This window comes from Tachypleus tridentatus, chromosome 1, assembly GCF_004210375.1.
Source record: "Tachypleus tridentatus isolate NWPU-2018 chromosome 1, ASM421037v1, whole genome shotgun sequence".
Classification (NCBI taxonomy): Eukaryota; Metazoa; Arthropoda; class Merostomata; order Xiphosura; family Limulidae; genus Tachypleus; species Tachypleus tridentatus.
Genome location: NC_134825.1, coordinates 175,231,001 through 175,375,179, shown reverse-complemented (window position 1 = coordinate 175,375,179; position 144,179 = coordinate 175,231,001). Strand labels below are relative to the sequence as shown.

General features: G+C 32.3%; 3 protein-coding genes across 9 annotated transcripts in view; 1 reads left to right on the top strand and 2 right to left on the bottom strand.

The window, feature by feature from the left end:
• The window catches only part of LOC143230629 (uncharacterized), a 32,333-nt gene extending 7,749 nt beyond the window's left edge, over positions 1–24,584 (bottom strand). The window contains exons 1-6 of one of the 2 annotated variants that reach the window (XM_076464497.1): positions 24,258–24,584; positions 18,401–18,895; positions 17,133–17,230; positions 10,481–10,661; positions 7,479–7,576; positions 374–554 (exon numbers count right to left, since the gene is read on the bottom strand). In XM_076464497.1, the coding sequence (XP_076320612.1) occupies positions 374–554; positions 7,479–7,576; positions 10,481–10,661; positions 17,133–17,230; positions 18,401–18,895; positions 24,258–24,351 (1,147 nt within the window). In that variant the 5' untranslated portion in view covers positions 24,352–24,584. The remainder of the gene's footprint in view (positions 1–373; positions 555–7,478; positions 7,577–10,480; positions 10,662–17,132; positions 17,231–18,400; positions 18,896–24,257) is intronic. The other variant, XM_076464504.1, reaches the window with a different exon arrangement.
• An 11,173-nt stretch (positions 24,585–35,757) lies between these two features.
• On the bottom strand, positions 35,758–48,442 carry LOC143230838 (uncharacterized). Of its 6 annotated transcripts, none has more exons than XM_076465081.1 (5): positions 48,309–48,442; positions 47,562–47,757; positions 46,094–46,270; positions 43,502–43,682; positions 35,758–36,984 (listed from the first exon to the last, which is right to left on the bottom strand). In XM_076465081.1, exons 4-5 carry the CDS (start codon positions 43,506–43,508, stop codon positions 36,377–36,379), a joined length of 615 nt encoding a protein of 204 aa, XP_076321196.1. In that variant the 5' UTR covers positions 43,509–43,682; positions 46,094–46,270; positions 47,562–47,757; positions 48,309–48,442; the 3' UTR covers positions 35,758–36,376. The 6 variants fall into 6 exon arrangements, with proteins under 6 accessions (XP_076321196.1, XP_076321176.1, XP_076321187.1 ...); XM_076465061.1 differs by having other exon boundaries at positions 47,874–48,396; XM_076465072.1 differs by lacking the exon at positions 47,562–47,757 and having other exon boundaries at positions 47,874–48,396.
• A 26,288-nt stretch (positions 48,443–74,730) lies between these two features.
• Positions 74,731–143,071, top strand: LOC143233666 (uncharacterized). Its single transcript, XM_076470153.1, has 10 exons — positions 74,731–75,231; positions 77,897–77,979; positions 83,185–83,365; positions 90,043–91,309; positions 106,634–106,734; positions 114,127–114,236; positions 118,968–119,148; positions 130,404–130,513; positions 131,096–131,261; positions 137,327–143,071. Exons 1-10 carry the CDS (start codon positions 75,195–75,197, stop codon positions 139,126–139,128), a joined length of 4,038 nt encoding a protein of 1,345 aa, XP_076326268.1. The 5' UTR covers positions 74,731–75,194; the 3' UTR covers positions 139,129–143,071.
• Positions 143,072–144,179: the final 1,108 nt, after the last annotated feature.

The following is a 144,179-nucleotide window of genomic DNA, read 5'->3' as shown; positions in this document are numbered from 1 at the left end:
AAAATGTCATTCATTTCTCACATTTTGATTTCAAATATATTAATATACAATTTTAATAAAGGAGTTTAGCTAAATGTCTTGACATGCATTTGACCTGACAGTAGTAAGGGGTTTAATAAACAAAGCTTGTCTAAAGTGTCAATAGAATGATAAGAAGGGTTTATATTAACTTAAAGTACTTGTATCCAGAAACATCACAAAGCATATCTAACATAACTATTTATATATCTTAGAGACAATCTGTGTTTCAAACGTAATTCCATAAAAACTATACCCTATTAACATTATTTAAAACAATGTACTATCACCACTTTTATACCATTATGTCACCACCAAGTGGTTAATGAATATAGTTATTGAAGGTTACACTCACCTGATAAACCTTCTAACTGACAGTTAATTTGTTGTAACTCCTCTTTTGGTTGACTTTTCAAACTCATAACATCATGTTGTGAACAATCAACAGTTTCATCATCACTCTCACTGAACTTGGAAATAATGTTATCATTTGTTGAATCACCACTTGGTTCAGTTTTGACTTTGACAACTGTGTTCTAGAGCAACAATCAATAATAACTAATGTTAATAACAACAATCAGTGACAACTAATGTTGTCAACAACAACAATCAATACTAACTAATGTTAACAACAACAACAATCAATGGTAACTAATGTTGTCAATACACTGAAAATATTGACTTGTAAACCATAAGCCAAACTGGTATTTTTGCTACGAAGTCATGTTTGCTAGTTTCCGTAATACACTAAATGATACCTGCACTACTAAACGTATTTACGTAACAAATACAACTAAAGTCAGTAGCTAGTGTTTTACATTGTAAATTTTTTACTTTGATAGATTTGTTATGAAACAAGAAGTCATCAATAATAACTGATGTTACATAATATAAATAAATACAACATGTCAGTATAACCACAAATATATTACACGTATAACAGTATAACCATAGGTATACTGGACATAGTAATAAACACATGTAAGTTAGATATAACGTGAAAGTCTAAATACAGTATTCAGACACATGGTAAAAACAGCAACCACTCTGTCTTGGTTAAGGATTTCAAAGTCCAATCAACTAGATCATCCAATACTAAACTTTTTACTTTGACAAATTTGTTGTAAAACAAGAAAATGATAAGTGATAACTAATGTTATAAATAAATATAACATGTCAGTTTACCCATAAATATACTAGCTACAAGATAGTATAGCTATAGGTATATTAAATGTATAACAGTATTACCAAAGATACTAGATACAATTAAGAGTATAACCACAGACACTTTAGAAACATGACAGTTCAGCAACAGGTATATTAAATGTTATACAGTATTACCAAAGATACCAGATACAATGCGACAGAATTACCATAGATACTTTAGAAACATAACAGTATAACCACAGACACTTTAGAAACATGAGAGTTTAGCTATAGGTATATTAAATGTTATACAGCATTACCAAAGATACCAGATACAACGTGACAGTATTACCATAGATACTTTAGAAACATGACAGTTCCGCTATAGGTATATTAAATGTTATACAGTATAACCAAAGATACCAGATACAACGTGACAGTATTACCATAGATACTTTAGAAACATGACAGTTCCGCTATAGGTATATTAAATGTTATACAGTATAACCAAAGATACTAGATACAATTAACAGTATAACCAGATAATTTAGAAACATGACAGTTCAGCTATAGGGAAATTAAATGTATAACAGTATAACAATAAATACTAGATACAATGTAACGGTATAACCATAGAAACCTTAGAAACATGACAGCTACAGGCACATTAGATTTAACATGACATTAGAAAAAAACATATGTTAACTTTCTCTGCACAGGTTCAATCAATTTGACCAACTATGTGACCTTTTTCAACTTTGTATAAAGTCTTTGTAGATTTGATTCTACAAGTTTTTGATATAGTGTGTGTATATTTATGAAATATGGCAGCATTTCAGTAAACACTAAGTTTTTCATATCTATAGTGAAGAATTTTTAACAAACCAGAAAAGATCTGTTCTTAAACACATCAGGTGTTTATTTCAAATCATCACTTGAAACTGATTTTTATATAAAGAGAAATAACACCTTTATTCATCTCAAAAGTCATAAATTTCTTTAATGTAATACCTAAAATTTCTTAAATACATTTCAAATGTTTGTTTTCAGAAGAATTTTATATCTTATTTGTTATTTTATTCTACCCTAACTCTATACAAGGTTGGTAAATTTAACTGACCTTATAACCTTGACCCAAAAAATCTAAACAAATCTACATTACTCTTTCTAGAAAGACTTCAAATGTAACATGAAACTACAATCATTTATCTTAAGTAGCTATACACTCTCACCATTGTAAGTTGTAAATCACATGGAGAACATGTAGATTACATTACACTATTAAATTACATTACCCACAAGCTAGTCCTAGCTACTTGCATAGTAAAATATTTTTACTATATTATTATTATTACTGAATTTACCAAATCTAACTATAATTAACCTAAGAAAACTCTATTTTTACACTTTATATACTTTACTAAAAATAAATAAAAAATGAACATGAAAAATGAAGAATAAAGTAGTAACCAAAGAATTATTTTTTTCTTGCTATTGACCATCAATGATAGTTTACCCATTTTTTTTTTATAATATTGACAGCAGTCCATTAAATTATTTGTATTTAATTAAATATTGTGCCAAAGAAGTAATGGACTAATGACATAAACAAAGCAGACAATGTCCTCTAACAATTCTTACAGTGCAAAAAAAGAACCATTATAAATTCATTCAAACAAGAGGTTTTGATTCCCATAGGAATCAGAGTTCTATTATAAGAGAAATTAATGTTCATTTGTTCAGAACACAACATTACACATCATATGACAGATGAAAACCTTGAATTTCTATTGGTTGTAGGCACTATGAGAGAGAACTATTAATAAATCCTCAAAGAGACAATATGACAGATAGATGTGACAGGAGGAGTAATATTTCTACTTGACACCTCTGTAACTACACAAAATTGAAGGCTATAAAAAATTATGGTTTCTCAAAACAATGACAATTCTGTAGTTAGTAATTTTTGTTTCATTCCATACTTTTTCAAGGTGTGGTGGACAAAATGGAGATCAGAAGGTAATTAGAGAAAAGGAGAATTCAATATACTTTATAATATTGCCCTATAAAAATAAGAATTTAAAACTGATGTTTTATTAACATATGGATTATTAACAAAGATTTTATACTGTACTAATTGGTATAACACAAACAAAGTATTTTAATAAAATATTAAATGTGAGACACCAAAACTTTGTGTCATGGGCAGTAAAGGATACTAGGGGCAAGAGGGTTAAACATAACATGATAGTATAATGGTAGGAACTTTAGAAACAACATGACAGAATAAAAATAGGTACATTAGACATATTGTAAGAGTATAACCATAGGTACATCAGGTGAAGCACTTAACTTCACTAAGTCACCATGAAAATGTTCGGACTGGATGCCACAGTTCCTCGTTATTTATAGAGCACAAGAAAAGACCCAAAATGAAGAAAGCAGTTCGTGGCATATGTCATTCTTATATGATGTGTCACTTGGGATGATATTTAAATCAACTCAAAAAAGTAACAATCAGTGTTTGATATTTGTCTACTGTAGACAAGTAATCAGTGATAATGGATATCTATCTACTGTACACAAGTAACAATCAGTGTTTGAAATCTATCTAATGTAGAGAAGTAACAATCAGTGTTTGATATCTATCTAATGTAGAGAAGTAACAATCAGTGTTTGATATCTATCTACTGTAGAGAAGTAACATTCAGTGTTTGATATCTATCTACTGTACAGAAGTAACAATCAGTGTTTGATATCTATCTACTGTAGAGAAGTAACAATCAGTGTTAATGGATATCTATCTAATGTAGAAGTAACAATCAGTGTTTGATATCTAACAAGTCAGTGTTTGATATCTATCTACTGTAGAGAAGTAACATTCAGTGTTTGATATCTAACTACTGTACAGAAGTAACAATCAGTGTTTGATATCTATCTAATGTAGAGAAGTAACAATCAGTGTTAATGGATATCTATCTACTGTAGAGACGTAACAATCAGTGTTTGATATCTATCTAATGTAGAGAAGTAACATTCAGTGTTTGATATCTATCTATTGTAGAGAAGTAACATTCAGTGTTTGATATCTATCTATTGTAGAGAAGTAACAATCAGTGTTAATGGATATCTATCTACTGTAGAGAAGTAACAATCAGTGTTTGATATCTACCTAATGTAGAGAATGATATCTATCTAATGTAGAGAAGTAACATTCGTGTTTGATATCTATCTAATGTAGAGAAGTAACATTCAGTGTTTGATATCCATCTACTGTAGAGAAGAAACATTCAGAGTTTGATATCTATCTACTGTAGAGAAGTAACATTCAGTGTTTGATATCTATCTAATGTAGAGAAGTAACATTCAGTGTTTGATATCTATCTAATGTAGAGAAGTAACATTCAGTGTTTGATATCTATCTACTGTAGAGAAGTAACATTCAGTGTTTGATATCTATCTACTGTAGAGAAGTAACATTCAGTGTTTGATATTTGTCTGTGTAGATGAGTACAAGAATTGATTGTTCATTTTAAGAAAGGTTTCATAGTGAAGTAACACGTTTTTAGTATAATTAAAATTTATTATCCAAAAGTTGTGTTACAAGTGATACAAAGGTAACCAACCATTCAAGATACAAAACCTATTTAGGTCTATAGAGTTGTTACCTAATCCTGTATGTTCCACGATTGTCCATATAAATGCACATAGTGGCTGTAATTTCACTTACACTGGGAAATTGAAACACCATTTTCACCTTTGAACATATGAGAGTATCAAACAAAACTGGTAGAAAAAAGTATATACTCCTCTGGACATCAAAATTCACACATTAAAAACAACCACCACTTCATGACAGCATACTTCAGGTATATTAGATATAACAAGAAAGTTGAAAGTACAACAATAGATACAATATGACAGTATGAGGAGAAAATATCAGACACAACATAATATAAATACTGGTACATGAGATTACTTGTGACAATACAAATACAGTTATATTAGATATGATGTGACAATATAAATACAGGTACATGAGATTACTTGTGACAATACAAATACAGTTATATTAGATATGATGTGACAATATAAATACAGGTATATGAGATATAACAGCATAACAGTAGATACATTAGATGGGACGAGATAGCATAACCACAGGTATGGTAGACATACCATGACAGCATAAAGATACATAAATAAAACCAGGCATGCTAATGACATTTACGAAAAAAAGAGGAAAAGGTATATAGCCTGGGAAATTTAAAAAAATGCATGCTATTTGGTGCAATCTGGGACATAATTTCTTTATGTTTTTTGACATTGCAATGTTGGAAAAGTACACAATATATATTATATAAAATAACAAAAGGAAATTAAAAGACTAAATCAAACTAATAAAAACTATAACTTTCATTTACACTTTTTAGCAGATTGATTTATTCTTTTAATTTCCATTCATTTTTTGGAAGATATATCAAAATATCTAAAATTAACAAATAAAATAAAAAGTAAATAAATGAAATTTAAGATTGTTTATTTGCTATTTATTCAGTTTAATTTTTTTCTAAATCAAAATATATTAGTGATATGAGTTAATAAAGCCAAAATAACTCAGTAAATATTTCAAATACAAATCATTTCATTATTATCCTTTTTGTCATTAATAACATCATCATCATCAACTACTGGTATGCTGCCAATTAAATGTTTTACAGTCATTGCCAATAACTACTTCTCTGCTGCATATATTCCATACAATTTTCAAATCACATAAAATTACTCTTTTGACCAATCACGACGACCTACAGTTCAAATTGTTCATCTGTGCAATCTTATCATTACACTACTGGTACCTTAATGTCAGTGAATTTTCCATTCTTTCACAAATTGACAATACAAACTAAAACAGCATATGAAGGAAAGCTGTGACATTGCTTAAAAATTCAACTACTGATATGGTTCAATATTAAACTACTGATATCAGTGATATGCCTCAGAAATTAAATTTTGTACAGTCACTGACATCAACAACTACTGCTCTGCTGCATGTATTCCATTAAAATTTCAAATTACTTAAAATTACTCTACATGACTACCTACAGTAAAACTTGTTCATCTATACAATCTTGTCAGTAAATTACTGGTACCTCAATATCAGTATATTTTTCATTCTTTCACAATACAAACTGAAACAGCAAATCAAGGAAAGCTTTGACATTGCTTCAAAATAAAATTAATGATATGCTTTAAAATAAACCACTGGCACTGTATGCTGCAGATAATAATAAAATGTTTTTCAGTCACTGATATCAACTTCTGCTCTGCTACATAAATTACAGTCAAATTTCAAATAACTTAATTTCCTTTAATCAATCTTGGCTACTTTCCTCTTTTTCGAGACAAGGGTTTCCAGTGCTCTCTTCCGAGCTTTTTGTCTCTCCTTCTCTGAATGGGCAGCTTTCTGGACTTTTTCTTTAGCCAAGGTGGCTGGGCCAGATTTCACAGAACCATAGGCCTCAAGCCTTTCTGCCCTTTTCTTCTGATTCTCCCTCAGCTTTGAGGTATACTTTGAAGCTGCTGATCTAATGTCCTTACACATTCTCTTGTCTACAGGATCAAAATGAACATCTTTCCTTTTAAACATTTCAATCGCTGTTGTTTCTTTGGAGCGTAGAGAATATTTTATCGTCTGGTATGCACACGATACCAGACCACAAGGTTGCCTCCAAGATGGCGGTCAGATTTTTTTTTCTGCAAGAAACATTGAAAAAATACGATTTCTCCTCAAAAACCACCTACCCGGCCCCCAAATCGCTCATATTTTCTCCTCGAATTTACACGAATCTCGTGGGTGATCGTTGGCCGTTCGAAAACCGCGTAAATCCGCGTTTCAGCGAAAAAATGGCATGCATGTAAAACATAACAGTAAAAATCACAGGTACATTAAATATAACACAATAATACAAGCACAGGTACTGAAGATAAAATGTGACATTATAAACACAGTTTTAACACAAATTGTGAAAATAACAACCATCACTATCTTAATTGTGAATATTAAATACTTAATTAAAGAATGTTTATCTGTTAAGAATGAACTACCAAATTTAATAAATTATAACACAGCTTAACTGTAATTAAGTCTGTTGTGAATAACTTTTATAATATTGTTAAACATGTTGCACTCTTATTATCAATTTTTTTATTTGACTTCATCCTAACAGAACCACAACAGTTTAGTTTCTGCATTTATATCTTATTAATTTGTCTAATTAACAGAACCACAACAGTTATAAACCTACAGTTACCTCAATAACATCACTAACTTCACACTTTTCTTCTTCTATTTTACAACCAAAGACAGTAGATGAAGGTCCTGCTTCTGGGCTGGTGATTTCTGTTGTTGCTAGAGGTGTAAAATAAATTTTTTGTTATATTTTAAAATAACTTTCTGATATCACTACATCATACCAATAACTCACTCTGAGTTGACACATCTTTTTTATTACAGTAACACCTCTCTTAACTTGACCGTTTTACAGAAATAACAAAATTTAATTATAATAAAGAAAACTGATAAATGATTATAAATAATTGTGTCATATTCTTCCTTCAACTGTAGTTTTTTATGTACTAATAATTCACAAATGAATAATATTACTTAATGTGTACTAATTATAATATGTAGTATGGGATGCCAATAAATAAATGCACTTTTTAGATGAATGTGATAACAGTATGTGAAGAACATTATGAAGGTAGAAGATACAGTCACTCTCATATTTAATTGACTGTTAAAAATGCAATGAATTATTCTATGATGTATTTTGAGCCACAAACATTGAAATTAGCTCCTGCTAAAAATTTGTTGCACTTCAGCACAGACAGCCTAAAAACATGACTGAATACAACAAAGTTATAAATTACGCTTGTATATTATCTAAGTTTTAGTGTATTAGTTTCAAATAATTATCTTCTCTGTCACCTAATAAAATTATATTTGTAAACATTTTGTACCAACTTGTATTTAAAATAATCTGGACATTTTGTGACTAGTAATTTTCTAATATTGACCAGTGATGACCATATAAACATGCAGTAATCCTCTAATGATATTATGGAAGTCAAATAAATTGACAATTAAATAATGAAAACATGTTTAACTGTCACTGATAATTATTTTATTGTTTTTATTTAAAATATACATTAAGCTTAGAATTACAAATAATTATATAACCATTCAGCCAACTTATTTGTGTAGGATAAAAACAAACAAATAACAATTTCAGTCATCAGAATATTTAGCCATCACTTACTGTACATATATACTGTACCTTCATAAATAACATATTTAATGAAAAATTAGGAATTCAAATTTATAAGATAGTTTTGTAATTCTCTTAAAGTAAAGAATATTACCATGTTGATAAACAGCTAACTTTCTGAATGCTACATATTTCATGTCAGAAAACAAATTTCAGTGTCACAAAAACTGGATATGACCAGTACTTTCAACCATCTCTAACATAAATAAATTTATTCTTCTATTATGTTTTGTTATAGTTGGTGTGGAAGTGCTAACAATTAGTAAACAGTTGCATGATAAAAGATAAATGGTTAAATATTGCTCACAAAAGATGTATTTATTCATTTTAACAGTTCAGGCTACCATGCTTCCTTACAACCCACACTAGTCTACTGAGGGTTTAAATGTTACAAATTTCTTTTTTTGAAAATGTATTTCTGATAGGTACTTTACCTCTGTCAAAAGGCAGATTTTCTTCTTCACTTTATCAGTTGGACCTCTGTTAACCCTATACATTTTACTCCCTACCTAGTTTTTCAGTTTCACTTTATCCTACTGACTTTCCCTACAGTTAATGTTTATCTCCCACTTCCTTTCTTAGGAGTTCCACTTATATTTAGTGGTTTTGTGGAATACCTCCATCCTCCATGATGTAACATTTGCATTATTTAGTTCTTTAATTCCAAGAGTGGCTTCCTTGCTTTAACGATCTTCTAGGGTGGGGCACTGCTGTTTGTTAACCACATTTGCTGATACAGGTCTACAGACAGTCATTTTTTTTTTCAGCTTCTCCTGTACATTAAGCATCACTTGGGGGTATTCCACATACTAAACAACTGTATTTTTTCTATTCATTGTGTACATTCTCACATCTGTTAAAGTGACCCTTGTTCCTAAATTTATACCCATACACTTTACAATTGTATGGTTTCTCTTATATAGTAGCAATGTATCCTTAAACCAAACTAGGAGGAAACCAAAGAATGTTAACATGGTAACAAGGTAGTATAAATGTAACAAAACTGATTAAGTTTAAACCTAATGAAAAAAACCTGTTAATATAATGTCAAGGATAAGAGCAGTTCTTGTTATATCCTGTGACTTTGGGGAAACAGCTGCAGGCTAGTGACATACATAAGATACCAACAGTATACTTACAAAGATTAACTACTGTATACAGTTATAACCTTTTGGTTTCACAAGAAACCAATGAAAGGTTAGCTGAAATATTAGGGAGTGAGTGAGTAAACTTCAACATCCCAAGAAGGGCTAGAAGGTTAAAAAACCAAGTCGTACCAAAACCATTATCAGTGATGCTTGCAGTAAATGAAGTGAGAGCTACCTTAATGAATAAGATACTAAGGATGTCAGTAAGAGTCAAATACCTAAAATACATGTAAATATTTTGTTGAATCCAGAAATACCTTATTAAATGAATTTATAAATAACTTCCCAATGAAAGGTATTTTCTGTAGACAGTGGAATACTTAAATAAAACAGTTTAATTCTATATTTCTCAGGTGGGCAGTAAATAAATCAGAGAACAAGTTCAACACAATGAGAGAAAACATTGTATTTCTCACATATGAGGAGAATGAGAATCTTTAAGAATATAAAACTTTCATAATATTTAAATGTCATTCACTTCTCACATTTTGATTTCAAATATATTAATATACAATTTTAATAAAGGAGTTTAGCTAAATGTCTTGACATGCATTTGACCTGACAGTAGTAAGGGGTTTAATAAACAAAGCTTGTCTAAAGTGTCAATAGAATGATAAGAAGGGTTTATATTAACTTAAAGTACTTGTATCCAGAAACATCACAAAGCATATCTAACATAACTATTTATATATCTTAGAGACAATCTGTGTTTCAAACTTAATTCCATAAAAACTATATCCTATTAACATTATTTAAAACAATGTACTTACACCACTTTTATACCATTATGTCACCACCAAGTGGTTAATGAATATAGTTATTGAAGGTTACACTCACCTGATAAACCTTCTAACTGACAGTTAATTTGTTGTAACTCCTTTTTTGGTTGACTTTTCAAACTCATAACATCATGTTGTGAACAATCAACAGTTTCATCATCACTCTCACTGAACTTGGAAATAATGTTATCATTTGTTGAATCACCACTTGGTTCAGTTTTGACTTTGACAACTGTGTTCTAGAGCAACAATCAATAATAACTAATGTTAATAACAACAATCAGTGACAACTAATGTTAACAACAAAATACAATGATAACTAATGTTAACAACAACAACAATCAATGATAACTAATGTTGTCAATACACTGAAAATATTGACTTGTAAACCATAAGCCAAACTGGTATTTTTGCTACGGAGTCATGTTTGCTAGTTTCCGTAATACACTGAATGATACCTGCACTACTAAACGTATTTACGTAACAAATACAACTAAAGTCAGTAGCTAGTGTTTTACATTGTAAATTTTTTACTTTGATAGATTTGTTATGAAACAAGAAGTCATCAATAATAACTGATGTTACATAATATAAATAAACACAACATGTCAGTATAACCACAAATATATTACACGTATAACAGTATAACCATAGGTATACTGGACATAGTAATAAACAGATATAAGTTAGATATAACGTGAAAGTCTAAATACAGTATTCAGACACATGGTAAAAACAGCAACCACTCTGTCTTGGTTAAGAATTTCAAAGTCCAATCAACTAGATCATCCAATACTAAACTTTTACTTTGACAAATTTGTTGTAAAACAAGAAAATGATAAGTGATAACTAATGTTATAAATAAATATAACATGTCAGTTTACCCATAAATATACTAGCTACAAGATAGTATAGCTATAGGTATATTAAATGTATAACAGTATCACCAAAGATACTAGATACAATTAACAGTATAACCACAGACACTTTAGAAACATGACAGTTCAGCAATAGGTATATTAAATGTTATACAGTATTACCAAAGATACCAGATACAATTCGAAAGAATTACCATAGATACTTTAGAAACATAATAGTATAACCACAGACACTTTAGAAACATGAGAGTTTAGCTATAGGTATATTAAATGTTATACAGTATTACCAAAGATACCAGATACAATTCGACAGAATTACCATAGATACTTTAGAAACATGACAGTTCCGCTATAGGTATATTAAATGTTATACAGTATAACCAAAGATACTAGATACAATTAACAGTATAACCAGATAATTTAGAAACATGACAGTTCAGCTATAGGTATATTAAATGTATAACAGTATAACAATAAATACTAGATACAATGTAACGGTATAACCATAGAAACCTTAGAAACATGACAGCTACAGGCACAGGTTCAATCAATTTGACCAACTATGTGACCTTTTTCAACTTTGTATAAAGTCTTTATAGATTTGATTCTACAAGTTTTTGATATAGTGTGTGTATATTTATGAAATATGGCAGCATTTCAGTAAACACTAAGTTTTTCATATCTATAGTGAAGAATTTTTAACAAACCAGAAAAGATCTGTTCTTAAACACATCAGGTGTTTATTTCAAATCATCACTTGAAACTGATTTTTATATAAAGAGAAATAACACCTTTATTCATCTCAAAAATCATAAATTTCTTTAATGTAATCCCTAAAATTTCTTAAATACATTTCAAATGTTTGTTTTCAGAAGAATTTTATATCTTATTTGTTATTTTATTCTACCCTAACTCTATACAAGGTTGGTAAATTTAACTGACCTTATAACCTTGACCCAAAAAATCTAAACAAATCTACATTACTCTTTCTAGAAAGACTTCAAATGTAACATGAAACTACAATCATTTATCTTAAGTAGCTATACACTCTCACCATTGTAAGTTGTAAATCACATGGAGAACATGTAGATTACATTACACTATTAAATTACATTACCCACAAGCTAGTCCTAGCTACTTGCATAGTAAAATATTTTTACTATATTATTATTATTACTGATTTTACCAAATCTAACTATAATTAACCTAAGAAAACTCTATTTTTACACTTTATATACTTTACTAAAAATAAATAAAAAATGAACATGAAAAATGAAGAATAAAGTAGTAACCAAAGAATTATTTTTTTCTTGCTATTGACCATCAATGATAGTTTACCCATTTTTTTTTTTTATAATATTGACAGCAGCCCATTAAATTATTTGTATTTAATTAAATATTGTGCCAAAGAAGTAATGGACTAATGACATAAACAAAGCAGACAATGTCCTCTAACAATTCTTACAGTGCAAAAAAAGAACCATTATAAATTCATTCAAACAAGAGGTTTTGATTCCCATAGGAATCAGAGTTCTATTATAAGAGAAATTAATGTTCATTTGTTCAGAACACAACATTACACATCACATGACAGATGAAAACCTTGAATTTCTATTGGTTGTAGGCACTATGAGAGAGAACTATTAATAAATCCTCAAAGAGACAATATGACAGATAGATGTGACAGGAGGAGTAATATTTCTACTTGACACCTCTGTAACTACACAAAATTGAAGGCTATAAAAATTATGGTTTCTCAAAACAATGACAATTCTGTAGTTAGTAATTTTTGTTTCATTCCATACTTTTTCAAGGTGTGGTGGACAAAATGGAGATCAGAAGGTAATTAGAGAAAAGGAGAATTCAAGATACTTTATAATATTGCCCTATAAAAATAAGAATTTAAAACCGATGTTTTATTAACATATGGATTATTAACAAAGATTTTATACTGTACTAATTGGTATAACACAAACAAAGTATTTTAATAAAATATTAAATGTGAGACACCAAAACTTTGTGTCACGGGCAGTAAAGGATACTACTGGCAAGAGGGTTAAACATAACATGATAGTATAATGGTAGGAACTTTAGAAACATGACAGAATAAAAATAGGTACATTAGACATATTGTAAGAGTATAACCATAGGTACATCAGGTGAAGCACTTAACTTCACTAAGTCACCATGAAAATGTTCGGACTGGATGCCACAGTTCCTCGTTATTTATAGAGCACAAGAAAAGACCCAAAATGAAGAAAGCAGTTCGTGGCATATGTCATTCTTATATGATGTGTCACTTGGGATGATATTTAAATCAACTCAAAAAGTAACAATCAGTGTTTGATATTTGTCTACTGTAGACAAGTAATCAGTGATAATGGATATCTATCTACTGTACACAAGTAACAATCAGTGTTTGATATCTATCTAATGTAGAGAAGTAACAATCAGTGTTTGATATCTATCTACTGTAGAGAAGTAACATTCAGTGTTTGATATCTAACTACTGTACAGAAGTAACAATCAGTGTTTGATATCTATCTACTGTAGAGATGTAACAATCAGTGTTAATGGATATCTATCTAATGTAGAGAAGTAACAATCAGTGTTTGATATCTATCTACTGTAGAGAAGTAACATTCAGTGTTTGATATCTAACTACTGTACAGAAGTAACAATCAGTGTTTGATATCTATCTAATGTAGAGAAGTAACATTCGGTGTTTGATATCTATCTACTGTAGAGAAGTAACATTCAGTGTTTGATATCTATCTACTGTAGAGAAGAAACATTCAGAGTTTGATATCTATCTACTGTAGAGAAGTAACATTCAGTGTTTGATATCTATCTAATGTAGAGAAGTAACATTCAGTGTTTGATATCTATCTAATGTAGAGAAGTAACATTCAGTGTTTGATATCTATCTACTGTAGAGAAGTAACATTCAGTGTTTGATATCTATCTACTGTAGAGAAGTAACATTCAGTGTTTGATATTTGTCTGTGTAGATGAGTACAAGAATTGATTGTTCATTTTTAAGAAAGGTTTCATAGTGAAGTAACACGTTTTTAGTATAATTAAAATTTATTATCCAAAAGTTGTGTTACAAGTGATACAAAGGTAACCAACCATTCAAGATACAAAACCTATTTAGGTCTATAGAGTTGTTACCTAATCCTGTATGTTCCAAGATTGTCCATATAAATGCACATAGTGGCTGTAATTTCACTTACACTGGGAAATTGAAAGACCATTTTCACCTTTGAACATATGAGAGTATCAAACAAAACTGGTAGAAAAAATTATATACTCCTCTGGGCATCAAAATTCACACATTGAAAACAACCACCACTTCATGACAGCATACTTCAGGTATATTAGATATAACAAGAAAGTTGAAAGTACAACAATAGATACAATATGACAGTATGAGGAGAAAATATCAGACACAACATAATATAAATACTGGTACATGAGATTACTTGTGACAATACAAATACAGTTATATTAGATATGATGTGACAATATAAATACAGGTACATGAGATTACTTGTGACAATACAAATACAGTTATATTAGATATGATGTGACAATATAAATACAGGTATATGATATATAACAGCATAACAGCAGATACATTAGATGGGACGAGATAGCATAACCACAGGTATGGTAGACATAACGTGACAATATAACCATACATATGTCAGACATACCATGACAGCATAAAGATAAAGATACATAAATAAAACCAGGCATGCCAATGACATTTATGAAAAAAAGAGGAAAAGGTATATAGCCTGGGAAATTAAAAAAAAATGCATGCTATTTGGTGCAATCTGGGACATAATTTCTTTATGTTTTTTGACATTGCAATGTTGGAAAAGTACACAATATATATTATATAAAATAACAAAAGGAAATTAAAAGACTAAATCAAACTAATAAAAACTATAACTTTCATTTACACTTTTTAGCAGGTTGATTTATTCTTTTAATTTGCATTCATTTTTTGGAAGATATATCAAAATATCTAAAATTAACAAATAAAATAAAAAGTAAATAAATGAAATTTAAGATTGTTTATTTGCTATTTATTCAGTTTAATTTTTTTCTAAATCAAAATATATTAGTGATATGAGTTAATAAAGCCAAAATAACTCAGTAAATATTTCAAATACAAATCATTTCATTATTATCCTTTTTGTCATTAATAACATCATCATCGTCAACTACTGGTATGCCGCCAATTAAATGTTTTACAGTCATTGCCAATAACTACTTTTCTGCTGCATATATTCCATACAATTTTCAAATCACATAAAATTACTCTTTTGACCAATCACGACTACCTACAGTTCAAATTGTTCATTTGTGCAATCTTATCATTACACTACTGGTACCTTAATGTCAGTGAATTTTCCATTCTTTCACAAATTGACAATACAAACTAAAACAGCATATGAAGGAAAGCTGTGACATTGCTTAAAAATTCAACTACTGATATGGTTCAATATTAAACTACTGATATCAGTGATATGCCTCAGAAATTAAATTTTGTACAGTCACTGACATCAACAACTACTGCTCTGCTGCATGTATTCCATTAAAATTTCAAATTACTTAAAATTACTCTACATGACTACCTACAGTAAAACTTGTTCATCTATACAATCTTGTCAGTAAATTACTGGTACCTCAATATCAGTATATTTTTCATTCTTTCACAATACAAACTGAAACAGCAAATCAAGGAAAGCTTTGACATTGCTTCAAAATAAAATTAATGATATGCTTTAAAATAAACCACTGGCACTGTATGCTGCAGATAATAAAATGTTTTTCAGTCACTGATATCAACTTCTGCTCTGCTACATAAATTACAGTCAAATTTCAAATAACTTAATTTCCTTTAATCAATCTTGGCTACTTTCCTCTTTTTCGAGACAAGGGTTTCCAGTGCTCTCTTCCGAGCTTTTTGTCTCTCCTTCTCTGAATGGGCAGCTTTCTGGACTTTTTCTTTAGCCAAGGTGGCTGGGCCAGATTTCACAGAACCATAGGCCTCAAGCCTTTCTGTCCTTTTCTTCTGATTCTCCCTCAGGTATACTTTGAAGCTGCTGATCTAATGTCCTTACACATTCTCTTGTCTACAGGATCAAAATGAACATCTTTCCTTTTAAACATTTCAATCGCTGTTGTTTCTTTGGAGCGTAGAGAATATTTTATCGTCTGGTATGCACACGATACCAGACCACAAGGTTGCCTCCAAGATGGCGGTCAGATTTTTTTTTCTGCAAGAAACATTGAAAAAATACGATTTCTCCTCAAAAACCACCTACCCGGCCCCCAAATCGCTCATATTTTCTCCTCGAATTTACACGAATCTCATGGGTGATCATTGGCCGTTCGAAAACCGCGAAAAATCCGCGTTTCAGTGAAAAAATGGCACGCATGTAAAACATAACAGTAAAAATCACAGGTACATTAAATATAACACAATAATACAAGCACAGGTACTGAAGATAAAATGTGACATTATAAACACAGTTTTAACACAAATTGTGAAAATAACAACCATCACTATCTTAATTGTGAATATTAAATACTTAATTAAAGAATGTTTATCTGTTAAGAATGAACTACCAAATTTAATAAATTATAACACAGCTTAACTGTAATTAAGTCTGTTGTGAATAACTTTTATAATATTGTTAAACATGTTGCACTTTATTATCAATTTTTTATTTGACTTCATCCTTTTATTCTGCATTTATATCTTATTAATTTGTCTAATTAACAGAACCACAACAGTTATAAACCTACAGTTACCTCAATAACATCACTAACTTCACACTTTTCTTCTTCTATTTTACAACCAAAGACAGTAGATGAAGGTCCTGCTTCTGGGCTGGTGATTTCTATTATTGCTAGAGGTGTAAATTAATTTTTTTGTTATATCTTAAAATAACTTTCTGATATCACTACATCATACCAATAACTCACTCTGAGTTGACACATCTTTTTTATTACAGTAACACCTCTCTTAACTCGACCGTTTTACAGAAATAACAAAATTTAATTATAATAAAGAAAACTGATAAATGATTATAAATAATTGTGTCATATTCTTCCTTCAACTGTAGTTTTTTATGTACTAATAATTCACAAATGAATAATATTACTTAATGTGTACTAATTATAATATGTAGTATGGGATGCCAATAAATTAATGCACTTTTTAGATGAATGTGATAACAGTATGTGAAGAACATTATGAAGGTAGAAGATACAGTCACTCTCATATTTAATTGACTGTTAAAAATGCAATGAATTATTCTATGATGTATTTTGAGCCACAAACATTGAAATTAGCTCCTGCTAAAAATTTGTTGCACTTCAGCACAGACAGCCTAAAAGCATGACTAAATACAACAGTTATAAATTACGCTTGTATATTATCTAAGTTTTAGTGTATTAGTTTCAAACAATTATCTTCTCTGTAACCTAATAAAATTATATTTGTAAACATTTTGGTCCAACTTGTATTTAAAATAATCTGGACATTTTGTGACTGGTAATTTTCTAATATTGACCAGTGATGACCATATAAACATGCAGTAATCCTCTAATGATATTATGGAAGTCAAATAAATTGACAATTAAATAATGAAAACATGTTTAACTGTCACTGATAATTATTTTATTGTTTTTATTTAAAATATACATTAAGCTTAGAATTACAAATAATTATATAACCATTCAGCCAACTTATTTGTGTAGGATAAAAACAAACAAATAACAATTTCAGTCATCAGAATATTTAGCCATCACTTACTGTACATATAAAACTACATTTACCGTAAATTCCAGCGTATAAGTCGAAAATTTAACACCAAATTTCAAGTTTAAAAATCCATCCTCGACTTATACGGCGGTGACGTTTTTCATGACATGAATTCTAGTAAATTCAGGTTCGAGAAAACCATCGCAAATCAAAATTATATGATATGACATATAGGTATTTATTTATAAAATAGTAAAATACTAGTAATCCTACTCAACATGAGATCGATCAAACACAAAGTCCCATTCCTCACCATTCAAATGGTCATCGTAAGGATCCTCTTCTGGAATAATGTCATGCTCCACTGATGATGAGGGGATATCGTCATCCTCTTCCCATAATCGAATGACCAGATCATGACGATGCATAAAACGAGAACACCAACTGACTGTTGCCTTAAAATCCATGCTGTCTTCTTTATTCTTAGCTGCCCATTGTAAAGCTTTCAGTCGGATAAGGGCTCTTGTTACGATTCTGCCACATTGACGTTCAGATAACACCCATGTCGCTATTTCCTTCTCTAATCTTGGCCATTTTTCTTGATTTTGACCACGATTCGCACATTTTGTTAAGGGCAATTCTTTGATAGTGTTTTCTGCCTTCCTCCAATCTCTGACCAATTTTTCACTTACGCAATAGTGCCGAGCTGCTGCGCTGTTGCTACTGTCTTTGGCTGCTTGAACGACTTTTATCTTGAATGCTGCATCATATTTCATCCTTCTTCGTGGTTGACTGGACATTTTGCTTGCTTAACGATTTATAATTATTTAAAAATTTGTCACTGAAATTTGTAACCGGAAATTGAAACTGGATAGACAGTTAAAAATTCATTTAGAGCCGATTGGTCAGCTAATTTCCTAGCTAAGCGTAGCAAGGTTAGACACACCAGATAAAAGAAAATCAATAAATTTGTCTAGACAGGAATACCGTAAGGTGCATAAAACGTGACACTTCTTCTTTTAGTGAAAGCCTTATTTGTCGAGCAAGCATGTCATGTTGGCCAATCAACACAGATTTCTCACTTTACTTTGGCAAACGAAACGTCACGTGAGTGAAAGCGCGGCGAAGCGCACGAATGAGTCAGCAAAAATGAATTCTCAGAACACGTAGTGACAGAACTTTTGCTCTCTATTGTAAAGTGCAAATCTGTCATTTTTATGCCGACCAGAGGCGAGGCGTAGCTAGTCACAGCGGATAATAAGAATTCTTGAAAATGGCGCCGTCTGACAAAGTCTGCTGATGACGCAGTTGATTATTGAATATCACTTCCTTAGCTACACTTCGCCGCTGATGCCGACTGAAATATTCCGACCAAGCGATTTGAGCCAGAGAATGGGGTCGACTTATACGGCTGGTACATGTCAAAATCATGATTTTTAGGCCAAACTTATAGACCTCGACTTACACGCCACGTCGACTTATATGCCGGAATTTACGGTATTTAATTTGATAACAATCTGATTTACTTTATATCACACATGCATAGTATAAAACCTTTGTCAAACTGAAAATATGAATAATAGCAATGTGTTAGTTTCTCAGTGAAAAATTCCAAATGATGACTGCACTAAAATAACTGAACATTGAAAATAACAGTTACTCATTTATAAAGTTAATAAATTTATTATTCAAAAATCTCCTATTCAATGAAAGTTTAAAAAACATGTCTTGTTTTATAGTTGTATTGTACCTTCAAAAATAACATCTTTAATGAAAAATTGGGTATTCAAATTAATTAAAGTTTTGTAATTCTCTTAAAGTAAAGAATATTACCATGTTGATAAACAGCTAATTTTCTGAATGCTACATATTTCATGTCAGAAAACAAATTTCAGTGTCACAAAAACTGGATATGACCAGTACTTTCAACCATCTCTAACATAAATAAATTTATTCTTCTATTATGTTTTGTTATAGTTGGTGTGGAAGTGCTAACAATTAGTAAACAGTTGCATGATAAAAGATAAATGGTTAAATATTGCTCACAAAAGATGTATTTATTCATTTTAACAGTTCAGGCTACCACGCTTCCTTACAACCCACACTAGTCTACCGAGGGTTTAAATGTTACAATTTTCTTTTTCTGAAAATGTATTTCTGATAGGTACTCACCATCTCCCATGAACAGCTATTATCATTTAGTGCTGTCCTCTATATGCAATTTGTTTCACATGCTAGAAGTTCTAAGTTTATAAATATCCCCAAAAACAATTTGGTTGAGCTGCATGTTGTGTGCAAATCATGTTACAACAACCTTCCACAAACAGAAGCATTCTATCAAAATATAGCTTAGAGTTTAGGCAGAAAATGAAAGCACTGGTTTTGCATGGGGAGGAAGGGTTGGAAATGTGAAAGTACCTACATAAAATTACATTTTCAGAATAGGTAAATTATAGCTTATAAGATACATTACCTTTTCTCACATAAATGGCTGAAATGCCATTGGGTAGGTTGAGAGACTGGTGAGAGGGAGGAAAAAAGCATCGGAAGGACACCCTGAAAGTTTAGAACAGATACTCACAGTACAAGGTAATATGTAGGAGGCCACACCACTTCTGTACCATGTGTGTAATGAAATGTCACAGACATGGACAGAAACTGAGAGGAGCAAATCCAAAAGGATTAATGTGGATTTGAATCTCGTGATATCGGAATCTCAATCACACAGAGCAAATCAATGTGAGACTAGAAGGTTGTGCCTCTAGGTGTGAAATGGCTAGTGTGTGAGACTATACATGGCAAGTGAACTATTATACCAGACAAGAAACATGAAAAAAATATGCAAAGTCCAAAGAGACAAACAAACAACCAAAAAGGAAAAACTGAATGTAGCAGTAGATACCCCTGGTGAAACTAAACTTACAGGATTACACCCCCACCCCCACCAAAACAACAACAAAACAGTGGAGGAAAATAGCCATCTCTAAATCTCCATAAGAAGTGAGAAAGAAACAAACTTGATATAAGAATGTCTTCCACCCCAGAATATCCCAAATGCAAAGAAGCCATGTTTGTTGGAAAAAGAGCTGAAGATGGCATTTGCCCCAACAGAGAGATTAGAAGGAAACTATCCCACAAAAATTCTAAAGAAACAGAATGCCCCAGAAAGAAGATTTATGGCAGCCAATACCAGTAGGAAATGTTACAAGAGAAGACAAAGGCTAGAAAACTTGACCAAGGAGAAAGTGATTTCATTAACAAAATCTGCCCCCCATATGGGCAACAGATATTTGAAGTGCAGAGGAGCAGGGAACAAAAACAATCCATCTGATGGTAAGGTAAAACAAAATAAACCAAAGCCAGTGGAGAATGAAGCATACCAGTATCATCACTCAACAGATGAGCAAAACATCACAGCATGAAATAAAACATCTGGTAAGAGAGAAAACAGCAGCAAAACATGTCCAGAAAGGACTTACATAGGTCTTACCTGAGAAGGCCAATTCATAATCAGTGAAAACAAACACACATCTCAAACAAGTTATGCAGTTTAAAGAGGAAAGCAAGTAGTAATAGTGGAAGAAAGTTTGACAGATCCTAGATCCAGGGGTCATAAAAAATTAATTGGAAGTATAAATTATAGGTCATTATAAAACTAAGTTGTTATATTGTAAAGTTAAGTGACTTGACCTTGACAATGAAAAATTTAGTATGTAGTATTTGTTGCAGAAACAATATATTTAATATAATTTATGATTTACTAGCAAGATGAATGATAGGTAAGCCTGAAATTAAAAGACACATGGTAAGTTTAAACTTACATTGTAGTTCCGAATATTGATTAAAAACTCATAACATTACTAGAAGTAGGTACAAATTTACCTAAACATATGGTATTTAAACCAAATAACTATAAATAATAATCTTAGTAGCAAAATATTAAAAAATCAATAACACTAAAACAATTTATCCATCCAAAGTCTGTGGACTCAAATATGTGGTCCACCAAATTCAATGTCCATCCAATGAAAATCAACTTGCGTTATGATCAATCTTCAAATGGATTAAAGCTCACAATTCTTAAGTTGAATGTTGCCACCTGAAGCCCAGGTAGTTGTGGTGGAAATAAATGTAAACATTTTCAAAGTACACACAATCTTCAACAACAAAAAAAAAAAAATTAAAAGGAAGAGCAACAACATTAAAAGTTCCACAGAAACAAACAGGAATTATCTCAAACATGTACGATATTAAAATAACACTTAGGAATAGAGCACAAACATTATTGGAATCAAACATATGGAGTAGCATAAGTGGAGAGTTGTCACACGATAATTTGCATCCAAGACACAGTTAAACCATTTTGATCTTGGGGTACATGGGAACTCAAGGCTTGTGACATGCAAGACAAATTTTGTATACAGAGGGCAGCACTAGATGAAAATAGCTGATGAATGGAGACAGTGAATCTTATCAGAATTTATATTGTGAGGTTTAAACTATAAACTATGTACTGTAACAAACACAGACAGCAATATATTTGTAAAGTCTGCAATACTCTCTTACTTTACAATTTTTATAGTGTGACGGAGGAGGAAAACATTAATTAAAAAAATACAGGACAAAATAAATACAAATAAAAGGTAAATAAATAAACTTGCAAAAACAGAATTCTACATGTGCATTAAAATTATAGGAAGGACAAGTTTACATTTAGTTTATATGGGAAAAGACTGTCAAACTTATAACTTGTTCAGTTTTCAAGGTGTTCACTCTTGATTATACCTAAAGATTCATACTTTAAAACACTAGAGAAATTAATCAATCTTCTGTACAAGAGCCCTAACAACTATCAAGAATTAGTGACTACCTCATCCAACAGGTGTCACACCAGAAGAAAGTATTACAAGTACAAGAGCAGGAGACAGAGGAATGAAGAGACATTGGTCAAACTTTCAAGGATTTAGAATGGATTACCCAATCAACTAACCTGCATGTTCCACATGAAAGTGGATTCATTGGCACATTATCAAGTTAAATATGCAATAATAGATAATGACACGAATACTAGATTAAAGGTGTACATTTTTGAATGAAGCTGTTCATTCAGAAATAAACACTGAATCTATTAAACCTACAGATAAACAACTAAAAGCACCAAGTTATGGGATTATTAGATTTAGTAGTACTGTAACATTAACTAGTTAAATGGAATATAAGCCTAAATCAATCACCAAAAAGATGTAATTATTGTTTATTATTACAGTAGTATTCAGTACTTTTAAATAAAAGCTGGTTCTTATGATAAAAATTTTTAAAAGAACACTAGCTCCTATTTTTACAATGAAAGTATTTCCACTTCTTATTGTGATATTTAATAATGTGTATTAAATATATACAAATATCAGAATTTAAAGGAGAAAAAACTACACAATTTTTTAAAATATTACATTATAGTTAACCATACAAATTTTTACAGCAACTTTAAAGGGTTAGGTTTGTATTGTATTTCATACAAATTTACACAAAGGCTATCTGCATTTAGCACTTCCTAATTCAGTTTGAAAGGCCAAAGGCTGCTTTCCCTTCAGTCTCAAACCACCCTCCACCAACTCCTAGACTACTCTTTTACCAAAGAACAACTGTGTTGACTGTAACATTCTAAAACCCCTACAACTGAAAGAGCATGCATATTTGGCAACTAGGACTTAAACCCAAGAACCTCAGATTGCAAATCAAGCACCTTAACCACCAGACCACATGCCCCAAGTCTAAAGGGATTTTTTTAACAATGTTTGACTTTTAAAACTAATGTGTTGGTTAAGTCAACATATTATATTCTTTAATAATATAGCTCGATGTTTACTCTTCACTAAAATAAATTATGACTGTTTACCAGAAACACTTCTTCTCATGATGGTCAAATGACCAACGTTATATCTAACGTAGCACTTTGTAGTGTTACAGTAAGTGTAAATACAAATTACTGAAATTCTTTGTTAGGAATTAATAATTTGTACTTTTGACACTTATTGATAATAAATGTATTATTTGTAATGCAATTTACTGAAATTATTATAATATAGCTAATGTCAATCCACACAGTATAGTAGATTTTTGAAGATATTTAAGTTTTATAGTGAGTTCAAATCCTAAGTATTTCAACTTACCATACAAGGGCATTTTTCTTTCATTTTTTTGAAGCTCGATTTCCAAAGCAGCATTCTCTTTGTCAGAAATGTGTCCAGCTTTCATATTCAACATTTTCAAGACTTTGCTATTTTCACCATCTTCTTATATGTTATTTAACGTTTGTATTAACTTCTCTCAAGAAACAAATTACATGTCCTTACTTTTCCAAAAATATATCTGACTTGCTTTCACATTCGAATGTATTTTGTAATATAAATAACAAAGCACACTGCTACTAACCGCTCTCATTTGCTGCCAAATCTGATCTTTCTTCAAAATACTGGCGGGAAAACGTGATTTCGTTAAGGAAAGTTTAATAAGTCGCTAGGTGTCTCTACATTCTAAAGACATATAAAATGCTTAAAAGTCTGTAAAGAATTCAATGGAGCATTAAAAAAAAAAGATATCTGTATAATTTTATAAATAATACACAACGGGTATTTTTTGGTTACAATGAGAAGGTACTCCTGAAACAACACATTACACAATGTATTTCAGGACGGCTGGTATGGGTATTAACACTTTTACTAATAAAGCAGAGAACAACGTTAAGACCTTCTTAGGGCATTTTTCAGGTCAACAAAAAAGTTAATCTGAAGATAACCTAAGAAGATCGAAACGCTGTCTCTGCTTTGTTAGTAAAAATGTTAATATCCATACCAGGCGTCCTCATATACATTTTTACTTCAAGTGGGTTTCCCGTCATCACGAAATACATTACACATCTTCACATACTCACTAAACCTTGAAAATACTGTCACATAATTCAGCCGCTCGTGACTGATTTTGTGACAATACAAATTAATGACTTCTTTCTTTAACGATCGAAGTTTATATCATATTATTTCTTTAGTTTTTCACGGCTGAATATTTAAAGAAACAATAAATTGTTATATTCGGCTAATAAATATGAACTTTACTTTTTTCTTTGGATATCACTGTTGGCGGCAGCGAAGGTCACTTTGACAAAATTTGTCACTGTAGGGACACAAAATTTTGACTACCAGTCGTAATTTTTTTTACCAAACTTCCCAATAAATCCTGAAAGAAGAAAACGGCGGAGTTTTGTTGTGAAAAGATATGCGAGTTAGAAGTCTAAATGTTAGTTTTAACATCACTGCTCAAATGACTCTGCTACGTGATGGTGTGGAACCATCAATCTTGAACTTGCTACAACATTTATAAAAGGTATGCGATATAAGTATTAAGAAAGTAAAGTTTAGAAGTACAGATAAGCTGATTTTTGTTGCTTAAATATCTTGTGATCTTTGTTCATAAACAACTTAAATACTTTTAACTTAATTTGTGACAGCGTGTGACCAACATGATATGTATCTTATTTTAAGGATTTTAAGTTGGACAAAATAAATTTATCTATTGCAGAATTTTTTAAAGATCAAAAATGAAAATAATACATCCAACAACTACTAATATTTTTCAAAGTAAGTTTATTAACTTTATAATGTTGTGATTTGTTAAAGACAGCAAATATTTGCGAAAACGTCTTGCCCCTTCCTGCTCTGAGAGTGAACAAGATGGTCAAATTACATGCTCATCTACATAATTACTTGTATCAAGTGTAAAATACTTACATCTTATCCAATTCGTAAGGAACCATATCAATTCAAACTCCTATTTCTGGAAAATTTCACGCAAAAATTTCAGATTTATTAGTAAAACATGTTTTTATTTTATTTTCGTAGAATATAACATTTTAGATGTTTGCATACGTGTGACTATAGGCTCAATATGATAATAACTATATTCATTATGTTTACTTCTGTAACTTATATGGCAAAATTCCTATATTTATTCATTTAAAAAGGCTCTAAATTTACCCAGTTTGTTTGCATAAACATACTAGAAGCAGTCCCCTATCATGAAATGATATGCTCAGATTATAAAATGAATAATTATTTGTCAATATATATATATTTCAGCTCCCCAGTCATGCAGCTTAAAAGTGACAAAACGTTAAAGACCAAATAGTTATAAACAGAGAGGGAATGAAAATTTTAGAATGCTAACATCAGAATGGTCTACAAAGAGAAGTGCCAAAATGTATAACATCCAAAAACAAACTAAATTAATGAGGAAGAAACTCACCAAATTGGATTTTTTTTCAAGGACAATGTTTGTTCGCTATTAAGCAAAAAGCTGTACCAAATGCTCTCTGTGCTCTGTTCACCACAGGTATCGAAGCACAGTTTCTATCATTGTAAGTTCAGTAACATACTGATGTGCTTCTAGGGGCCTCAAGGATAGTAAAACTCGAATGTCACGTCAGCTGCCTTGTGACGTCCAGAGTATCGCTATGTGCCTGTGTTGCTAACATTCACGAATTGAATTTGATCAAGTGCATCAAAAGAAATTCAGTCTCTTTTATACAGTCACACTTAGATTCATGCTTGTATTCCTCATTTAGAAAAAAAATCTTTGAAGACCACCAGTGAAACAAGAAAAACAAAACATTATATCTCTCCAATGTTGCTGATTTTATCATACATCAAAGAAATTTGTTTATATCAAAATAACAAGACAGGTGCCTGGGATCAGACAGGCCCACTTCGTACTATTTTCAGCTTACCCACTAAACACTAATAGGAACTTGTATTTTAGGTACATTTTGGCACTGTCACTTCTAAACACAGATGACATTTTAAGGTCATATATACTTTATCAGCCATATTTTTCTTAGTGCTTACAATCACATAGTTCATCATCATCATCATCTGCCACTCGATTCCTTCAAGGAACATAGGGCCGCAATCACTTGTGGATTCTGTAACAGGATTTTAAGTGAGTAGATTGTTAGCTCACTGCACCTTGTGGTCCCTAATTTAGTAGTGTAAGACTAGATGGAAGGCAGCTAGTCATCACCACCCACCGCCAACTTTTGGGCTACTCTTTTACCAACGAATAGTGGGATTGATCGTCACATTATAAAGCCCCCTTGGCTGGGAGGGCGAGCATGTTTGGCGCGAAGCAGACCCGCGGATTACGAGTCGCACGCCTTAACGCACTTGGCCATGCCGGGCCAATTATATAGTTACTATTAAACAATAACAAAATCTGAGATATAAGATATATTTTTGTAATGTCAATTCCAAATCTGGATGACCTTGAAAAAGCTAAATCCAAGGTATCACATATTTAAGGAATTGTATTTCTTAAACAGTGGCATTTAAACACATAGTTAATATAGACCATTAACAAAAAGTTATAAATGAGTTGCATGTTGGCACTGTGAACTTTAACTTCAATAATGAAGGTCGTTACAATTTGATCAGTTTTATCTTCTAAATAGTGTGTGGTATTTAGATGACTATGAAAGATCGAACACAAAGTAATACGTGCGGTCCAGTTTGATAACTTGTTGGCAATTGCCTTCGTTTCACTTCGCCAGTACACTACAGGAAACTTGGTTTTTAACTTTGAACAATTTCAAGAAATGTTGTTGATGAAACAAAACAATAAACTGTTCATCTAACTATCCAAGTTCTGTTTCTAAACATTGAAGTACCACTTGTACTCACCTCTTGAAGCAATGATGCTCAGAATATGGCAAGGCGATGAGTTCATTCACCATCTGGCTTAAAGTAACTTTAATTTTTAATAATGATTCCAATACATATATATATGTGACAGAATGTGGTTAAATGATAGATGAAAATGAAAAAATAAATAATGTTAAGTTGTACACAATCTCAAACCTGAAGCCAGGTGGGGTGTGAGGAGTTAGAAAGGTTAATTTTCATCATATTTTGATGAAGTTAATGAGCAGAAACTAAGGATGATGGGGGTGAAAAGAGTTGTTGAGTGAAAGGAAAAAAGAGGAAATTCTTCTAGAGTGACAAAATGATGGTACTGAACTGGTCTTAAAATTTATCATTACGACACTCTGGTTATATCAGTTCACATTCATGCCTCAAAACAGAATGAGCCTCGTTGATTCAGTATAAATCATCATCTGTAAAAACTTGGATTCAAATGATATAATATGATGTGATATACCCTGATAAATACGTGCTGATAATTCTGGATAGGAAACAATTAACAGCTCGAAACCTAAACAGTGAAAGCTCATTGTTTACACCATCGACCTAGAAACGTTTCCCTGGATAAGATGACATTAATATTTGTTCAGCAAAAAATGTTGTCCACTCTACTTTTATCTCTGTGGATATAACTACTAAAACGAGCAACACTAAGCCAGATTTTGCACTGACACCTTTTACATGTAGTCAGAGGAAGTTATAGTAATCCCTGTGATTCACACTAATCATACTTATAGATTTTAAAAAGTAGTGTAGAGTTTAAAAATTGTAATTTACACCTAATATAAAAGAGCCAGCAAGTGTTTCATGCAATTTTAACAGTAAAGCAAGATTGGTCCTGTGTAATTTCACCAGTAAGTTTATGTTTTGTTCCTTGTTTGTTCGTTTTCGAGTAAAATATTGCCTTCTAAGAATCAACCCCAGATTTTACTGTTGTAAGTCAGCAGTAAATTTGTTTACTGATTATTTTAAAATATGTGGCTAAATTCTCCAATGTGGGATAAAATTAAATAGTTGATTGTATGATATTGCTCCAACTATAATAACTTAAAATATTATTCAATATCTTTCATAAACATGATATCCTATCCTCACTTACGAGTTACAATGATCACAAGATTAAAAAAGCTGTAACAGTTAATTTATAATGAGTTAAAACTATCAACTACTTTAAAATGTGTAATAAATGAAAAAAATCCACACAAATGTTTATTATTTGTACATTGTAAGAGTTTTAATTTATACAGATCATTAGGAAGGACAACGGCACATCCAGGTGTTTCATCGATTTTAAATTGGTGAATACAATAGTTTGCATGATGTTTCTCCATTACCAAAAACAGATGTAAGTAATATTTTATTTGTTCACTTTATTTCTTTTACTGTCAGGGTGCCTTTTGGTATACAGCCTAATATTTCAGAACTTGTTTGGTAAATATTTGATACTAATTTTTATAGTTGGACATTCAATACTACAAGAAATTCTAGTTCATACTTAAGAGATGCCACTATATGGAAAACATGCCATGATTTCAAGAGTACATTCATCACTTACATTATATTTAGTCATTCTAAATACGATGAATGAGCATAACCTACAAGTGTCACAAATATCTTGCCATACAAATAAAGTCACAATTGCCTGTTAAAAAAACACAAAAACTCATAATTCCTTTTTACATCAAATGTGATACATTTTAGCAGTAATTTTGCACTTTTTTCTCTCTCTCCCTCTCAGACGACAGATCATGTTATCTGTGATATTTAAAAATACGTACTTAGACTACACAATATGGAATCCGTGATATTTAAAAATACGTACTTACACAACAGAACATGGAATATGTGATATTTAAAAATACGTACTACATTACAGAACATGGAATATGTGATATATAAAAATACGTACTTACACTTCACAATATGGAATCTGTGATATTTATAAATACGTACTTACACTACAGAACATAAAATATGTGATATTTAAAAATACGTTCTTTCAAAACACAACATGGAATCTGTGATATTTAAAAATACGTACATACACTTCACAATATGGAATCTGTGATATTTAAAAATACGTACTTACACAACAGAACATGGAATATGTGATATTTAAAAATACGGACTTACACTTCACAATATGAAATCTGTGATATTTAAAAATACGTATTTACACTACAGAACATGGAATATGTGATATATAAAAATACGTACTTACACTTCACAATATGGAATCTGTGATATTTATAAATACGTACTTACACTACAGAACATAAAATATGTGATATTTAAAAATACGTTCTTTCAAAACACAACATGGAATCTGTGATATTTAAAAATACCTACTTGGACTACATAATATGAAATCTGTGATATTTAAAAATACGTACTTACACTAGAGAACATGGAATATGTGATATTTAAAAATACGTACTTACACTACAGAATATGGAATATGTGATATTTAAAAATACGTACTTACATTACACAATATGGAATATGTGATATTTAAAAATATGTACTTATACTACACAATATGGAATATATGATAATTAAAATACATACTTAGACTACATAATATGGAATCTGGGATTTTTAAAAATGTGTATTTACACTACACAATTCGGAATCTGTGATATTAAAAAATACACACTTAAACTACACAATATGAAACCTGTGATTTTTAAAATACGTACTTACACAACAAAACATGGAATATGTGATTTTTAAAAATACGTTCTTTCGCTACACAATATGGAATCTGTGATGTTAAAAAATACACACTTAAGTTACATAATATGAAATCTGAACTTTTAAAAAATACGTACGAACACTACACAATATGGAATCCGTGATATTTAAAAATACGTACTTACACGACAGAACATGGAATATGTGATATTTAAAAATATGTACTTATACTACACAATATGGAATCTGTGATATTAAAAAATACATACTTAGACTACATAATATGGAATCTGGGATTTTTAAAAATGTGTATTTACACTACACAATACGGAATCTGTGATATTTAAAAATACACACTTAAACTACACAATATGGAATCTATGATTTTTTAAAATACGTACTTACACAACAAAACATGGAATATGTGATTTTTAAAAATACGTTCTTTCGCTACACAATATGAAATCTGTGATGTTAAAAAATACACACTTAAGTTACATAATATGGAATCTGAACTTTTAAAAAATACGTACGAACACTACACAATATGGAATCTGTGATATTTAAAAATACCTACTTGGACTACATAATATGAAATTGTGATATTTAAAAATACACATTTAAATTACACAATATGAAATCTGAAATTTTAAAAAAAAATACGTACTTACACTACACAATATGGAATCTGTGATATTTAAAAATACATACTTAAATTACATAATATGGAATGTGAGATTTTTAAAAATACGTACTTACACTACAGAACATGGAATATGTGACATTTAAAAATACGTACTCAGACTACACAATATGGAATCTGTGATACTTAAAAATACATACTTACACTACAGAACATGGAATATGTGATATTTAAAAATACGTACTTTGACAACAGAATATGGAATCTGTGATATTTAAAAATACACACTTAAACTACACAATATGGAATCTGTGATTTTTAAAAATACGTACTTGCACTACATAATATGGAATTTGTGATTTTTAAAAATATGTATTTTTAAAATACATGTGATATTTAAAAATACACACTTAAACTACACAATATGGAATCTGTGATATTAAAAAATACACACTTAAATTACATAATAAGGAAACTGAAATTTTAAAAAATACGTACTTACACTACACAACATGGAATCTGTGATATTTAAAAATACGTACTTAGACTACACAATATGAAATCTGTGATATTTAAAAATACACATTTAAATTACATAATATGGAATCTGAAATTTTAAAAAATACGTACTTACACTACCCAATATGGAATCTGTGACATTTAAAAAACGTACTTAGACTACATAATATGAAATCTGTGATATTTAAAAATACACACTTAAATTACATAATATGGAATGTGAGATTTTTAAAAATACGTACTTAAACTACACAATATGGAATCTGTGATATTCTGAAATACATTTTTATAATGTATGTATTTATATGATTATCTTCTGGGTTTTGATCAGCTTTCAGTTTATGATAAATTGAGCAATTGCAAAATATTTGTTGATTTATTAATTTAGAGTCTCCAATGAATAGAAAGGCTTATTTTTTATTAGAAATATTGATGATATAACATAAAATATCGTAATTCAGAAACGATTTAAGTTTCAATTTTAATCGATATTTTTACTTCCATTATATATTTTATATTCTTGACTCCAGGCTAGGTAATCTCGCACTATGTTCTTACTTTAGGTTTACCATACAAACGTTAACTACACTTATAAGGTTTCATATCACTCACCCTAATGGCCATTTTGCATCCAGTCACTAAAATTGTTATGGACAGACAGAAATCAAATTATTGTCTGGATAAATGGATTTTGACTTTTATAACATCTCCTATTTTGAGAAATCAAGTGTAACGTGATATACATTGGCTTTTATATAGGTCAGTTAAGTATAATGTGTTTAGACATAGATTAAAATTTTTATTATAAATATCACAAAAAATATAAAATTGTCATGTCGTGACACAATCACTGGTAATGTTATAATAAAAGATTCTTTATGAGAAGTGAATGAACATAATGCTTAACTTTGCTGATAAGTTTTTGTTTGTGTTTTTAAACACAAAGCTACACAATAATCTATAAGTGCTTTCCCCAATATGGGTACTGAACACCAACATTCATAATTACAAACCCAAAGTTTTATCACTGATCACAAGGAGGCTTTATTAACAGCAGTTGGTGAAACAAATCAATAAGAAGGATAATAAATATAAGTTTGATGACCTCAAATTAAAATTAGCAAGGTTATTTGTGAAAGTAATAAACTATAGTGAAACCAATTATACAGCAAAATAATAAAATATTAGCTCAGTTTGATTATATTATAGTTACTGGATTAATGATGTCCCATTGCAATACATATTTCTGTACTGATAAAGTACTTTCAGACTTTGACAATTGCAAACAATACCTGACCTGTTAGATATATAAAACTGTTTAGTGTAAGAGTTATTATTTAATTAATTTAATGATTATTTAGTTTTCATAAAAAAGTGTGAAACGTTATTCTAAATGGGATAATTACAACAACTTTCATTGTGTAACATTGTAAGAGTTGTAAATATACTTAATGACCAAAAACCCACTTGAAATAAAAATGTATTTCAGAACAGCTGGTATGGATATTAACACTTTTATTGATAAGGAGAGAATAACGTTTTGACCTTCGTAAATCATCTTCAGGTCAAGAAATGGTGTTTGAATGTGACCGTTTATGGACACGTCTCAGGGACGAGAGTATAAACGGGAAGCAGATTGTAGGGGGCGTTGAAGATAGATGTTAGGTTATTAATTAGTGTAGATGTGAAGGTGTTCCTTTGGTTTAATTTTGGTGTTCAGTTGCTGTATAAATAGGGCTTCTTTTATTTTGCGTTTATTTATATTTGTTTCCCTACTTAATATCCGAGTGTTTTATATGGTTGAGTTAATTTGATTTGCAGTGTTCAAAAACGTGTGAAGGTGTTTTTTGTGTTATTTGAATCTAGTTTCCATTTTCCTGTTTTTTCATCCAACGCCCCCATGTGACTCAGCGGTATGTCTGCGGACTTACAACCCTAAAAACCGGGTTTCGACATCCGTGGTGCGCAGAGCGCAGACAGCTCATTGTGTAGTTTTGTGCTTACTTCAAAGACAACACATCTTTATCCAATATAAAAGTCGTGGCAGTTGTTGCATTATAAGTTATGTTGGCGTTGTGTTTGTCAGTATAATTTTTAAATTGTATGGACTTTAGTTTATAAATAAATTTGGTGTTTACTGGAATGTTGTGTTTTGTTATAACTTTTTTACTTACAGTTATTGGTTATTTTTTCGTTGATGTCCGGAACATATGGTATGCAACAGTATATAAGGTTTGGTGGTTTGTTGTATTTTGGGATTTATTGTTGTTGGTCTAGGAATGTGCGTATAATTTTTCCACGGTTTTTTTGAAGAAATTTGTTGATGTTGATGAAGTGTTGTTTTATTTTGTTGATTTCATAGGGTGAGCACAGTTTTTTGATCGTGTTTATTTGGTTTCTTAATGTGCCGAGTCCCAGGGAATGTATAATCCAGTATGGGTGATTTTAATGTGGATTCCTGTTTTGAATTGTGTATCAGTTCTAGTGATTTTGAGGTTAAGAAATGCTATTTGGTTAGTTTTCCCGTTCACAGGTGAACTTTATGTTGGGGTGTATCGAATTAACGTGATTGAAAAATTAAGTATATGTTCTGTAGATGTGAATTCAGCAATTGTTTGTTTGTTTTTGAAGCTACTCGAGGGCTATCTGTGCTAGCTGTTCCGAATTTAGCAGTGTAAGACTAGAGGGAAGGCAACTAGTCATCACCACACACCGCCAACTATTGGGTTACACTTTTACCAAGAAATTGTGGGATTGACCTAACATTATAACGCCCCCACGGCTGAGAGGGCGAGAATGTTTGACGCGACGGGGATACGAACTCGTGACCCTCAGATACGAGTCGCACGCCTTAACACGCTTGGCCATGCCGGGCTCGAATTCAGCAATTATATCAACATATCTGTACCAGTATAGTTGTGGGTGTAAGGCGAAATTGATCGCTTGTGATTCAATCCGTGTAATAAAAATGTTCGCTAGAACTGGTGACACGGGATTCCACATACATAGGCCATTTATTTATAGGTAGTTTTGGTGGTAGTAAATTCTATAAGGGTTGCTAGTTGCTTGCTGGCGACGTGTATCAATGGGTTAGGGTCTTGGATACAAAGTTCTAAAGCTATCTTGCAAGCTTCAATTGTTGGGACTTCTGTAAAGAGAGAGATTAGATCAAAACTGGCCATTAAGACTTTATGATTTAGTTCATTAAAAATATATTTAAAGTTGAAAGACTCTTTGAAAAAGAAGCCGGCTGATGTTACATGTTTAGAAAATGCCCACGTTGTATATTTACCGAAGTTTGAATTTGTAGCTCGACATTATTGGTCGTAGTGGACAATCAGATTTGTGAGGTTTCGGGGTGCTGTGCAGCTGTGGTGTGCGTAAGTCGGTCTTTCGTAGGTAAGAATAAATATTTTCTGAGATTGTGTTATTTTTTCATTTGTAGTAGTATTTTGTTCAACTCGTTTTCATATGTTTTTGTTGTATTTGTATTTAGTAGTTTTAATTCAGTAGTTATTATTAATTTTAATAATATCCGCTACCTGTTTATATTATCTTCCCTAAGAATTGTGTCTGTCAACTGTCACATTCAAACAATCTCTCTCTCTTAATCTGAAGATAACCTAGGAAGGTTGAAACGTTGTTCTCTGTTAATACCAATACCAGCCGTTCTGAGGTGTAGTTGTAAATATAAATGCGATAATTATAACAAGCTTTATTGCGAAACACGGCTCGAGTTGTACATTGCGAATTATTTTTAAAGTCACATTTTTCAAAACCTTTGTTAAGGTGTGTTTGATATGTGAGTACCGTTACATCATAATGTCTCCTGGTTTGTATAAAATTCCAGGCCTCAGTTGGGTATACCCCCATTTCATTATGCATAATATGAACCTTTCTTTATTAACATTAGGGAAAAAGTTCTCACCACAGACACCATAACTGTACAATTTCTCATCCAACTACATATATTGGTTTCATGTCAAGAATTTGCATTATAAAAATACACCTTAGAACTTGGCTCAAGTGTGTAACTATAGATTTTCTAAAGTATACATCTCCTCACACGTGTTGAAATGGCTTTTATTCCAAATTTTTTATTACAACAAAACTGTATGGTTTCTATCCAGTATGTACTTTCTCATGTTGTTTTAACAAACAATTGCTTCGATATCCTTTATTACACATTACACAAATGTACGGTTTCTCTCCAGTGTGTATTCTCACGTGTAATTGTAAGCAACTATTTCTAAGAAATATTTTTCATCACACTACACAACTGAATGTTTTTTCACCAGTATGTAACTTCTTATGTCTGTTAAGATGACTTTTACTTGTAAATGCTTTATCACAAACAACACAACTGTATGGTTTCTCTCCAGTATGAACTCTCTCATGTCATTTTAATTGACTATTACTTTGATATCCTTTATGGCACAGTACACGACTGTATGGTATTTCCCCAGTATGTGTTCTCAGATGTACTTTTAAATTACTGTTTGTTAAAAATTGTTTGCCACACACTAAACACGTGTAAGGTTTCTCTCCAGTGTGTATCCTCATATATTCTTGTAGCAAGGAATTTCTTGAAAAATATTTTTTACACACTAAACAGCTGTATGGTTTTTCACCCGTATGTACTTTATTGTGCGTATTAAGATTACTTTTAGTCTTGAATGATTTATCACAAATTATACAACTGTAAGGCTTTTCTCCAGTGTGTATTCTCATATGCTGTTCCACAGGAATTTGTGGAAAACTTTTTCCCACACACCACACAACTACATGGCTTCTCTCCAGTGTGTTTCCTCATATGCTCTTGTAGCAAGGTATTTGTTAAAAATTCTTTGCCACACATTTCACAACTGTGTACCTTCTCATGTCTGTTAAGTTGGCTGTTACTTCTAAATGTCTTCCCACACACTTTACAACTGTGTGGTTTATCCTGAACATGTATCCTCAGGTGTATTTTTAAATTACTCTTTGATACAACTTGTTTACCACACTCTTCACATCTGTACAGTTTCTTGTGTGACTTAACATTTAATTCTGGACTATGATTTTTTCCCAATTCTCTGTCACATACATTATTACTGCATGACATAAATTCACTGTGGGAAATGTTAGATATTTTCTGGTTATTCACTCTCAACAGTGTTTCATCAAATATATTATCACCACTTTGATTCAGTGACCTGTAATTTGTTGACTTTGAAACAAGATATTTTGTCTTTACAACATGATGTCCAGGTAATGGTTTTCCAGAATAGTTGTTCAGGTATGGATTCAGATCTACAATCAAAAGATGGATTTAAAGAAACATAGAATTAATAAAAATATACATATGATGATTTAGTAACTGCCTAAATAACTATTGGTATGGACTAAACAGTTAATTCTATAACGAAACATTAAAAAGTTATATATACACCAAAACAGATCAAGCCTGAATAATAAATAGTTATTATTTCACCTTGAACAAAGGTTTTATTTTAAAGAAATGTGTCCACAGATTAAATGAGAACTTGAACAATACACAACAGAATCTGAAACAAACAGTGATAACAATATTTACACACATTCAGGTTTGTTACAGTAGTTAAAACATGAGTTTGGTTGGTTGGTAGATTAGACAACTGAGCACATCTAACAGGAGTATTTAGAAGGTGAAATGTAAGGGTGATAACATGTAAAAGAAATGTTAGTTGAATGCACTGGCAGATGTAAAGCTGTGTGGTCCCAGGGACTAACACGTTTTGTGGGCCCTAAATCCTATATAATTTTACATTGAATAAAACTATCAATTGGCCTTGGAGCTGAGACCCCTCTAGTCCCAAATCGGTACAAGACAAAAGAAACAGGGAGATTGTTATCTGCACATACCACAAAAACTTTTTTCTACAAACAAACTTTTGGGAAATGTTTGTTTTTTTCAACATGAATGTATGGTATCTTACCAATGTTTCTGCTGTGACAAAGTTTTCACTGAAGTATGACAACCACCTGTCTCTTAATAGTAAACCAAATGATAGATTAGGCTTCATATTTACTTAAACTACTTGCAACCAGAACACCACCAAACAAATATAACATTAGATAAACATGAAGAGAGTTTCATGTTATACACTTTATTCTGTAAAAACTGTACAGTATTAGCATCAGTTGGTCCAGTGAAGTAACAACACTTTACTGCTGGTACGTTTACTGTAACATGGTCAAGTCTCTTGGAACAGGATTGGCCAATTCAATTAAAAACAAACAAACCTAAATTTATCTTCATAATTTTTATACTAAAACTTTGAATATATTTTCTGTATCTTCACAAAATTTCACAGCCTTTCAGAAATAATTAAGTCTTTCGTAAACCAAGTATTTTCTCTAAAAATGTCTCCAAAAACATACAGAGTCAAAATGTTGACTTGTCTAAGCACAAGGATTAGAAACACTTTCTTCACCTGAAAAATCTCACATTTAATTTGTGTAATCTCTAAAATCTCCAAAACATTTAATTTTACTACAGCAAAACTTAATATTTTTTATTATCTCTACTTCAGTCCCATATAAGTTTGGTCAACTTCATCCACTTCCTAACCATTCAAAATAAATCTATGTCTTTTGTTTTTACTTTCTACAATGGTTTTAAATTATAACACAAAATTATGTTTATTTATCATAAAGAGCTTTAATCTTTTATCAGTATACATTCTTTTATACTTAAATGTTATTGTTTTATTGCCCTTTGAACTATGTGTGAACCAAAAAAGTTGAAAATCACTTGGCAAACATGTAGCTCATGTTACCCTATTGAATAACATAACGTGGGCTACTCACTAGTTGCACATGAACACATATTATGAAATACTTTTGTCATTGTTATACCTTATTTTACCTAATATTAGCTGAGAAGTTTCTAATTTTTACACTTCAGTTACTTTTGTAAGAATAAATAAATAGTGCATATGAAAAAAACGTGAATGAAAGTAACTTGTATAGACTTGATGATACTTAACTTTTTGATATTAATGCCACTGAAACACTGGGTAAGTTTTTGTTTCATTACATATTGCATCAAAGAATACAGAATAACATGTAATAAGCAGACAATATCCTATAACTATCACAGTTTTTCTAGTTTTTAAATATTCAACAAGAACTGTACAGAAAATTATGTATGCTATTCGGTAGATGAAAATCTTAGCTTTTTATCAACTACAAAATATACTATTAATCATGAGAAAAAACTATTGGTAACTTATGAAAGAGAGGACATGACAAGAGGAGTCAGATTTTTTTCATTTATGGCTCTGGAACCAATTAAGATTTAGAATATAAAATTTATGCTATGCTTGAGCAAAAATATTACAATGAATAACTTACTTCAAAATTTGTACTTCTCAGAGAGATGGTAAATAAATTATAGTATTTTGAACACCTAGAGAGTAAATCTCGTATTAGGGGAAAAAATAGAGACATAAAAATCCTCTTTAACAAAATATACAATGAGTGTTTCAAATAAACCCATCTTATCTACTACAACATCAAACCAAGGTATAAAGGATCTAGTAGATGTAGTGGGAATCATTCAATGAATAGTTGTAACAGATAAGGCAGGAGACAAAATTTACACTGCTTGTCTTGAGATTCGACTTGACCAGAAGCAAAATAAAGTGTAAAAGTTGTAAGCTTATCCTCAATGAGAAACCAGTTAGATTGAAATACCACAAAAAAGAAAATAATACATCAAAGTTACAATTCTCTTGACCTCAAATTATAATTCTCCTATACTGAAAACATACATCTGAGAGGTTCTTATCTTCTGTGACAGATATAGCTACTTCTGTTCAGTGTTCCCATCTATATGCAAATAGTTATGAGCATAGATATCCCATCAACCCCACAATCAAAGTGTAGTGTGGCTAGAGCAATCTTTAGACTGTATAATTTGGCATATGTTCCTTTATGTACAGTGAGGAGAACACTGTTCCATTCTGTGATTGACAGAGGATAACCTGCACTGCACTGATAGAGACATTCCTACCTTATTCTCAACACATTATGCTGTATACATGGACTATTTCTGGAGGGAATGCATTACTGATGAGGAACTCTTTACATTTACCATTCCAAGAACTATGAGTGGCAAAGGTCTCCCATGTTCCAGTTGAAGACTGCATGGGGTGGGGGGAATTCATGACTGGGAGACACCATAAATCCCTGGACCAAGTATATCTAATAACCAGGAAATTCTTTAACTGGCTAAAGTGTAAAAAATTATTGCAAAACCTAATCTAAAAAGTTGGAACGTGCAAGCCAGGGAAGTGGACAGACACTCTTCTGGTACTAATATTTTGCATGATAACCAACAAAAGGTATGGACAGTGGTCTAGCAGAAAAACAATTCTCAACAGTGGGCATTTCAGGAGCCAAGGCAAATGAATTTAATTATTTCCTTTAATACTGGCTCAATGCAAATTTAGGAAGTCTACCCTGTAAACAAACATTGGCCACTGAGAAGCAAGTGTTGGAACAGCATAAACAGACATGAAAATGAAAGTGTTTGTGTGTGTGTTTTGTTATAGCGAAGCCACATCAGGCTATCTGGTGAATCCAGCGAGGGGAATCGAACCCTAGTTGAGAAAATTAAATGATCATTTACCAACTACATATGGTAAGTAGAATGGAGAATTGTGATATTCTGGGGGAAGAGTTGAAACTGTCAAATTGTGGATATAATGAGATATGAAGGAAAATCCCTGGAAAAAGAGGGGACTTTGATAGCAATAAAGCATTGTTGGGATCATGAAATAGAGCCATGTTTGCCAAATAACACATGACTGACTGACCTAGACACAAAAGACAACCAGAATCAGCACCAAAAGAGAGGGCTGAAATCAAAAGAAGAAATATGGAAGAAAGGGTACAATCTCCACTCAAGCTGTCCAAGTCCTAGGAAGAAACAAGTAGGCACTGAAGTGATTACAACTCACAACTGGGTGCAGGGATCATGGTATATAACTTCAGACAGTAGATGAAGAGAGAACAGGTAATGAAGATGGGAAATTATGCAAAGTAGTGTTAATGGAGACAAGAGTCAGTCTTGAATGACATGAAAGAACTCTGGGACTTACAAATCCAAGAATCAAAAGGGGAACATCATGAGCCTTGATGAAGGAAACATGAAGTTTAAGGGGCTGAGGCATTTTGAGAATGGGAATGAAGTTGATTCATAAAATTGTTAAGATGGACTCGTATGACTAGAGCTGGAGGAAAAATCAGATGAACTTCAGCATTACAGACTCACAGTAAACAAACTTGACTAATTACATGCACATAAATTTGGAGGATGAACACTGTTCCCAACAGATAAAAGGTAACAAAGAATCCATGACACAATGAACTATGGTGTCATGTTATCCACAGTCATTGATCCTCCAGTGGATAGAGAGAAAGTTGGGACAGTGTTTGCAAAATTGCTTGAACCCTGTGAGGAAGTAGTAGGCACTACCATGTGCAAGTTCATGATCAATGTAGTAATGTTCCAGATAAAAGATTTTTTGTGTTTGTAAGTTGTGTAATGGCAATGTAATTTTAAATAAAACTTAAATCAATTTAAAAGGAAATCAAAGAATGTTAACATGATAACAAGGTAGTATGAATCCAACAAAACTGATTAAGTTTAAACCTAATAAAAAACACCTGTTAATATAGTGTCAAGGATATGAATGTAGGGAATATAAGTGTTTATGGGAATCTGCAGTGGACACAGGAGAAGTGATATCCTAATACTGGTGGAGGGCTATTGTTACATGAATGATTTCATGACACACTAATGCAGTTCTTGTTATACAATGTGACTAAGGGAAAACAGCTCCAGACTGGTGACATACATAAGATACCAACAGTATACTTACAAAGATTAACTACTGTATACAGTTATAACCTTCTGGTTTCACAAGAAACCATTGAAAGGTCAGCTGAAATATTAGGGAATGAGTGAGTAAACTTCAACATCCCAAGATGGGCTGAAAGGTTAAAACACCAAGTCATACCAAAAACATTATCAATGAGGCCTGCAGTAAATGAATCCTGTATAGTAAATATTTGGCCCTCATTAAAAGAACCAGAAGAACAAGAATATGTAACAGCTGATCGTATTGTATGAAATGGAAAAGCACACAAAAACAGCAGAGAACAGAGATAATTCACAATTATTGAGTAGAAAAGACCACAAGAAAACAATCTGTGAATAAAGAGCTTCAGAAGTAATACTGAATAAAAGCTAACATTTGGTTGCTAGTTTCTAACAGGTGAGAAAACAAGCATCACGAACTAGTGAAGTAAATATGGATTAGAACAAAGAACTGACTAACAAAAAGACATACAAGGATAGAACAAGTTTCTGAAGCATTGTGGCTAAAATACAAAACCTTCACTGCAGATAATGAAAGTCAAAATGACCTGAATAAAAGTTAACTTATTTGGTTGCTAGTTTCTAACAGTGTAGGTGAGAAAACAAGCATCACGAACTAGTGAAGTAAATATGGATTAGAACAAAGAACTGACAAAAAAACACTAACAAAAAGACATACAAGGATAGAACAAGTTTCTGAAGCATTGTGGCTAAAATACAAAATCTTCATTGCAGATAATGAAAGTCAAAATGACCTGAATAAAAGTTGATTTTTTTTTAAATTAAGTAATATTTAGATATAACCCATAAATGAAGCATTCAATGAATCATGAAATGTGTTGGGGATTGAACACTAACACGATGAAAAATTTGTGAATAAGGGACAGCAATACAATGTGTAGTTCACTATACATACTGAAGACAGTCAGTTATTGTTGGATTGGTTGGCTGGTTCTTTATTGTTGGAACTATATGTCTTAGAATTAAAACCAACTTTTTAATAAACTGAGGCAAATTTGAAAGAATAACTGTTAACAAAAAACTGAATTATTGCCATAAAATTGGAGCAATGCAAGTACACCATGTCCCACAAGAATTGAATGAATCAGGATTTATGGTTAAGCTGATACATGCTCTCTGTTATCATGAGAAACAAAACTCATACAAAGTAAAAATGCATTTCAGGATGACTGGTATGGGTGTTAGCACATTTACCAGCTGTCCTGATATACATTAATATATGCTCTGCATTTTATCACAGAACTCTTTAACACGTCTTTATTATAAAAGCAACAGAACAATATAATACTTATCATATTTTATTGTTAAGTCTGAATGTTTTGAAATTCAACATTATTTTACTAGCTGTTACTTTGGCCTCCTTTTACTTCATCATTTTTATTTTATGTTACTGAAGTAAGAGCTACAATAATGAATATGACAGTAAAATATCAGAAAACTACATAACAATATTTTATTTATACTAGAAATGTTTTATTAACTGCATTTATAATAATCTTCCAACAGAAAGTAAAAATTATAATTTTCCTGAACTGAAGATTTGTTTCCAATAATACTTAACTCCACTGACAATACAGCTATTTCTCAATCTCCAGGAATTCCACTCTTTTCCTATCTAAACATTCAGAATGCTTGCTCCAGTATTTTATGCCTCATTCTATTGCCTCAAGCAAATACTTATTCAGAAACTTCTCTGGCAACTTCAATTCACTCTCAATATAGGTAGTGTATAGAAGCATCTCATTCAGATAATGTAATCACTCTTTTGAGATATAAACTGGCTTTCAGTGGGGAGGTAAGATGGAAGAGTGTCAGTGGAGGTAAGTATTATTGTACATATATTTTCAGTTTAAGAAAATGTTTACTTCCAAAACATACTTATCATCCGCTGACACTAACTAGAATCCCACAGTGAGAAGATGGAGGAGATGGTGCAGGCATGATCCAAACAGAAAGCTTCTTTACAGAATGGTGGTGTACCAAGAGAAAAAAACGGTACAAGAGTGGGAGAGCTACATTAAATCCAGAACAGGTATGCTCTTCACCTTGAACTTACTTCCTATATCAAAGATGGAATACATGTGAGTAATTATCAGTATAGGCCATCCCCAATCAGACAGAAGAAGTTCCACAAATCAGAGTTAGAATTAAAAAGCTGTGGTACCTATATACCACATTGGTGGCTAGAGTTAATGAATTGCACTTTTATATATGTGTGTGTGTGTGTGTATACACTTGAGATTTGATCCTCTCCTCTACCCACAGCAATATGTTTCACACCACAGGGATGACGATAAGAAAGTTGGAAACACCTAAATGGACAAACTTTCTCCTCCTCTTGAAGAAGTCCAAAAGGTAACACCAGAGGCATGGAATTATGGAATCATGTATGCCATACTCAACCAAAGGAATAAAACTCCTCTGGATTCGAATTATAGGATCATGTATCCCATACTCAACCAAAGGAACAGAACTCTTCTAGACAGGAATTATGAACATTTATCCTCACTGTCTAACTAAATGGACAAGAAGTATTCTACTTGCCCATGGAATTTATGGAGAGGGTGTGGAACCTGTGCTCAAACAAGGATTTAGAATGGAACCACTTCATGTTTGGAATTATGACCAATATACAAAACCAATACTGACAAAAGAGAAGGGCTTTGTGCTTCCCAACCAGAAAGTTTTGTGTCAAATCTGAATCAGAATTATGAGTAGGTTACCACAGAGGCTGGTGTCATTCCCACTGAAATCTGGGAAAACATCCAGAGACAATAGTAGGAGAGCCCCCTACTCTGTCCTCTTCTCGAACTCTCTGGAGGAAAAGCCTCTCTCCTCCACCCCAGCAACTGGAAACTGAGGTAAGGACTCCTGAGCTCCACTATTACAGCCTGGAAGGTATTATGTGTTGAGGAGTCCTGAGGAACAGTGTAACAGGTGAACCAAGTTCCCTAAATTTTTAAAAGTAAACCAATCCCCATTTAGTCAATCCAATGATCAGTAGGATCCCCTTTAACTTCACTTATAATAGTCCATTAGTGGTGGTCCAATAGAATGTGGTTATATCATATAGAGAGTGCCGAGATGGGGTTATGGAACATCTCATTTCTACAGTGTCTGCTGCAACCAGTAGTGAGTATAATTAAATTTGGTGCTAGTGTTTAAATGGATTTAGAGAAGCACACCTATCTGGGCAACACTCACAACAGAGCAAGATCCAGTGAAAAAAAAGAGGTAAGGGGCTCTGGAAAGGAGAGAGACAAGAAGAGGACAAAAAATATTCACTCCTCCTTATAATCAACCAGATGTGGTTGAAATGGCCCCAGGGGGTAGTTGAAAATCTCTTTTTGTTGAAAATTATCACAGGGTTCAGTATGGAACACCACATAACCCCCAGACCAAATATATGTCTCCTCCTCACAACAGATTTAATCACAGATGGCCTCAATCGAGAGCAACACCCCACAACCTGTATAGAGACACTAAATTTACAGAGGAACAGGGTGTGTTTGATGAGAGTTTGAGCTGACAACAGTTACATAGGAACTGATGTCTGAAAACAGTCCATCATCCTTTTTTGAGGAAATGATAACAGTAAAAAAATCTACAAGGTAATGTCAAAATCACAATGAAAGACATAGCGAAGCACAGCACTTCATCAGAAGAAACTGTGGCCAATGCTTTGTCAAGAAGAAGTGTTTGAATTATCTGAGTGAGGTGCTTATACACAGCACCAGGACAGAGAGAACACTGATGTAAGTGGAGAGTGTAGTAATGCTAAAAATTCTCAAAATCATTTAAGTGTGGTATAGAAGACTGTAGCAAGAAAAACTAACACCTAAATGGGCAAACTGAACATTGAAAAATGTCCATATGTGTCAGAAGATGGTAAATACGTTTTGGTATAATAAAAACTGGTTAACCCTTTAGTTATATTCCCTAATACAGAGAAGTTGTAAATGAAGCTAAGAAGGGGGAAGAAAAAGAAAATCTCACAGTCCTCATATTAGGGGAGATAAAAAAAACAATTCTTAAAAATATTTTCTTATCAAACTAAAGACTGAAGACCTACATGACATTAAAATTTAACAAGTTCAATTTTAATATTAAATATATTCATATATGATGATAATAAAGTAGTTTAACTAAGTTTTGAATGTAACTCTCTAAATGTCTTGAAATGCACTTTGACCTGACTGTTGTAAGGGGGTTAATAAACAAAGTTTACCTCAAGGAACAACCAAATAGTAGAATAGGCTTTGTATTATTTAATTGTTTCTATCCACGAACATCACCAAGCATATCTAACATAACTATTTATATATCTTAGAGACAATCTGTGTTTCAAACTTAATTTCATAAAAACTATACATTATTACCATTATTTAAAACAATGTACTAACACCACTTTCATACTATCATGTCACCACCAAGTGGTTAATGGATATAGTTATTGAAGGTTACACTCACCTGATAAACCTTCTAACTCACAGTTAATTTGTTGTAACTCCTCTTTGGTTCACTTTTCAAACTCATAACATCACTTTGTGAAAAATCAACAGTTTCATAATCACTCTCACTGAACTTGGAAATAATGTTATCATTTGTTGATTCACTTGGTTCAGTTTTAACTTTGACAACTGTGTTCTGGAACAACAATCAATAATAACTAATGTTGTCAACACAGAGAAAATATTTACTTGTAAACCATTAGCCAGAACTGGTATTTTTGCTACAGAGTCATGTTTGCTAAGTTTCCATAATACACTAAATGATACCTGCACTACAAAACTTATTTATGTAACAAATACAACTAAAGTCAGTAGCTGGCGTTTTATATTGTAAACTTTTTACTTTGACAGAATTGTTATAAAACAAGAAGTGATCAATAATAACTGACATTATAAATAAACATAACATGTCAGCATAACCACAAACAAATTACACACATAACAATATAACCATTGGTATACTGGACATAATAATAAACACATGTACGTTAGATATAATGTGAAAGTCTAAATACAGTATTCAGACACATGATAAAAACAATAACGACCTTGTCACGGCTAAAAATTGCAAAGTAATCTCATGTGGATCATCCAGTACTAAACTTTCAATTAAAGAAAATTTATCTGTTATAAATGAGCTCCCAACTTTAAATAATAACACAGCTTCACTACAAATAAGTCTGTTCAGAATAAATTGTATACTATTGTTACACATTACATTATTTCTTTGTTTAATTTACTTCATCCTTTAATTCTGTATTTTAATTACTTGTTAGAATTTAGGGATCTTGGTCCCTATATCCTATGTTGGTGACAACTGAACTGCAATGTTACTTATATAGATATACTTTTGATGAGATCCAATTCTGTAGTCATAAAACCAATGGAATCACAACCGAGAAAGTAAGCAAAAGTTTGTGACTGTATTATAAAAGTATCTGTTCATGTCTGGTTCATGATGTGTCTTGAACGTGTTTTCTAGGTGTTTTTTTAAATATCTCGGCTTTTTCTGTGTTAGTGTATGCTGTTTCTCTATCAAGTTCCATTTTTGGAGCAATCTTAAAGGACTAGATTTGTTTTGAATTTTCCACAAATGTTCATAAGCGCCATCTGCATTTAGACTTTACTAATTTAGCAATGATAGATTACAGGGAATGCGACTTGTGAATGTCACCCAGCATTAACTTGTAGGCTATACTTCTAACAATGAATACTGGAATTGACAACAAAATTATAAAACCTCTAGGGGTGAAAGGGTAAGTACATTTGGTGAGAGGAACTCAAATCCACAACCCTCAGACTGTGAGCTGATCACCTTAACCACCAAGCCACAACATAAGTGTTTTTTTTTTTACAACAATATTTAATTTCTTACACCACTGCACAAGCTACATCCAACATATTCTACCAGTTCTTTAATCACGTACCTGGATGTTTATTCCTCACTGAAACAAATTACTGCTGTTCACAAAAGAAAAACAAACTCTTCTCAGGATGGACAAATGGCAGGTTACAAAATATATAATGCAACATCTTATAGTCAACAAAAAAACGTGACATTATGGAAGGTCTGTGTTAATGTTAGGAACTGACCATCCTTCCTGTGCTACTGGCTTGTAATAACTGTAATGTAATTTATATAAATTATGATAATTAATGTAATTTAACACAATATGAGGAATTCTGTGTATATATTTTACACGTTACAGAGGATTCAAATTCTAAACGTTTGAACTTACTACAAAATGACATTTTTCTTTTTCATTTTTCAGTCTTGTCTTCCAACAAGGCATTCTCCTCGTCAGAAATGTATTCAATTTTCATATTACACTTCTTAAGAGTTCTCATCAATCCTCTTATGTTACTTAACGTTTGCAATTACATCTCTCAAGCAAAAAGTGAAATACAATTCGCATTTTTTTCAAAAATTTATTACACTAAGCTATACAAAAACAGTATCTTAAAACTTTTAATTTCTTTTTACGTATTTAACATCATACATTGGACGTTTCCAACAAACAAAATTTTAATCCAGTTTCAAAATTAACACTCATTTAAATAGGCTTGGGTTCATAAAGCTATGGGTATTTTAATGAAACTTTTGCAAAATTGAACAAAATGACTTGCTTTCATATTTTATTTTAATGCACACAGAAACAGTCAGTAATACATACAATTAACAACGAAGATTACTGTTAACATTAACCATCCTCAAATCATACGCAACATCCCTAACTCCACAATATAGACGTCACCAGAAAAGCCTTACACAGTTGCTAGATGTCGCTGTATAGACATTTTGAAGGCGTATAAAATATTACCAAAAAAGGTTTACAGAATTAAATGGAGCATTAAAAGCAATCTCTTCAAACTTCTATATATCAAACAGGATGGGCAATTTCCGTTAAAGTGTGCAGACATTCCTGAAACAATACATTTCATATATTCAGTAAGCCATAAAAATGTATTAACACTAATGAGTTACTTACAAGTGATTTTTACAAATTCGTGAGGATCAAGTTCTATTCTTTTCTTACATTTTCACAGTTGAAGACTTAAAGAAAGATCTAGACATTATCTCTTTTTGTTGAATACGACGTTTATCAATTGCTTATTTTACTTCTTTGTTTGAATATCACTGTTATCAGCAACTAAAGGTCCGGCATGACCAGGTGGGTTAAGGCGTTCGACTCGTAATATGAGGGTCGTGGGTTCGAATCCCTGTCGCACCAAACATGCTTGCCCTTTCAGCCGTGGGAGTGTTATAATGTGACGGTCAATCTTCATATTCGTTGGTAAAATAATAGCCCAAGAATTGGGGGTTTGTGGTGATAACTAGCTGCCTTCCCTCTTACAGTTTTACACTGCTAAATTAGGGACGGCTAGCGCAGATAGCCGTTGAGTAGCTTTGAGTGAAATTCAAAACAAATAAACAAGCATCAACAAAAGTCGATTTTACAAACCTTTGTCACTAGGGAAACTCAAAAGTCACGACAGACAAAAACTGGGCTATCTACTGTATCAGCGTAAGAGAACTGAATCCCGAATATAGCGTTGTAAGTTACTTACATTAAGTGCTAATATCCGGGTTAGATTCCCCGCAATGGGCAAAAATATATAGCCCATTGTGTAATTTTGCGCTAAATACCAACAAGTTAAAATATTACTCATCATTGTTTACAACGTCAAATGCTATCCTTATTTATTGCACTTACAAGACTTAATAACTGTAGAACATCACTTAGAATGAGTTAAGATTGCTTAGTACTCTTAGTGTGTAGTAACTAAAAAAAAATTTCTATGAGCAGATTTCTATATTTTACACACATAAATGTTTCTGTCATATTTTTTAATTAACTTGAGCCATTTTTAAATTTGTTTATACTGAAAGGAGAAAACAAAGCATATTAAACATTTAGTAAATATACATATTATGATAATAATAACAAGTTGCATAGTACTGGACGATACCATGTTTGCCACCGCGTGAGTTAATAAATAAATATCTTGAAATTCCTCTTTGTATGTGTGTTCAGTACGAATAGTTTGTGTTCAAGTATTTCAAGTCAGGCTCTCACTTTTAGATATGTTTATACATGATTTTAAAAAGTTTGATTCAGTTTTGAAGTAGAGATTCTTTTAGTTTCGTTGCCAATGTTTACTGATTGTTATACGGATTGTCAAAATATGACACTAACTGATTGACTTTTTGATAAAAGATGACAATCTATACATATGAAAAGGAATGGTTTTGTGGGTCAAACAAAGCCACATAGATACTTGGAGGTGTGTTTGATTAAATCACCATCACACAGACTGTCTTAGAGCATTGGGTAAAAACAGTTACGACGGAAAGTGTTCGTACCCCTGTGTCGTGAGTAGTTTTTTCCTCATAACTTAAAAAGTACCACGATTCGGATAATGAAAGTGTAGTATATTATAAATATTATAGTAACACACATCTACATAAATATTTATATAAATTAAACGACAAATAAACTGTTTATAAACAAATAACCAAACATAGGAGGGGCAGAAAGTATTCGTACAGTTCAGAACGTGTGAAAAAAATGATAATCCCGTAAAAATTTTGCTTAGTTTGGCGAGTAAACTACATTATACCATTCCAGAACTAGACACTGGGTTCATAATTATTGGAATTTAGCCAGCAAAAAATTTACTTCCGGCAGTTTAACACCGTCTCCGTCATTATCTGCTTGGTCATCATGACGAACAGGAAACAACTATCCAATGATTTAAAAAATCGAATTATTATAAAATACAAGTCTCATGTGTCTAATTCCGGTATTGCTACACAACTTAGTGTGCCGAAATTTACTATTCAAAGCATAATTGCCAATTTTAAGCTTACAGGATCAACTGCTAACCTCTCTCGTTCCAGACGCCCCACCAAAATTCCACAGAGAACCAAGAGGAAGGTTCTCAGAGAAGTTAGTAGGAACCCTTCTTTAACACATAATGACATACAGAAACTGGTAAGTGAAACTGAGGTTGAAGTAAGCACCTCTCCAGTTATGCTTTTCTGGGTTCAAAGCATGCCGTCCTCGTAGAACTCCATATTTAAAGCCTGTTTATTTAGAAGCACGATTGAGGTATGCAAGAAAGCATGTAGATAAACCCTTTACCTACTGGAAGAGTATTCCATGGTCAGACGAGACTACAATTGAGATTTTCGGCCACAATGATGTTCGCAATATTTTCCGTAAGAAGAGGGAACGAAATCTTCTAAAAAACACCGTCCCTACAGTTAAACACGGAGGTGGCTCGATCACGCTATGGGGTTCCTTCAGCTCTTCTGGTGCAGGCAGACTTCACCACGTCAACGGAATCATGAAAAAAGAAGAGTACGTTGATATATTACGCACTTTTATAAGAATGATGCTCGGAACTTGCGGCTTGGGCGTCGTTGGATCTTCCAGCACGATAATAACCCTAAGCATACATCGAAATATGTGCAAGATCTGTGGTTAGCCAAGTTTGATGTTGCTTATGCCCATCTTCACATTCCCAGAGTGAAGTCATCATATCCTTATCTGTTTCGTGTACAAGGGTCAGGTTTGGAAGTTCATGGTTCTGCTCTTTGAACCAGCATCTACACCTTATGTCATACAAACTTTCTTTTCTCACCTCAATCAGTTGGGTCTGCTCACACACAACTATATGGATGACTGGTTATTCTAGGCACCATCTTGTCAGTTGTCAGAATGTCATATCCAGATTCTATTTTGAGAAGCCATCCAGATAGGCTTTCTTATGAGAACCGAGAAATCTATTATCATGTCAACTCAATACATTGTCCATCTAGTTGTTGTTTTTCAACGTTTTTAAGTTGGGCTCAGCTGACTCCCATTTGGTTCTATGCCATGGAACAGCCAGTCAGATCCATACTAAGTATCAACATCTTAGATTTCATGTGATGGTTAGATTTGAACAATACTACAATAAATGTTCCTCTACCAACCTCTTATCACGAGATTCATCTTTTCACAGATGTCTCACTTCATGGATAAGGTGTGTATATCAATGATCAAGAATTCTAGGGTCTATGGACAGAAATTCTTCCTTCCACATCAATATTTTGGAGATTCTTGCTGCCAATAGGCAGTGTCTCAAAGTATAAATTTACTAAATGATAAAATCATCATGATCTACTATTACAATTCCTGACAGCTGTATCTTATATTTCCTGTGAAAGACCAGTTGTTCTCAGGATTTTTATTTTTACACTTTGGATATTCTCTATTGACCTCACTCTCATCTTCTCAATTCAAGGTAAGTAGATATTCAATGTTTATTGGCACAAAGCTACAAGGCTATCTGTGCCAGACAAGATGTGGTACAATATAGGTATAGGGCAATTAAGGTAAAAAGTAAAATATGTAAAATTAGGAACTGCCAGGAAGACTGAAACAAGAAGTACACCCTTGCTGTCAGTTACCCAAAGTTGGCCTTTACAATCCTGAGTTCAGCTCAAAATAAAAATAAAAATTATAATGTGTAAAAGTAATACATGCCAGAAAAACTGAAGCATCAAGATCGAATTTGCAGTCAGTCACCTGAAGGTGGCCTTTCAAGTCCTGGGTTCAAATCAAAATAAAAATTGGAATGTGAGAAAGAAATCGTGTTAAAACATTAAAGTATGTACAAGAAATCATGCTAAAGCACTATATAGTTCGACAAAAACCTTAAATTAAATGTAAAAGACCAATGGCTCTTAAAAATGTAAAAACATGAGTGAGATGGGCAGTATCACCTATAACATGGGCCAAAGTCAACGGCATACCCACCTTACAAATATCTTTAAAATGGTGTCGTCGTTCCAGGTGGTAACGACGGTATGATAATAAAATGTGGATGATTGTGATCTGAATGCCACATAGACCACACATTGGTGCAGCAGTTTCAGATAAAAGGAAGTGGTGGATTAAAAACTGTGACCAATGCTTAACCTAGCCAAAACAACCTCCTCTCTTCGATCCTTACAGAAGCAAGAGAGCCAAAGACCTAGAGAAAGTTTGATTTGAAAAAGTTTGTTATTGTGTTGCTCATTCCAGGTTGCCTGCCATCTGGTGTACAGTCTAGATTTGTTAACTGGACCATAGTCCATGTAAGGAATGGGTACTGTGATGATAGATCCAGATCAGACAGACTTTGCTGCCTGTCGGCCAGCTCATTCCCACAAATACCAACATGATCTGGTATCCAAAAGAATTGGATGGAGACAGATAAGAGAGAAAGATGGGCCAGTTTGATTTCGATATTGATGAGAAGAGGGTGGTGACTATCATGAAATAATTCCAGGGCCAATAGACAGTTAAGTGAGTCCGTATATATTGTACAATTTGTATATTACATTATTTCAATATGATTTAGGGCAAGAGAGATGGCATACAATTCGGCAGTGAAAACAGAAACTGTAGGGGGGTTGTCTGTGTACTACAATCGAACTGTCACAAACCATGGCTGAGCCCACTGAGTCACCCAATTTGGAACCATCTATATATATAGGAATGGATGGAACATATGAAAGATGTTCAGCAAAGAAAGAATGATATTTCCAAGTGCGTGTATCTGCTTTCCTCAGATGACTCAAAGATAGGTTACAACTGGGGACAGTTATTTGTCATGGTGGAATAGGCTGATTTGAAGAAACTGCAATGTTATTCAAGGATAAATCCAAATCTTCTAATTGTGCCTGGATATGGAGATTAAAAGGAACAATGGCAGATCTTCTGTTATTAAAAAGTGTGGTCCATTGTGGTTAGAAAACACAACTCCATCTAGGATGCTTTGGTAAGGATTGAAGTTTAGAAGCATACAAATGGTGAATATACAGAGGGGGTTCATGAGATTCCACATACAGACTTTGCATGGGAGAAGTATGAAAGGCTCTGGTGATGGGCAGTATCCAACATTTTCAGTGCTGAGGTTCTGGAAGAACGATAAACCACAAACCCATAGTGAAGTTTGGATCAGACGAGAGCACGATAAATTTTGAGCATGGAGTATCGATCTGCTCCCCAAAAAGTAGAAGAGAGGACACGGAGAATGTTCATTGCTTCTAGACATTTGATACGAAGTTGCTTGATGTGTGATATAAAATTTAATTTACAATCAAATGTAAGACCTAAGAACTTTGCCTCAGGGACGACAGAAGCTACAACATCATCAAGACGGAGTTCTGGATCTGGGTGGATTCCCCGTTTGCTGCAGAAATGTATACAAACGGTTTTAGAGAGTGAAAGTTTAAAACCATTTGCTGTGGTCCACTTCAGTATCTGATTGATTGCAGTTTGTAGCTGCAGTTCGATAAACCACATGTTTGATGACTGACATAAAATGTGAAAGTCATCAACAAAAAGACCTTTTGCAACTGTAGGGGGTAGCTGTTCACTGATGGCATTAATCTTTACAATGAAAAGTGTGACACTAAGAATACAGCCATGAGGGACACAAAGTTCCTGTGGGAAAAAAATGAGAAAGTGTTGAGCCAACACGGACTTGGAATCGGCGCTTCAGTAAGAATTGCTTTATGAAAAGTGGCAATCGAAAAAACAGTAACAAGATGTTGTCACCTTAAAAATGCTTCTAGGATTGATGTTTCAAGGCGAATTATGTGGTCTATCGTAGAGCATTGTCTTCGGAACCCCACTGAGTAGGTGAGAGGAGGTTGTTTGATTCAAGAAACCAATGAGGCGAGCATTGATTATTCTCTCTAAGATCTTACTGAGACAACTTGTCAAAGCAATGGGACGGTAATTCGAAGGAATCGTTGGATCCTTCCCAGGTTTCAGAATAGGGAGTGTGATAGCTTGGTGCCAAGCATCTGGAAAGACGTTCTCCTGCCATATCTGGTTAAAGACAGCTAGAAGAATAGTAAGAGAGTTCTGGGAAAGGTGGCATAACATCTCATAATGTATATTATCGGGTCCGACTGATGTATTGCCAGACCGATGAATTGCAAGTTTGAGTTCCATCAGTGTAAGAGGGTGATTGTAGTCATAGGGATGGTCAGTTGAAAAGGAAAGAGGCAGATGCTTTGTCTGTGTTTTAATGGCTAAAAAGGAAGGGATAAGTTCAAAGAGCTACATAAACGAGAGAAGAAGTCCCCAAGAGTATTGGCAATGCTCTGTGCATCTGCAACTTCGTGGCCATCAGATATTAAGATAGAGAGGGGGGGAAGAAGTATATCTTCCACTCACCCTCTGGATCTTATCCCATATAACTTTTGTGCTGGTGGTTGAAGAAATGCAGGAGGTGTATTTAATCCAAGATTCCTTCTGGCTTTGACATCTAACTTGCCGAGCGTGTACACGGGCTTGTTGAAATGCAATGCGGTTTGAGAGCGTGGGGTATCTTCGAAATTTATCCCAAGCACGTTTCTGAGTTTTTCATGTAAGAGAACAAGCAGAATTCAATCAAGGGCGGGGATGCCGTGGGGAACCTGTCGAGGTTTCGGGGATGCATCGAGTAGCAGCTTATATAATACAATTACTTACTGCTGTTATACAATCATCTATGGATGATTTACATGAGATGGCAGGATAAAGTTCCGAGAGAGTAGTGAAAGAAGGCAGTTGGCCTGGGCCAACTTCCACCAAGGTACATGGGTCGAGTGGTACTGATCACGGCCAATCTCTCGTAAGATGATGGGAAAATGATTACTACCTGGTGGATTAATGTCAACCTCCCAGGAAAAGTGAGTGAGTAGCGAAGGGGAACAGACAGAAAGATCTATAGCTGTAAATGACTGACTAGGTGCATGAAAATATGTGTAAGAGCCAGTATTGAATAGAGCAAAGTTGTGGTTCAGGAGCATATGCTCTATGACGCGCCCTCTTATATCAATACGGGAGCCACCTCAGAGGGAATTATGCCCATTGAAATATTCCAAGTTTAAAAAGGGGGTTGGCAGTTGCTCAATGAAGGTATCGATGTGTGATTGAGAAAAATGCATTTCAGGTGTAAAGTTTCGAGAGCAAATAGTGATGGTACGATCAAAGGAGACACGAATGGCTACAGTCTCCAAGGGTGTGGTCAATGACAGGGACCGGGTGGTCACATGCTGATCAACCAGCAATGCAACTTCCCCATGTCCCCATCCTACACATAACCTGTCTTTCCAGCATAATGAATAGTGTCGGATTGTAATAGGCTGTAGAAATGTTTCCTGCAAGGAAAGATATACGGGATGATAAAAGTCAATCACATCTTTGATGTCAGTCACATTTGATTGTAAACCTCGACAATTTCATTGAATTAATATGGCCATGTGTAATTATTTCAGAGAAGAAGACGGTAAAGAGTCCTTCTGTTCATGACCGCGTTTTTTTGTTTTTTGGATGTGTGTCTATCGCCCTCTATGGATCCTGCTTTAGTACGAATGGTCGGGTCTGAATTTATTGGTATACGTACTAGTGATTGAGGGCGAGGACGAATGGCCTGTTTAATTTTTGGGGTATCAAGAAAGGGAAACCCCATGGAAACATCTTGACTTGAAGAAGGTGAAGTTCGGCAATGACTGGAAGGTGTGGTCAGGACAGAGATGGAAGGAGACATTGATTCGTGAACTGTGTTGATTTTGGGAAATGTTTTATTAAGATTTGCTGGTGAAGATTGTGTAGGGGATAGGGTAAAGTCTGTCTGGACTCATACTGTAGTAGTAGAACGGGTTACAGCAGCATAAGTTCTGGACGGAATAGGTGATAATAATTTCCGAGCCTCTGTGTAAGTGAGATTGTTAACTGTCTTGAGTCGCTGTACTTTTTCTTCTACCCATTTAGGGCAAGAGATAAAATAAGAAGGATGCGTACCATTATAGTTTAAACAATCTGGTTCGAGTTGGCATTCGAAGGCAATATGGTCTTTACCACTACAACGGGCACAGGTCAAGGAACTACGGCAAGATTGTTTTGAATGATCAAATCGTTGACAATGGAAACATCGTACAGGATTTGGAATATAAGGTCGCACCTTACAATTCAGATATCCTGCTTTTATTGTGGTGGGAGGACTTAGTACAGTAAATGTTAGTATTCGAACATTTGTTGGTTCCAGAATTACATCTTTTCGAGTGAAGATTCGGCAAACTGCTGTGACATCTTGGTTGGTGAAACCTGCGAGGATCTCCGATTCGGGGACAGTCCTTAAATCTCTTTTAACTATGACTCTTCTGGAAGTATTCAAAGTGGATTGAGGAGTAACTTCAATGGGTATGTCCCCCAAGGCCTTTGATGTCAGGAGGAGTTTGGAATGCTGTGATGAAGATGTTTCCACTAAGATGTCTCCCGAACGTAGCTTGTTTACCAATTTATGGGAGCCAGCAATCCCTTCTGAATAAAAAATGGGGACATTTGCCATAGATGTTTGTCACTTAGAGAATGCAAAATTTAGAATCGCAGGACAGATTCAAGTGGTGAGTTAGGCTGTACAGATTGATCAATGCGTGGTCGTTTTCCAGTAGTCGGGTTTTTCTCGATGGTTTCAAGTTGTTATTTTTTCGTTTTAGGAGTATCCATAACAAGTAGAAAATTTTTCGGTGCCCACTGACCCCACCCACCATAAAGCCCTACAAGGGGACGCACTACAGTGCTTTAAGGGCACTGCAGCGATGCCAGGGTTTCATGAGCACTATAACCGAACACTAGTGTTGTTGTGGACTCGTTGTGGACGTTCAATGCTGGTACTCAGTTGACTCTGGCCCAAATGGACTAGCTGATTGATCCTGGAGGGCTTCCCTAAGACCGCCCGTTTACTGGAATTCAAGGCCAAAGTGGTGTGTTGGAGTTGGACCTCTCAACAACCAGGATTCTCTTCTCCCTTCTCCCCTTCACGGGTTACCACGCACGGCAAACACGCAGGTGAATGTTTAAATCCCAGAGGAGGTAAACTGTAAGAACAGAACATTCTCTGGGAGGTCCCCTCACCACGTACAGGAATCCACATCGAGGTTCTCAATTCTAGGTGTGCTTTTATCAAACCAATTCCATACCAGAAATTCCTACTTCAATATACTTTATACAGGAAGTAACTGACCAGAAATTTAACAACACACAGTATCTTAACCATTTTTATATTTGATGTATCCAAGCTGCCTTGATCTGCTCTGTTATTGAGCAAAATGAAATGGGTATAGAAGCCAGTGTTGTTAATAAATTATTAATTTAATACCACTCATAATTTTTTATAATTTAATCTAAATTATAATTGGCATAAGAACTTAAGTAGAAAGAATATTTTATTTTGTTCGACATGAACTTTGCTTCTACCATGTTCACTAGATGTATTCATTTCAATATTGTTAATATCTTACAATTTCATGGATGGATTTTGATTAAACTTACAAATTAGATACTAATTACAAAGTTCTTGACTTTACGAACTTTTGAAGGCTATAGTCACAGTTCGAGGTCATCAAAACAGTGGTATATCTTACTATAATGGACGTAGTGTTTATGTCAGTATCTACATTTTTAACCAAAACTCTTGGGCCATTTATTGAATGACAGAAATTATATTTAGTATTGATACCTCATTGAAAAGAATTTAGAAGTGAACTTTTTTAAAAAACGATTTTTTTTTCTGGAAAGTACTTCATGGGAAATGTCTTTATATTGAAGTCTCAAGTCACATAGAATTATTTGCATCAAAATGATTCAATGTACAAAGTACAAACTTTTCATAAATTTTACTGATAGAAAAAATAATCTTTTATATATTAAAATAGTACCATTTATTTGAAAAAAAAACATGTTTTGTTAAGAATTCTAATTTCTCAGCACTAAGTTTAAAAAATTACATCAGTATTTTACTTAAAATCATGTTCTGTTATAAACATATGGTTGTTGAACATACCATAGATACTTTTATAATTATCTGGATCTTGAATACCCAAAGAATTAATTTTTTTTTATAATTTGTGTTGGTTGCAACATCCTATAGGAAACACAAATATTTTGGTTACATACACAGATACTGATTTATGTTCAAGATGTCACACCTGAAAATTGAATGGATTATTTTACCAGACTTATACAAGTACTACATTGTGAAATTAGGGAGATTTTATAGTATAAATCAAGTGGCAATACTAGATAGATCACCACCAACTTCCAAAGGGTCAAGACCTGCTGTGAACAGTTGTATTTTCATATATTTTAACTTCTGTGACTTTATTTGAAGTTTCTATGTTTTTACCAAACAACTAGAATGATGTAATAGCTTCAACAAGAAAGTGAAATGTTAGCTTCCCTCTAGTGCTTATCTTACTTTACAACAAAGAAAAACAGGTTTTATGGCCATTACTACTCATGTTCCTGTCAATGTTTGCCCAAAATATAAGCGTATCTCATTCCAACCTTACACTAGAAAAAGACACATCTGTTGTCTTTATCAAAGTTTTGTCTTCTTTGGTTCACAAGAAGACATGTGTACATGAAGATCAAAGCAGGATCTGTACTTACCTTATGGTTGCCCTTATGTTTCTCTTACAGATCTTTTCACACAACTACGATTATCTCAGTGTATATCATGTGACATGTTACAAAAAAACAATATGTACATTACTGTGACAGACACTACAACTGTATGGTTTCTCCCCTATGTTAATCAAATCACCACTCATGTAAGTTACCATAGTTTCCAATACCTATGCAACTGTAAAACCTCCAAAGTCACTAGATGTTTCTCCAGTGTAAAAACATTGCTTACATATTTCATTGTAACTAAAACTTCAGTGTTAGAAATACACATTACGAACAACTTGCATTACGTTTTACTGTTGTTTTTATTAAATATCTATACATACAAATTACAGAAACTTTTCTTTATATGCATTATGCATGATATTTCTCATCACAGACATCACAATTGTATAATTTCTCGTCCAACTACATATATTGGTTGTACATCAAGGATTTATATAATATATATAAACCTTAAGACTTGGCAATAATGTGCATTAATTCATTTATTTACAAATGCACAACCTAAAATTGGTTTAATCCCCAGGTGTATTTTCATACTTTTATAAGCAGCTTTTCTTGACAAAATCTCTAACACACACAACAAAGTTTCACACTCATTCTCATGATCTTCTCTCAACATGTCACCACTCCTTGATTTCAGACATTTGCATTTTTCTTTAATCCCTGTAAACTTTGTTAGACACCTACATTTTACTTATTATACAAGTGCACTGTGTGTGAATTCTTATGTTTTTCTAGTCTGCTGTTTCTTACAAATTTCAAGTTACATACAAAACCACAAAGTAGTCAATTTTCAGTCAATATTATAATACAATGTTTTAACACAACATTAGACCTATCAGTTCCATCTCAGTTGTTCCATCCTATGAAGTAAATTAAAATAATTAAAGTAAATAAGAAATGTGAAAGCCAACCCTTTATTCATAGGCTTAAAGTTTTTTTTTCCTAAACTCACTTAAATCTACTGTCTGTACAACACCTGAATGCAATTCATTCCAAAGGCCAACCACTCTGTTAAAAAAAAGAAACTGTCTTAACTGAAGATGACTTCTCTTGTCAAAAATTATATATGACTCCTAATCAGGAGCATTAAGTATGAAAAAAACAATACACCAACACAAGATTCTTAAACTCCTTTAGTTCTTCTTTATCCAAGAGAAAATAATTTCAGAGATCTTAATCTCTTCACATGACAACTTCTCCACCAACCATTCTGGTAACCATCCTCTAAACCCTTTCCAACAATTCAATGTCTTTTCTGAGATAGGGAGACCAAGACTGAACACAGTATTCCAAATGCAGCACAACCAGTGATCTGCACAATACAATTTATATATTCCACAAACTTGTATTTAGTATTTCTGTAGATACAACCTAAAATCCTGTTTGTCCTACCATTAGCAACAGCACAATGCTTGGATGGCTTTAAAAACTGATCAACTATTACACAAACTCCTTCCTTCCATAACACTGTTAAAGTTATTCCCACCCAAATTATGATAACTCACATGCATTATCTTGCATTCATCACAATTAAAACCCATCTGCTATTCACTTCCCTAACTCACTAAATGATCTAAATCCTTATGTAAATCAGTAACATCTTCTTCACAGCCAGCAACATCCAAGAACTTAGTATCATTTGCAATTTTAAGTAATTTATTGAGTATTCTTTCATCTATGTAATTAATGTAAATCAAAGAGTAATGGTCAAAAGATTGATCCATGAGGTACACCAATATCAATGTTAATCCAGTTTGACTGAACTCCATTTATAATAACCTTTGACTTTTTTCCACCAAGTCACTCTTCTATCATATTAGCTAACTTAACCCACACACCAATAGAAGTAATTTTTTTAACAAGCCTTTTATGTGGTACTTTGTCAAATGCTTTCTGAAAATCAAGACACACCAAATCTTCACCCTACCATTATCTACACAAGCAATAACCATTCCAAAGAATGTCAAAAGATATATAAGGCAAGATTTTCCCTTAATGAAACCACATGGACTATTTAGTAAAAATATATGAAAAGTCATTTAAGAAATGACTTTACAAAGCATCTCTTAACAGACTTTCCAAGACCTTTCCCACAACTGATGTAAAACTAATGGGTAAAAAATTACTGGGACAATTCTTAAAATCTTCCTTGAAAAAGAGAGTTACATTAACTAACATCAAATTCTCTGGTACCTGTCCACTATTCAAAGATTGGATACTGGAGTCATTTACTCCTATTTTTATGTCAATCTTTAACTTCCTCAAAAACCTTTGGGGAAACATCACCTGATATCTTGTTTCCATTTATCAACTGTTCAAGATGTATAATAGTGCTTAAATCTTCTTATAAGAAAAAAATGAATAAAAATCAAAACTTAATAACCAAGCAACCTCATAGTCATCAGTTACCAGTCTTTGTTTTTCTTCCCTCTAGGGCCCTTATTCCTACCCAAACATGTTTTTACCCTTAATGTATTTAAGGTAGCCCTTACTATTAATTTTTATATTTTCAGCCAACCTTTTCTTATAATTTCTTTTTAGATGTTCTAATTTTTTGCTTCACCTACTCTCTTGATCTTTTATGACCTAAATATTCTATAATGTCAGTCAGTTTAAATGTCTTAAACATATGAAAGTTTTCTTTAATTTTAACACTAAATTCTTTGTAAGCCAACCTGATTTTGTACTTGTAGCTACATTTTTTTTTCTGTAAAGGATATATTTACCTTGAATATTTAAATATTTATCTTTAAAAACTTTCCACATCTTATCAGTGTCTCCAAATAACTCATCTGCCCAATTTACAACAAATAATTCTTGACACATCCCTCCAAAATTTGCTTTTTTTGAAAATCTATAACCAAAATATCTATTTCTTATTTCCACATGCAGCACAACATCGAACCAAATAGAACAATGATCACTTGCACCTTGATGTTCCTGATTTCCACCCTTGCACTCATTTCAGTATTAGAAGTTAACAATAAATCAAAAATAACATTATTTCTAGTAGATTCTTTGACTAATTGGTGAAGAAAGCCATCTTGAAAAGTTTCCAAAAGCATTTCTCCCTCATGGTTTGACTCTAGTGTTTCACAATCAGTATGTCTGAAATTAAAATCACTCATAATTATGACATCACTAACAGTGAAAATCTTAATTTCATGGTAAGGTTTCTAACTTATTTCATCAGTAGCATTTAGTGGTCTGTAGCAAATTCCCACTAAAAGCCTTTGCCCTTTATGTCCACTAATATAAACCTAAGTGGATTCAGTCTCCTTGCTATTATATTTGAAATAATAAACTTTTCTCTGTCTCTTATTCTTGTTATATTTGGTTTTTCCTGGCTCTCACCACTGTCTAATTCAACATTTCCATAACACCACAATTAACAGCTTCAGTGAACAAGTTAACCCCTAAACTATTTAGATGTAAACCATCAATTCTAAAAAGCTTCCTTCTACCCCTGAACTGATCCCATAGTCCAATCTGTTCATCCTTTCATACTAATCTGAGCCTAGCATTTAGCCATAGTGACCTACTTGTAACATGCTTCTATTGTACTTACCAATTAGTTCCTCTGACCTACCTTTCCCTAAGTGAACTCATCACCACCAGCAACCCAACTGTTTTGTGTTTCATCAGTGTATCTTAAATAGTTTTAAGATATTATTATATTATAAATTATTTATCAAACACTATAAAACTGTATGGTTCTCATTCTGTGTCACTTCATGTGTTCTAATGTCACTACTAATGTGTGTATCTTCTCGTGTATGTTAAGATGACCCTTGCTACAAAATTTTTATCACAAATTACACAATTATACAGTTTCTCCCCAGTGTGCATCTTCTCATGCACTTTAACATGATAATTTCTACTAAATTCTTTGTGACACACTAACAGCTGTATGGCTTATCTCCAGAATGTATCATTTTGTGTGTTTTAAGGTTATTATTACATAAAAACTTTTTTCCACACTCTAAACAACTGTAAGGTTTCTCCCCAGAATGTATCCTTAGATTCACTATGAGAAATGTTGGATAATTTCTGGTTATTCACCCTCAACAGTGTTTCATCAAATATATTATCACCACTTTGATTCAGTGATCCATAATTTGTTGACTTTGAAACAAGAGATTTTGTCTTTACAATACAATGACCAGGAAACTGTTTTCCAAAATAGTTGTTCAGGTATAGATTTGGATCTACAATCAAAAGATGGATGTAAATAAATATAGAATTAATAAAAATAAACATATGATGATTTAGTAACTGCATAAATAACTATTAGTATGGACTAAACAGTTAATCCTATAAAAAACATTAGAAAGGTACACCCTTGTGCAAATTAATTGAAACAAGACAGAAAATTACGATTTTTTCAATTTTTTGCATTTTATTTCTGAGAATCCAAAAATTACTCACAAATTAATACATGATATGACTGCTTTTATTTTTCAGAAGATCATTAATCCACTTTGACATCGAGTCCACGAGTTGACTGCAATCTTTACTAATGTTTGGATAGCGGTACCACACCTCAATTATGACCTCAATTAGCTTATCTTTCGTAGTACAGTATTTTCCCTGAAGTCTTTCTTTACAAATTCCCCAAAGATTTTCTATAGGATTTAAGTTTGGAGAGTTTACAGGCCAGTCCAGCACCTTTATTTGCATTGTAGTCATAAAATTCTTCACAAGTTTCAATGTGTGGCATGGAGCTAAATCTTGCTGAAAAATGCCAGATCCATCTGGAAATCTCTTTTTCAATTCTGGAACGACTCTTCTCTGCAAAACTTCGATGTACTGTGGTCCTCACAGCATACCTTCTACGATATGTAAGCCTCCGACGCCATAGTAGCTGAAAAAGCCCCAAAATATCTTCTTCAAGGGATGTTTTATGAACATGCAGACTTCTTTGACACTGTATGAAGAAATGAGTCTCGTCACTGAATAACACCTTCCTCCATTGTTCTTGCGTCCAGTTCTTGTATTTCAGACCCCATTGATACCATTTTTTCTTCATTGAGTTGGTAAGAAGTTGTTTTTTGACTGGTCTTCTTGTCCTTCTAATGCAATTTTGAATGACGAAATATTCCTCAAAATTTTATCACATATCCCAAAAATAGATCGACTGTACTGCAAAATACACCTAATGACACCGTCCATGTGAAAAAATGACTATTAAAGGAAATCAGCGGGTCCAGCGAACTTACACTGGCCGCCATGCTGAAAATATTGTAAAATGACCATTTGTTTCAATTAATTTGCACAAAGGTGTATATATACAACAAAACAGATCAAGACTGAATAGTAAATAGTTATTATTTCATATCCCTTGAACGAAGGCTTTAAAAAAATGTGTCCACAGATTAAATGAGAACTTGAACAATACATAACAGAATCTGAAACAAACAGTGATAACAATATTTACACACATTCAGGTTTATTACAGTAGTTAACATCTAACAGGAGTATTTAGAAGGTGAAATGTAAGGGTGATAACATGTAAAAGAAATGTTAGTTGAATGCACTGGCAGATGTAAAGCTGTGTGGTCCCAGGGACTAACAAGTTTTGTGGGCCCTAAATCCTATATAATTTTACATTGAATAAAACTATCAATGGGCCCTGGAGTTGAGACCCCTCTAGTCCCTCCCTACCTGAATACACCACTGGTTGAATGGCCTATTTTATAAGACATGCAAACATTACTCAATAAAAATTATACTTCCTATTAGTAAACATGTGCTTGTTACTTGGTTGTATTTGTCAGTTAATTAACCAACTGGCTAATGGATTAGTTAGTATACACTCCAAAAACCCAAATATGTATAAGACAAAATAAAAAATGATTGTTATTTGAATATCTTGTAAAAACATTATTTTTAGACTAAAAGTTTTTAAGGTAATCAAAATACTTACTTCTTGGTGAATGAATCACTCGTGTCAACTAAATACAAGCAACGGATTCCCATTACATTTGTATTTAAAACATGCAACAATCTCACACTGACTTTCCATATAATATACAAATAAGACCAAAAAAAAAAGTATCATGATTAGAATAATGAAAGTATAATACATTATAAATATTATACTAACACACATGTACATGTACCTCCTCATGACACTTTTTAAGTTATGAGCAAAAAATTACTTGGGATGAACACTTTCTGTTATAACTGTATACTAAAGATTATCTTCATTATAAAACTGATTTCTGAAATGTTTAAAAATTTAATGTTTGTTACTGTACACACATATCAAATGTTCATTTTGCTGCCATCATTCTTTTGTTTGTAACAGTTATATGTTCTTATTCATAGCTGATTTTCTTTTGTCAAATGATAGTTATAAAACAAAATTATCATAACAGGTAACACACTATATTACTTCAATGTTACATACATGTTCTATAAACATATCTAATTATTTTTTTTAATTAACAGAACCACAACAGTTATAAACCTACAGTTACCTCAGTATCATTGGTAACATCACACTTTTCTTCTTTTATTTTACAATCAAAGACAGTAAATGATGGTCCTTCTTCTGGGCTGGTAGCTCCTCTTTTAACTAAATGTGTAAAATAAATTCTGTGAGATGACACATTTCCTTACTACAGTAACACCTCTCTCTCAACTTGAACATTTTACAGAAATAACAAAATTTAATTATAATATAAAAAACTGATAAAGGATTATAAATAATTGTGTTATATTCTTCCTTCAAGTGTAGTTTTTTATGTACTAATAATTCACAAATGAATAATATTACTTAATGTGTACAAATTATAATATGTAGTATGGGATGCCAATAAAGTAATGCACTTTTTAGATGAATGTGATAATAGTATGTGAAGAACATTATGAAGCTAACAGATACAGTCACTCTCATATTTAATTGACTGTTAAAAATGCAATGAATAATTCTATGATGTATTCTGAGCCACAAACATTGAAATTAGCTCCTGCTAAAAATTTTTTGTTGACTCAGTACAGACAGCCTAAAAACATGACTAAATACAACAAAGTTATAAATTACGCTTGTATATTATCTAAGTTTTAGTGTATTAGCTTCAAACAATTATCTTCTCTGTCACCTAATAAAATTATATTTGTAAACATTTTGGAACAACTTGTATTTAAAATAATCTGGACATTTTGTGACTGGTAATTTTCTAATATTGACCAGTGATGACCATATAAACATGCAGTAATCCTCTAATGATATTACAGAAGTCAAATAAATTGACAATTAAATAATGGAAACCTGTTTAACTGTCACTGATAATTATTATATTGTTTTTATTTAAAATATACATTGAGCTTAGAATTACAAATAATTATATAACCATTCAGCTAACTTATTTGTACAGGATAAACAAACAATAATGTTAAACAAATAACAATCTCAGTTATCAGAATATTTAGCCATCGCTCACTGTACTGTTATTATATAACATGTATTTGATTTTATTTACTTTATATCACACATGCAGAGTATAAAATCTGTGTACAGCTAAAGATATAAATGTTACAGTTTGTCGTTAAACATTTCCACAAAATTACCAAACTAAAATGGCTAAATATTGAAAATAAATGTATCAATTGATGAAATCTTCTATCAACATTGTTGTTGAAATTAATACACCTTATTACTCAAGCAAATCATTGTGACTGAAAACCTTTAAGAAACATGAGTTACTTTGGCCTGTCAACTGAAACAGTACTGAGACTTTTCAGAATGCAAAATAACAAATATAAATCAATTTGACATATTTTGAAGAATATCCTCCAGTAAAAAAAACACATCCAGCTAACTTTATAAATGCTACGTTTTTTCACATAAAAATCAAATTGTTTTGTCATAAAAACAGAAAATGGCCAATGATTTCAACTTTGTCACAGAAATACCAAACAGGCTGAAGTAAAGATGTATATATTTTCATGAAGTTCTCCGTTCAGTAATGAACAATGAATCCATTAAACCTACAGAAAACAACTAAAAACACAGAATGAAGTCCAACAGAATGAAGAATATAAACCACAAAATGGTCACCAAGACCTCTTAATCACTCTGTCCTTAAAATATTATTCTGAAGTTTTAAACAAAAAGCTAGTTGTAATAACAAAAAATTATAGAACACTTGTTGCAACAGTTCTTTCTATCTTTATAATGAAAGTCTTTGCAGAAGATGCCTGATTCATATCTGCATAGTATACAATGGTAACTTATTTCCTAAACACACAGTTAATACATACGTAATTTCAGTTTGGATATATAATAATAATCAAGTAAGCGATAATTCTTATTTGTTTCAGTTGTCCATGGGACATGGATCCACCGATTACTTGATGTTCTTTGTGTCAACAGTTATGTAATGGCTTGGGGTTTCCTTGCTGGTGAATGCCATTCAATCAGTATAATGTATCTGAGGAATGGGCTGTGAGAAACTTCGATTTATTGACATTTTTAATATTAAAAACCAGGTTCTCCTCTGTTTGGTGAAGTTTTATATCGAGATTTTATGAAGTTTATTAGAATTTTGTAACAACTCTAACTTTCGTGTAAGTTACTACAAAGATTTATTTTGTTTTTTAAGGGTTTTAAAACTTTTGATTTGTAGTTTCATTTTCTTTTTCTATTGCCTTACAAACAGGTTAAAGGTGAATTCTACAGAAAAGAAAACTTTGCAGTCAAAAGAACTACTCATACTGATTAATTTTACAGGTTCACATTTTTTATATAAAAAAATGTGCTAATAAATGAAACGTAGAACTTGGTGCAGAAAGAGACCTTTCCGAGAGGAAATCCGAACGTTTTAATTTTTACGTTTGCCGCTAGGAAAAATACTGTGACGTAATAGTTGCCAAACAAACCGCCAACGCCAGCATGTTGAATGTAAATAAACACGGTCAATGCATACAGAGAAACAGAGGCGGAGTCTGTCTTGACTTTGTGTTCTGAACAGTGTTGAGTAGCGCCATATTAATTCGAACCTATTCTGAACGAACCTAGAACAGTTACTTTTGACACATATCTGACAAGTTCTAACGATGAGCACAATTCCACGAGCGAGAGTAGCGGAACTGTGAGTGATATTGATAGCGCCCAGGCCGGTTGCGAGTCAGTCATACCTACAGTGGAAGAATGGTAAGCCTAAATCATGACAACAAATATGGTCTGTATTATTTCACGAGCAATTTGAGCATCTCGAAACCTGTCTGGTGTTTATAAATTATTGGTATCACAGACTGGGTTTTATTTGTTTATACTTTGTATATGAACAACGTACTGTTTACCAGCAATAGTTTATGATAAATAATCAAAATAGTATTAACAAGACTAATCTGACTATTGAATATTGTTAAATCATGAATGACAATTTCTTATTCAAACTAACTTATCAGTACCACAAGCAAAATCTATTGTTGGAAGATTTTCTGTCGGGGTTGCTACAGTCTTCAAGCCAGATGCGAATACCTGTACACCTCTGGAAACAGAATACCAGCCAGTCTGTGTCCCTCTTAGAATAGGCTAAAACAATAGGTTTTTATTCAGGTATTGAAATAATAACATTATTTCACGGTTAAATTCAAATTAATATAAATAAAATTATAATCAATTATTGCAACTTATGAATGTTTAATCTAACAATCATGATCTACTTACGAGAGTCTGAATAGACACACTCTGAAATGAATCAGCTCTAGAGTCTAGGCAGTTATCATCAGGGGTGGGCTGAATCACAACTTCCTCTACAGAAGTAAGCACAATGTCATCAGCAGCACTTTCCTCTAAAAGCAGAAGATATGAGATTATATATTAAAACAACATGCTTTATGAGGTTTATGAGATTCACATTTAATATGACAATGTCAAAGTACTGTGTTAAGATTAATTTTATTATGATGAGTTATGGAAATATGTTTTGAAGTTTATATTTGATTTTTTACAAGTCTACAATTTTTTAAAAATACATAACATGTACTTGATTACTTCAACATGTTCAAGACATAGTCTTATTTCAATTTATCTTGAAATGTTAAATTTGAAAAATGGAATTCTTCAAACTTTTCCATATTCAAAAATGACACAAAAACATCTACAGAATGATCTACCAGCTTTTAAACTTGGAATATACTCTATTAGGGATAGATTTGTCCACTGTCTAGACTAGGAAATCAAGGTTTCACTGACTTTCAGGTGCCAAAAATGCAAAACACACTCATGAATGTGAAATGTGTATGTCTAGTTACATTCTTAAAAAAATAGTACTTTTTAAATTATTATATTATACTAGTTATTGTTTATCGCTTTATACTGCACACATACCTTTAAGTTTGTTCTTTTCGTGATGGCAAGGGATTGCTTCAGAGGGGTGGAACCTTTATGCTGTAGGCTGAGATCAGTCCTCAGCTCTACACGAGGAAAGATGGTGGGGACGATCCTGTCTACTGCCGATGATTTTTTCAGTCTCAACCTGTCTGGCTTGAAACCCACGGAATCCAAAACAGTGGGATCCAACAAAAAACATGAGCGTTCAAAGTGATCTTGACAAAGCTTTGCATGGTGTGAAGGAATCCAGTTCTTCCTATTGACCATTTGCACCCACTGTCGCTACTTGGCTGGTTCCTTCTCCTTGCACGGAAACGAAAAGAAAGTTTTGCCCGATGCCAAACCGTTTTTACAACTATAAGCAACACAGTAAACCATATTATCATAAAACAAACATAAAGTAGCAATGTCAAGACAAAAAATAATCTCACAAAATATGTAATCCGAAAAAAGCACGGATAGATTTACATAAAATACCAGCACTGAAAGTAACAAAATGGTCAGCGTGCAACGAAGCGTGTTTGGCAACTATTACGTCATAGCTGTAAAACGTCACGGAAACAGCCGAACGACCAAGAGAGACTTGAGTTCGAGGACCCACATTTTTTGTTTCGTTTTTTACTCAAAAACTAAAGTGTTTAAAAATATGGCAACCACACAGGAATTATATCTAGCCAAAGTACAGTTCCTAAGGCAATTATTAAATTTTTTGTTGAAAATTCACCTTCAACGACTTTCTGAGTTCCGGTCGCCCATTTGACCTTCAACCATTTTGTGTTTATGATAAAAACATAATATTCTTACATATAAAATATCCTTTTAAAAATAAAGAATATATTCAAAATAATGATAAAGAATTATTGGTGAACACTCAGTACGTTACGCTGCCATAGAACGTTCAAATGATATCCCAAAGATAAGACAAATGAACTCATTAAAACAATCAAGTTTCAAAACCTTTTTATTGAATGTCTTACTTGGTTATTTATACATTTAACTTTACAAAAACTAATAATGTTTTTCATATGTTACTCAGTATGTACCTTGTGTATTTTATCATTTGTTTTCTGTATCTCCTTTTAACTGCAATTAAAATTACTTATTTACAACATACTGCATCGTCTGGTACATAAATACAACTGACTTGAAACGCGACAACAAACAGCATCTCAATCACTTTGTTTGTTGTATCCTAGCTCTCTTGACCTGTGATGGTATTGGACAAAAGGCCTTGTTCACATGGGATATAAGAGATAATACTGTTGACATTTTTTTAAATTCATTAACAAGCTTCTATAATTTAATAAAAACTACAAATAGCCTGAGAATGTAAATAAAAACCTTGTTCAAGGATATAGAATATAGTGTTATTAACATATTATTACTTTTCTATTTAATTTAACACACAATTTTATAATTAATTTATTAATTTACATTACAGTTGGCACAAGAACACAAAATGATATTTGTTGTGTTTTAAAGACCCCTGAATGTGTGGGACTTTCCCATGTTTAGAACAGACATTTTCAATCTTAGCCATAAGCTGCACAATTATGTCATTTTTTTACCAATGTCAAGTTTTTAGGCTATAAATTCTGAATTGTTTGAAATGGTTCTCCACACTGAGTATCATTCGATGTAGTCTAATATGACCCTGTTTTTAGATGGGCCCGGCATGGCCAAGCGCGTTAAGTCGTGTACTTCGTAATCCGAGGGTCGCGGGTTTGCGCCCGAGTCGCGCCAAACATGCTCGCCCTCCCAGCCGTGGGGGCGTTATAATATTACTGTCAATCCCACTATTCGTTGGTAAAACAGTAGCCCAAGAGTTGTCGGTGGGTGGTGATGACTAGTTGCCTTCCCTCTCGTCTTACACTGCTAAATTTGTGCGAAATTAAAAACAAACAAACTGTTTTTAGATATTTTGGTAAAACTGTATGGCTTCAACCTATCATGTTTCTTCTAATGCATTTTAAGGCTATAATTTCTTTTAAATTTTTCATGACACACTAAACAGATGTATGTAACCTTATACAAACAATTTCCCACACAACTGTATGGTTTCTCCCCAGTATTTATCTTCTGACGAGTTCTTTTTAATTCAGTATTTTTTACCATAATCTACACAGCTGAATTAATTTCGTCCAGTATGTATATACCTCTCATGTTCTTGAAGTAAAGTATTTAAACAATTTCTCTGCCGCACATTAATCAACTATATGGTTTCTCTCCAGTGTGCTCCTTCTCATGTCTGTTAACACGACTTTTATTTGTGAAGATTTTATCAAAAACTGCACAATTGTAAAGTTTCTCCCCATTGTGAACTCTCTCATGAATATTTAACTGACTATTGTTGCTTCTAAATCCTTTATTACTCAAAATACAACTGTATGGTTTCTCCCCAGTATGCACTCTCTCATTTGCTTTCAAAATTACTGTTTAAGTGGATTTTTTAATTACACACTGGATAGCTGTAACGTTTCTCTCCAGTGTTTATCTTCACATGTTATTGTATCACAGTGTTTTGTGATAAAGAAATAGTTGTTGTATATATTGTAGTTATTTTTCTAATTGTCTGAATCTTGAATACCCAAAGCGTGAATTTTTGATAGATTTTTGCCTGTGGTGTCATTCAGTAGTTGGAACCAATTTGTGTTTATTATTTTTGCCGTATACATACATATATATATATATATATACACGTACTTTCCATTATAGTAAGTTTTACAATTAAACTAAAACGATCTTTAATTCAAACTTAGACGAAATTATATAACATTTTTAATGAGTTTACTTTACACGTGCGAGCCTTACTTTAAGTATTAAAACACAATAACATCAAGAAAGCCATGCACCTCACACAAATCACTAATTCAGTCATACGTGGATACAAGAGCATATATGATTATCCCAACCAGGAATCCAACACTGATGATTTACTCATCTTGATGGAATATATTCTCTCTGGTCATCTTTAGCTGCCTCACATAGAAAAGACTGGCACCATACCCGTTCGCTAGATTTTTGTACAGTATAGTATTTCTATAACTTTCATTTCTGCGTGAGAACTCTTAATTCTTAATTATATTTGTATATTTTCTGTGCTCTTACTTTCCAAGAATTAATTAAGTTTTCTTGTAACCCTCACTTTCGATTGTAAGGATACCGTTTGGCTTTCGCCTATTAACTGATCAAATGTTTAAGTTCGTCAGTGAGTTTGAACAAATCTTTCTGACCACCCCAGGTAGTCATACAAGCCTCGAAATTACACTGTCTATTTGTAATTTTTTTATATATATATGTGCTAGCCTAAGTCAATATTTGATTTAAAGATTGGCTTCTTATGTAAATCTACATGTCCTGCCCCATTCTTTGTGACACAGTTCTCATGGCCACTGGGAAACACACCTCACATACGAAATCTACTAATTTCTTGTTACTGTTTTTATTGTGAATCCAATATTCTCATCTTTAACAGACATTCTCGATATGCCACATATAACGTGCTTTTTTCATCTTCTTTAGTGATCTAGAAATGTTCGAACTTTAGTGTAGTTTATTTCTGTGCAGTTTAAGTTACTTGGTCGAGAAAACCGTAGACATTTCTCGGTTATAGTTGTCTTTATCTCTCTCTCTTTCTTATAAAAATATCTGCTTTGCTCAATAAAATACAAGTACATCCTTTCACTGGAAGATGATGTTTGTATGTCCAAGCTGACGAATTCTGTGTGACAGAGAGAGAGAGAGTACATGTGAACAGTTACATGGTTTTACTATCGTAAGTTTGTTTATTTGTTTTTAAATTTCGCGCAAAGCTACTCGAGGGCTATTTGCGCTAGCCATCCCTAATTTAGCAGTGTGAGACTAGAGAGAAGGCAGCTAGTCATCACCACCCACCGCCAACTCTTGGGCTACTCTTTTACCAACGAATAGTAGGATTGACCGTAACTTTATAACGCCCCCTCGGCTGAAAGGACGAGCATGTTTTGGTGCGACCAAGATTCGAACCTGCGACCTTCAGATTACGAGTCGAACACCTTAACTCACCTGGTCATGCCGAGCCTGCTACTGTAAAAGAGAGCCTTATTTGTTTAATGAATTTCACACAAAACTACTTGAGGACTGTCTGTACCAACTGTTTTTAATTTTGAAGTGATCGACTGGAAGGAAATCAGGTAGCCAACACCTCTTATTACCAACCATTGGGTCACTCAATGCCAATGAATAGTAAAATTGACTGTCACCTTCTAATTCACCCACAACTTAAAGGGGGTGAAGATGTTTGTTGGTAGGATTTAAATATGAAACTTACAGATTGCGAGCTGAGTGTCTTAATTTCAAAGTTATATCGGGCGTAAAAGAAAATAACTGAGTTTTCATGAATGATCGGAACCTTGGTTCTAGGTTGGACTTATTTGGCTGTTGTTGTGCGGATCCATTGATCCACTAAGAGTAACTGTCTTATCGACTACAGTTACACACGTTTTGTTGAGCTCGTAATGAATATTTGTATCACTTAACATCAAATCTGTAAATTTCTTACCTAACTTAAAACTCATTGGAATTTTCAGATTCATATTTCAATATAAATTTCCTTCTCGGTCCTCCTGTTATAAAGCGGACCAATAAAATACTGTAAGAAAATTAATCTCAAGTTATTACACAAGTTGCCGACAGAAAAGAAGTGTATTTACGGATATTACGAGTGAAGCCAAAGCATCATGGTTGCAAGAGAACACACTTAATGAAACTCAGTAGAATTATTATTCCTGTGTGCAGCTAGAGTAAGACAAAGTTATTTTTAAGTGACTTTGTTTTTACATTAAAAAAAAAAAAATTGAGCTAATTAATTTTACAGTGAACATAATATGAATATTGTACTTATCTGTCAAACGTTGAATCACGTTTTTTATAAGGATAAAACAAAATTAGCTTTTACATAATAACAATAACAGAACAATTGCTGTAGTTATAATAATAATAATTATTATTATTACACATCTTAACAGTGAATAACACTTAACTTATTATTAATTAGCGTATTTCACATGTTAATTATTTTAAGTGCTGGTAACGAGTCCAGAATGTTAGGGTAAGTAATACTATATTCTTCAAAAATCTTTCGTTGCCGTACATGTGATTAGTTGCTCTGTGGTATTTCATTCACTGATACCGTAATGTAGTTTTGCGTAAAGAGAATAATAACATCTTTTAACTGGGTATTATTCCCGATGTATTTCTAAATAAGTTAAAAATGTCAAGCACAATTTTTTTTTTGAGTTTTATAAAAGTTGGCATTGAAAGATATAAATAAATGCATGAAAATATACTTGCCGTAACGAGAATGGGAACTTGATACGTATAATTAATATTCGCATATCTTAATAAAACGTTGAAAGTAGAATTTCTAATTTACTCCCCTTAAAATACTTGCTATTATATGTATATATAATATATATTAATAATTATCAAGAAATACTAAAAGTTTTAATTTGTTTGCTTTGTGGTGATGGAAGTAATTGCTGACTTGAAATTGAAATTACATTATAAGGGAGTACAGTAATGAAAAGATGATGTTTTGGATGAGGGGAATGTTTTTTTGGATGTCAGGTTTCTAAAAACAAAAAAGGAAGTAGGAAAACGCCACTTGGTAATAAGTTCACAATTTAGATTTTCACTCCATCATGAAACTTTCTAACATGGCATAAATGTGCAAGAATGTTGCATATTTATATTGTGTTAAAGGTAATTAGCTGCAATTGTGTTACTGTTTCTGGTGTTAGCTAGTGCCATAGAACAAATGATGAATACAAACGCAAAACTGTTATAATATGTATGCTTATTCCATACTTTTATTATAAGCAGTTGCATTACATTAATTTGACCTTAATGAGAAGAGTTTCTATTAATACATAAATAAAGAATTGGTAGAATATGTTGACATTCGTATGAATAAACTATTCAGTAATATCTTAGCACAAAAATATAATATATGATGAAAAATTGTAATTAATATTTATACAAATTTTGGGTGTGATTCAATAAATTTATTGGAACATTTCAGAAGGACTCATCCAAATTCTGAGTGCTGTGTTTTTGTCTTATAACATGGCAAGCTTTGAGTATAATTGTTCATGGTTTTCTTAAAATAGAAATGAATAATATGATATTACATTTCTTTTATTTTGAAATAGTTTATTATATAAATTCCAACCATAAGAAGATTAAAAATTATGAGATGGTTTATGTTTCTTTCTTAACTCGTGTTTAATTCACCATAATAAAGGAGTGAATATAGGAAATATATGAACCAATAACCTGTATTAACCAAACAGATGAAGATAAATACATTGCAGGAAAAGAACAAAATGTTTGCAGTGGCTGAGTTGGACTGGCTTAAGAAAGAGAGGAAAAGTGAAGAGAACTTTTACTGTTCTCTACCACCAGTCTAATGTAGGGTTATATAAAACAAGAGGGAATCCTTAATATCCATGGTTGTAATTAGATTTCAGATCAGTCAAGAGATGAAGCTATAAGCTAAACGTTTGTACTTGAAAGAAACTCAGAGCTATTCTATAAGTCACTAAGCCATGGATAGGAAAAATGAAACTACGTAAGACAAAGAGAACCTCTATGTAAACTTAACACTGATTTAAACATCAGTCAGAGTTTCTACAAAACCTTTCAAATCATCTAAACTGTAAATCAATCTTATCAATTTCTCTGCCTCAGCCAAAAACATCCTGACTTTTAATACCAAAAATGTAATAACAACAATCCTAAATTTTCAGGTCCCACCCTTCGTACACTTCATAATTAGTAATTTACTTGTCTAGCTGTAACAAGAAGTGGGAAGTTCTAAGTATCCTTTTAAGGAATTTTTGCCAGTTAATTTTAATGAATCTAGTTGTTTTTAAATCTAACAAATATTTGTTTACAAAATATGCAAATCTTGACAGTCAGAAGATGGCTATTATATTAAAGGAACTTCAGTTGGAAATTGTCTTAAAAAAAAAACTATCTTAAAGTAAGAAAATTAATTTTCTGTGAGAATAGGTATCAAGTTACACTGATCGTCGATTTCTAGTTGGACCAATTGGTATATAAGAATATATAGGTTGAAAATGGCCTTTAATAATAGTGTGATGTAAACATACCTCACGAGTTACTTGGATGAGAGTTCACTGGAAAACATGACTGGTAAAAAGTTCTTGGCTGAGTAATGGGTAAGTCTCAAGCCATTGAAGGAGTGCTTTGTTGCTTATAGTATGTCCAATAGAAATATAGGATGTATTCATTGACATGTTACTAATAAGTCTTAGATAGAAATTATCTCTACACACATTGCTAATTATGTCTCATGTATAATATACTGCATACAGAATTGGTGTCCATATCTCAGAAAGGATGTTTATTTATTGGAAAAAAAATTAAAAAAGGTCTTCAAGAATGATTCTAAGGATGAGCAATCTTGTGGAAACAGGTTATGATTTCTGTTTGTTTTGTAGAGAAAGAGTTAAACTCTAGAAATTCTTCTAGGTACAGTATAATAGATGGCATTTCATTAAGTTCACTGCTGTGTAATTTAACATTTTTCTTGTGAAATGTTTAAGTTTGGATCTAAATTTTGAATATAAATTATAAAAATAATTCTTTTACATGACACAAATTTGTACCAGTAGATAATGGAAGGTTTTAATTCAACTATTTATATTTAAATTATACAGGGTTTCATAACTTTTATATTGAACTACATTATTGAATTAACAGAATGAGAACTACCTAATATATTGTGGTTATAATGGAAGCAACACTTCTAATTTGGCCATAGTCAGTGTATAACTTGATATGGTCATTGTTTATACCTTGAACGATGAATAAATGTTAATTATCACAGCTGCAGTCATTTTGTATGCACACAATGATGTTATATATTTGTTACTTTTATATTGTAGTTAATGTTCTTCTTATGTATCACCATCTATACTGGAAGGGAAACAAAAAAACTAAAACATTCATCTCTCACGTACCATAACTCACAGCTGTTTATCTGGTGCAGTTTCTGTTCTATACAATTAAGAAAGAGGTTCAGTAACTTATGGACACCTTGTAGGGTGTGTTATGAATAGCACAAATATATGTAATATTATTGAAATAATTAATTTATGAATAGTTTGTACATCAGAAACTGAAGTTGGAGGGAAGCATATGTCATGATTATTCATAATAATTTGTACGTGTGTTTTATTATGATTAACTCTTGGTGTATCAGTGTTATGGTTATGGAGAGATAGGCTAAGATGGGCTTGTGTAAAGAAATTATCATTTTACAGTGTCATTATATAATGTAGTGATACACAGAATTTATGTTCAAATATTTGTAACAAAATTATTTATTTTACACCTCTAGTGATAAGAGAAAAAAGATCTTCATTAATGCTCTTTGGTTTCAAAGTAAAGAAGAAGAAGTCTGAAATGGCAAAGGAAACTGAGGTAATCTCTGGATTAAAAACTTAACAGTTTTCTTCATGGGGCAAAATACCTATATATTTGTAAAGAGCTGCTTATATTATTGACCTATTATCATTTTCACCTGTATATCTATGCATACCACAAATCTCCACTTCTACATTCATATCTGTTATGGTAATTGGAAAAAAACTCTTGCATAGATGACAAAGGATTAAAATTATCTACAATACCTTGACTAACATGGTAAAGGCTTTGTAAATCCCTAAATAAATTTGTAGAAATAAGAGATCATTAAAAATTAAATTTTGTGACCTATGGTATATACTAAAATATTGCCAGCTATTATAAAGATATACTGTACATTTATAGTATGTATAGTTTTCTGGTAGTTACAAGGTAGTCAAATTAATCAAACCCATCTGCATAGGGTTAATTATTGGGGCAAAATAGCTACATATTTGTTTGTGAACATTTATGCACTATTGAAGTGGTATGACATCTCACTGGACTCCATTAGTTTATGATATCAGTTTTGAATGTGTGACATTAAATAGAAAAACTTCTTTGGTTGTGAACAAGAAGATATGATTTTTGGTTATTTTTCCTTTACTTGTTTGTGAAACGTATGACATGAATACTGTTTCAAAAACTCTGAACATAATGTGTAATAGAACAATTTTCCTTGCCCCATGTTCCACTATTTGAAACATTATAATAACTGAATGAAGAGAATCACTTTATAGTTTTTTATTTTCAGAACTGTTATCCTTCATCACACACAAACATATCTAACATCATTATTAACTTCTGATACCTCTTGTGGTCACATTTCTCAGAATATCTTTTAAATTTACAAGGTTTGTTTGTCAGCTCTGTGTTTGTAATGTAACATTGTTTCTTGATTCTACAATTTACTAGTGTGTTTTCATTTCTCTTTGGTAAATTGGTTTTCATTTCATAGGTTTTAAGTTTTCTTTTTAAGCTGTTCACTTGAGACTTAAACGTTTTGTGGTCTTTAGTGCAAGCACTTTTTATTTTTCTCTTTTGGCTGTAGTTTACATTATTGTTAATGAAAACCAATAAATTTGATTTTTTCCTATAATTAGGTGTTTCGTTAGTGCCAATGTGAATTGCCACATTTTAAATACCTATTTCTTGTATCTGTACTGCACTACCTTTCATTTTATAGATTTAATTACTATTTTAAAACTCAACTTTATGACAAGCAGTCAAAATGTAAAGTGTGCATAGGAACTTGGAAGCCACAGCATAGCTATGGGAAGGAGGGACCTAGAGACATACTTGACATTCTCTGTTAGTGGCAGAGAGATTTTCACCTCTTTCTCCACCCTATCTAATATAGCCGTACATTTGAACATGTCACTGCCTGAAAGTATCTCTTTAGTGTTGCTGGGAAGATTTTCACCCCTCTGCATGTAAGACATGACTGTGGTAACTTTGAAAACCAGTTGCTTCTCAAATTTAATAAATTTTGTGCACAATGTAGTTAGTTGAATTTATATACATGTTTTTTGTTGTTTTTTTTAGTTCCTTGTATGGTTTATTTCAAAACAATAAGATTGGCATTACTGTTGTAATAAGTTCATACTAAGTTACCTGCGTGAATTGGCTGAAACCTCAAGTGTAGTTGTGAGTACCATAGTTACTTATTTATAACAAATGTGTTCTAGATAACTAAAAGAACGACAAATCTTAAACCACTGCTATTCACTGGTGCTGTACAAAGTTGAGTTTTTTAGATACATGCAGGGCTTGAGAGAACTACAGACAATTGTACTTTTGTTACTCAGGTGCTTATTTAGTAAATGTCATTCTTTACTTTAATTTAGTAAATTTTAGAATGGATACTTGTACTTCAGTAACACTTTGTAGTACTTTTTTACACTCCTACAAAATTTATATTTGAAAGCTATGGAAAAATGGGATGACCTTGGGTTTGACAAATTTGTCTATATCTCAGAAAATAAATAAGGTGGAAGGTTATAAGTTCATATTTTTACTTGTCATTTTGTATAATCTATATTTGAAACTTGTTATACACTAAAATGTATATCAGAGAAGATGTATGTTTTATTAGAGAGAATTCAGGACATTTCACATAACAAGTGAAAAGTGAGACTTTTTTTAAAGTAAAGAAGATAAAGCTTAGATAATATAACAATTTGAGTTATAAAATTTAATTTATGTCAAGTTTACTAACATATGTTGATAATAAATTTGTTAAAATAAAAATTAAATATACCTGTAAGAGGTCATGACATGTACATTTTAACTTTGTCATTGGTTTAAAAAGAAGGTAGGTTATCAAATCAGTATTATTCCAGAACAAAATATCTGACATAATTCAGACAAGATAAAGTTAATATAATTGCTTTGATTCATATTTTTGTGATTACACACAAAATCTGTATGTGTACTATGTTTATGTATTTCTACATGTGCTGTAAAACTTTTGTTATTCCATACTTTCATATCAACCATATGGTGAAGTGAGCAAATTTTGAAAGAAGAAACATAATGTGTGGGGTGTTATAAGTTAAAACTAAGTGTAAATATGATACCAAAAAACTATTGGTTCAAGTATCTTATAAAATATTTGATCAGTTAGGATCTCAATAAGTGGTTATCAACATTGCAACATCAGTATTGTTAGTTAACTTTTTATTTGTACCTTAAATCAACACAACTTCTCAAGTTGACTGCTGTAGTTAAAGCATTTTTTAACTGTATTTTCTATGAGGATAACAATTTTGCTTATTTCTAAAGTTGTTAGAAATGTCAAGAGTTTGAAAACAATAAAAAGTTTAACCCTATAGTTGTTCTGTGTATCATGAGTAATTCATGGGACTTAATGATAAAGAATAAAAAGTTTAACCCTATACTTGTTCTGTGCATCATGAGTAATTCATGGGACTTAATGATAAAGAATAAAAAGTTTAACCCTATACTTGTTCTGTGTATCATGAGTAATTCATGGGACTTAATGATAAAGAATAAAAAGTTTAACCCTATACTTGTTCTGTGTATCATGAGTAATTCATGGGACTTAATGATAAAGAATAAAAAGTTTAACCCTATACTTGTTCTGTGTATCATGAGTAATTCATGGGACTTAATGATAAAGAATAAAAAGTTTAACCCTATACTTGTTCTGTGCATCATGAGTAATTCATGGGACTTAATGATAAAGCTCCTTAGTGTCATGTGATACACATGCTGGTGGTTGTAAATGTGGTAATAAGAACTGATTCAATGCACAAGATTAGAAGACAGCTTCATATGAGCATCACACATGAATCGTGACAGATACCTTAGTTACATTATTCCTGACACAAATTCTCCAATTGATAAGTAAAGGTAAAGTAGTCAAATAAGAAAATCGAGAAAAAACCTGAAATACAGAAAGGGTTAAACATTGTTAACCTTTTCATTTCTGTTTGTATGAAATATGTGCTGGTGTACACATGTATTACTTCCACTATTGTCAGAACAAGAAGTTTACATGGCACTATTGTGTGCCCTTTTCAGTCCAACTTTTATTGTGAAGAGGAAAAGAGAAAATGTTAAAACTTGTTTTCACTTAAACTTCTTGTTCTGAATAGTAGATGTAAACTTTATTTTATATTGCTCAACACGGTAATAAGTATTCAGTATTGCTCATCATATTAATGTGTACTCAGTATTGCTCATCATGTTAATGTGTATTCAGTATTGCTCATCATGTTAATGTGTAATCAGTATTGCTCATCATATTTATGTGCATTTAGTGTTACTCATCATGTTAATGCGCATTTAGTGTTACTCATCATGTTAATGTGTATTCAGTATTGCTCATCATGTTAATGTGTATTTAATGTCACTCATCATGTTAATGTGTATTTAGTGTTACTCATCATGTTACTGTGTATTTAATGTTACTCATCATATTAATGTGTATTTAGTGTTACTCATCATGTTAATGTGTATTTAATGTTACTCATCATATTAATGTGTATTTAGTGTTACTCATCATGTTAATATGTATTTAGTGTGACTCATCATGTTAATGTGTATTTAATGTCACTCATCATATTAATGTGTATTTAGTGTTACTCATCATGTTAATGTGTATTTAGTGTTACTCATCATATTAATGTGTATTTAATGTTACTCATCATAATGTATTTAGTGTTACTCATCATGTTAATGTGTATTTAGTGTTACTCATTAATGTGTATTTAGTGTTACTCATCACATTAATGTGTATTTAGTGTTACTCATCACATTAATGTGTATTTAGTGTTATTAATCATATTAATGTGTATTTAGTGTTACTCATCACATTAATGTGTATTTAGTGTTACTCATATTAATGTGTATTTTTTGCTTTTTACCTGCTTTATTTTTGTTGTCAAATATGCGTGTTTGAGTGTACAGTACATATTAATACATTATTTTTTCATGTTTGTGACTCAACTTATTCTGAAAATAAAATTATTATAATTGACATAAGAACTTTGTTTTAGAAAATTCTAAATCTATGGATAAGTCATTAGTGTTGTAAGATATTATATTGATGAAAGGAAGCACTAATCTGAGTATGTTTACAAAAACCTGTCCAGTAGTTGTCTATGTTACAAGAGTATCTTGCTGTAGGTTGAAGTTCAGTTGTTTTTTGTGCCTAGTCATTAAGAAGATTCTAAACTTATAGTTTCTTATGCAACTGATAAAGACATACAAATGTATTTTTCTTTATAAAATTTAGCTTTATGCTTTCATCATTGTAAAGTATAAACTTTCTACTTTTCAAGTTGTATCAAAATATAGTAATATCTTGTTAGATTCTAAATTATATACACCTGCAACATGTTTTACATTTTGACTTCATTATGTTTTCTATGATGTGAATGTATTGTAATTTATATTATTTACAATAAAACTAAATACCATTGTTACAATAAAACTAAATACCATTGTTACAATAAAACTAAATACCATTGTTATAGATAACATTGTCACCTACAATTTAAAACACACCAGCTGCTGACACGACTTATGTTTGTTATGTAAATTAGTTTTCCAGTAAAGATATTTAGTTTACAAAGGAAACTCACTGTATGTAATTCCAAAACAAAAATACTAGTTATAACATATTATGTTTTACATACAGTATTTATGTTCTGTATTGACAACATTAATTATTATTAATCATATTGTTTGTTCTAGAACACAGTTGTTAAAGTTAAAACTGAACAAAGTGGTGATTCAACAAATGATAATATTATTTCCAAGTTCAGTGAGAGTGATGATGAAACTGTTGATTGTTCACAACATGATGTTATGAGTTTGAAAAGTGAACCAAAAGAGGAGTTACAACAAATTAACTGTCAGTTAGAAGGTTTATCAGGTGAGTGTAACCTTCAGTAACTATATTTGTTAACCAATGCTAATAGACACACTAGTAGAAAATTAGTGTTACTGAATTCTGTTAGTCATGTGTGAACAGATGGATGTTCAAAATGCACATCAATATAATCTCAGAATTAAAACATAGTTTATAATTCGAATTTTTATGTAAGTTAATCTTTAATTTCTTAAGTTTAGTTGGAAATTTAAAACAATTCTCAATCTTGATTCAAATGTCACATGATATCTCTGTCTTGATTTATCTATTTAATTTTTTTTCTTCTTTTATATGGATTTTAAAATGACAACCAATTGGAAACACCAACTATAGACATATGGATTTTAAAATGACAACCAATTGGAAACACCAACTATAGACATATGGATTTTAAAATATGGATTTTAAAATGACAACCAATTGGAAACACCAACTATAGATATATGGATTTTAAAATGACAACCAATTGGAAACACCAACTATAGACATATGGATTTTAAAGTGACAACCAGTTAGAAATACCGACTGTAGATATTGAGAGGCCATGATTGAGAAGCCATGATTGAAAATAGAAACTCCCACCTTTTCCTTATTTTATGAGATATCAAACAGTTTAACACACCCACAACATCAGCTCCTTCCAGCTCTTCGTGTTTCTATAATTAGTTATTTACTCTTGCTTACTTGTCATTGGTACATGCTTATGACCAGTAAAAATTAATTTTACAAACTATCTGAATACATCATCTTTAAATTAAATCATTATTTTAACTACCATATTATGACATCATCATTATAAATCTTTTCTTTTTAAAACAACCTAATTATTACATTTTTATGTTAAATCATTTAGGTAGATGCCATTTCTCAAGCAGATATTCACTTGGTACTCAATTAAAAATTAAAATTAAGCTATTTCATTGGTTAGTTTGAAAGCCAGACAAATTATAACAGCTTTGGATAGTTCTATTTTACTGTTTGAATTATTGTTTGTATTTTAAAATATAATTTTATAAGCTACACAAATTATTTACTGGATGACCAACTTAATGAGAAAAATTTAGGGTTAATAAAGATTGACACCTGAAGTACAAAAGGACTTCATTTCTGAAATGCTAAATTTTGTTATATTTTATATATATTAATAACTTCAATACATACTTTCAACTAACATGACTGCACTTACCTTTGTAAGAAATTAAGATGCATTTTTTTAGTAGACACTGAAAGCTTTGAATAATGTGTTAATGAAAGAAGCCTACTTAAAGTGTTGGCTTTTGATAGCTTGATACTCTTCTACACATTAAAACTGTACCTAGTCAACTGTGTTGTGAAAAACAATGTTTACTTTGTTCAGTTGGGTGATGATGATATACTTGTTTTGGGAGAGGTCTTTGATAGCTTGGTACTATTCTACACATTAAAACTGTACCTAGTCAACTGTGTTGTGAAAAACAATCTTTACTTTGTTCACTAGGGTGATGATGATATACTTATTTTGGGAGAGGTCTTTGATAGCTTGGTACTATTCTACACATTAAAACTGTACCTAGTCAACTGTGTTGTGAAAAACAATGTTTACTTTGTTCAGTAGGGTGATGATGATATAATTGTTTTGGGAGATAGCTTGGTACTATTTGATACTGCTAGTCAACTGTGTTGTGAAAAACAATGTTTACTTTGTTCAGTAGGATGATGATATAATTGTTTTGGGAGAGGTCTTTGATAGCTGCCACTTTTTTATATTCCAGATTTTAAGTATGATAAAAAAAATTGCACTGGTCAGACACTAAAATATTTCATACCCTCCTCAAAACTCAACTACAACAATTATTTCTAACCCTGGGTTCTCTTGTACTGGACAATGAATATTTACCCATTTCTTTTTCAAGAATAGTTCTGAAAAAGCACAAGTACTGTTTATTACTAAGTTAACACTTACTACATTATATAACTCATGCAGGATATTCTCACTGCATTATATAACTCATGCAGGATATTCTCACTACATTATATAACTCATGCAGGATATTCTCACTACATTATATAACTCATGCAGGATATTCTCTGTACATTATATAACTCATGCAGGATATTCTCACTACATATATAACTCATGCAGGATATTCTCACTACATTATATAACTCATGCAGGATATTCTCACTACATTATATAACTCATGCAGGATATTCTCACTACATTATATAACTCATGCAGGATATTCTCACTACATTATATAACTCATGCAGGATATTCTCACTACATTATATAACTCATGCAGGATATTCTCACTACATTATATAACTCATGCAGGATATTCTCACTACATTATATAACTCATGCAGGATATTCTCACTGCATTATATAACTCATGCAGGATATTCTCACTGCATTATATAACTCATGCAGGATATTCTCACTACATTATATAACTCATGCAGGATATTCTCACTACATTATATAACTCATGCAGGATATTCTCACTGGATTATATAACTCATGCAGGATATTCTCACTACATTATATAACTCATGCAGGATATTCTCACTACATTATATAACTCATGCAGGATATTCTCACTACATTATATAACTCATGCAGGATATTCTCACTACATTATATAACTCATGCAGGATATCCTAAAATCTTAAGAACTGGCAGTTATCAAAGAACCCTGTTGAAACAAACATATAATCATCATCCTGTCCCTCCGGTACAGTGGGAAGTCTACAGATCACACACACATCATCACCTGACCAGACAGGAAATGTTAGGCTCAACAGAGTTGTATATGTTAAGAAAATGTGTGATATTCTTAAGGACTGCAACATGTGCACACTAAGATATTAAATATGTTGTAGTCTGTATTTCACTTATTTTACAGCAGCACCACAAAGTATGATCAAAACATTTTCCCCTACAATTCATTGAAGTCAGGTCTTCCTTTACATGAAAGCAAATGCAGTGTAATTTTACTTATTAAAATAATATGGAATGCAAAAATACTGTTCTAATGGTCCACTATATAATTATATTGATTACATGTTATGATCCAAAGCAGTGGACTAATTTCTCATTTGTTTTGCTTACTTCTCATTATTTATATTTGCCATCAAATTGTTTCAGCCAACATCCATTAGTTTAATGTAATTCTAAAATTATCCAAAATCTGGTAAGATTTTTAGAAGCACCGCAAATACATTTTATATATTAAAAAAAACAATTTTTAATAAACTGTTTGTACTAAAGATGTGTCTGGTTTGCACTTATCCTTGTTTTTGTAAGCCTTACAAAGAAGAATTTAAAAAATCAGAAAAATGTTCACAAGATCATATTATAAAAACTTTTGTAACTTACCTGGCTCTCTATCTTTCTTACAAGTAGTTTATGAAAAATAAAGTCCAGTTCTTCTTGGAATAATATCTACAGACAAAACACTTTGAGCTTTCATGACAAAGTAACCAACAAAAGAAACTATCCACATGATTTAGGTAGTGTACAATATGTGTATATAAAAACTTCAAGTAATAATATTGGAAAGATACAAGGTTTGGGAGAGGCATGTCACAAGGACAGTGACATCTTCATAAAGTAAGAAAAGAGATCTAGACATTTTTATTGCTAGGTTATGAGATTCTATAGCATGTGATGAGATCAAATCTATGTGAGAAATCATAATGCCTCCAAGTCATGTGACAGAGAATGAGAGATTGAGATTTTTTTTTAATGTTTCCTTACAAGATTAAGAAATTATAACTTTGATAATATACAAATATCAACTATAAATTACACTTCCATGCCTAGCTTATTGACATATGTTGATAAAAATTGTTTAATCAAATTTTGAATATAACTTAATAAAATGCTGTAACATGTGCTGTTTGACACCCAATCATATCCATAAGTTTAACTTTTGGTTTTTTAGTATTATTTTAAATATGGTACAAAATAATAGTTCAGTAGAGCATTACTTATTTTCCAGTGAAGTTTAACTTATTCCTTTCTTTATTTGAAGTACTAAATTAGTTATTATCAACTTTCTGTGAGATCTAGTCCAGTTCCAGTGAAGTTTAACTTATTCCTTTCTTTATTTGAAGCACTAAATTAGTTGTTATCAACTTTCTGTGAGATCTAGTCCAGTTCCAGTGAAGTTTAACTTATTCCTTTCTTTATTTGAAGCACAGTGAAGTTTAACTTATTCCTTTCTTTATTTGAAGCACTAAATTAGTTGTTATCAACTTTCTGAGACAAGTTCCAGTGAAGTTTAACTTATTCCTTTCTTTATTAGTTGTTATCAACTTTCTGTGAGATCTAGTCCAGTTCCAGTGAAGTTTAACTTATTCCTTTCTTTATTTGAAACACTAAATTAGTTATTATCAACTTTCTGTGAGATCTAGTCCAGTTCCAGTGAAGTTTAACTTATTCCTTTCTTTATTTGAAACACTAAATTAGTTATTATCAACTTTCTGTGAGATCTAGTCCAGATCCAGTGAAGTTTAACTTATTCCTTTATTTATTTGAAGCACTAAATTAGTTATTATCAACTTTCTGTGACATCTAGTCCAGTTCCAGTGAAGTTTAACTTATTCCTTTCTTTATTTGAAGTACTAAATTAGTTATTATCAACTTTCTGTGAGATCTAGTCCAGTTCCAGTGAAGTTTAACTTATTCCTTTCTTTATTTGAAGCACTAAATTAGTTATTATCAACTTTCTGTGAGATCTAGTCCAGTTCCAGTGAAGTTTAACTTATTCCTTTCTTTATTTGAAGCACTAAATTAGTTATTATCAACTTTCTGTGACATCTAGTCCAGTTCCAGTGAAGTTTAACTTATTCCTTTCTTTATTTGAAGTACTAAATTAGTTATTATCAACTTTCTGTGACATCTAGTCCAGTTCCAGTGAAGTTTAACTTATTCCTTTCTTTATTTGAAGCACTAAATTAGTTATTATCAACTTTCTGTGACATCTAGTCCAGTTCCAGTGAAGTTTAACTTATTCCTTTCTTTATTTGAAGCACTAAATTAGTTATTATCAACTTTCTGTGAGATCTAGTCCAGTTCCAGTGAAGTTTAACTTATTCCTTTCTTTATTTGAAGCACTAAATTAGTTATTATCAACTTTCTGTGACATCTAGTCCAGTTCCAGTGAAGTTTAACTTATTCCTTTCTTTATTTGAAGCACTAAATTAGTTATTATCAACTTTCTGTGAGATCTAGTCCAGTTCCAGTGAAGTTTAACTTATTCCTTTCTTTATTTGAAGCACTAAATTAGTTGTTATCACTTGAGATCTAGTCCAGTTCCAGTGAAGTTTAACTTATTCCTTTCTTTATTTGAAGTACTAAATTGTTATTATCAACTTTCTGTGAGATCTAGTCCAGTTCCAGTGAAGTTTAAGTTCCAGTGAAGTTTATTCCTTTCTTTATTTGAAGCACTAAATTAGTTATTATCAACTTTCTGTGAGATCTAGTCCAGTTCCAGTGAAGTTTAACTTATTCCTTTCTTTATTTGAAGCACTAAATTAGTTATTATCAACTTTCTGTGAGATCTAGTCCAGTTCCAGTGAAGTTTAACTTATTCCTTTCTTTATTTGAAGCACTAAATTAGTTATTATCAACTTTCTGTGAGATCTAGTCCAGTTCCAGTGAAGTTTAACTTATTCCTTTCTTTATTTGAAGCACTAAATTAGTTATTATCAACTTTCTGTGAGATCTAGTCCAGTTCCAGTGAAGTTTAACTTATTCCTTTCTTTATTTGAAGCACTAAATTAGTTTATCAACTTTCTGTGAGATCTAGTCCAGATTTCACAAATGCCCTGCACATTTAAGTAAACAGCTGAGAAAATGAGATTGTTTTTTAAATCAGTAAACAATGTGTATGACATTTTATGTTGAAATGAAATTATTGAAGAATCATCTATATCAACATTTTATTACCTAAAAACATTTCAATTTTACTTCTGGTGTAATTTGTCGTGGAGTGCTTAGAAAAGAATAAAATTTGACAGATATTTAGAGTTCAAAATGATCTTATATTTATCACTTTAAGCTGAGAGATTTAGTTTGTACTAATAATGTTTATATAATGAAATGTGTTTATTTTTAATAAATGGCACATTTCCTCTCATTTTGTGGAAATAAATGCTAAGTATTTGAATGGAACTCCTAAGACCCAGATTTTTCGACACATTTATTTCAGAATGCAAGGATTAAAAAAAAAAGCTGCCACAAACTCTATCTAATTTTGCTTCTGTCAACTGTTATTTTCATCTTTCTACATTTAATATCCCACTAGATAAGACAGAGCATTCTGTTTCTTTGCTTCAGGAAATTCAGATGTTTTTCAATACAAAATTCTATCAACTAATAATTTTAATATTTTATAACATGTATAATTTCATGGTTATTTGGTGTTTACAAGATATAACTCAAATTGACTTGAGTCCCTATACATATGGACATAATATTGTAGCCATTGTTTTTAACAATCTGTTATATGTACTGAACTAGTCTTTTAATTTACAAACATTTTTTACAATGAAACCTTCATTCAGAGATATGACATAACAACTGGATCATTTAAATTATAGCTATTTTTTTTCAGTTGTATATATTCCTCTTTAAAGTGAGTTTTAAGTTGTTAACTCTTTATGTTTTTTAATTTCATTTTTTTAAATTGTAGATCAACAAGATACATTCTTGAATAACTACAGGGGAAAGCAGCGTACTGGATATGATATTACAACACACAGGTCTCTCTTTCCAAATTACAAAGCAAGGAATCCAAGTGATGTCAATAAAACATTCTTTAAGGTAAACAACATTCCCAATAGTGAAGTTAGATCGTGCAGTAACATTGTGTGCAACAGAGAACTGGAGAGAAATCACCATATAAAATTAAATGTAAGGACAAACACTGGGAACAAACAACACAGATGTTTAATTTGTAGCAAGCAGTTTGTGACACAGGGTACTTTAAAAATACACCTGAGGATACACACTGGGGAGAAACCATACAACTGTGTAGTGTGTGGCAAACAATTTTTAACAAATAGTAATTTAAAAATACATCTGAGATCACATACTGGGGAAAAACCATATAGTTGTGTAGTGTGTCATAAAGGATTTCGAAGCAATAGTCATTTAAAACAACATGAGAGAGTACACACTGGAGAGAAACCTTACAGCTGTGTTGAGTGTGATAAAAAATTTAAGACTAAAAGTCATCTTAATACACATAAAAGGGTGCACACTGGTGAGAAACCATACAACTGTATAATATGTGGAAAGAATTTTTATACAAATAGCTACCTACAATCACATGTGAGGATGCACACTGGAGAAAAACCATACAATTGTTTGGTGTGTAATAAAGGATTTCAAGACAACTGTCATTTGAAAGAACATAAGAGAATACATAGTGGGGAGAAACCATACAGTTGTTTAGTTTGTAATAAAAAATTTGGGTATAAAAGTCATCTTAACAGACATGAAAAGGTACACACTGGAGATAAACCATACAGTTGTTTTGTGTGTGGTAAAGAATTTGTAAGAAATACCTGCCTACAAGAACATGAGAGAATGCACACTGGACAAAAACCATTCAGATGTTTAGTGTGTGGCAAAGAATATGGAAAAAGAAGTCACCTTAAAACTCATCAGAGGACACATACTGGTGAGAAACCATATAGTTGTTTAGTATGTGGTAAAAAATTTGGAAGAAATAGTTATCTTAAAACTCACCAAAGAATACACACTGGGGAGAAACCATACAGTTGTGTAGTGTGCCATAAAGAATTTACAAGAAATCACAATCTTAAAATACACCAGAGGATACACACTGGGGAGAAACCGTACAGTTGTGTAAGTTGTGGCAAACAATATAAAAGCAGTAGTCACCTTAGAGCACATCAAATGATACACACTGGAGAGAACAGTAAAGGTGTGTAGTGTGTGGTGGCAGAGAATTCAGCAGGAATTGTGAGTCAAATAAAAATAACACATGCATACACATCTTCATTGGAAACATGATTTGAACAAGTCCTAAAAACCTTTTTGAATAACAACCAAATAGGGTGAGCTTCTGTGTGGTTCAGATAAAGATATTTCCACCTGGCAAGGATGATCAAATTAGCCAAGGAGTCCAGTATTTCTGTATCACTTACAATAATCCTACCTGTTCAAATGTGGACTTGTAATTTTCCAACAAAGTCTGAGAAATGCACATGTATGAAAAGATGGTTCTTTTAAACCAAAATATGGTCTCTGTGAAATAACTAACATCTTGAAGAAACCTGTACTTGACCAATGATGAATAGGCCTTGAAACAGTCTGAAACTTTTGAGATGTATTAGTCACGAGGTAGTTTCATGTACACAAAATGCAATAAAACTTGTTTTTTAAGGCCTTCAAGCTTATTTTTTGAAAGAAAAACCACAAAGAACTTGTATTGTGATATATCTTACAATTATGTATTTACATGTATTAAATGAAACTATCATGTGAAGATATTTATTTTTTCTTCAACTAGTTTTTTTAGTTATACTGAAATATCTAACAGTAATGTTTTAATTTTTTATGTTTACAGATCAGTATAATTTCTCAAATTTTTATATTCAAAAATATTTCTGTTCAACATCTTCAAACACCATTCTATTGAAGTGTATATTAATAGCACCCTCAGAGGCACAGCAATGTCTGTACACTTATAATGCCAGAAACTGGGTTTTGATACCTTTGGTGGGCAGATGATGGATATCCCATTTTATAGTTTTGTGCTCATCTACAAACTAAGAAATACTGTTTGTATTTTTATTATAAAAATCATGAATACAGTTTTTTTATGAAACTTGCATATTAATTACTTATCATAAAGCCCATGATTTAATGATAAATGAACAATTTTAACTAAAATTCTTAAATCTCTGTTGAGAACTATAATCGGCTTTCTGTTAAATAATAGAATTATTACATTAATAACATATAATAAAAATAACAGTTGAGTAATTCTTGTATTTATTAATTCATTATAATTTTGTTATCAGTATTAACTATTGAGGTTTGGCTTTTTTAAAAAAAGCTCCAACAAATTATGTATTCTACCTCTTATTTCCATATTGTATACATTTTCTAACTATAACTTGATTTACACAGTGAAATGCTTTAGAAAAGCTACAATGACAAATTTTACATTTCTTCATGTTATCAATAATAACTGACATAAAACTTAATTTATTAAGTACATTTGCTCTTTCAAAATCCTTGTTGATATTTAGACAGTAAGCAAAATTTATTAAAATCCTTGTCTAGTGCTAATTGAATTTTCTAATTTTTGAGAATATACACAATATTCTTATGGTGTGTAAATACTAATTTGGTTTTATAATCCCTTTTTAAATATTAACATTAGTTTTGTCATTTCAGAGAACAGGGAAATATTTTTAATGTGTAAATTAAACAGGGATTACAATGGAAATAGAACTGACGAGATGCCAACATGGCTCGGCTTTTAGGGCAGTAGACTCAAAGTTTGCAAGATTGAATCCTCATCACTGAAAAAGCTTGTCCTTTCAACTATTTGGGTGGTATAATGTGATAATTAATTCCATTATTCATTGGTAAAAGAGCTGATGGTGGGTGGTGTTGGCTGGCTGACTTCCGTCTTGGGGACTGCTAGCATGGATAGCTACAAAGAAGCCTTGTGTGAAATTCAAGACGGACAAAACAAATCCAAATGAAGTGGTATTCAGTAATACTTTTGCTGTTTCAATTATTTGAATTTTGGTTTCTGAAATAAACTTGTTAGGTTAGTTTTGGGATGATCAAACCTGTATTTATTACACTTATGACTAATTTATAACATTTTCATCAATTATGTCATTACCATCAACTTTTAATAAGGACTTATTTAATAATAAGTTATTAATATAGTTTCATTTACGTTTTTTATATATATATGTGTGTGTGGGATAAAAATATCGCCATAAAAATGTATATGTAAGATAATTTATTTCTAAACTATAATTATTCATACTATTATAACAGTATAAACTTCAGATAAACTATAACTCTTATTAATTTGATTTAAACTGTTGCACATCAGAAATTTGTTTCTATGATTTATTAACATCAAATTTGCTTAGTTTAATACAAATTAATAAACTATTCTTTGTGTATATTAAATGATTTATTCATTCAGATGAAGGCCCGGCATGGCCAGGTGGTTAAGGCACTCGACTCGTAATTCGAGGGTCTTGGATTCGAATCCCTGTTACACCAAACATCCTCACCCTTTCAGCCGTGGGAGTGTTATAATGTGATGGTCAGTTCTGCTATTTGTTGGTAAAAGAGTAGTCCAAGAGTTGACGGTGAGTGTTTGTATTTGAAGTTCGTACTAAACTACACAAGGGCTATTTATGCAAGCCATCCCTAATTTAATAGTGAGACTAGAGTGAAGACAGTTAGTCATCATCACCCACTGCCAACTCTTGGGATTGATCGTCACCTTATAATGCCCCCAAGGCTGAAAGGGTGAGCATGTTTGGTATGATGGGGTTTCGAACCCGCGACCCTCAGATTATGGGTCAAGCGCCCTACACACCTAGCGATGCTGGGCCTACTTTTCTTCTGAACTTGGAAATTAGATATCAGTTGTAAAATCTCGAGATGTATTTAAATATTCACTGCAAAAACTAAGAATAATTATTTGAAGCTAACGCTCCTTACAGAATCTTGGAACCTTGGAATTACCCATAAGTGATAAGTGTCACTAAGTGACTGGTCATTTTCTTAGAACTTACAAAGGTTGTAGCCTTTAGGCATCATTTACTCTACTAGAAAATGATTTGGTTTGTTTTGTTTTGAATTTCACGCAAAACTAAACGAAGGCTATCTTCCCCAGTTTAACAGTGTAAGACTAGAGGGAAAGCAGCTAGTCATCACAACCCACTGCCAACCTTGGGCTACTCGTTTACAAACAAATAGTGGAATTGATCATCACATTATAATGCTCCCACAGCTGAAAGGCCGAAAATGTTTGACGTGACAGGGATTTAAACCCATTGATTACGAGTCAAGTGCCTTAACCACCTGGCTACGTTGGGCCCACTAGTAAATGAAGTTGCTGTCAGTGACTCAATCATGCACAATATGCAAAGCTGTAGCAATATTTCCACAGACAAAGCAGATACTATCTACTAGAGAACAATGTCTAATGTCTTTGCCAGATGGAAAATGATTCACCATGTTTTGATAGTTGCATGGACTGCAGTCAGTGTTTGTGGTGAAGCCAAAAATACTTATTTCTTTATCTTGTTTCTTAGAGGTTTCCTAGGATTAGAAGAGTGTGTAATAAAAAATATTCCTGCAATACCGTGTCACTATATTTATTGTCGACCACGAATTTTTGTTTAATCCAGATATTGTCTTGGAAAGTAGTTTCACACCACAACCACTGTTGTTATTACAAAAAGCTTGTAGAAATAGTCTTCCAGCCACTGGTGTGTTTGTTGTGTCCAAGCTGGTCTGATGAGTTCTGAAATGAATGAAATGCGTCATTGACAATGGACATGACGAATATATTGTAGTTGTAATATCGTTGTACTCTCTTAGTTTTGAAAAAAACACCTTAAGAAATAGATAAGAAATGCAATGTTAAAAAAAATACACATGTAATAGTCTAATACTAATTTATGTTTTATGACAGTTATAATTAATCATAATTAAACTCGCCATTTCGGAAAGGGCATTCATACCATAATCGTCGCCTTTATAACAAAATAATGTTACGCCTACTTCCATGTTTTTGTGTCTCGACTGGCTTGATGAATACTGGATTGGGCGGAACGCGTCGTCAACAATGGATATGACAAACATATGATGGTTGGAATAATTTTATTTTACATATTTCTAATTCTTTAAAATTCCTAAGAAACCAGATAAAGTATACACTGTTAAAATGTAACAGGCTTAATACTTTTTATGACAAGTATAATCAGTTATAATCGTATATCGCCAACTTTGAAAGATTGTTTACATGTAACAGTTGTTATAATAACTTAAAATTTCATCAGACATTATTTACTATTTGATATTTTTCGAAAATAAATTCAGAGTTTAAATCAAATATCGATATTTATAATGGATGCTTATATGTATACATTATATATCTTTCAACTGACATGTTAAGAAATTTAATACACTCTCTTCCTTTAACATTAACGTATTTTCAAAGAAATGAACACGACCAGCAACTAATAAGTTAGGTGAAGATTCTATGATAATATCAGCAGTACATCTTCCATACAAACTAAATAAAACCTGTCATTAAATGTGATGAACGAATCTCGAAAAGTGATATTAAATTATCTGTCAACCTTAAATGTAACATGCAACCCTCGTTAGCGTACAACACTTAAGACAATTACCATTGTAGAAATTTATATTAACTAAATATCATAAAAGTTATTTTTCTCTCAGTGTAATTAAGTAAAGAAAATAGTTTTGCTTTTATATAATATCTACCACCTTACAATCTCAGTCACAACAAAGATTATCATTCAGTTATAAACAAAATTAAACAGGTTATGCGATTAATTACTCTGAAGCTTATCTTTAAAGGTATTTCACTTCATAATTTACGAACTTAACACATTATCTTTACTAACAGTGCTCAAAAAATCAAAATTTGTTTTAGATCCTTAATAATAAGTTAAGATTATTCATTATTATCAAAATCTCTCATAAATAAAAATATTCAAGTGTTTGTTTGTTTTTAATTTCGCGCAAAGCTACACGAGGGCTATCTGTGCTAGCCGTCTCTAATTTAACAGTGTAAGACTGGAGGGAAGGCAGCAAGTCATCACCACCCACCGCCAAATCTTGGGGTACTCTTTTACCAACGAATAGTGGGATTGACCGTAACATTATAACGCCCCCGCGGCTGTAAAGGCGAGCATGTTTCCTGTGAAGGGGATCAGAACCCTCGAATTATGAGTCGAATGACTTAACCACCTAGCCATGCCGGGCCGAATTCAGTTGTTGAGGTTGTTCTGTTGTCATTATAAAAAAGTTACAGTTTTGTTTTCATACTTTCAAAATCAGTCATGATTCGGCGTGTTTGTAAACATAACAAAACAATAATATTGTTACAGTACTTTATTGTAGTACATCCAGGTAAACTGAATTAACATTATAAGAGATTTCCTCAACGTGTTAACCATGTAATAAAAGAATAGCTTGGGACAATAAATTCAAAATCTAAACTAGAAAATATAATAACTGAAAAATTTGCTAAGTTAAACTAATTTGATTTGGCAAACACGAAAACAATGTTTCGGGTAATAACTCTTCATCAGACTTCCAACAAAAAATTTCTATGTCAAACACGCCGTAATTATATATTGCACTTAGATACATATTTTATTCCAAAATATCAGGTAACTCTGTATCATAATAAGTGAATCAGTAAAGTTTTCTGATTTTGAAAAAAATGATTGTGATTCATTTAAACTACATGAAAACTATAGAGTCCGGAAATATGTAAATTAAAATAATCTTTATACAGGGGGTTTGGTGATGTTTACCTGCATAGATACTTAAACAATCACTTATACCTTCATTAGTGAGTAGATTGGCAGTTTTCTTTTTTTATTAAAAATATATCTCTGTAGAATTATAAATGTTGAAAATCAGGGAGAACTGAAAATAGAAGTAAACTTTGTACTAATAGATAACTGGCCCTATCCAGTGTGATGGATGTCACCACATGATCAGCCGTTATCTCACAACATTGGCAGAGTGGAACATTATTCTCTCGTCCTGTAAAACAACATTAGATTCAATCTTAAGCTAAGCTGCAACAATATTGGCATACTGTTAAGAACAGTAAAGACAGAAAGGCAGCTATAATAAAACAATGTCAACAGTTTTATATACCAAATGTTAAAACTGCCAAACAATAAATATACAAATAAAAATTCATTTATTACTAAAGAAAACATACTAACACGCTTTTACCCTAATTTCTGTTTCAAACCTGACCTCGAGCTGGCAATTACATTTAAATTTCAGCCAATAAACTTTAAATTCGCTACATGGTCAAGAAACATTATTATCTTTCCTTTATTCTTAGACACAATTATTGGTATCATTCATACGAATCAACAACTTCAAGATAACCAAAAATAAGTGGGCTGTAGCAATTGTAAAATCCAATAGAACACAAGTTAGGGGTTAACAGCGGGACCAGGAGTACAGCAGACTGTTTATCCTAAAGGATTTGATAGTCAGTCTAGCTCTGTCAGGCTGGGTATAACTTGCTGCATATTTGTAAGGGTACAAAGGCGAGAAGTTTATGGTTGGTAAAGAAGCAGTAAAAACCCTAGTGGACCTCAAAATCTTCAAAGCCCTACAAGAGAGTACTACAACTGTGGAAAGTTGACTTTGATTTTGTTCTGAAGAATAAAGATAGAATAAAAGTTTGAGTAGAGGTATGTCTCTAGTTCTGTGTTCAAAATGTCACTAATAAAGAAGAATTGGTCATTTCTGACATTGGATCGAGTACTTGTATCACTATAACGGGTATTTGTTTTGTTTGTTTTTTTAAATTTCGCACAAAGCTACTCGAAGTTTATCTGCGCAAGCCGTCCTTAATTTAGTAGTGCAAGACTAGAAGGAAGGCAGCTAGTCGTCACCACCCACCGCCAAATCTTGGGGTACTCTTTTACCAACGAATAGTGGGATTGACCGTAACATTATAACGCTCCCACGGCTGAAAGGGCGAGCATGTTTAGCGCGACGGGGATGCGAACCCGCGACCCTCAGATTTCGAGTCGCACGGCATAACACGCTTGGTCATGTCAGGCCCCGGTGTAACGGGCATACTGTGGAAGTTATTTATAATATCGATAGTTAATTGTAACGACAGTTTCATTCCCAGCGTCAATCTATATTAGATTATGGATATAAAAAGGCATAGGGTATTCATAGATAACAAAAACAAAGTTATTATGTGCAATATATATATATATACATATAATTTATTGAAATTCGTCTCTTGTTTACTTTGGATACTTATATGTATACTAAGACAGTGAATTATACTTTTATTTTGTTATGTTTTTGCTCACCGTTCATTTATTATGCCTACTATAATTCAGTTAAACTACACATTTATAGTTATAGTAAAGCACTAATTCATCTTCTATACAGAGCATGTTGAGTTTGAGTAGGCATGAGTTATAAAATTGACACAAGCTTTCCCTACTGATGTTATACAAATATTAAGGTTATGAAAGAATACGGAGATTTATAATAATAACTAGTCACATGAAATGCAATCTCATGACTTAACTACTGAATGAAAAACCTTCCTTTATATTGAAAGTGAGTTAGTCTGCAAGATATTGTTGGAAAGAATCAGTCTTGATCTTGAGAAGTTGGTTAATTTTGAAACATTTTATCACTATTTTGGTGAATTCTGGTTTATATTCTTCAAGCTACCCCCTCTATTTTTCAGTTATTTATTGAAATTTATCACACTGAGATTCATATATTATTGTTTATTAATGCTTGTACTTAGTCCTGGTCAGAGATGGATTTACTGACTGTATTTTTTGGGAAGTAAAAAAATTTGTTTTATTGTTGTTTGAAAGTTTTTGTTTTTTACTTGTGTTGTTATATTTAAGATGTTTCTGTTGAACTCTAGTTGCATTGGCATTTTGTTTAGTCTATTACGAGTGGTCGTACTGATTATTATAAATTCATTATGTGTATAAACTAAATTTATTATTACTGGCTAAACAAAATACTACTGCAATAAGTATCGGACGAGAAAGCAGCTTATTGAAACATAACAATAGAAATGCTGGTAAACTTTTAAAAAGCTAAATACAAATTTTATTACTTACAAAAACGGTAAGTAAACATGAGCTGGACTACTTACAAACTTTAGTAAACAATAAAACGAAAATATCATATGATTAACTTTAATAAATATCTGGAGAATTGGAACCAAAAATTGAAAACCGCATTCACTAGATAATAACACAAAGTTTCAAAATTAAATTACTTTTTAAAAATTAATGACTATCGAGCAATAAATGATTTCTAATTGTGCATAAAACTAACTTATCTTCAAGTTCAAGGAAGATTTAAAAAATTAATTGTTAAATCACGAAGTTACATCTCATGTGACTACCTATTATAAATCTATGCCAATGCAGGTTAACAGTGCATGCCACCACTATGGGAAGCTGTTGTCAGTTTCGTAACACCTTTTCGAAATTAACATGCTGTGTGTAGAAGGTGAACTCGCGCTTCAATTAACGTAACGAAATATTTATAACGATAGAGGAAATGATAAATGAATTAATTAAAATCATAAAATAATTTTACTTAGAAATGCACTTTAATAAAATAAGCTAAAATTAAAATATGTAACTTGTGATTGAAAGCTAGAAACGTTAAACTCAATAGACAAGAATTTGATGAAATTGTCATTTTGTATCTCAGAACGACTGGTATGGGTATTAACACTTTTACTGATAAGGAAAGAACAATGTTTTGACTTTCTTAGGTCATCTTCAGGTGTCAAAAGACTTTTCATTTGGTTTGTAGACGATTCTTTTGGAGGCACAGAAAGATCTTTCTGCACTCCACTGTAGTAACGGAAAGAAGTGCAATAGCATACGCATGAGATGAAGTGGCGGACAGCAACTCTCAAGTCTCAGGGTAAGTAATGTTTTAAATCGTTTTAAAACGCTGCACCTCTTTTTATTCCAACCATTTTGGGCAAGAAAGAAAATAGGATGGGTTAGAGTTATTGCAATTGATGCAATGAGGGTCCATTTCACACTCGTAGGCATCATGGTCCTTGCTACCGCAACAAGCATACGTCAGGAAACCATGACATGACGTCTTCGAGTGACCGAACCACTGACACTGAAAACATCTGAGAGGGTTTGAAATGCATGGTCGTCTGCAGTTAAGATAACCTGCCTTGATGGTGACAAGTGGACGTGATGATGTAACTGTCAGAATTAGGACAATGGTCGGCTCACTGCAGAAACTCCTTGGTTGTAGAAACAGCGAGAATCTCTGATGTTCTTCAAAACCCTCTAAACAATAGCTCCTCGCGATGAACTCAAAGTAGCATGAGGCGTAACCTCAATAAGTATATCCACAATCATCTTTGAATGCAAGAGGAGTTCACTATGTTGAGATGTGGATGTTTCTACCAATATGTCACCAGAGCGAAGCTTCTTTATTGACTTTGGAGGGACAGCAAGTCCCTCTAGACCCTTCTGAATGAAAAAGGGAGACATTTGCCCTAAAGGTTTGTCTGAAAGAGAATATAGTATAAGAAAATGAGGTACAATAGGTGTAACAGATGTTGAAGATTACTGCTCAGAATCTTCAAGACGTGGTAGTTTACCTATGGACTGTTTTTTCACTATTTTAAGTTTTTATTTTGAGGATCCATAATAAAAAAAGAATAGTTCGGTGCCCATTATTCCACCCACCATGGAGCCCTACGAGGGTCGCACTACAATGCCGAACAAGGATACTACAGTAACTCCAGGGTTTCGTGAGCACTATACCCAAACACCAGCATAAGATACAATGTTCACAACACCTGTTGAGAACTTAGAACACTGGTACTTGGTTGACCCTAGCCCAAGTGGACCAGCCGATTGACAAAGAGGGGACTGCCCGATTACAGGAATTTAGGGCCAAACTGGTGTGTTAGGGTCGGATCCCTCAGCCACCAGGGTCCTCACCTCCCCTTCACTGGTCACCGCGCACGGCAAACATGTGGGTGAATGTTTATAATCCAGAGGAGGTAAACTGAAAGAACGGAACCTTCCCTGGGAGGTCTCCTCACCACGTATAGGAGTCCACACCAAGGAGCAAATCAAAATTACATGTATATGTAACATACTCAGCTATACAACTCATCATGAAGTCTTAAAACTGTATTTTACTTGGTAGTCTGCTGCATTGGTTTTTTTTACATATTTTACAAGTTTATTAACTATGTACCTTGGGATTAAATAACAATTAATTATGGCCGTTCATAATAATTATTCTAAAGATAGACTAATGACACATGTTATATAATGTATAACACAACAGATTCCAAGTTACAGTAAAATACAAAACAACTAAAAATTACAGCAATTTTATTTTAGTGTTAATGATTTGGTATGTCCCACTGGATAACACTAATATAATTATACCAATTATACTTTATATAAAATAACAGCACAGCTAAAGTAGTGCAATCAACACACTATGTTCTTGTTCATACCTGGTCCATGTTAAAACGTTTTACAGAAGCCAGAATTTCAAAATATTGAACTTACTGACAAATGAACAATATATATATATATATGGCTGATACACAATGCAAAATGATCTCACAGAGGACACAACACCGACTAAATGCTTCAGAATCAGTGATGTCGAGAAACCCACTTGTTGAGAAATTTATATGCAAAAAACGGCTCGTTTGGGTTGAGAAAATATTTTACATAGAAGAGCGAACAACGTTTCGACCTTCTTCGGTCATCGTCTGGTTCACAAAGAAAGAGGTAACTGACCGGAAGCTGACTACATGTTTGAAAGGGGTTGTGTAACTGAGTGTCGGAATGTAGAGGGCGGTGTTATATGTTTGAATATATAATTTTATTATATTAATATAGGTATAAAGGCGTTCCTTTATATTGGTTTATTTTGGGTTTAAGTTGTTGTATAAGTAAGGCTTCTTTAATTTTGCGTTTGTTTATGTTTGTTTCTTTATATAGTATTTGAGTGTTTTCTATGGTTATGTTGTGTTTATTTGACTTGCAGTGTTCGAAAACGTGTGAAGGTGGCTTTTTATGTTCTTTGAATCTGGTTTCCATTTTTCTACTTGTTTCTCCAATATAGAAGTCGTGGCAGTTATCACATTGTATTTTGTAAATAATGTTGGTGTGGTGTTTGTCAGTGTAGTTTTTACATTGTATAGACCTCAGTTTTGTGCCTGGTTTTTGAATAAATTTGGTATTAACTGGAATGTCATATTTTGTTACTAGTTTTTTGCCAAATGTTGGTTATTTGTTTGCTGATGTCAGGACTTCTATATTGGAGAAACAAGTAGAAAAATGGAAACCAGATTGAAGTGGTTTTAGATACTCTGTATGCTGTTGTAATTAATGTATTTTGTAATGTTTGAAGTTTGGTTTACAGTTGTTTTTTACTTATGTTAATCCATGCAGGAGCTGCATAGTCTATTACTGGTCTTATATATGTTTTGTATATTTTAATGATGTTTTAAGGTGTTGTTTCATAATTTTTACTAATTAGACTTCTAGCATAGCTTATTCTGCGCCAAATTTTAGTTTTAATGTTATTTACATGTTTTATCCAGGTGAGTTTAGAATCGTATGTTAGTCCTAAAAATTTTGCAGATGTAGCAGTCTGGAGAAGCTCTCCGTTCATGTAAATCTGGGGTTGTACTTTTTGATGTTTCGTTGATTTTGAAAACATCACTGATTGTGTCTTTGCTGTGTTTATTTTGATTATATATTTTTGGCAGTATTCAATATTGAGGTTGTATGTTAGTGGCTGCAATTTCTGGTGTAGGGGCACTTTTCCAAATTGTTACATCATCAGCGAACTGTGACGAGTATCCATGATTTGGGTCTTTGAGTGGCGTATTATTCATATACATGATGAAGGGAATAGGACTAACCACTCCTCCTTGAGGGACACCAGCTTCTGGAGTGAAGAACTCCGAGAAAGTTCCCTCTACGTTTACTCTGCATTACCTATTTTCTAAAAAGTTAGATAACCAGCGAATAATTTCTCGCGGTAGCCCCATACGGAATCGAAGACCATTATGCTTTCTGGATATCGAGGAAACAAGCGACAGTGCATTCTTTTTTTATTAAAGCAGCTATTTATTATCGTTTCAATTAATCTAATTAAATGATCTGTTGTTTGTCTAAATTTTCTAAATCCGATTTGTTCCTCAGGTAATTTTGAAGTAATCTTCAAAAATGTGGAGAGTCTATTACTTATTATTCGTTCAAAAATTTTGCCTACACAGCTGTTCAGGCTGATAGCTCGATAACTATTTGGCTTATTAGCTGGTTTTTCTTTTTCTTGGAAGCAAGAAACTAGGATGTATCCAGAGTAGAAAGATAAATTAAAGATAGCTAATAGGTAGTCAAATAATTTTGGAGTGCCTTTTTTGAGGAGAATTGTTTGCATGCCATAATTTCCTGGTGCTTTGTTTTTTGAATTCTTGATTGCTTGTTTGAGTTCAGTTAGTGTAATTTTTTTGGTAAGCAACAGAGTATTATAGTCATAAGTGTTATCAATGTTATTGTTAATAAATGATATTGATTGAAAAGTATGGTTTGTATAATTCTATGTTACATGGTTGTTTACTTTGTTGTAGTAATAGTTGTTCATGTCTGGGTCCTTATGTGTTTTGAAGTTAATGTCTAAAGGCTTCTGCTTTTTCTTTGTTGGTGCTCGCTAAGGTGTTATGTTTTGGTGTTGGGTATTTTCTTTAAATGGCTTTATTGATGAATCTTTTTAGGTGCGACCAAAACTTTCTAGGGTTAGTTTGTTCATTTAGTTGGGAGCAGAAATTATCCCATTTTTCTTGTTTTAACAGTTTAATTTCTATTCTGATTTTATTTCTGATACTATTTACTTGTGTTTTTATTTCTTGATCTCTTGTTGCCATGAAATGTCTTTTTAGTTATCTTCGTTGTTTTATCAATGTTAATAGTTGTTTGGTTTCAGTGCATTGTTTATGGTTGTCTGTTGTTGGCACGGTGTCCGTCGCTGCTTTTAGTAAGCACTCCATGATTATTTAACTGTATTTATCAATCTCTGATTCGTTGTTAGCTGTATGCTTAATTTTGTCTGGTAGTATGTTGTTTAATACATTTTGAAATTCCTGCCAATTTACTTTTTTGTAGTAAAATTTGTTTTGTCTGTAGATTTTATCTTTATGCGGGGGGAGATTGAAGACACACCATATTGGATGATGATCGCTGTCAACATCTTTTCCCACATTAAAATTTATTAACTTTTGACTAACATTAAATGAGGTGAAGCAGATGTCTAATATATCATTTGAATTAGTCGCATAGGTAGTATGCGTGGATGTACTATCGTTAATAAGGATTATGTTATTATCATCGATGAATTTTAATAGGTGTCTGCCATTTGAGTTTCTGGAGTTGCATCCAAAGTTCTTATGTTTACTATTCAGATCACCTATTACAATTGTATTTTGGTTGTGTGAAAATATGTTGTGGATTAGGTTTATATCACTGTATTTAGTTGGTGAACAATGAATGCCTGCTACTGTTATTATTGAGTGGTTTTCTAAGAGGATATCTACCATTATATTTTTGTTATTATTGTTCATTTTAATTTCGGTTACGGAAAGGTTATTTTTGTATAGTAGCATAATACCTCTGTTAGAGTCTTGATTATTTGTTCTATTTTTTCTCATTGATGTATAATTCCATATTTTAAATCTATCATTTGGATAAATTAGGATTTCACTTAAAATAAAAATATTAGGGTTTGTATCTTTTATTATGTCTTCGATCTTGTGTTTCTTGGATTTGTTTGTTTGTTTGGGAATTTCGCACAAAGCTACTCGAGGGCTATCTGTGCTAGCCGTCCCTAATTTAGCAGTGTAAGACTAGAGGGAAGGCAGCTAGTCATCACCACCCACCGCCAACTCTTGGGCTACTCTTTACCAACGAATAATGGGATTGACCGTCACATTATACACCCCCACGGCTGGGAGGGCGAGCATGTTCAGCGCGACGCGGGCGCGAACCCGCGACCCTCGGATTGTGTTTCTTGGAAGCAAGAGCACCTAGGATGTTGATACTTAGAACTGAATTCATGTTTTTAGTATGTATTCCGAGGTTGTTGTGATTACTTGTGGTATGTGTGGTGTTATATGTTTTTTTGTTTTGTTTTTTGCAATACTTAGGAGGAGATATATGCAATTTTTAAATTGAGTCGGTTTTGTAAATTCTGTTATGTAATCTGTAAAAATGTTAAGTATATTTACTATTAAACTTGTTTCATCGTTTGTAATATCTTTTGTTGAATGAGTGTTGTTTTCTTGGAGGTTTGTTGTATCAGTGTTTTTGTTGAGTTCTTGTATATTGTTTACTGTTCTGGTTGTGTTTTGTTGCTCGTTTGTTAGTGATTTTGGTTGTGTAATGTTTTCTTTCAGCTTTTGTGCACATGAAACTGGACCTGTACTTGTAGCTGTTGTCAATCCCAGACTGTGACACAAAGGAGTCTTCAAAATGGCCGTCAAAACGGGAACAATGTCAACAACACTAGCATGTGTGAGTTTCGAAGGGGGTGAAAATTTCCTGAGAAAACTATATAATTGACTAAACATGTCTGCGATTATAGCAATTATGCAGCAAATTGCGTGCATGAAGTAAATTTGCTCGGTTAATTGCCGGCCTTATTGTCGAATAACGCCCGGTGAGTTTGACATGTTGTCAGTTGGGATATTTATTAGTATATCATAGTTCTAGCTTTTTAAATCGCCAGTCACTTTTTTCAGTTATATATTAAATTTATCACATATTGTACATTTTTACATGATGTTTGTTGTTTGTGTTGAATTTGAAAACTCTGAACAAAAAATTCTGTTTATTTCATTCATACACAGGTTAATGGAAGATAATAGGTTAATATTTTCGAGTACTTCCATTTTTTTTAACTTTTGTTTAACATGTTTTTTTACCAGACGTAATTTGACTTAAGTAAATTTTGGTATATCAGTTAGTAATAATAATATAGGTGAATTATTATGTAATAATAAATGTAGAAACTTTAAAACTGTTAATATTTCAGTGAAAAATTCAGATAACGTTGTAAGTAATAGTGGCATGTTTTAGGGCTTGTTTATGTTTTTAGAAATAATGTTGTACATCTCAGTCCGCACTTCTGTATAAAGTATTATGTACTTCATTACCAGTTATCATAGAAATGTGGGGAACGATTGACTCATTTCTTTCATTGTGTATTAAAAAGTGTGAGACCAAAAACTCTGCAACAGTTATAGTTAACAAACAATCATTGTTAAAGAATTATACATTATCATGACAGATGTTGTGCCATTTAACTAAGGTTTTGTTTGAAAGTCTTTGTGATAAAAACTGTTAGAAACTTAACAGATCCAATTCATGTTTCAGTGAAACTGCAAGCTTCAAGTAAGGATGAAATACTCATGCAGCCATGGAAGGAATTATGATGAAAGTTGAACCCCATCCTCTTGAGGATGACAGCACTTTGTTGAAAGTGAAACCCCTGACAAATGAAGAAGGTAAAGAAAGGTCACGTGGAAGAAAATCTAAGGAATAATACATTATTTACTGATTAGTTTTGTTTTTCACCATTAAAGATTGGAAGTTTTAATTCAGTGTTCAATAGATTGACAAAATATTGGAAAAGGAAACTTGAATTCTAAACTTACTGTGTGTACCCAACCATAAATGGTAAGCTGTTAGAAAAAAAAAAAGGACAATTCTGTTGTTATTTTTACAAAAGAATAGATAGGGTATCAGTATTTTTATTTACTAAATTGTTTGTAAATTGAAAATGTTAGTCTAATGCAAGGTCATGCTCATCTGAAGAATAAAAGTGTTCTTGTAATTGTATGGTTTACAATAGCACTTAGAACCTTCAAAGTGTGTATATATATATATATATACATATATAAATGTTTTTTAGTATTCCTGTATATTGTATCTGATATTTATTTTCTTCTACTGTGAACCATCCCTAAAACAGTATTGTATAGTAAAATTTGATAATTCTGACTTCAGTTGCTGATTCCCTGCTGATCTGATGAGCTCTGGATTGAGAAAAACATTACCTGTAATTTTTATAGCAAAATAGTGTTGGAATACTGTTGAAATACACCTCTAATTTTTAAGTTCCTAAGATATTTAAAGAATGCAGTCGTGAAACGTATAATGGGCCTGATGTTTATCCCCTCAAACTTTTTTGTTTGAGATGAGAATGCTACATGGATGATGCAAGAACTGTTCAATTTCAACTAGGAAATCAGTGATGCTTTACTGGAACTACTGGCAAACTTCATAGTGAATGTAATTCTTTCATTAGTGAGATTCTCCTGTCATTTTATAATATCTTTTATTATATGGTATGGTGTTTTAGTAAATTTAAATACTATCAATAAATTATGGAAAGGTTTGCTTGCTGCACGAGGGCTGTCTGCGCTAGCCATCCCTAATTTAGCAGTGTAAGGCTAGAGGGAAGGCACCTAGTCATCACCACCCACTGTGAACTATTGGGCTACTCTTTTACCAACAAATAGTGGTATTGACAGTCACATTATAACACCCCCACGGCTGAAAGGGCAAACATGCTTGGTCCCATGGAGATTTGAACCTGCGACCCTCAGATTATGAGTTGAACGCCTTAACCCACCTGACCACACCGGGCCATTATGGAAAGGTAACAAAATGCATTTGAACTGCACTCTAAAGTATATAAAATGGATTGGTAAGTATAGGTCAGTGATCTTTGAGTCAGCAATTTCAACTGCCAATGATGGGGTAGAAAATTTAGATATTGAAAAATAATTTAAGAAGAGTGAAAGCAAATAAAGAAAATATATTTAATTATGAAAGTACAGATGAATGTACCAGCAATTCTAAAGAAGAATACAAGGTTCACTACTTGACCATTATCATTGATACAATTTATGGGAGTAATGAAACTCAATTTGAGGCTCTTTAAAAATATGCAGAAAATTTTGAATTTTGATACATTTTGAAATTTCACACTGATACAGATGAAGTGCTTTTGGAACATTGCAGAAATTTTATGATTGAACTCAGCTTCAAGGATTAGTGCAACATCAATGAATTAGAGATATACAAAGAACTTGATGTTTTGCAGGATTATACCACCTAATATTAATATATGTTATGCCTTGAAAATTATTTTGTAGAATGATTTATAATAAGACATATTTAGCACTGCTCATTGTCCTGACTGTTCTAGTTACTGTTGCTTTGGCAGAAATAACTTTTTCTTGTCTTAAGCCTATCATAACTTTAGTTCATTCTACCATGTTTTAAGAAAGATTGGCTATGTTATCTACAAAAATAATGTATCAAACTACATTTTCTGACTTGATCAAAAGATTTAGTGTGCAGGAATGAAGAAAAATAATTTATTACATGAGAGATGTAAATACAATTTATCCAAGTTGAATCTAAACATTGTTCTATATATTTTGTTGGATATAAAATACTGTTTAGTTTAAGAGCTTTCATTTAGTGATTTGGTTTTAGTTGTTGTAACAAGAAGGTTAAAAGTTAATTATTTTAAAAGTGATAATTATGACAAGTTTTGTTATGTATGAGTCTGTAGTGCATGTAACCCTGTATGAGTCTTGTTATGTAACCCTGTATGAGTTGTGTTGTTATGTGACCCTGTATGAGTCATGTCGTGTATGTAATCCTGTATGAGTTGTGTTGTTATGTAACCCTGTATTAGTGGTGTTGTTATGTAACCCTGTATGAGTTGTGTTGTTATGTAACCCTGTATGAGTCATGTTGTTATGTAACCCTGTATGAGTCGTGTTGTTATGTAACCCTGTATGAGTCGTGTTGTTATGTAACCCTGTATGAGTCATGTTGTTATGTAACCCTGTATGAGTCATGTTGTGTATGTAACCCTGTATTAGTGGTGTTGTGTATGTAACCCTGTATTAGTGGTGTTGTGTATGTAACCCTGTATTAGTGGTGTTGTTATGTAACCTTGTATTAGTGGTGTTGTTATGTAACCTTGTATTAGTGGTGTTGTGTATGTAACCCTGTATCAGTGGTGTTGTGTATGTAACCCTGTATCAGTGGTGTTGTGTATGTAACCCTGTATCAGTGGTGTTGTTATGTAACCCTGTATGAGTCGTGTTGTTATGTAACCCTGTATTAGTGGTGTTGTTATGTGACCTTGTATTAGTGGTGTTGTTATGTAACCCTGTATGAGTTGTGTTGTTATGTAACCCTGTATGAGTCGTGTTGTTATGTAACCCTGTATGAGTCGTGTTGTGTATGTAACCCTGTATGAGTCGTGTTGTGTATGTAACCCTGTATTAGTGGTGTTGTGTATGTAACCCTGTATTAGTGGTGTTGTTATATAACCTTGTATTAGTGGTGTTGTTATGTAACCCTGTATCAGTCGTGTTGAAGTAAGGTTTTATGATATTGTTGACATCATCTCACTCAAAGCTTTTAATTTTTTCCTTATTATGTGATGTTGTTATTAGAAGGCTAGTGAAAAAGTTTTCCATATCAAGAATAAAGGACACTCTATACTATTTGGAAGACTTTAAGGCCATATGTTTGAAGGAACCCATTTATGACTTGATTAAAAATATACCATAAGGTAAAGTTTAGAGAAACCAGATAGAAAAAGACTGATGAGACATATGCAGTCACTACTAGACCTCAAGAGAAGATCAAGACTTGAAATGTAACATTGCAAATGTAGGCCTATGGAAACTGAAGAAAGTGCAGAATAAACTTTGGAAGAGTGCCCAAGAGAAAGTCAAGCACAAGACAGAGGGGAAATAGACTTACAAAATAGAGACATGAAAGGAAGAGTACTGTATCAGATCTATCACAGTAGTTCTGTTGGGGAAACTAAACACATTCAAAGGCACTCAGAGGAACTTCTGTGACAAGAAGGACAAGGATAGATGTTTCAAGGTTGGACAGGTCTTACTTCTGCTATCCATAGATTGCCCTGCATTGGAAAGGCTCTTTTGAAGTGCAGGAAGCTATCAACAGAATGGACTATAAAGTTAAAGTAGAACAGATGACCAAGATGTACGTTGCTAATTTGTTGAATAGTACTACAAAAGGAAGAAGACCTAATGAGCAGATGGACATTGCAGGTCTGGTTATCATAGGTACAGAACCAGAGAACTGTGGGGCCATTCCATGTCAAATCATCCAGATTTTGGAAAATTTTCCAGGTGGTTCCCTCAGAATGCCTTGAAAAAATTCACATGTGCTCATCTACCCATATAATAAAATATTACCAAAGATTAGATCAATATCTCTAATAGTTTCTGATTTACAGCTCTGTAAAATTTAGTTCATTTTTTGTTATGTTTGGCAAATTCATTTTTGGGCAACTTTGGCTGCTTAAAGCTGCAAGAGTAATGGTGGTAGAAGGCTTAAATTTGCTACATTGATTGATTTAATCTCACAGAATTTAAAAATGGTCTCAAACCAAGTTTATCTCTCTTAGGATTTTCATAGTGAGGCTGTAAAATCACCTGAAAGCTCAAAATTGTAAAAAACATTGGTTTATTTAATAAGCCATAGCCCTAAGACTTAATATGATACAAAGGTGAATTTTGTTTTCAAATATCCTATAATATATCAGTTGATAAATCAGCAATTGTTGTAATTAAAAGTCTGTTAGATCTCCTGTAAAAAAAATGTAGTTGCATGCAACTTTTTATGATTTAGCTAAAAATGGCCCTACTTCTGGCCACAGTTTGACCATGTCACCAGTTATTCAGCCTTTTCAGATTTTTACCATATATTCTCACATCTCCGAATATGATCTGCAAAAAACATCAGGATGATGTTCAACCTACTTTTTGAGTTATAATTTTTTAAAGTATCCTCTGACCATACGTTGTTTACTTGAAAAAAAACTTCAATTCAGGTGTGTTACTGTGTACAAATATATCCATACAATTTAGAAATAATTTATGAATCCCATTGAAATATTCTAATCGGCCTTTAACATATATTCTTACATCTCTGAACATGATCTTCAAAAAATCAAGGATGTGAAAAATATTAAATTATCAAATTTTACGTGTCTCTGATATGTACCATTGAGAAAAGGACCACATTCAGTTCTTTCTTGTCAATCAGGAATCAGTCCTGCAGAATTGTGTAAAGTTTGATCTACTTGAGTGCTATGAAAAACACAAAACTGTGTCAGGTATGAGGTCACATCATAGCTTTATTCTACCAACAAATTGTGTATGAGAAGGTGATGATGTGTACACAGTTGTAACTGTTGGTAGTAGCAGTGAAAGTGATGCTGCAGAAGCTCAAATAGGGTCTAATGATAACAATGACAATTATCAGCCAGGGAAATATGTGGCATACATATACAATCATGAATGGTATGTGGGAAACATAACAGATAGATCAGATGAACATTCCGATGTGTTGGTGTCATTTGGGAAGATATCAAGAAACGAACTGTTCTCATGGCCTGCAAGGTTGCGTAAAGATGAAAGCTGGATTCCTTTCCAACATATTCTTTGTCTGATAAGTGCACCTACTGTGCAAGGCAGTAGTTCTCGCCACTGTGTTTTAAGTCAGAGTGATCTCAACATAATCAAACTCGAATTTCACAAATTTATTCAGGCTGTCTGAACAAAACAATGTTTATTTGACGTTGTTAAGGCTAATTTATTACCAAAGCAGTTTTTGAAACATTTCATTGTCACAATTATTGCAGTTTGGTGTGACTATAATCTTTCTCAGTTATCCCCCGTTGTAGCACTGTGTCTGATTTACCTTTGTATTTATTATATTATGAATCTTACACTCAGCCATATCTGCATAACTGTAATGCATACACAATATATTTGCATTGCCATGTGATCTAACTAGTTATGCCAATAAACTTGTTCAGAAATGAATTAATTCTTTCTTGTTTGTTACAATTTCATTATTTAACATTGTGAAAGGCTGGTTAGAATATTTCAGTGTGATTCATATAATTCTGACAGGTATTTTTCAAAATTGTATAGATATATTTGCACACAGTAACACACCTGAACTGAATTTCTTTTACATGAAAAACGTATGGTTAGAGAATACTTTAAAAAATTATAACTCAAAAAGTTGGTTGAACACCATCCTGATTTTTATTTGTAGATCATATTGATAGATGTAAGAATATATGGTAAAAATCTGAAAAGCCTGAATAACTGGTGACATGGTCAAACTGTGGCCTGAAGTAGGGCTATTTTAATGTAAATCATAAAAAGTTGCATGCAACTGAAGTTTTTTACAGGAGATCTAATAGACTTTTAATTACAACAATTGCTGATTTATCAACTGATTTGTTATAGGAAATTAGAAAACAAAATACAGCTTTGTATCATATTAAGTCTTAGAGCTATGACTTATTACATAAACCAATGTTTTTTACAATTTTGGGTTTTTAGGTGACTTTAGTGCCTCACTATGTAAATCTTAAGAGAGATAAACTTGGTTTGAGACCATTTTTTTAATTTTGTGAGATTAAATCAATCAGTATAGCAAATTTCAGCCTTCTACCACCATTACTCTTGCAGCTTTAAGCAGCCAAAGTTGCCCGAAAATTGAATCACCAAAAATTAAAAAAAACAAACTAAGTATTACAGAGCTGTAAATCAGAAACTATTAGAGATATTGATCTAATCTTTGGTAATTTTTCATTATATGAGTAGATGAGCACATGTAAATTTTTTCAAGGCATTTTGTGGGGGTCACCTGGAGCCCCCTGGATGATTTGGCATGGAATGACCCTGTGACTTTCTTGTGGAAGACATTGATCTACAAGACTTATAATGACATTATGCTTCATACTTGGACATTGTTTCATATGGGATTAAACACAGTTCTAATTAGCATGCTAAAACTACTTATCTCCCCATTGAAGGTTTTTGTCAGTTTTCGTATATGTAAGATATTGGCTTTAGTTCATAGACACCTACAAGTGACTGAAGTTTTTTCTTTAAGGTAGGAAATTCTCCTGCATATTGTATTGTTGCCATGGGTATCTTTGAGGAGAAAGGTGTGGTAATCCTTTCCATCCTGATACCTCCTACACGTATATGAGTTTTGATTTCTTTCACTTAAACCTCATTCAGTTTTTCAATTTAAAATATGGAAATCATTCAAGTACTCACAGCAGTGTTGTTTTTCCCTTGAGAACCTACAGTTATCAATCTTTTGCTGGCAATAATCCTAACTTATTCACTATAGCACAGCATTTAACTCGGTTAATTCATATAATCTATGAATTCTGAATCACGTACATTAGTGTCTGGCAAAAATTAAGTGATCAGAATTATTTTTACTATTAAGACTATTTTCAATTATTCCAGTTATTTAGAATGATTAATTATTTAAATATAATTGATTAAATGAGTTTGGTGATAAATTTATTAGCAATTTCTACTCAATTCTCAGCTATAATACTTACTGCAGCAACTCCTCCCATTGTCTGTGGAATTGATAGAAGCATACAATTCCAGGAAGTTATTGCTGGTTAAATTATTTCTGTAGTATGTTGTGTGTTCACTCCTTGGTTTGTTTAAAGTTTTCTGCAGGAGGTTGTGTTAAAACTTCCTAGTTTGTGAAACGTTTACTAGAAACAAACTTATATCAGGAATTAATTTTAAGATAAGGTTTATTGTGGTTGTTTTAGGAACTGTGAACTATTATAGTCTATTATGTATGTTGTAAGTAATATTATTCAAATAATATTGGATATCTTGTTTGTCTGAAACTACAATTAGAGGAAGAACTATCTTCAACATAAGGATTAAACTGTATCATAGTAAAACATGTTGATACACAGTAAGGGCTTGTTAATAATGTAGTGATGTGCAAGTCATATTTGTTTTAAAAAATCTGATTTGTATCTCTAGCAACAGCAGTAGCTGCTGCCTCAAGGGAAACATCTTCCATCTTCATCACCAATTTTAAAGTTGCAGAAGAAAAACAAGAAGAGAAGTATGATAATGTACCAAAAGCTGAGGTAATTTGTAAATTAAAAATCTTTAAAAATAATTTTATTGTGGTGAGAAAACATTTAGACAGTGTTGCAGTTGTAATAAAAGGTTAGTGAACTGTTTTATATTTGTTTTACCTGTGTGGAAAGTAGTCGAAACAAGAAGATTAATTCTGATACAGTATCTTATATCCACTCACAAAAAACTTTTTCAACTTGTATTGCCTTTTGTCAGTGCAAATTTTTTCCTCACCTCTAGCCTTGTTATTCCCTCTTATAACTGCATATTAATCATGAGGTAAATCCTCCACCAATAGAAGTGCAATGCTATCCCTGCTGTAACTAGCACCCTCTCCAATCTATGCATAAGTATCAAATGTAGAAAAATACAAAATAACATCTTACAAGGTCATTTTGTGTCCACCATTAAGGTGGGGTATTGCACTGGGTTGCTCTTAGGTGTACTTCACAGTCTTAAATATATTTCTTCCAGACTGTACATCTATGATCTAACATGAGTAAAACAGACAGGGATCCTTGTCTCTGATATACAGTTCCAGATGCTGGATGATGCACTTCATCAACCTGATCATTCTGCTTACTGATATTGATATCGTGGTCACCCATTGCACTGTCTTTGGTCCTCTGGACTTTCCAATGCATTATTTCCTTCCTCCTTCCAGTGGAGTATGTGAGTCCTTGCTCTTTCTTAACTACTGGGTTAATTGACCATGGAGGCCTCTCTTCCTGACTGTGCACAATCTACTCATTTTATGAGTAGGGCAGTGGAATTGTGCAGATGTCACGAGGAGTTGGATGTAGTACTCTATTTTATATATATAAATAAATGAAAAACTACAAAATAATGCAGCATTTCCTGCATTCTCTCTTCTTTCTGCCTGCTGGATATCATTCCCAGTGGATCTGGTGTTGGTTGTAGTTGGACAAGACACACAACTTCCCACTTATGTGAGGTTGGGTACCCTTCTCCTTCTGCAAACTGAATGACCAAATTCCCAATGCTGCCAAGTTTTGGACTAGTGATGAATACCCAGATTGGCTCTCCAATCATCCCACCATATGCAGGATGTTGGTTCCCTGTAGACGTTGGAGGTTCGCATGTGTGAAGACAGGTTTTTTTTTGGCAGGATGTTGGTTCCCTGTAGACGTTGGAGGTTCGCATGTGTGAAGACAGGTTTTTTTTTGGCAGGATGTTGGTTCCCTGTAGACGTTGGAGGTTCGCATGTGTGAAGACAGGTTTTTTTTTGGCAGGATGTTGGTTCCCTGTAGACGTTGGAGGTTCGCATGTGTGAAGACAGGTTTTTTTTTGGCAGGATGTTGGTTCCCTGTAGACGTTGGAGGTTCGCATGTGTGAAGACAGGTTTTTTTTGGCAGGATGTTGGTTCCCTGTAGACGTTGGAGGTTCTGCATGTGTGAAGACAGGTTTTTTTTGGCAGGATGTTGGTTCCCTGTAGACGTTGGAGGTTCGCATGTGTGAAGACAGGTTTTTTTTGGCAGGATGTTGGTTCCCTGTAGACGTTGGAGGTTCGCATGTGTGAAGACAGGTTTTTTTTTGGCAGGATGTTGGTTCCCTGTAGACGTTGGAGGTTCGCATGTGTGAAGACAGGTTTTTTTTTGGTACAAAAGCTCATCTTCCATACCATTACCCATTTTTTAGATGAAAAGTAGATGACCCACTTCCTACTGCAGAATTGATGTACAATTCCAGATGCTGTCTAGTGTTGGTGGAGATTGAACTCCCATTTGCAGTCTATGGCACTACTCTACTTCAGAGAGTCCCTTTATTTCTGTATTTTTTTTGACATCCAGCTAATTTATTGGCATTCACATTTTTGCAACACATTATTTGAGGGTGAAGAGTTCAGATGTTGTGTGGTCTTCTACTGATGTGTTGTGTTTAATTCTGTATCACACCTTTATCCTCTGGGCATTTGATAAAGGAGGATAATCTCACAAGCCCTCCGTCAATCAAAGAAGGAATTCTAGCTTTTTATGAAAGAAGTTAAGATACCATAGCTGAAGTTAACATTTTCCTAAAGCAAAAATATATTTCTGATAGATAATTACTTTTCATATTTTCTACGTGTTCTTTCCACTTCTGGATGAATTGGTTAGTTGTGACCGACTTCGAAGTGATTAATGCACATGAATAGAGAGGGTGCTAGTTACAGTAGAGGTAGTGTCACATTCCTCTTGTGTTGTTATTATGCAGTAATAAGTGGAAGTAGCAAGGGTAGTGGTGAGCAAAACTTTTTGCTTATAGAGGACGGTACAAGTCAATGCTTTTTTGTAAGGAGGGGTAGGTAATTATTGGAAATAGATTTTCAGTTTAGGAAAATGTTAAATTTAATTTGTTGGAGTGATATGAACGTCAGTTTAATATTAGGTAGAATTATTACCTTATTTTTATTAAATGAATATTCTCTTTCTGCAGGTTTTCATTTGTAGTTCTTATTTTAAGTGTATTAGTATAAATATAATAATGTATCTGTTTTATTATCCTTGATCTTAAAATGTTTTAATAGGTGAATGTTATTTAGATTAGTTTTGTGTATCTGTGATGGTTTCTGACATTTTTAATATCAATATGGGATAACTAAAGCACATTTTGTACTGAACACCTTTTGTCTATTATTGAATTTGTAAGAATAGTCTAAAAAAACAAAAGATAAATTCCTGTGTTCTGATATCCTCTGCTTTGAACTTTACATTTTTGAGAATTGTTGCATGTGATGTAATCCAAACAATGTTTTTATTTTGTTAGAAATTTGGACAAATCATCAACTGTCATATATTACTATGTCTACCAAACATCCTTTTAACAATGTTATATTTTGATATTTTTCTTGGCATCTTTATGTAATTTGTTGTCTTTTTTACCATCAGCTCTGTTTCAGTGCTAAAACATCTTTTCTTTGTTTTACTTAGGCCATCAACTTTTATATTTTTTTTTATAATATTCACTTTTGATTATATAGAGATTATTAGTGCATGAGATTGACTGATCCCTTGTTTTTGACTTAACTTGAAAAATATTTATTAGTCTGTTTGGTACTGTTCCATAGTTTTATTTATTGCTCTGAACCAGAAATGTCAGTGATGGATTTTACTAAGTTTGTACAGCTGTATTAGTTTTTTTTGAAACTGACTTTTTTATTTTCAGAAATTTTTATCTCTGTCCTTCATGCACTTACTGCTTATATCCATGTGATTTTTACTTCATCTTTATCTGCTTCTTGAAACATTTCTGAAAATAAAGAAAAGTCAGTTTACGAAAATAAATATTCCAGACTTGTTATTCTTCTTGACCATAACTGTTCGGTTATCCTTGTTTTCAGTTCCCTGTCTTATGTTTATTGATATAACAATACTTATTTCATTGGCTAAGAACACTGTTATATTTTTTGACATATTTTAATGTTTTGAAGTGATATAGTGTCTCATCCATTTCCATCATGTGATTTGGGATTTGATAGGCTCAGGATTAAACATAAAAAATTAACTATCAACAATGACATGATAGAAAAATAAAGTTTGAATACCTGAAGGACTTTATAAAAAATAAAAGTTATTGGTGGGTTCTCTTCAATATTTTTTAACCAAATCTCAAAATATGTAATGCATAAATGGCTGATATGGGTATTAAAAACTTTAATTAAGTTTAACCTGAAGATTGACCTTAGAACAATGGAATGTGTCTTGTACTTTATTTCAGTTAAAGTTTTTAATATGCATACCGGTCATCTCTGCAATACATTTTTACTTAAGAGAGGCTCTCGTCATCATGAGATCTCAGAATAGAACCAGTAGAGAAGTGATTCCAGTCTGCTATCCTTCATTTTCTGGTCCTGTCATATTTTTATCATTAATGTTTTGTGTATGTTCAACAGTTTAGATATTGGACACAGCAAATAGTTTTGAAATTGCTTTATATACACTCTTTAATTATTTGTGATGGACCATTATGTGTAATTAAGTCTACAGCTTATGTCTATATTTTGCGATAAGCAACAATGGAAGCTACAGAGCAATGTGAAAAAGAAATATCTTCATTTTATAAGATTATCATAATCACCAAAGTTAGGCCTAATGATTTTGAATGCTTCATCATCTTTTAACCTTTAAACCTTAAGTGTTGAACCTAGTACCAGATTAATTCATGCACCACCTAGAGCTCCCATTGGCCACCCAAGTAAAAAAAAAAAAAGGACTCCACTAAACTTTTATCCATCTATTGTTGGACATAGGATTTTACTCTGTGCTGTGTTGTTATTGTCATGATATTTTTAGGGTTTTATTCGCAGTATTATGAATAAGGTTTTAATATCAAGTCATACCCTTTTTGGGAGAAGTGCATAAGGTTATGGTTATCCTTGCTTGTAATTTAAGAGTTTAAATTATTAGTATTCATGTAGTGTCATTAATATTTGAAGGGTAGGTTTCAAAATCAGATTGGATCCTTCCCCAACATTGGACAAGAGGGCAGCACCCTTTTTCATGTGGTTCAGGGTTCAAATTAAGTTCATTTTTTGGACAGCTATATTTTATTTCTGAAGGTGTGGACAAACATTTCTCTGGTCATTTTGACCTTGGGGTCAAGTAAACATTCATAAGCTGTCACTACTGTTTTTCATAAATACAATATTATCCTTCTTTGTCATTTAAACTGGTTGAATTAATTATCAAAAATAGATTAATCTTTGTTACCCATTTTCAATCTCAGTTGTTTTGTGTTAGAACCCATTTTTTAGAGTGAAAACAGAAAAACCTTGTGATCTACCACAGGCTGATACAACTTCAATGTTCAGCAGAAATAGTGATGAAGTCCTTCATTGTTCACATGTTACGAATTTGAAAAAAGAAAAGGAACCAGAAGAAAAGTTACAACAAACTAACTATGGGTTGGAACTTGTATCAGGTAAATATAAATGTTTCAAATCTATAAGTATTAACATAATACTATTGCAAAAACCTGAATCAGATATAGCCAATTATATACAATTGCTGTAGAATAAATTTAATAAAACATACATTAACGAACTTCGTTAGAATTATTTGGTGATGTTCCGAGTGGAAAGTCCTGTTGTATAGACAGATAAAGATTTTTAACTTACATTGAACATACATTTATCAAAGTGACCATGTTGTTTAGATGTTACTTATTTTGGACAAATTGTTCTAAACCTGAAAAATAAACTGAGAATAAATCACAAATCTATAATACAGTTGATACAATATTCTTCAGTGAATTCATTCCTTGAATAAACATATTTCATGTCATTGGCTAAAAGTTTTCCTGCTGTGAGATATTAACTCTCTGTATGTGAGCTTGGTCATTTTGGCTGACCTTGTAACCACCATGTAACCATGAATCTACACTTATTAAAACTCTCAGTGTACTAATTATATCTTTATGAAATTTTGCAAGCTTTAATAAAGTACTTCTATCAAAGATTTGTATATGAATTTACTGTGTTAGCCTGAGTGCTAGATATTAACCATGCTAGAGTGCTTAAAGTACTTCTGTCAAAGATGTGTATATGAATGTGCTAGATATTCTTGATTAGAATACAAACTTCTTTTCATCTTACAGTTCATATTTCATCTGCATGACCTCAAGAACTTTCTAAATGAATATTGAATGTTTGTTGTTGTTTTTTATCTGGTGAAAATACATTTATCTCTTACTAACTCTGCAGTGATGTTAACTGTATAGAAATCGTTAATATACTAAAAAGTAAAATAGTTTAAAAATTTTAAATTAAATGAATAACACCACTTCTTAACTCACTGATTTCAGTAGTGATAAGAAAGTTCCAACTTACTTATCTTAACAGTTTCGAGTCTCAGTGTTTTTAAATTTCTTTTAATCTTATGGTTGTATTGTTGTACTTTGTACTTCTATTTTAATAATTATTGGGTAAAAAACAGTTAAATCACATTAGTGTTTTATATAGAGCTCATGTAACCCACTAATGACCTGGAGTAATATTTCAAACTGGCACTTGAACTTGTGAAATTTAACCAGTTTATTTCATTGAAGTTTTGTTAGAAGTTTATAATTTAAAATGCTTTAGTTATCTCTTTTTTAAAATGTACATAAAAAATGGGTATTTCTGGTACTCACTGTATATTTGCAACCAAGTTAAGATATTTGACATTCTCTCTTAAACAACATTGATCATCACAAATTTGAGTCTCCCAAGAATTTCATGTAGCTTTCAACTATACATATTTGAACACAAAAAATGTGTTGGATATTATAATGTTTCTCAAAACTATTATCACTTATCTATCTTTATAAATAAGCTATAAACAAGATGAAATATAACATTACCCTTCAGAGCACCAACACAACCTCAATGCACAGCAACTCATCCTACGCATTTCCACTCATGGTAACTTCATTGACAAGGCTTTGTATTTAACAGATATGTTTAAATTTCTCATCTAAGTTAAATTTGTTGACACTTGCATCATTTATAGAACTTTGATTTTCATTTTCTGTGGCTTTTGTCTCAAATAGTGTAAATTTTATCATAAATTTTCAAATGATTGTGACTTAGTCCTAATGTGACTGATGTTGTTCATACTGAATTCTTATTTTTTTACATTGGCTCCTGGAAGCTCATGAACCATTTGGGTTATTACAGTCAATGTTCAATATGTTTAGAATTACTATGTGCTTACTGGGTCCTCTACTCTCACCTGTCTGCTACACGCCTTTTCCTTTGGTTAGGAATGATTTATTGGACTTTAGTTTTAATCTGATTTACACTTGTAAACGTTTTTGAAAATAGATAATATGATGATAGATGATTTATAAAGTTTGAAATTTGAATAATCAGCATGGTTTCTCTGGTGGATAGTCTTGTCTTACTGATATTTTGACATTCTTTGTACTGCATACTTAGATGATGGTAAAGTATTGTGAATTTGATGTTTCTGAATTTTTAGAAAGTTATTGAAATAGTATTACATGAAAGGCCTGTTAAAAGAGTTATCTCTGTTGATGTTGAGGAAAGATTGGCTTTTTAGATATAAATCTGGATGGATGGAAGAAAGTAGAGGGTTGTTTATAAATGGTGTTCACTCAAATTGGGTTAATGTCATATGTGGGTTACCTCAATGTATGTGTAAGGACCTTTGTTTTCTTTTAATTATTATAAACATCAATGACATAGTCGAAGGAATTGTTAATGAATTATATCAGTTTCCTGATGGTATAAAATTTGTGGTATGGCTGACTGTGAGGAGAATACTGCTACTTCTTTATTATAAGGCTTGGATTGTATGTTGAGTCAGGCAAATAAATGGCACATGGGTTTTAATTATAATAAATGTTATGCACATGGGATATCACAGTATGAAATACGAGTATGGTTTTGATGTGAATAACCTTAACAGTTTAATGGAACAAAAATATTTTGGTATTCTGGTTGATCAGTCTTTTAAGTCATTGAAGCAATATGTTGTTGCTAATGGTATGGTAAAGAGGATTTTAATTTATATCTATAGAAATATTAAGTACAAATCTAAAGAAGTTATAATGTAATTTTATAGGTCATTAGTTAAACCACATTTGGAGTATTGTGTTCAGCCTTGGGCCATTTACTTAGGACATTGAATTGCTGGAAAGGGTTCAGAGGAAAGCTAATAGGATAATACCTGGGATGGAAAGGTTGGATACAATAATAGATCGAGATCTCTGAAATTCCTTTTCTCTGGAGAAAAGAAAAATTAGAAGGGGTCTAATTAAGGTGTTTTATACAGCTACAGGAATTATTATTGTTAATATACCATTTCATTCTTCTAATTACAATGACCTATGTACTCATTTTCTACTTGCTATAAGTTGCTAAGCCTTTTCAAATTTCACATGTGGAGAATATAAAACAAAATAATTTTGTGTAGGTTATGTATATATATTTGAAATGACCAAAAAAATCATAAATAACTATATTGACACTATATAATTCCACTTTAGTTTATCAAGCTTAGTAACTAAGGTGTATTTTGTTTAAAAAATATGTAATTTCAAGCAGACTAAAGACACAACCTACCTGCTTGTAATCTCGGATCAAAAGAATGAAATGGCTTGGAAGCACTACAAAGTGACTACTGAGGCATTCTGAACTTTCAGTTGGTTATTTACGAGCCATATGTTTATGATTGTATGTGTATAAGGGACTATTTCCATAAACAGAGTTGAGTGGGTCAACTGTGTTTGATACAGTACATAATTAATATCCCAGCATATAGGAGATATATTAGGTTCTTGTTTTGTACTGTGGCATGTCAGTATTGGTTATTTGATTTCATAATTCATTTGAAACTATTGACATAGTATTTTGACATCACAAAACATTTAATTTGAACCAGTGTTGGATTCAACATACCATATGACTCACAAGAATTGATATTTATTTGCTTTAAATTTAAAAACATTAACAAATTTACAAAACTAAAATTTAATTTATAATCTACAATTTAATTCTAAACATTGACATAAATTCATAAAATAGTGATTCAATAAAGTTTGAATGCAAGCAAGTCAACAAATGAGATGGCACTGTCTTTAACCTGTGACTCATTGCAGTAGGGTTAATGTTACCACTGAGTATGATGGATGTGATGACTCATACGGACCAACATGCCCCTTGTAGTCCTTAAATTATATTTATGTAAATATATAACAAACATGATAGCAGCATCAGTCAGTTTTTCAGATAAGTTTTTATTTTAGGTATATGTAAACTGTTAAAATTTATTATTATAATGACTGCTACTTATACTATCAGAGCATTACAAAAAAAATATTATGGACATTGCTCCAAAAATAAACATTATAATTATTAAAGTGATTTTCTTATTTGACTTATTTTATTCTTTTAAAGTATTATAAAAATTGGTAGTAAATTTACTCAATTAATATAACAGGTCTTGACAAATATTTTTAGATCTAGGAGCTAGATGTGTCTAATCTACTTCACCACTACTTGTACAGAGCAGTGTGGGCTACATTAGAACCTTCAGTAACCATGGTTCTGTTATCATTGATTATTGATTATCTGCAGTTTTTCTCTTCTCCAGATTTTTTTTCAAAATAATTGTTCCATTACAATTCTGGACAATAATTTACATTATTTTTGAGAAATTATTTCCCAGAAGTTAATTTTGGTTGTAAAGGTTCAGGTGTTGCATGATATATGAGGTTCTCCCTTGCAGAATCTGGTATGCATTCAAAGTGTAAGCCAGCTGATTCAAGTCTAAATTTTCCTCTTTTATTTTTAGCTGTTAAGATAAGAATACAAAATACTTCTATCTTTATTCACTTCATTTGATTAATGGTTAAAAAAATAGTAAACAAAAATATACATTTAGATTTCACTGAACTTCAGTTGTCATCTACTGGTCTGTGCTGTGTGGCAGGCATCCTTTAACTACAGATTCACGTTCGGGTTACTTTGGGTGTTGACTAGTTGCACATTGTTCTCTTTCCAATAGATAATTGGTATCTTGAACCTGTAGTGTTTGTTTGTTTGTTTTTGAATTTTGCGCAAAGCTACACGAAGGCTATCTGCACTAGCCATCCCTAATTTAGCAGTGTAGAACTAGAGGGAATGCAGCTAGTCATCACCACCCACTGCGATCTCTTTGACTATTTTACCAATGAAATAGTGGAATTGACCATCATGCTATAATGACCCCGTGGCTGAAAGGGTGAGAAAGTTTAGTGTGATGGAGATTCAACCCTGTAAGTGCCTCAGATTAGTGATTCCCAAGTCAATGTTTGACTAATTTTTCTAAAGTTAGCAATTAAATTAAACTGAAACAGGAATGGGTAATTAAAAGAGGAAGTATTACAGGAGAAAAAATGTAATTGGAGTTGCATAACTCACAATATTCAGAGAAAGTAAGCATGATTAACCAATACTTGGCTTTTACCATTGTGGGAACTTTGGTAATTTTGAATGATAATGTAAGTAGGCACCAGTAAAAAGATCATAATTTATAACAAGGAGCTTAAATATATTGAACATTTTTATTCAGATCAAACAGTGGGCTAATTAGTTAGAGGAACTAGAACTTTGATTACTCATTGTTTCTATAATCCCTGATTTATTTGCTTTTCCCAGATTATCATGTGAAGTGCTGAATCCATCATTAAATTCACAGAAATAAACTTTTCAGTTTACGAGTCAAAAAAAGATGAAAATAGTCATGGACTTCCAAGAGTCCAGCATGCACCAAAGGATACACGGTGGTGAGGAACCACACAAGTGTGAAGTGTGTGGCAAACAATTTATAAGTAAAAGCAGCCTTAATTCACATCAGAGGATACACACTGGAGAGAAACCATACAGTTGTTTAGTTTGTAACAAAATATTTGTGCATAAAAGCAGTCTCAACTTGCATCAGAGGACACACACTGTAGCTGTGCAACTGGAGGAGGCCAGTCTGATACAATTCAAAGTCCTAATACAAATGTGTCAATACATTTATGTTCAGTATCTTACACGTTCAGTTACAGTCTTAAGGTTTTTAGAATTGGAGGTTGTGCAATGAGTCTGTTAGCTTCAATAATTTTTAGCAAATTTACTCAGTCTTAAATATTATGTCTCTTGGTCTGATACTTTTACAACTAGAGGAATACTCATTAGAGAGCATACCTGTGCTAAACAATGTTGATCATATTAGGCCCTCAAAACATAAGAAACTGTGTCTGTATATCCGTAATCATCAATAAACATGAACTATTTGTAATACAACAGTGAGGACTGATATTGTACATATGTCCACCAAGTTTCGTCAAAATACGATAATTTTTGACTGAGTTGTAGAGTAAAAATAGTGAGAAAAATCAGTCCCCATGTTAATGGCTATGGATTATTATGATTTTTTTGTGACCTTGACTCTTCAAACTAATCTCTTCCAAGTTGGGTCATAGTCCAAAAGTATACCAACTTTCGTCCAAATATATTCAACCGTTTTCGAGAAACTTGCAAGCAAATACGCAGAAGACGGTTACAGCGCCGTGAGGGCATTATGACTATTGGTCAATCCCACTATTCCTTGATAAAAGAGTAGCCCAAGAGTTGGCAGTGGGTGATGATGATTAGCTGCCTCTCTCTAGTGTTACATTACTAAATTATGAACGGCTAGCTGAGATATCCTTTGTGTTGCTTTGTGCGAAATTCGAAACAAACAAATGCACAAGGGTGAAATATAACCTCCATCAACATTGGTGATGAAGGCAATAAAAACCATTAACTATGCCCTTTAATTGGTTTTAATGTTATGTGGAATTGGACTGAAGTAGATTCCTCTGTTTTTACATCATTTTGAAGTTTGAGAAAGTATAAATGATTATTTAGTTTACACAAACATGTGGAATTGTTTCATTACAATTAACAGCAAGGAAGATTTTGTTTTAGAAGCTTGTATACTTGAAAAGGTTTGCACTAGTGGTAGAAATGTCATCTTTGTTCCAAATAATACACATTTTTGGTGTAAAACCTAAAACCTGCATCTTATAATAAATAATACTTAATCAGTAAGTAAACTAAAAACGACACAAATGTGGTATTGTTATTTTTTACGTGTTCTTGAGTCCAATGTCAATATATTAGGTAATGAACAAGAACAGGCACAGGATATTCTAAGACAGTAATAGTATAACAAATCTTTCACATATAATTTTGATATCTCTCATTGTCAAGTCTGCAATGAACTAGTGAAGTAATTATGGGCAAGGATAGTTCAAAAAATAACTAGTAGTAAATTTGAATCACTATGCTTCTTGTTCAGTTTTTTATGCTTTTAAAATATTCAATGCTACTCTAAATGTAGTAAATTCAAGCAGGTAAGAACAGAGTAGTAGCAGATGACATCTGTTTATAAACTGAGCATGCACGTATTTTGATGGGAATTCTACAAATGTTTACTTTTTTTTGAGATTTTGATTTTTTTAGCAAATTAATTTTAACTATTTACTGCTACAGAAACTTTTTTGATATTTTGAATTTAACTGTTTTAAGATATGAGAAATGAATATGATGACTTTGAAAATAAAAATCTTAAAGGTCTCAATGATTTGATAACTGCACAGAATCGAAATACAAAATGGCGCAAATGAAGCAAAGAAATTTGAGTCTAATTAGAATTTTTAAATACTTTATTGGTGCACACATATAATTATGCTTATGGGACCAACTGAATCACCAAGAAGACAGTTTCTTAGTACATAAAACTTGTAATTTTTCTTTTAGTAACTTATTTAAACAAAGCTTATTATTAAGTAATAAACATAATTAAGAAAATTGCGATGTAACATGATAGTCAAGGATGTGAATTATTGTATAATTAAATTTAAAAAAATATTCTTCTAAATTATTGAAGATAAAAACTTTAAATGTTCTAATAATTTTAAGTGATAAGTATTAACTTCAAAGTCAGGTAATTTAGTCCCATAGTAATAACGATATGTTTCAGGTTCAGTGTATATTTTTAGGAATAGCTCCTCAGGTGACAAATGGATAATTGTAATAAGTAATACGGCTTGTTATTTGTACTGTATCTTCCAATTGGCACTTGTTTTTAACTTTTAAATTTTTTGGTACTTTATCTTTAATCGACTTATAAATGTGGTGAAATGATGATTTCTTTTGTTTCCAAATGCTTTATAAAATATGAGATAAACTTGCAACAGTTTTACTTTTAGTGTGGGGTTTACACCTTTAAAAAAATAATAATAACGAGAAAAAATTTTAGGTAAATTATTTTGATGAAAAATTACACATTATCCATAAAGATACCATGCCAATTAAAAAAAATTAGGATTTTCTCTGAAAGACTTGGTCATAAAAACTTTAAAAAAGATGCAAGATCTGATTCAGATGTTTCTAGGTACTGAAAGTGTAAGTTTTAAGAAAGCAAGTAAGCTGTGAATTTTTATCTGAGAATGGAAGAATTGAAGTTGAGAGTTGACAACGTTTTATTGAAAGTGAAGACAAAAGAAGAAGGTCAGTTGGCAGTAACTATTAATATTTAGATTTATATGTCTGGCAGTTGTTTTGATTAAGAAAATTTCACATTTAGTGTTTTACAATTGATCATTGGAGGTGCTCGAAGATTAAGAAATTTTCCTTCATCTCGCACGAAGGACTGATGAATTTTGTTTCTATGGGGTTTTATTTATTCCATTAAAGTTTACTTATATTAACAAGTACTGTCAGTTAACTCTACATTTGGTAAAACTGTGTTAGGACAATAGACCTTTGGAATGTATTGCCTTGAGACGTGTTGAATTCAGCAAATTTAAGGGATGGTTTTATAAATATATGAATAATAAGGACTAGGTGTGAAATTTAATTAAATACTACAAATGATTATGTGTGAACAAAGATTACACTGGTGATTTGTGTCTTATAAATTAATTGATTAACCAAAATTAGTGTTTTCAGTTATTGGTGTCATTGAATATTCCAGTAAATTATTAATTGAAGGTACAATTAAGTAGATTGTCACAAAATTAATCATAATTATAGAGTTTTTGATTATTTAAATCACCCAAGTAATCAGACTTATTTACCCTTCTTATGGCAAAGCTACTTAGGTTATCTTCCATTATCACTAATTTTTAAATGCTGACTAGAGGGAAGGTGAACTTACTGGCACCACCTCTTGTTATTGTAATTGTTCTTGCTGACCAGAAAGAAGGCAACTTGTTATCAGTAGGCATTGCCAACTTATTTTTTTAGTGGTGAACTTCCAGCTAGAAGGATGGGAGTCTGTTTTTAATTTTCTCATATTTTATGTACTGCTGTCAGAAGGACATTACACATAATCTATTTATAGGGCTGTCATTTAATCTTATAATAAAATTTTTTCTAAGTGCCTAGTTATAATAATAGCTGGCTTATAGTATTTTAATTTAGTGGCTGAGACAGCCTAGATGGAACAACAGGTCTCTTATTGCCATTAAATTATAGATTATGTTAATTATACATTATACAGGCCTGCAAATTTAAACTTCATGAAAGTTGGTTTGGTTTTATTAACAGACTGGAAACCAGTCACAATAGTGTTAAATTCTACTTAAAAAAAAGCTGGTTTGGTTTTATTAACAGACTGGAAACCAGTCACAATAGTGTTAAATTCTACTTAAAAAAAGCTGGTTTGGTTTTATTAACAGACTGGAAACCAGTCACAATAGTGTTAAATTCTACTTAAAAAAAAGCTGGTTTGGTTTTATTAACAGACTGGAAGCCAGTCACAATAGTGTTAAATTCTACTTCAAGAAAAGTACCTTTAAGTGGTACTCTTATTGGTAATAATTGTAGTACCATTATTCCATCAACTCATAGTGCTGTACATTTGATGCACAGAACTGTAGAATTTCCAGAAGTTCTTGACTGTTTAATCCTGTGCACATGGGATCAGTTTTTGCAAACATTGCAACCATCAGGTAATCAAGAAAGTATACACTCTGTAACTTTTGAGGTCATAAGTGTATCTTTACATTATTTTTAGCCATTTTGTAAACGTTACAAACCTTTGATACACAAAACAATCATGTTTTTGTACTAAGTATTTTTACCAGATATTTGTCTGTTTATTTACTGAGTCATCCCAACTCATTCTCATGTTGAGATAAAATGTTTTTTTCATCTTACAGTTTTAGAATTAACCTGATGATCTCTAGAATCAGTTAATGTTATTTTGTAAAATTATATATTTAACATATTATCTATTTCATAATATTAAGATGATCTTTTCATAAACATGGAGAGAAGAATTAATATAAATTACCCTTTATATTTCTGGAATGACTGCAAATTGCAACAAAAAATTAATGTTTTATCCCAAAGTGTTTCAGTTTATGAATAGCTTACATGTTTTCATTACATCTTACTATGTTGACCCATTTCTAAGTACTAGTACCCCATAACAAGGTATAAATCATTCAGTGAACGAATGTCATGACATTAAAATGAATAATGTAAGTTCTTCTTGCATGTATACCTTGCATAAAATTTAAAATACATTTTTCATTTAAGTTTTCTTACCTAAGCTAAGTAATTTCAAATTTTTGTGTATTAATTACTTTTCTAATAATAAAGTTAAAAGTATGAACTTTACTAGTTATATTTTAGTCTTGTATTTTTCTGCAGTCAAAATCTCAATAGATGTTTACTCTGAGTTTTACTAGGGCTATTGTTAATACTTTCAAATATTCAGTTAATAACACAAAACAGTAACACACACAAAGAAAACATGTCTTCTAGCTATTAAATTAACTGGCTTTGTAACTAATTTGTGTTTGTTAAAATAATTCTTCTTACATTTTCACTGTGAACTTGGGAATAGCAACTTTGAAACTATAAAAAAATAGTTCAAAAACTCTCATCAGACAAGTTAATATATTACTAATTCAATAATTTTTTTCTCTCTCTGTAGAAAGAATTAACATTTTTTGATGGTCTGTGACAGTCATGGCATGTAGTGTGGGTTTGACCTTCTTGTTTCTGTAAATCAAGATGATAGGAGATTGTCTTATCAGTATCTATACTGTAAGTTTGTAACTTGGAATCTCAAACAGAGGAAAAAATGTTTAAATGAATAATTTGGAGCAAATAATTTTCACATGAAGATGGAGTACTTAAACATTTCTTTTTAAAATAAGAAACAAAATTTGTATTAATTGTGTTTATTGAAATAAATTGATAATAATGCAGTTTACTTAAATTTTGAATGTAACTTTAAAAAATATGACATGTACTCATATTCAGAGGATTTAGAGTACATTGGTTATGTAGCAGGTTATTTGTAAATTTCTATCTTCGTATCTCCAGTTTGAATAAGCACTTCCTCAGTAAAACTGTTATTATATACAAATGCATATCAGGACTTAATTTCAATGTAACAGTTTCTTTTGTAGGTTTCTTAGGAACAGAAAATTATTGTACATTATGGAAAAGTAACATTTAAATAATGAGGGATATCTTATTAATCAGAAACAACACTTAACCCTTTCGCTACAGCTGGGACATACAAAGATTACATAAAAAGAATAAATCAAACTACTTTTGACAAATTGTCAGTACACAGCAAAGCCCTGTAGCGATGCACCTCATATTTGTTACAAGCATATTTAATTTGTATCTCTAGCAACAAAAGAAGCTCTTTCCTCAAGAGAAACATCTTCCATCTTCATCACCGATTTTAAAGTTGCAGAAGAAAAACAAGAAGAGAAGTATGATAATGTACCAAAAGTTGAGGTAATTTGTGAATTAAAAATCTTTAAAAAATAATTTTTTATTGTAGTAAAATATTTAGATACCTTTGTGAAAATGTTTATATGGCATTGGTATTCACTTTTCTCTTGTACGTGTGTCTTCATTTAAAAGATTTGAAATATCCATTTTATCTTGTTTTTGTTTCTTTGAAATCTTTCAGGATGTAGACAACCAATTATTTGTATGTAGACAACCAATTATTTGTTTAATTTGTTCTTGGAGTCAAGTATGTTTTTAAACTTCTTTTACTAAGTACAGTATATTACTTCTGTTTTCTTGATTGCACAAAAATGTGGCATCATTCATCATTAAAAATCAGTTAATATTAACTAATAAGTATTTAATGAAAGGATTAATTTTCCAGTAATTTTTAGCATCACCAACAGAAACTTTTGAGAAAATATTTAGATGTTGCTGTTGATTTTTCACTTTTCTCGTATACGTTTGTCTTCATTTAACATCTAGTTTTTAATCTAGCATTTATTGGAAGATTAAAAATTTGTATAGTTTTTGACATTACCATGTGTTGTTTGCTATCAGTCTCTTAAATTCTTTTACTTTTAGAACCCATTTGCCAGAGTGAAAAAAGAACAGGATGAAATTATTTCAATATTCAGCAGAAGTAATGATGAAGTTCTTCACTGTTTACATCATGATGTTAAGAAGTTGGAAAAAGAAAAGGAGCCAGAAGAGTTACAACTAACTAGCTGTGGGTTAGAAACTTTATCAGGTAAATATAAAACTATATGTATTAAACTTTGGTGGTGGAAAAATGTGTTCTGCATTTAGTTTGTTATTGCTGATATTTGTTATTGATCGAACTTGAACATGATGGTGTACTTAGATTATCTTAGGGTTGTTTGGTCTGACAGAAATTCCTTTTGTAAAAACCATTGCTACCCATCTGGACCTTGAGGATCTAATTTGTCAACTTACTTTGGTCACAAGAGTGGTCATGTTATTAAGAAGTTACACATTTATGACAAAGGGCCTTAGGTTCAAGAAACAAATTGTGAGAATCATCCATAGACTTGTAATACCTTTGATAATATATTTTCAGTAAAAGAATACCTTAACCCTTTCTTGATGCAAGGGTAGAAAAATTCTAAATTTTCAGCAGGACACATGTCCTGCTGGACAGTGAAACTTACCAGACATTTGAACGTTTAGCAGGACACCTCAAAATTGTCATCTGACATTACCGAAAACAAGAAATCAAGTAGAGACAATTATTATATAAAACAGAATCATGTTATTTATGGCACTGAAACATTATTTCAAAGCAAGTGGCAACAAGCCTTGTATCCATTAAAAATGACACATCTATCAAACTGGTAGATTTAGTCATCCAGCTCTAAGACATCAGCTGATGTAGACTCAGTATCTCTATTGTCTTTACATATGTGAGTTCCATGTGGACTCACAAATCGTGTGGTTTTTTTTACTGTCCTTTCACCAGGATTCTACAGACTTGCAAAGCAATTCTGTGCTTGCAAGATCACAGGTTTTATTCTTAGCTAATTTTATTGTCATAAAGTCATTAAGAGAATCATTTATTAGTTTGGACTGCCAATCATCCTTAATAACTACCATCTGGGAAAATCCATATTCTGGTTCAGCAGATGACATGGAAATCACCTGCATGAGGCATACTAAGGCCAACACTGTTGATCCAGGGAAAGGTTTACCGTCCTCAACAGTAATTTGACTTAACGTGTGGGCCCACAAGGCACTTGCAGTACTAGCCAGAGACTCATCTGATTTGGCAAGTCTTGTGGCTTTGAGCAGTGTCTCGTGTAAGTCAGCTTGGCAAATATCAGCTGCAATGTTGAAACCCTTAGCTTCTAGCAGAGCACCAAAGTGGTCCAATAGTGTCTGGAGTTCATTATGGCCATGAGATGACAATGCTTCCTTGCTTTAGGCCAGTTGCTTAGTTCAAAAATTTGAAAGGCACCAATAAAATCCTTATCAAATTCTTCAAATCTCTCGTTCAGATATGTGACAATTTTACCCAGGAAGATGGCAGTTTCTTCAGCCACAGATTGAGCAACTGTCTCTTTTGTGGCACTTTTTGAGCCTCTGGCCCTTGTCTGACCACTAATAACAATCACCTTTCCTCTAAGTAACCACTTGCCAGTTTGTTCACATGTTGTGACCTCTTTAACAATTTTCTGGGATCTCTCAATATGATTCAGATTGCTCATCTTCTCTTTGCAAACAGCAAGTTTGTCAGAAACAATGTTCACAGTTGCAGAATTGTCTTGCATTTTGAGACTAAGAGATGTCAAAATAGGCAGAACTGCCAAGAGTATGTACATGTATAGGATGGATTTAAGGCTTGTCAAAGTACTGTATAATCCTGCAGCTTTCTGTCTACGTTCCCCTTTGTCATGCAGCTTTACTTGATACAAATGCTCCACTAAAGCTGGCCAGTTATAAGAAACTGACTCCAGAGCACGCTCTTTGTAGGCCACCCACTGGGTCCTGTCCCTTTTGTTGGCTTTACCAGCTTCTTTGAGGCCAGTCCAGTTCTGTGGCAAATTGTCATAAAACTTCCATAGGTTTTCTAAAAAGGTTTGGATACTATCAAGGTAAGGGATGTCCTTGATGGCCTTCTTAATTGCAAGTTCCAATCTGTGATTAACACAGTGGATCACTATCACTATCCTTTATTTGTGCCAAAATTGACAGCTGCCCCATCAGCTTTCAGGCATACAATTGATTCAAGCCAGTCAGGAAACTTGCCATATGTGGACAATACTGCAAGTAGAAAAAATTAGTACCCAATATAAGTTACTTTCTGTAAAAAATGTAAATTTGTACTTTGGAAAATTCAATTGCTCCATTATCTATTACTCTAGTTGTGATAGGTTAAGCTCCAATTCTGTCAGTGATAAATACATGGTTCTTCTTGGTTTAAATCAATTGAAAAATGCTTGAATTTTCACTGATGTTTATTAATAATGGAATGGCTATGTAAACCTGAATTAAAACACAAATGTACATGAAATATTGTCCATTTTAATTTTTCTTTATCAGGAATTCAGGATAAATTCAGAAAATTCTCATCCCAGGTAATTAAGAAACCTTTACCTGAACTAAGTGCCTGTAGCAAGTGTTCAGAATCAGCCTTCTCAACTGACTGCAGACACAGGAAGTGGGTTACTGAGTAACAGTCACTGTTATCTTATCTTATATCTTACGTAGACTATCTCCTGCTCAATGTTGGCAGTGTCTGTTGAGCCGTCAGTCATAATGCCAAAGAATAATGAAATGTGCAGAAGAGATCCGACATTAATTCTAATTGTTTCTGCAATATACCACATAAAGATAACTGCTTGTTTGTCATTGGCATAATGTTCTGTTAAGTTCATACCAAAGTTGTGCTCCTGCAGCAACAGCAGCTCTTGAAAATTACTGAATGGTTTGACATTCAAAGCCATATAAAGGTCAGTCCTTAACAGCACAAGCAAACGATCTTTCTCAGTCTGGTTAAGTTTGCTCAATTCTTTCATCATGGTAGTTAAATCAGGTGTTTCTTTTGCTGTCTTAGCTTAACAACTTAGACTGTGGGGGTAACTGTTTTCATGTTCCTTAACAACACTTGCTCTCAGGTTGGAAGATCCTGTTATGAAGGTGTTCTTCTGCCTTCCACTACTTTGGTCATATTCCTGAGAAACTGAGTAAAACATCAGTCCGGTAGCATTATTATACTCCAGCCATGGTCGGCTTCTATTCCATTCATCCTGAAAATGACGAGTAGGCTTAGCGAACAGTACTAGCAGTAACAATTTTTGTTTTAACACTTGGGCTTGGGTCAACAAGCTTGGGTTTTTTCACTTGGGGTTCCATAGTATTGTCTTCTGATTCATTAGTCTTGCTCATGAAGCCAAACTGAAATAGATCGTTTTTTTACTATCAGATGCCATGGTCAGATCATCGTGAATGTTTGACTATCCGGGACGGCACGGATAAGGCGACCAAAAAAGCTTTTGCACTGAATCAAAAACAGTGGCCATGTTCACTTCTTTCCATTTTTGGAAATGGTCCCTCATATACATTTATTTCAATATATGGCATGTGAATAACCATGTGAATGTCCTCAGAGTTGTTTTTTCAGCCATTTTAATCTTTGAAAAGGCTACCACATCCTTTTGATCCAAGATTTTAATGAGGTAGGTGTCTTTAGTCCGCTTGAAGTATCATATGTTTTAAAAATATAAATACATCTTAGTTAGTGGAATTCTATGGTATTGGTGTAATTGTTTATGATTTGTTTGGTTATTTAACTGTATATATAAAACCTAAAACAAATTGTACTTGGTATTCTCTGTGTGCGAAATTTTAAAAGGCTTAGTAACCTACGTCCAGCAGCAACCAAGTATAAAGGTTGTAGCAAGAAGAGATACTTGTTTGATTCACTTCTTGATTTATTGTTCTATGTTTTAAAATTAATAATTTATATATATATATACACATAATGTATAATAATTGGAATGTGATTATATATTAAATACTAGTCCACTTAAACACAACCAAGACAGGGAAGACTAAAGGTCAGTTTTATATTATTGGATGCATAACATGAGTTTACATGCACCGTGCCAATGCAGGCTATGTAATGTTAGCTGGCGTGACTGGAAGGTCAGAATAATAAAAAATAATAAATATATATAGCATTATGAGACTTGAGCTACTGAGACTAAACATTTGTATTTTTGTGTTATAATATGTAGTAATTCTGGCATGAAAAAAGCACAGTTTATATTTATTACCTAATTTTTTTATGATGTTTACAAGGTTGATGACGTGACAAACCCCACTTAGAGTTCAGAAAATAACATAGTCTTACTGAGGACAAATGTTTGAATTGTATTTATGAGGCTTCAGAGATTTTGGGGATGAAGAATAGCTTTTTCTAATCATAATAGAAAATCACTTTGCACTCAAACTAGTAATGAAACAGACTTTATTTTCACCAACAGATCTTCAGTAGAAATATTTCATTAAAAAATCTGATTTTTTATATACAAAATTCTTGTAATTTTTACCATAAGTGTACCAGATTTTCCAAAGATGCACATGCTATATTAAAATTTATAATGTAAATATTTAACATGTGAAAATGTGTAGGTGAATTTGTATATATTATACTGAACCTGAAACGAAAGGGTTAAATAAGCATACAAAACCTATTCCAATTTTAATCAGAAATCATCCTATTGATATATTAACATTAATTTGTCTGTGGGCTTTGTCATTGTGACTGACCTTGTAGCCATGAAGCTATTTTATTTTGAGTGTATCTTTGTGGAATATGTTAAGTTTTCAATAAATATTACAAGTTTTTCTTGCATGTACACATTGGAAAAAAAACAAAAAAAAACATACAGTTTCATAAAGTATTTCTTCCAGAGATTTGTGTATGAATCTCTGAAACCTTTACTGAATTAGTTCAAGTTAGAGGTGATTTTCATGCTAAGAATGAAAGTTCTTTCCTTCGTTGTATGTTCTTATATTTCACTTGCATAACTTCTACATTCTAAGTGAATATCAGTTTATTTTCTTGGTAAAACAAAATTTTTCCATTACTTTCTCTACTGCACTAACTGCACTGTTGATCAGAAAGTTTCAAGTGGAGCCAATATGAACAACATTCAGTCCAGTGTCAAATAAATCCAATTCTTGAGTTAGTGTACTGGCCTATCAGTCTCAAGGACAACTCAGTATTGCAGTGTGACTGGAAGAATAGCTTCTGGGTAGGAAAAGGCCTCTCTCTCTCTCTTCTGGTCCTCTGTTTTTCTAATTATATGTTCATAACTGACAAGCATTTCAACATGTTCCATTGGTCCACATGCTTAAGTGCTCAATAACAACTGTAGGTAATGCAAGAACAGAATTAATAAAGTGCTTAGAAGATATTTTTCCACCATATATGTATATCCTGCATGTTATATGTAATGGCTAGCAGCAATACCAGGGAAAGATGTTGATTCTACGTATAAAGTTACATAGAAGATATATTAGCACACAAGTTGAGTAATAAACCTTAACAGAGTAGAACAACAAGATACATTAAATGTTTTCTTAATCACTTTATTAAAAAAAAGGAATTTTCTGTCTATCACCAAAATTACCATGCATATTTTATAGTAATAACAATTTTTGTTTTATAAATGAAAATACCCTTTTTTTCATGAAATAATTCTCTTTGACTTGGTTTAATCTGATATTACTTAGTTTAACTTGAGGAAGTATGTACAATTCTTAAAACATACATTGTTTCTTCTAGCAGCATGTAAGAATTTCTATTACATCCTCTATATGACTGGGACAACTGTTTAAAGATGAGATCTGTTAATTCTGCTTTTCACAGACGTGTAAAATTTCTCTGTAACATGCATGTGGTTCATCACTTGCCATGTGTTATTTAAGCTTACTTTGAAATGTTCTGTCAAAACAATTGATGTAATAGCAGCATGATTTAGTATTTAAATAAGTAGTTATCTTGGGTATATTTGGACACCTGTTAAAAATCATTATAATATAGATTGTTCCTTATAAATGCATAACAAAAAGTATTTGGTATTGGTAAATGTAATTTTGTTATTTTCTTCAAGTATTACAGAAAGGGTTAAGGAAGCTATTCAAGTGGTACATGTTACATTAATTCTTTATTATCTGTTTGGAATATACCTTTCATTTGTAGATCTGAAAAACTTTGTGAACAGATGTTGCAGAAAAAACAAAAAGTGAGATGAATCCATCTATTAATAAACAAATCTATCTTCACAGAAACAGAAAGTCATCATTCCCTGGGACCAACTAATGGTGATGTGTTTGATCCAACATTGTTAAGGGAAGATCACCAAGAAAAACATAACATTCCACATGGTGGAGGTAAACTGTACAAGTGTGTTATGTGTTGTATGGAATTCAAAACAAACAGTGAGATGAAAAAACATGAAAAAGTACATGGGGAGAAATCATACAAGTGTGTAGTGTGTGACAAAATCTTTCTATCAAAGAATCACTTGAAACAACATGTGAAAATACACACTGGTGAGAATCCTTTCAAATGTGAAGTTTGTGGAAAGACATTTTTCACAAATCATAGCTTGCAACAGCATAACAAAGTACACATTGGAGAAGTATTATACAAGTGTGAAGTGTGTGGTGCAAAATATTCAACAAATATGGAATTAAAAGTGCACCAGAAAATACACATTGATGGGAAATACAATTGTACAAGGTGCGGAAAAGAGTTTGGAAGTTATGTTGCTGTAAAAAAACACGAAAAAATACACAGTCTGGTAAGAGGTTATGCCTGTCTTGTATGTGGCAAAAAATTTGTGAGAAATAGTGAATTAAAAATACATGAGAGGTCACACACTGGGGAGAAACCTTACAGTTGTGTTGTGTGTGGGAAAGCATTTGTGTGTACAAGTACTCTTTACATGCATCAACGAATACACACTGGTGAGAAACCACATAGTTGTGAATTGTGTGGCAAAACATTTGTAAGTAAAAGCAGCCTTATTTTGCACCAGAGGATACACACTGGAGAGAAACCATACACATGTGAGGTGTGTGGCAAAACATTTGTAAGTAGTAGCAGTCTTAAAACACATCAGAGGTCACACACTGGAGAAAAACCGTACAATTGTGTCATTTGTGGCAAAACATTTACGTGTAAAAGTAGTCTTAATTTGCACCAGAGGATACACACTGGAGAGAAACCATATAATTGTGTTGTTTGTGACAAAAAATTTGTCTGTTTAAGTAGTTTTTATATGCATAAAAGGATACACACTGGAGAGAAACCATACAGTTGTCAAGTGTGTGGCAAAACATATGTAAATAGTAGCAGTCTTAAAATGCATCAGAAGATTCACACTGGAGAGAAACTACACAGTTGTGAATTATGTGGCAAAAAATTTGTAAGTAAAAGTGGCCTTAACTTGCATCAGAGGATACATACTGGAGAGAAACCGTACAATTGTGAAGTGTGTGGCAAAACGTTCACATGTAAAAGTAGTCTCAATACACACCACAGGATACACACTGGAGAGAAACCATTTAGTTGTGATGTGTGTGGCAAAACTTTTGTTTATAGTAGCAGTCTTAAAATCCATCACAGGATGCACACTGGAGAGAAACCATACAGTTGTGTAGTCTGTGGCAAAACATTTACTTGTAAGAATAGTCTTAACTTGCATCATAGAATACACACTGGAGAGAAACCATACAGTTGTGTTGCGTGTGACAAAAGGTTTGCTTGTATAAGTAGTCTCTACATGCATAAAAGAACACACACTGGAGAGAAACCATACAAGTGTCAAGTGTGTAGCAAAACATTTGTAAGCAGTAGCAGTCTTAATGTGCATCAGAGGATACACACTGGGGAAAGACCGTGTAGTTGTGCAGTGTGTGGCAAAAAGTTTGTAAGTAAAAGTATTGTTAATATACATCAGAGGATACACACAGGTGAAAAACCATATACGTGTGAAGTGTGTGGCAAAACATTTGTTAGTAGTTGTAGTCTTAAAACACATCAGAGGACACACACACTGGAGAGAAACCATACAGATGTGTAGATTGTGACGTATTGTTTATTTGTAAAAGTAGTTTTTAACTTGCATGAGAAGGTATGCACTGAAGTGAAAGCATACATTTGGTATGTGTGTGGTAAAATGCATCAAAAGATACGTACTTACAATTTAGTGATGTGTGACAAAAATGTTTTGTGGATTGTAAGCTCAAAATAAATACCATATTTCACCCTTTAAGTTGTTCATACTTCTAAAATATACCTTGAGAAATAACTCAGGGTAGCTAGAACGGGGAGTATTATTACAGTGTCATTTAATAGCATGTAATCTCCCATGATTTCAATCTTATGTGATTTAGACTTCTAATGATCAATTAATTTGTATTAAAGGCATGCAGTTATATTTATATTAATCTTACACATTTGTACTTTAATTCTAACTTTGAAATAAATTACAGAGTTTAAAGCTATCCGTGTTGTTCACAACTTACAACTTGAAGTAGAATGAACTTATATTTATGTTATGTTTATCACTAGATTCAGAGTATTCTATAGAATGTTTTTGAATAAATTAACATTTAGTAGAAATGGCTTTTGAGTCTTACAGCTTATGACAATTAACTATATGAAGTTAATATATAGTGCTCTTATTTTACAAATTATTATTTTGAATTTCAGTAAATAAAACTTTCACAGGGGCATGTAAATTATTTTGGTCTTTCCATATTACTGTGTGATTATGTATACACCAAAATTGTTAGATTAATTTACAAGTGTAAGTTTAATATTTACTAATATTTATTACAAAAGTTAATTTTAGAATCTCAGACTGTAATGCATTATAACTACTGAATGTTTACAACTTATATCATATCAGTGTCAAACAATGAACATGTTCTGATAAACACAAATAACTACCTCAGTGAGACTGATCAATTACCTGTATAGGGTAATTGGAGAAAGTATATTTGTTTGGAAAACATTTTTTAGAATTAATTTTTGTGTTTATTAGTTTTTTCATGAATACAAGTTTTTTGCTGTACTTTTATATTCTTCTGCTACCTGATTCTATTCCTGAATAGAAAATATGTTTGTAATTTATCTTTTGATGTTATGCTACTTTTATATAGTTCCTAGAAGGATGGACTTCAGTGATTACTACATGCTGTTAGAGAAGATTGTATAAACCTTTTAGTGACTTTTAATTCTTCAAGGAATGTTAAGTTTGTGATGAAACAAACCATTAGTGTTTGTATTCCATAAGGTATACTCTATTATTTCTTTGTTACTTTTAGTAATAGTATTGGTTAAAATATTCCTTATACCTATTTTTATTATTTTTTATTACTTATTATTATGTTTTTACAATAGAAAAATATTTTATGTTTTTAATTTAATAATATGGATTTAGGACTGAAAGTTTGAAGCAAATTATACCTTATGAGTATATTTAGATTATGACCAAACATATTTCTATCATAGAGACTACTCAACTGACGAAAAAATGCATTATAATCTTTGTATATTGTATGTAAAAACACTAGTTTTGATTTGTGTTTGTAGCATGCTTTGATGTGAATTTACTATTAATACATAGTTTCCTGACTATGGTATCAACATTTAAAAGTTTATTATTATTGCATGTTGAGAAGTTGATTGAAAATTTGAACAGTGTTTTTACCTTTACATTTTAATGAATATAAATCAAGTCATGCCATCTTGTAAATGCAGTCAGTGATTTTTAATTTTACTTTTAAAAATTCAAGTTTATATTTCTTGTACTATATACCAGTTAAATTGATAAAGGTTAGTTTCATGAAAGCTAGCAAACTTGTCCTGTTTCAGGTCTACATTTTTTAATGATTTATTAAACTTCTGTTGCTCCAACCAAGCTGTAAAATTTGCTTCATCATTGAAAGTTAGGTATAGATGCTAGGAGGTAGTAAAACCTTATGAAAAGTGCGATTAACATTAATGGTTTAAAAATCATACAAAACTCAAAACACGTTTCAAACATTCTTGTTAATTTGTCCAATTTTGATTGAAACCAGAAGTGTATAAACTATACATCCTTTGTTTTCACTTAATCATTGTCCAGTAGGCTTTTCTTTCAATATCAGAATTATGTACATAAAATGTCTGCAGTTTATATAATTTGTACCACAGTTATATGTTGGTGTCTGGCTTCTACCAAAGCATGCAACAAAGACTAGAATGTTTGATCACATTCCTTGGTCCATCTGAAATCAATAAAGGTGAGATGCTCTTGTAGAAGTTCATCACAACAACTTGATTATGCAAGATGTAAGTTTTTTTTGTCATGGTATGACAGAGACATTTCACCTTTGCTCCATGTTTCAGTTTCAAGCCCACCTTTTTTATCCTGTGGAATACTATTTTAAGATAGTCAAACACAACCAAATGCCAACAACATAGATCAGGAACTTTTCACATTGCAGTTCTGTTAATGTAAACTATATTAATTTTTTAAAAGTGACAGATGCATTACACAGGACAAATGATATGATGCAAAACTCGTTCACGCTATTGTTGGACTGAAAGAAGTCTTAAGTTTGCTTTTATCCAATTTGAATTTCTAGAATATGGGTGACACATCTAAAGTATTGAACTAGTGGACCACTAACAATGTATACAAACATTCATCTCTTTGTGGTAATGGAAAGATGTCAACTTGAGTTCCTTATTTTACCCATCTTTAATATATAAAAAACTGATCTACCTTTCTGAATAATACTACTGGAGAAGAATAAACACTGAATGATACTGCCCTTTAATATCCATTTTGTTTCACTACTGGCAGTCTATGTATAAGCCCGGCATGGCCAGGTGGTTAAGGCACTCGACTAGTAATCTGAGGGTCGTGGGTTTGAACTCCCGTCACACCAAACGTGCTTGTCCTCTCAGTCATGGGGGCATTATAATGTTATGGTCAATACCACTATTCGTTGTTAAAAGAGTAGCCCAAGAGATGGCAGTGGGTGGTGATGACTAGCTGCCTACCCTCTAGTCTTACACTGCTAAATTAGAAACTGCTAGTGCAGATAGCTCTTGTGTAGCTTTGCACAAAATTCAAAAACAAACAAACAATCTATGTTAAGGAAAGCTTTCCTTGACAGTTGTTTAATTAGATGTACGTCATCTGTAACTATGTGATGTCATATGACTGTGGTACAATCCAATCAGCCACCTACGTAAACAATAAATTTACTTTTATGTTTGTCTAAAACTTTTCCATACGTTTAGTGAATGTCCCCCAATGGCACAACAGTATGTCTGCATACCCACGTCACTAAAACCGGGTTTTGGTGCCTGTGGTGGGAAGAGCACAGATAGCCTATTGTGTTGCTTTGTGCTTAATTTTAAACAAACAAACAAATTTAGTGGTCATATGTTCAAAGTGTCATATCATTAGAAAGGCTTTTTTTCAAAGCATTCAAATTGCTTGTTAAATTTTTCATTCAAAACCACCTTGCCTGTTTTTGTTTCGTTGAATGTTAAACAATGGTACGATTAATTTTGACATTGTATGATGACCAGCTTCAAGTTAAACTTTATTTTTTGTTTGCAAAGGGTTTCACACAATATCTAACATGCCCATAATTTCTTAAAAAATTAACATTACACTAAATACAACTGATATGAGCTTTTTTGACTTATTTAGGACTAAAATATGCATGCACAGTACTTTCAAAACCATATGCACATTCAGAAGTTTCTACATGTTAAGTTAAATTCATCTTGATTGCAACTCTATATTTACTTTATAATAATTTAGCTTTGGTTAATTTCACAGATTGCTATAAACATTTTTTCTCTACATTTTTAGTGAAGGTTTTTTTTTTTAGTTTTTTGTTTCAACTTATAAAACTGTGTTGTACACTAGGTACTTGTAACTCTTTGATACACTATAAGATTATACTTTATTATTTACTTTGTATATTTCATTAAATAAAGTTACGTCTATGTGAGTTGTTTTTTCCAAATGTTTTAAGTAGATAAATTATCAATCTAAACGTAATACCTACAAGAAAGTTTAGCTTAAATAGCGTGCGTGAAAATGATAAAGAAAATTCAAATAAAGGACAAAAACCTGTATCCAACTTGACTCTCATTGGTCACCTTGTGTGATGTGTTACTGAAGAGGATTGGAATTCTCAAAAACTAATATAATCCAATAATCATAGATTGAAATGGCCTTTCCTTGAACTTAGACTTTTATATTGAATAATTTTCAGAATACTAAGTTTATTATATCTGCTATTGTGTGGGTTATATTATGTGAAGAACTGAATAGTGGCTGATGACACTTTTCCTTCACTACCCCGATCTAATGTATACGCTTTTCTCATGGTGACTACAAAGCACATTGACACCAACATTATCTGTAGTATAATCTACTTTGTTTTGATAAGAGTGTTGGAGATTCTGACCAGAAGTGTTAAAATCTAATAATCACTTACACACGGCATATTAACAGTTTCGAGGAATCAAAATTATCCAAGGACTAGTAGGTTTTACAGGTATTTTTCACAGTTTGTTCATTGTTTATACTGAACCCTAAGCTCCTCATTAGATCATGTTTACCTGGTTCAAAAATGTTCACCACTGACCCTTGACCACTCACTTTATTTGCTGGTGACAAGGCTTTAATAGGTGAGTGTCCACCATTGGTACTGGCATTCTCATGTGGCTCCAACCAAAGCTGGGTTTGAGCTACTCTGGTTGATGTTAGTCTTAGTATCCTGTATAGACAACCCTACCTGAGTTCTGATTCACCAGATGCAAAACCACCTTGTTAAATCTTAATTTGTGCTTCCCTCACAACAAGGTCATAACACAAGAGTTTACAAGAAAGATTTTACAGATTTTAGCAGCTAATAACAAATTGTAAAATAAGAATATAGTACACTCATTGTGCCAATATTTTTCTCTACCCATCCACTCTGTGATATAATCAGCTGAACTAAATATAGGATTGAACTTCATTGGATAGATCTGATCAAAAATAGATTTGATCAGGATATCAATCAGAGAGTGATATTAAAACAGTAACGTATTTAAGTTGATGTTAAAAAG

What these genes read in the sequence shown, in the direction of transcription:
- LOC143233666 (XM_076470153.1), top strand. Translation starts at nt 75,195, where the DNA reads ATGTGCAAGAATGTTGCATATTTATATTGTGTTAAAG. An exon ending in TGGGTTGGAACTTGTATCAG is followed by an intron (nt 119,149 to 130,403) that starts GTAAATATAAAT and finishes TTGTATCTCTAG; the next exon opens with CAACAAAAGAAGCTCTTTCC. An exon ending in TGGGTTAGAAACTTTATCAG is followed by an intron (nt 131,262 to 137,326) that starts GTAAATATAAAA and finishes CTATCTTCACAG; the next exon opens with AAACAGAAAGTCATCATTCC.